At 41.0% G+C, this 144,179-nt stretch overlaps 1 protein-coding gene across 2 annotated transcripts; it reads right to left on the bottom strand.

The window, feature by feature from the left end:
* Window positions 1-43,425: 43,425 nt before the first annotated feature.
* On the bottom strand, window positions 43,426-126,454 carry LOC113026046 (ephrin-A5b-like). Of its 2 annotated transcripts, XM_026174449.2 has the most exons (5): window positions 125,545-126,454; window positions 55,614-55,906; window positions 46,751-46,816; window positions 46,534-46,614; window positions 43,426-44,553 (listed from the first exon to the last, which is right to left on the bottom strand). In XM_026174449.2, exons 1-5 carry the CDS (start codon window positions 125,667-125,669, stop codon window positions 44,429-44,431), a joined length of 690 nt encoding a protein of 229 aa, XP_026030234.1. In that variant the 5' UTR covers window positions 125,670-126,454; the 3' UTR covers window positions 43,426-44,428. The 2 variants fall into 2 exon arrangements, with proteins under 2 accessions (XP_026030234.1, XP_026030235.1); XM_026174450.2 differs by lacking the exon at window positions 46,534-46,614 and having other exon boundaries at window positions 125,545-126,206.
* Between the last annotated feature and the right edge of the window lie 17,725 nt (window positions 126,455-144,179).

The raw sequence follows: 144,179 nt of genomic DNA, 5'->3' as shown, positions 1-144,179 counted from the left end.
TCTTTATTTTGTTACATTAATTTTTCATTTATGTTGTCAGGGTTCTGGTCTGAAATGAGGACATTACTACACTGAATTATTACTGAATCAGATTGGATTTTAATAAATCATATTTTATGAGGAGATAAGAAATGAGGTTGGTTGTAACTCTCCAAGTCTCTTTGTGACCGCAACAAACATGTTTATTGTTCAATTTGTAGCAGTTATTAGAATGAAAAGTGAATCTGTCATCAGAGCTCTTTTCTTTTGAGTGGAGAAATGATATACATCCTGTTTCGGAAACAGCAACAGTCACATCACACATTCAAGAATTGATCTGAGGTTTACAGAACACTCCATCATACTCTCAGTGGAGAGCAGCGTTTTATTTGAACCACTTTGGAAGATTATGTGATGCTTTAGAAATAAAAACAAAATCTCATTCCATCAAATATTGGTCTGTAAAGGTTTTCCATTAAAATTTCAGGCCTTCATGTCATCTTGTTTCAATAAATAAAATCATTTGAATTTTATTTTTTTAAGCTCTTATAATGCAATTCACTTTTTAATAAATGAGTTTTACAGCAACATAGGCTGATTGTCCTCACTTAAAATGATATCTGCCCTAAAACATGTAAGAGAAACTGAAACTAAAACAATATTCTGACCATAATAAACTAAATCTCTCTCTGTGCGTTTGTTTATTTGTCTGTGAACTCTTCCAAGACCATCAAGAGGTAAGCATCCAAACCTGGCACACAGGTATACTTTGGGACCCTGAAGATTCTTAAATATATCAAATATGCCATTATGTTGCCTAGCAACCACCTAGCAAATGGCTTAAATTACTTTTTTTGGCATTTATGCGCCTATAATGGAATAGAAAAGCATTGTATCATTTTTATTTCATTACAACATCATGTGATTTATGTTCACAAATGTTGAGTTATGTATCACAGCGGTCCCCAACCTTTTTTGCGCCACGGACCGGTTTATGCTCGACAATATTTTCATGGACCGGCCTTTAAGGTGTCGCGGATAAATACAACAAAATAAAACTAAAGAAAAAAAGAAAATTTATTCATAACACACGTGAAAAGACCAAGGAAAACCGAGTAAACAATAAAAACGATAACAAAATAACCCTGAAAACTATACATTTCACACCTGAGCCTCAACACTCGCGGCCCGGTACCAAACGACTCACGGACCGGTACCGGTCCGAGGCCCGGGGGTTGGGGACCGCTGATGTATCATATGCTATGAACCCACTGGAATAATTGACCAACACTTAGCAACAGGCTAATTGCTTTTAGCGAAACAATACTGTAGCATTGTATTTGTTACAATTAACATTTACCCCCACCCCATCTCCTCTGTGCTTGACCTGCAGCTGACATTTCTGACCCATATGACAAACATTTCATCAGTTATCCGGTCTTTAAGTCTGATGTAATTAGCCGTGTCTGTGCCCAAACTGCGCTGCAGGTCTATAAGCCAAACGCTCACTGCGGCATCACTGAGAGTTAACTGTCTAAATTTTTTCATCTGTAATAAAATGATCATTGTGGCTGCTCTACCATGTGAAACAGTTAAGTTAAACATCCAGGCATCCATGAAAACGGAATTTATTCAGCTTAATGGAGTTTGAAGTTAGCAAGGAGTTAGCTCGCTAGTTTCCATCTCAATATAATATAGCCTGTCCTGACTGAGAGATTTCTGAAAGAAATTAAGGCGTACAGCTCTGCTATCACTTCTGACATAAATGAAGACAGGAAAGTAAACAGCAGTGGCGTTTGTAGGGTTACTTTAGTTTGGCTAGCTGATATATAACGATGTGCTACGTGATCGACACAGCTATGTTAGCATAATAACAGTGAAGGTGGAGGATGAATGCTAACTTCTTTCAACTCGATAAAAGTTGCCGTGAGGATTCTCGATGGTCAGGGACAAATGCAATCGCTTGGCAGGATGCTGCAAACGGACCAAACTTAAGTCAGGAGAACAACTGAGATAATGATGATCAGCTATGAGGTCACAGAGGTCTTTAAAAAAATACAATAAAAAATAAACACGAATTAAAAAAAGAAAAATGCTATACTTGGCTTTTACTTTGAAAAGATTCTATGGGCCCACCCTATAGTGCCTCTGATTGGATTGTGTTTCGGGGGTTAAGCTAAAGCATGACTCATGACGCACCAGGTGTGAATATGATACATTAATAGGAAAAAAAAAAACTCACTCATTTCTAAATTTTGAGGGATCTGTACCACTGTGTGTGACTGTAAATATATGGCAATGCATTTCAGGCCATGTTACAGAGCAATGTGAAAGTACTGAAAATATTTACTTTCTCCAGGGACTAATTAAGTAACATACTACAGTACTAAAACAAAAGTGAGTCACGGATAATATATTACCTTTTTTGACTAACGACCGTAATACTAGCCTTAGGTAGGGTTAATTGGAGCAACCCCAGCAGCTACCTTTTGCTTGCCCTTTGAATTTACTTAAGAGGCCGCTTATCCACTCAGAGTAAAGAAACTACACAGGCCCTCCTAAAATTATACATGCTGCATTTCAACTATATTTTGTAATAAACCTCATAGTCGTTCTACCAATATTTATTCATGTTGTTTACCAGAATAAATATGAGCAAAGAACATGGGGGAGGGGGAAAATGAAATAAACCAACAGATCACCATTATGCAAGCCAATCTGTGTTCTCCCAGTGTAAATAAGTGAAAACAAACACAATCATATGAGTCTAGCTGCAGTTGGGAATGACTTGCTTTTCATAAATAATACTCTTTCTTAGAGGAATGTTGATATAAGACAGATAAGGAAATAAATATAAGATATGTGTTATTTATCGCAAAATCTGGGAAATTCCTGTGTTACAGTAGCCAGGTTAGAGTACAGAGTCTGAAATAAAACTATTGAGTTTAACAGTTTTGAACTTGCCTTCTGCTGTGACAACTGTCTGCTTGGCCACAAGAGACGAGGTATCCAGTTGGCAGCGGGCAGGGAAGATAAATGCAGTTTGAGTTTGTGTGGAGACCACAGGAGGAAAAATGTAGCTTGACAGATCTATTAAAGCTCTAAGGTTAGAAAACAGACTCATATCCTACTGGAAGTTTTGAAAACTCTGCCTGTTTTCCTCTGTATCGCTGAACTTGGTGACCACCGCAGTGCATGCCGCATCCTGCATGAAAGCAGCTTAACAGTTTGTTGGGTGACCTCATCTCCACCACAGCTTCATTAGTGTTTGGTTTGCAGCCAATCACAGAGCTGACCTTCCTGTATTGGTCTGTATTGGCACAAGGATCAGGACTATTAATAGCAATGAGTGTAAAACTTGTCTTAACCTGCAGCGCTTCCGAATTAAAGGATGCATTTTATTTTTATGCTCACATCCACACATGTGCACTGCTCCGCCCCCTCTTCCTGTGAAGGAATGAAACCGCTAAAAGCAACAAATGGGGATTTTTAAGTAGTTTAATGCATTCATCTTAACACTATTATTAATATTGATATCATCCCTTTAGTCTGAAAATTGCTTTGCATTGGACTAGAATCAGATTTTACCCAGTCCTGCCTTCCAGTAATAATTTCAGTTGATCATACAGGAATAGATGAAACTTTTAAAAACTGTGATTACAATACCAGGATGTTAAATTATAAATTAGCTCACTTGCTTTACTGTGGCTCCATATGAAATTGAGGATATCTGGGCAGAACGCAAGACCGCTTAACCTTTTTATGCGGTAATGACATTGCATGCTTTGTACAGGCATCATACTTAAATGCACAGGAGCAAATGTCAAGCATGTTTAGCATTACTGAAAGCTTATTGGTTGCTTCTACCCATGTCACATTTTATTTTCCACCTAAATGCATTTTACTGTTCATGCTCATTATTTACAGGCATTTAGAAAAAACAGTGTAGTTAATTCATTTTTTTTCCTGTTCTGTTTCCAGTTTTTCTTATTTGTCATCATTGACACCTACGAGCAGTGAGGAGGTCCTACCAAAGGTGATTTACAAGGCCACAAAAAACCTCAAAGACTGCAGCAGGATGCGGGCCAGAAAAAAAAAAGACGGCCATGTTCCACAGTGACGAGGTGAGAGTCAGTCTCGTGAGGCGGCGTAACGAGCCACGGCTGCAGCGGGCAAAACTGCGATTTCCGCCCATTAAAACCAGAAATCACAGGCTCACCCAACCATCGTTAAGAGGCAGCTGTGTCTTCAAGGGTCAGCGCTGACACGGAGGTGGACTCTGATAGCGTGTCTCCAGCTAATTGTGAGAGCACTCATTACATCTGATAAAGAAAAACATAAATCACAAGGCGAGGCTTGACCTACGGCTGGCCCCGGACGTTTGGTGGGGGGGAAACTCTCGGGGGCTGACTCAGAGCAGCTAAGATCTCATTACGTCTTTGTCTTGACAAAGAGCCAGCCGCATCTTTGATACTTCTGGGGAGGCCGCTTTCATACACGCTGGCTCTGTTCTGTGTGTTTGGATGAAAACAACCTGAGAATGACACCAAATCTGCCACTGATTCTCTGATGCTGAGCAACAACCAGAGGTGAAAATACCAACAGTATCCGTTAGGAGTGGCATTAAACCTGCTTGTTTGATGTGGATCTTTTTGTTTCGCTAGGACAAACCAAAAGTCTGACTGACAGTGGATATAAGATTTTGGTATGAAATTAAGACCTGCTTTTTATGGTGATAAAGAAGAAGAAACACTACTATCAGCTGCTCCCTTGTTCACAAGGGGGTCGCCACAGCGGGTAGCTCTGCATATTTGATTTGGCAGACTTTTATGCCCTTCATGATGTAACCCCCAAGGGATTTGTGTCTTCTCTTGGGAGTCAACCAGGGATCTTTTGCTTGTTAGTTGAACCACTACACCATACAGCCACTGAAGCCCATGAAAGAAAACTTTCAGTGTATAAATCTGGCATCGTGTTTAAAGGGCATGTAACAGTGGAAGATGATCAGATTTTACATTAAAGTCAAAGCTGCACTGCTATAGTATAGACAGTCTCCTTTAAATTCATGGATTCACAAGCTGACTTAAGTACATAAAGTACCATCGACATCTGTTAGACAAGTGGCGCTCATGAATATGAAATTTCAGTGGTTCTGACAAAACAGCTTGAAAGTACCTTTTGTATCTTATACTCGAGGTGTCGTTGGCATCATAGCAGACAGTCTTGTTTGAGGGACATTAAGACTATCAGGCACTCTCTGATTTTGAAGATTTATCCTTCTGCGTTAAGTTTAGCATTTATTCACTGATTAGACTGAGGAAAAGATCTTCTTTTGAGCTAAAATATGCCCGTTCATACCATTAACTGTGCAAGAAGAGTACCGAGTGCTTTCTAATATGATGCCAAAGGGTCCTGACCTGGTGCCGATATGTGACAAACTGGCAGTGAGCCCAGTGTATTACTGCAAACACTGTGCCAAGGCAGCAGTACTAAAGGAAACTCTGACCAGACAGAAGCAGGGGAATGGGATTTGGTAGGTGGGGGAGCCTTAAAATACAGTGAAGTGTTGCAGTGTGGGGAAAGGACTGGGAAACTATACAGTTTTGTGAGCTCCAGTAGATCTGCTTTCTTTGGTTGTGGTCATGTGGGCTGTGCTGCTGCTACACTGAAAACAAATCTTAATCGTAATAATCTCTCATTTTCCTTTCTTGCCCTCTCTCTTACATCTTTCTCTATAGTTGCTTCTCCTGTTCTCCATATATCCACCAGACACCATCAGTTTTTCCCACTGGTCCCAACCTAATTCTCCACATAGTGACAGCACACAGCGTGTTTCCACCTTCCTGAGTACACGCCCACTCACCTGTTCCCTGTTCCCCATGTCATGTTATCTTTCTTGCTACAGGCTCCCATGCTCGCCACCCTGCCTGTTGTCTGTTCCTGTCTACTTTCATAATCTTTATCATCAAACCTCTGTTACATGTGCTCGATTATCCGCACTTGAATGCACTGTTGTTCATACAACCAGCAAGGACAGTGGTTGCATATGTCTGAAGCCCATATTTCTGCTTTCTGAATAAAATTGTAATACTTATTATTCAGAAAGGCTAATTTCACATAATAGCCAACACTTTTTTACAAATATATTATTAAATTTTGGATTATCACATTAATAATGCATCTGTTGAAAGTGTATCAGTTTAATCACTGATAATTAACAACACAAAATATTATTATGTTTTATATTAATCTGAGTCCAAAAGCTAACTAAATAGAGAAAAATACAAATAACGGAACAAAAAAAAGAAAAAATATTTGTTCTCATGTAGTTACATAGAGGCAACATCCAATCAATCCAATCTGTTAGACAAAAGGTAACAGGTTGAATAACCAAATATGTGTTGTGAACCGATATTAAAATTATTGAAAGCTCTGAATGAAAGATGAAAACATCACATATGTCAGTCCACCAATTAAACTAAATGACAAGCCCTGGAGCTGATAAATAAAGCTGAGTCTGAAATGCCAGAAATTGCAGTTCTACAAGTGACAAGTTGAGGCTTGCTCCAGAAATGAGTTGATCCTAACTTCCATATTATGCCCAACTTTGCATCGGGATTTCAGTCTGGTACAACAACATGAATTCGGCTTCTGTAGATAATCTCTCCCTCCATAACAACTCTTTTTACATTAAAAAAAGTTTATTTCTCCTTTTGTGTTGAATATATAGAGCAGGGGTGTCAAACTCAAATACACAGTGGGCCAAACTTCAAAACTGGAACAAAGTCGCGGGCTAACGTTAATATTTATTGAAATATATTTATTCCTCCAGATATAAGAATGAATCTTTTCTTATGGACTCAAACACGTTTTGCTGAAAAACTGGATATGGAACAAGCAAAGCTTAATACTAAACAATATATATATTAGCTGTATAATACCAGTAGACCAGCTCTAATAGTAATTTGGTATAGCTTCGCGGGCCAAATGTAATTAGGCTGCGGGCCAAGATTGGCCCGCGGACCAGAGTTTGACACCTATGATATAGAGCCTCCGACGTAGCCTTCTGAAGAGACAAACTCTGTAGATGGAATTTATGCCTGTGTCATCATGATATGCAATTACATTTCTAGAGGGATACATGTCACATTACGGCGCAGAGTTTCAGAAGGCCCTGCAGTCACGATGTACCTACAGCATAGGTTTAACAAAGAAGAGTAAATCTCCTTTAAAGACCATGGCCACTTTGACCAACAGGTGTCCCAGAACAGCCAGCTAAAGCCAGTCTGTGTCTGTTTGGTCTCATCTCTGCTAACAGACATCACACAACGGACCCATCCTCCCCCTCTGTGCTGCTGGTGCCTATGTTCATCTTTTATATTGTTTCCAATCTGAACACATCCTACTGCTTCCTTGATAAAACCAAATTGCAAAGTTAACCGCAATGACTGACCAATAAGAACCCACAGCTTTCTGTGACTCGTGATTGAAAATGTGAATTTTGGCAGCTCCTCTCATTTAAGCACCACATCCGCCAACACAGCTCAAACGTTTCAGAGCATTTCACTTTTCAGTGACTTCACAGATTGTAGAATCGTCTCCTGTGTGCACGCTTATGAAGAGAATTGGGGTAAAAAAGTGAAAATTTAAGACATAACTACTTCATAAATTGCACACCATAACCTTCAACGTGTTTTCCAAGCTGTGACCTTGAAGTGCAGCCGCAGCAGCGCGATATTAGTGTGAATCTCACGGTGCAGCACAGCAGACGGAGGAAATCCAACTGGCTCTCCATCTTTTTTCCAGTAATCTGCTGTTTCCTGCAGCTAAAACAACATGAGCAATCTGACTGATCTTTAACAATGAAAATACTTTGTTTCTATCAAATATAAATCTCTGGAAAACAAAAACAAAACACACTGATATATTGCCACAAAAGGAGAAAGAAAAGCTCAATAGGTTTTGTGGGTTTTGTTTTGACTCATGGTCATTTTAATAAAGTTGCATTCAATGTGCAATCACTTTCTGAAAAACTTTGTCTCCCTCTTTAGTTACAGCCTTTTATTCCTTCTGGGTTTTTTTTTTATATTTCCCTCCATCATTGTTCTCTTTCCTCATTTCCTTCCCAATCCCTTTGTGATTTGTTTTTCCAAGTTTCCATTTCTCTTTCCCTTTTCCCCCTCCTCTTTTCTTCCACTCTTGTTTTTTTCCCCCTTTTTTCCTTCTTTTCTTCTTTCCAGCCTCCCCAGTCGAGGCAGATGGATGCCCTCCCAGAGCTTGCTCTCTGAGGTTTCTTCTTGTAAAAGTTTTTTTTCCTCTCTATGACTGTCTGGTGTATGCGCCTAGAGAATTGTTGGTTTTTTATGAAGGCAAATTTTTAATCTATAATGAATAGAATGTAATTTCTTTCATTTTGTGATCTGGAAGCAGATCAAAGAGACGACGGCTATTGCAAGATTACAAATAAATAGAACGACAATTTAGATGCACTTTGCGTGTAATGTTTTTTAAACATTTTAATCTTTTAGTTTAGTTTGTTACACTGTAAAATGGCAGGGAACGTAAGCACTGAGGTTAGGTTTAGGACACCATTAATGACATAAATTTATACAAAACTGCACAAGCCTTCATCTTCTTCCTTCCTTATTTGTTTTTTGACAATCATTTAAGCTTGGTGGCTTTATACCTTGATTTTTTAAAATATATATATCAATTTCATTGCCTTTCCTTTTACTTTCTATTCACACCGTCCCTCTTTTCTTCCCAATTTTCCTTAATTCCTTCTTCATTTTCCTGTTCCCCACATCTACTCTCTTTGCTTACTTCTAAGCATCTAGAAGATAAGGAATGAGCGATGGTCTGCGGCCACCACCTTAAAAACTATTCCCTTTTTGGTGGTTATCTTTGTGCCTCTCCAGGGCACCCTCCCTGAAGCTTAACTTAACTTTGTGTTGTTCTGCAATGATCGAGTGAGCTGTGTATTGAATTCCAGAGTTATTACAGTGAGTGATAGGGTATTTTTACATCCAGGCACTGATACGCAAAATATTTTTCCAGTATAAACTAGCGGCCTGACTTGAAGAGGGCAGGGCTTGTGTTCAGGAACAGAAACTTTTTGGAAGATGCAGGTGACCCTTGTCCTTAGCTACCAAACTGCGGTGTCTGTTGACAGCACACAGTGCTTTTCCCGCCTCCTTTCCTTCACACCTCGCCTGTTCCAGGAGAGCAGGCCTGCACATTACTGTAGGGCTTTGACAGTTATGCTGTTATTTCTAACACATGGCTAATTTTCTCCCTGGCACTCTAGATGCCAAGACAAATATTCATTTTCACTCTCCTATGAGTTTACACTGTTGACCATAGTTTGGAAACAGCACACGGGAAAGTCGTGGTGCTGGGATGGACTGCCGAGTCCAAAGAATCATTGTTTTGGAAATTAAGTATGCTTTTCATTTGGCATAAAGACACCGTGTCCTCAGACAGTACAGATCAGAGTAAACACCAGACTATAAACACTTCCAGAGCATTCCAGCACTGTGAGAGTCAAAGCGTACAAACATCTGCACAACTCCACACCGATTATGAATCAACTTTTAACCCCCAGACTGAGTCAAATTTATTCCTACTGTCATTTAACAATGTGCACTGGAATTTTAGCAATATTTTCTCATGAAATTCTCGCCCCTTCTGTAAATTATGAGAGCAGACAAGTAAAGAAATTGTAACAGAGGCACTGGACAGTTTGCCTTGCTGAAAGATTGTGTAGCTAGTTAGCTACAATTACTGTTTGTGTATTTTTAGTTATAGTCACTGTGATCTATTTTTATATCAAGTGACAACAGAAAAAGCCTCCCAAACCATTTACTAAGCTGCTGAGCTGATTGCTTGTTTGTTTGTATGAAGTATGGTTATTTTCTTACTTACTGATCTAGTGGAAATTATACCACTTAATGCTGATTTCTACCACTCAGGTGTCACAGATCGCTCTGCTGTGGAAATGCCTATCTATAACTATTTACTCTTTACTCACTGTTTATTTCCCTTTTCCTCTTTGCTTTCTATTCTTTTTCTTGGAAAGAGTTTCCACTTTTAACTCAGTTGTTCAAGGGTCCACTTTGTTAGCTACTTAATGAAATATACCCATTGCTATTGTGCAAAATAAAAATGTTTTTTTTCTTCTTCTCGTTTTGGTTGTGTCACACTGTGGAAGTAATTTATTATTTTGGGAAAAAAAAAATATTTAAAATTGTTTTTTCTCATTTGCATGCTTTCATTTTGAAATGTTCTTTTTAGTTTTGAAAGCATGTCTTCCCAATCGGTAAAAAAAAAAAAAAATTATATATATATATATATATATATATATATATATATATATATATATATATATATATATATATATATATATATATATATATATATATATATATATCACACATGCCCACCTGTCCATCCTTTAAGAGACACAGCAAAGCAACATAGCAGAGAACCGAACGTAATGGGGGGTAATAAACTTTAATCGGCATCCATGAAGTGATGGAGCGAAGGAGGGGTTGGTTTTTAGGAAAGGAGACGAAAGCAGGGTGCAGAGAGCTCAGAAAGCAGTCAGTCATTGTTGGAGACACACAGAAGCTGAGGAAATTACTTGATGTGCAGTCAGATCTGGATGCGGGTCAGAGCTTAGACCTCTGCCCATGGCCAATGACTACTGTCCCTCTGCAGTTTCTACAGAAGAATTGGTGTCGCTCGGGGTGAATTACTGCCAGTTGTTTCCTTTCTACACAAGAGGTCAGCACACTTAGCCTTTAAGATTCAGTCCATTCCTAACAGGTGGAAAGCCTCACAGTCGTGTTTGCTTTTAAACTAAAAATATTCCCACTGATAAAACAGGGAAAAAAAAAAAAAAAAATATATATATATATATATATATATATATATATATATATATATATATATATATATATATATATATGCACATCCTCACTGCCATGTGGGGCTGGTGCAGACCTGAAAAACACTTAAACACAGAAAAGATTTAATGGTTCACACACTGCAAAGCTCCATTTTCCTTATTCATTGCAGCTTATAGTATATGATGTTTCAAGCATACATGCTGTTCAGACAGTGAATCACGGGGCGGCATCATCTTAAATCACGTGTGATAGGTCACATGACCGTGACCAGTGACAGTAATATCCAATCAGAACCACGTCTTGCATTGGATGAACATCTGAAAAATCATCTAATAGTAATACATATTGCCTTGGCATGAGTCAGAAAGGCTAGAAGGAAATAAGAAGGATCTATTACCACTGATTCTTGTTAATTTGCCTTTCTATAGTTTTAGCTTGCCTGGCCCGTGCTGTTTTTATTATAATAATTTTATTTGGGGGGGGGTTGTAAGTAAATTATTTTTAAATTTGTTATTTTTACATCTGTGAGACCTCCTTGAATTCCCACCCCTTACTCAGTTACAGTTGCCACAAAAGATTGTGCTACTGTAAATGGATGCTGCTGTACGGATAAGAAGGAAAGGATGGCACAATCAGCCTGTCCATCTTACAGATTTCATGCCTGAAGTATGATAAAATAAAGAAAATACCCAACCAGATCTTTTACTATGCTACAGTCACTGCACTTTCTTTAAATGGTTATTGTTGGCTAATGTGTAGATAGGACAGTGGTAATGTATATATCTCGCAGGACCAAGTACCAACGCTGGAAAATGTAACATTTTTTTCACAGTCTGATGAATATTTTCCTCTGTGCCACTTAACTTTGGATTTGGGGGAAATTGTGTTATCACAATCATATTTTTTTCAGGCCTCTCTTCCTGTGTCTGCGTGGGTTCTCTCCAGGTACACCTGCTTCCCCCCACTGTCCAAAAAAAAGAAAGAAATGCAGTTAATGGGGTTAATTGGTGAATCTAAATTGCACTTGTGAATGGCTGTCTGTATAAAAAAATCCTATTTTTTATTTTATTTTTGTTTTGGTTTGTTTTTTTTCTCCCTTTGTGCTTTATTGAGCCCCCATAATTTAACCACACAAACTTTTCAGAGCTGTTGAACACATTTGAGTTCTTTAAAAACTGCAACCAAATCAATTTTAGACCCACTCCAGGACTCTGGATTTTAAACAGAAATCTCAGCATGTTTTATCCTTTTTTTCTTCCTGGTAACTCACTGGAGGAAACTTGGAAAAAGTATTTTGGCTAAACTTCCAAAAGTAGCTGAGTGGCTGAAACAGGTTGCAGCATATGAAAAGTCTTTTTTTAATTTTTTACTACTATTTTGGTACCAGGCTCATCTTCCAGATGTGATTCTATCAGTAAAAATTAAGAGAGCTTTTTTTTCAGCCCTTAAGTATATTTTAGTTACAAGGGCTCAAAAATTCTGAGGAAACAAAAAATTATAATAATTAAATAACACATTTTCAAAAGGAAACACTCAAAGGGAATTTTGACACATTTATGGATATGTAAGCACTGGAATTTTCCTGGTGCTGTGACACTGCTGGGAATCGCAAACACAGACTGTATATGAAAGATTGGTGTATTCATTGTGACATCACCAAATGGAAATCCAGTGAAATCCAGTTTTGAAGCCTCGGGCTGAAAATGGTTGGGCTGCTGCCATCTTTGTGTTTTCAAACTACACTTGAGTGACAGAACACTGAGTGACATTGCGTGCTAATATAGTTGTGTCTTCAGTCAAAAGTAAGCTGCTCTAATGGAAGCATAATAAAAAAAAACATCATGCTGTATATAGTAACACTTGAAAGTAGTGATTGTAACAAACTCATCAGGAAACAGGTTCAGTAAGGTCACAGATCAAGTGAGATTTGGGGTCTTTTTCCTAGGAATGCCATTCACTCTGTGAAATAACACTTCTGCATTGGCATTACTTTCAGACCCTAAGCAGATATTCATCTTTAAATGCAGTGTATAAGCACAGTGCACTTAAAGGAACTTAGAGCCTAGCTTTGGTGAGGAGGACCTACAATATCCAAATATCTGATTTGGAGCTGCCAGGCAGGAGAAAAAGAGGAGGACCACAGAGAAGATTCATGGATGTTGTGTAGAAGGGTATAACGAAGGCTTGTGTGACTGAGGAGGATAGTAGAAAGATACCTATAAGGACTGAATGCTAGGGAAGTTTCTGTATGTACTCCTGATCCAGAAAGGCTGCACTGCTCTGATATTATGTGGATGGGTATTGTCATGCTGCAACAACCACAGGGTGGGGTGCTGCCACAAGAATGGCATAAGTACAGGTTGGAGCACCTGATCGCGGTACCTCTGTGCAGTCAGAAGAACAATCGGACACATGAGTCAGGTACAGCATGGTGGCACTGATGGCAGGGTTGAACATGTACTGCTTTTTGAGAATCTCTTTTTAAGCACTTAAATGATGTACTGAAAAATAATAATAATAATAATAATACATTTTATTTGAGGGCGCCTTTCAGAAACCCAAGGTCACCTTACAAAAACACAATTAATAAAAGGAACAGTAGTCATAAAATACATAAAATAAGTTAAAATTACAAAACAGAGCGTGACAACAGATAAAATCAGCATTAAAGCGAATAAGCCAGTTTAAACAGATGTGTTTTGAGCTGTGTCTTAAATACGGAGAGGGAGTCAATATTTCTTAGTGCAGGAGGAAGAGAGCTCCAGAGCCGAGGAGCAGAGCGACTGAAAGCTCTGTTCCCCCATAGTAATAAGGTGTGAGGACGGAACAGTAAGATGAATAGCAGATGATGATCTGAGAGGGCGGGAAACAGTGGTGATATGGAGCAGGTCACACAAATATGAAGGAGCAGATATATGGATACACTTGTATGTAAGAAGTAAGATTTTAAAATTTATCCTGGCTTCTATGGGCAACCAGTGAAGCTGCTGAAGAACTGGGGTAATATGAGCACTTAACGGAGTGCAAGTTATGACCCGAGCTGCAGAATTTTGAAGAAGTTGGAGTTTATGAAGGAACCTTTTAGGGAGACCAAATAGGAGGGAATTACAGTAATCAATACGGGATGTAATAAGACTATGGACAAGGATGGCAGCAGCATGGGGAGTAAGGAAGGGACGGAGTCGGTGAATATTACGTAAATGGAAGTAAGCAGACCGTGTTATGTAATTAATGTGAGACTGGAATGAAAGAGTATTATCAAGTATGACACCCAAACTCTTAACCTGAGGGGAGGGAAGGGTGGTGCATTCAAAACAAAGACTGACAAAATATTATACAACAATTTTTAAAAAATAACCAGGTATAATATTTATCTAGGTAGACTTTTGCACATATCAGAAACTGTCAGACAAGTTTGTACAGTTATCTGTATCAGCTGATCTTTCAGGACGTGGGTTTAGTCGATTCCTTTCTTTCTTTTTTGTCAAGATGTATTTAGAATAAGGCCAGCTGTTGTTTTACATTTCATGTAAATGTTCATGGACACCACTTAAATCATCATTAGCACTACTTCCGAACATCAGCCTGAAAAAAAAAAAAACCTGAGTACTTTCAAATGTACTGTTTCAACCAAACAAATGTGTGTAGGGTCTTGAGGAAAGCTAGCATAAACAAATATTACTAAAATGCTCCTCTTAATACAGGACAGTTAAGATAAACTGTTCCATAATTACAGAAATGATACGAGTGATAGAAATGCCCAAACCAGAGTTCACAAAAAGTTTAAGTGCAGCTTTGTTTCTCATTGGTGATAATCAGCAGTCTGAACTGTTCAGCCCCGGGACTGGTGCCTGTTAATGGCACTGCATTACAAATGGGCCGCAGTTACTCATCCATCAAACTATGTGAGCGGGCGTCTGCAAGCCACCACACAACTGTTAGACTCCCTGTCCCCGGGCTGGTTAGCGACACTGTACTGTGGCATGGGAAACAGAACCAGGTGTCACCTCACTGTAAAGCTATGCTAATTAGCCATGCAATAAAAACATTCAGGGCAATTAACAAAGAAAAGGGGCATGAAAGGAAGGAATGTCAAACAGAAGTGGAGGAGGGAATTCAAACTGTGGCTCACAAAAGCGAGGAATGTCGGAGACTAAACACCGGCTGAGCGTGTGCTCCATGTGCTCCTGTCTGTGGGGCATTGTGAGGTTGCTTGCTAACCCCCCCTCCCCATCTTTCATCTGTTTAAGGTTTTTGTGTATAAGGTCATAATTTCTGAGAATGCTCAGACCTTCCACAGGGTGGCTGCTTTCTAATTAACTTTTTTTAATAAACTCTCCTGTCAGGCAGATTATTCATTTTGCTCCCATTAGCTGGAGTTATCTATTAATCTGCAGGACACACTGAACCCAAGGGATAACGAATGACCACAAGATATCACATATAAATCTGTATACATATGGCATTTATTAAAAATTCTTCTGCATCTTCATAGTGATGACTCAGGGACATTACATTAATAGCCTGTGAGGTTTTGTTAAGACTTTTTTTCCATTTTTCCTTCTCTCCATTTCCATTTGTTTTCATTTTGAAATTAAAAACACATCTCAAACGCACAAGCAGAGTAACCCAGTCATCATATTTCTCCTTCAGTACCCTCCATCTATGGGGACATTGCAGCCAAATTGAAATGATGACCTCATGATGGCGCAAGATGAAAGTAAATACATTTACTAAAGTCTTTAGGATTTATCCAGTTGCTGGCATGGCTAATTCACCTTCTGGCATCTCTGCCCTGGCAAACTGGGTTATGCAGGAGTGCCAGGGGCTGCAACTCCAAACTCATCATTTTTCAACACACAGGGTTACTGTTAAGAAGGGCCATACATATATTTTTTTATTTTATCCCAATCCAAGAACTGTTCCTAGACCCACGGGCAACCTCCAGAGTTGACAAATGATGCCAAAATGGAAGTGGCACAAACTGCAGTTCCACCAGTGGCCATTTGAGGACTAGCTTTAAAGTTGAATCACTGACCCTTTGCAAATTAAAAAGCACATTTGGCTTTTATAGGTAGTTTCTCTGCTCAACTCTACAGGTTCAATACTCTGTGGTATACCTTTGGTATTTTAACCTATAGGTTTCCATATAAAAAGGTACCTTATATCTTACAAGCAACATTAATAAAGGCATCAGTCAAAATGCTGCTGGACACAATTCAGCTGCATCTAGAGTTAAATATGGTTTCAGAAACCATCATGAGGTCTTTGACACTATATACACTTGAAACATCCTATTCTGTTTTTTATGATTGAAATGAAAAGACAACTGAGTAATGATAATGAAATCATGCAGGCATCTAAGCTAATCTGTACTTCAATGCACTCTCTAGTAAGCCCAGTCTACCTTTAAAAAATTGCAGTAGCTGTCAGTGTAGTAATAAGTAATAAGTCCTCTCTTTAATTGCAATAATTGAATTATTGGGAATACCAACATCTTTATTTGCACTGAGGTACATCATCTGTTTTGTTTTTGTTTTTTCTTTTTTTCCATTTAACAGAAGTTCTGACCAGGCTGCAGTGCTCCTAAACAGCTCATCACACTATAAACCAGCAGTGCAGCTATGAATGGTGGTGGTATGTGTCTGCACAGGAATTTCCCTGCAACAAAACCCTGAAAGAACACAGCTGCAACAATGTAACGCAGTAAAATGGATTGTTAAACATAAAAAACAGGAAGAACTTCTGGATTCAAGAACATGTGTGTTTTGTAGAAGAATTTACGAGAGCTGGGTAAGAGATGGAAAAACACCAGCATTTTCTGGCTGAATGTCTTTTTCAGAGCGTTACATGGTGCCGATCTGACCGCTAGCTCGCCAAACTGCTGTGCTTGGTGTTTCTCTTGTGACGTCATGCACGCATTGCTTGAGATTTGGCCTTCATACTGGAAAGGATACTACCACTGTGGTTCCTGGAGGGTGCTGGCTGCCACTCTGTTGGTGCAGAACCTTCACAATCTCCTGGCAATTGTTTTGGTTTCTAGCAAATTGCCAGGGTTGTTTTCACGTTTGTTTGCAAATAGTTGCTAAGCTAGCTGAGTGGTGATAAAAGTGAAAAGTAGAATACAAGTCAAGTCAAGCCAACATGTTTCAAAAAGCACAACTTTTACTTTGAAGGTAAACAATCCCCATTTCCCATTTGTGTCACACTTCTCAGTTTCACTACACCTCTGCAGTGATCACTAGCCCTTCCCCTATGTGTTTTTCTTTGTCCTGTTTTATTTTGATAGCTGGTTGTCTTCTTTGGCTGTGTTTCATTTGACTTCCCCCTTGCTTGTTGTCTTGATTGTTGTCAACTGTTTCTTGCTACCCAGGTGGTCTCCATCACTCCTTAGTGTGTTTTGACTGTAAAAATAGCACTGTCTTTGTTTTGTCCTTGGTCACAGCAGGTTTCCTCAAGCCAAATGTGAGTGATGGACTTTTGAAGGCGAGTTTCAGTTTCACACAGCCCATATGATGGCAGTTGACTGGTCATGCTACAGGTGAACTACACCAGCAAAGACCTTTGTTGAAACTTCTTACACAGCAATTAAATTGAAGAAGACCCAAACAATTTTTTACATGTTGCTTTTACAGCATTGTAAAATTGTAATATTGTTTTATTAAATTCCTCAGTGGGTGTTATATTAAGCCTTGTGTATCATTATTTGGCTGTTTCTTGTAGAGCTGCAATCAAAATACACAATTTTTCTTAAAGGCTAATAAACTTTTGTTTGGTTTTTTTTATGAGTAGTAGTGGGCTTTATGTGGATTAAATTGAAACTGCTGTATGTGACACATTTGACGAAACAACATGGTATTAAACTACATGAGTCTGAGTCTTGGTGTGATTCTCATTTCCCAGAGTGGCCCTTAGGCTGTGCGACACAGCAAAAATAAGTAGGAAAAAGACCAGCTAATACTCATCTTGACATCCTAGCAGCAACATTATACAGCTGACACCTTTCACTACAGTCAAAAATCCTGAAAAAAAAATACAGGTGTCAAAATGAAAAGCAAGAGTGTCTGCTGCCGTCACACCCAGGTAAGGTAAGCAGTGTGTCTTACAGAGCAGCAGGCACCAACTATTGTAAAGGCCATTTACAGGAAGGTGTTAAAGTGGACTGGAATGAACACGAATGGTGCTCCAGCACCTTTGGTTAATGAGTAATTAAATCTAATAGAGAGTTTAGTACAAAATACACTGAAGCGGGTTCATTTTATATGGCTCAAATGTCAATAAAATTGTGTTTGCAGTACTTCAGCATCAAGCTAGCACCACAGAAGAGAGCAGAGCACAAAATGAGTAACTTTTTTTTGAGACAATTTCAAATACCTCTGAGTGCAGGCTCTTAGGCTATGTCCACACGTACACAGATTTTTCTATGCGTTCCATCCACACGTAAACGGCGTTTTCGGTCACTGAAAACGGAGATTTCTAAAAACGCCTGCCAGGGTGGATATTTTTGAAAACTCCGTTTTTGCATTTACGTGTGGACGAGGTAAACGGAGAAAATGCAGCGTCAAAGGTGTGCGCCTTTTTTGACGTTACACTGCGCCACGTTATTGTTTTGGTGAAATGAATTTCTACAATACTGTTACTGTTATTTTACTCTCTGCAGTGTTTAAATGCTTACATATACACACACAGTTACTCTCCCTCCACACATACAGTGTTGCCAACTCCTCAGTAAGGAAAATCGCTATTGGCTGTCCTAAAAGTCGCTAGAAGTTGCTAAATGACGTCATCACCTAATTTGCATAATTGGTCATGCTAATATAATTGTAACCTATGCTGTTGGAGAGAGAAATAAGTGAGCAAAAAACGTCCTAAATGCATTTAGAATTTATTTAGAACTACGAATTAAATTTATTTTAGCAATTATTGTTTTTTAATGTCACAATTCCAACCCTGCTCCTTTATCCGGGCTTCGACCGGCAAAAGTGACCCAAAATAGGCACTCTGGTGGAGTTACTTTGTGTGTGAGAATTTATAAGTAGTTTTAAACCTTGTGATCCACAAAACAGCATAACAGGAAAAGAAGAACTGACTGCGTTACAGTCAGTGTGGGAGCAGCGGCTTCACCCATGCGCGATTCATTTGCAGTTTGGACCCATAGGTATGAACATCTCCTGCAGCTGGGGGAGGACTATCCTCCGCCCGTGAGTGCTTTAGCACGGGTGAGGTGCCCACGGCAGCACCGCTGCTTGTTGAGAGTAAGAGCAACACGCTCTTTCACGTCAAAAAGTCGTCATAAATAAGTCTCCAATAACACCAGAAAAAGTCGCCAGATTTGTCGCTAGTCGCTTTTTAGAAAAAAAAGTCGCTAAGGGGCCTGAAAACTCGCTAAATATAGCGACAAAATCGCTAAGTTGGCAACACTGCACACATACGACTTGGTTATGCTTCTATGCCCCATCTTTGTTTACTATTTCCCACCGAGGTTTCTAGACTTCTGATTGGCCAACATTTCTACACGGTTAGGAATATATCGCCACCTGTTGCTTTGGCATGTTCCTAGCAGCGTTTTCCTTCATTTCTGCGTTTACGTGTGGACGGTGTTGTGTCTTCACTGCTTATGAAGAAATCGCCTCGGAGTATAGATTCTTTTATTCCGTAAAAATATATAACAACGCATCCACACCACTGTAAACCGCTAAGCTAGCACATGAACACCAGCCGGTGTACCTATCTACTTCCGGTGATTTCAAAATAAGAGTTCGAACATTACATCTCCCTTTAACAAACAAAAACGTTTCCCTGGTAGTGAGACTATAATAAGATGTAAACAATATACTTCTCAGCAGCATATGCTATGCTGCTGTATGTGTATTATAAACATTTTTTATTTATTTTTCAAACATTTCAACACTCTCTTTAGTTTCTGCTGCATAAGTGTCTCTTTTTTCTTTTTTTGGGGGGGGGTTACAAATCAAGAACCTGCCTTGGCTTGATGGCACGGCCGAATCTGGTCCGAGGGCAGGGTTCAGTCATTGTAGTTGGAGTGTGGTGGGGAGATCTGGTCTCTGGAACAATGTCTTGAGTGGTTTGCGTGTCATCACAAACGCCAGTTTGTGTGGGAGTGCGTGGCGAGGTGTCCTGGGTGCTGACGAGGTGTCGGCGGTTGCGTCTCAGGAGTTGACCATCACCTGTTTTGATGTGATAGTTGCGTGGGGTCTCTGCTGGTTTGACAATAGTGGCTGGCTGCCATGTCCCATCTTCTTGTTGGTAGCGTATTAGTGCGTCAGCCCGCGGTGTCGGCAGGGGTCGGGCGGATGTGTCATAATGTCTTTTCTGACGAAGTTGACATTCCTCCCGTCTTTCTTGCACAAGGCTTTGTGGGGTGACCTGAGGGCGGACCTGTGTAGTTGTTGAGGGCAAAATGGAGTGCAATCTACGGCTCATGAGGATTTGGGCTGGGGATTTAAGGCCACCAACAGGCGTGTTCCTGTACTCCAGCAAGCTCAAGTAGGGATCCATCTTGTCCTGTTTTGCTTTTGTCAGTATACGTTTTGCAGTTTGGACAGTCTTTTCAGCTAAACCGTTGCTCTGGGGGTAACGTGGGCTTGATGTAATATGCTGGAATCCCCAGTACTCCGCAAAACGTTTGAACTCTTGTGAGCTGTAACATGGTCCGTTGTCGCTTATGACTTTCTTTGGAATGCCATGTCTGGAGAATGTGGCTTTCATCTTGTGAATCACAGCTGCTGTGGTGATGTTTGGCAGGCGCTCGAGTTCAAAGTATCTGCTTAAGTAGTCACAAATGACAATGTAGTTTTCAGAGTTCCATGAGAACAAATTGGTCCCCACAGTTTGCCATGGGTTCTCTGGGATTTCTTGAGACAGCATGGGCTCTTTTTGGTTCGAGCTGCGATGCGTTTGGCAGATGTCACATTTCATAACTGTCTGTTCAATCTGTTTGCTTATGCCTGGCCAGAACATTATGTCTCGTGCCCTGTGTTTGCTCTTTTCGACTCCAAAATGTCCAGTGTGTATTCGTTGCAGCATGTCTTTTCTCAATGAGTGCGGAATTATTATTCTTTCACCTTTCAGGAGAAGTCCATCTGCCTCAGTGATTTCATCACGATGGTTCCAGTTCTCACTGACAAGTTCTGGGCACTTTTTGCGTGTCTCTGGCCAGCCTGACCGGATGATGCGTTTGAGGGTAGAGAGTTGTTCGTTTTGGGCCGTGGCAGTTTTGATGCATTCCAGTTTCTCTGTGCTCACTGGTGCTGTCCGGATGATTGTGTGCACTTGTGTTTCCATTTCCTCACTTTCGCCACTGTCGTCTATTGACTTTCTTGATAGCGTGTCTGCTACTGGGATCTCTTTTCCAGGCCTGTGGACAAGTGTTATGCTGTACTTCTGAAGAGCAAGCAGCATACGTTGTAGTCGAGGCGGTGCCAAGGCTAGCGGTTTGCGTAGTATACTTTCCAGTGGCTTGTGATCCGACTCGACTGTAATATGACGTCCGTAGATGTAGTCATGAAATCTTTTACAGCCATAGAGGACGGCGTAGAGTTCTTTCTCTATTTGGGCGTAGTTTTGCTCTGTTTTGTTAAGCAGTTTTGAAGCGTATGTGACCGGCCTTCCTTCTTGCATGACTGTTGCACCTAGTCCATTTTTAGATGCGTCTACTTGTAGAGTTACTTCCTTTTGAGGGTTGAAATATGCAAGCACTGGCCCTGGTTCGGCAGTAAGGGTGTCTTTGATTTGCTGAAAAGCACGCGCGTGTTCTTCTTCCCATTTGAACGGCATGTCTTGGGGCAGCAGCAGTCTGAGTGGTGCGCTCATTTCTGCCAGGTTTGGGGCGAATCTGGCGAGATAATTCACCATGCCAAGGATTGTTTCCAGCTCTGCAGCGTTTTCTGGAGGTTTCATGTTTTTGATAGCTTTTACCTTGAGTGGGTCTGGTTTCAGCCCGTTGGTTGTGAGCTTATGTCCGAAAAAACTCAACTCTGTAACACAGATGCAGCACTTTTCTGGATTGAGTTTTAAACCTCTCTCTCTTGTGCGGTTGAGCATGGCTTTGAGGTTCTTGTCGTGTTCCTCTTTTGTTTTTCCGAACACAATGATGTCGTCAACGATGCCTGCCACTCCTTCCAGGCCTTCATATGTCTCGTCAATCCTCCTCTGGAACTCATCTTGAGCAGACACAATGCCAAAGGGGAGTCTGAGGAAACGGTATCTGCCGAAGATTGTGTTGAAAGTAGTCAAAAAGGATGACTCCTCACTTAGCTTGATGGCCCAATAGCCAGAACGTGCATCGAGGATGCTGAAAAAGTTTGCACCTGTAAGCTTGTGTGTCACATCCTCAAGAATGGGGAGTGGATAGTGTGGTCTCATTATGGCATTATTTAGAGGTCTTGGGTCCAGGCACAGCCGGAGTTTTGGTCTTTTCGGGTTCTCACAGATTACCAGAGCATTGACCCATTTGGTGGGCTCTGTGACTTTTTGGATAATCTTGTCTCTTTCCATATTGTCCAGCTCTGATTTGACCCGATCTCTGAGGGCAAAAGGCACTCTTGGTGGGCACACGACTGTCGCACCAGTCGTGTGCCCACCAAGTTTTTCGAGTGGGTCCGCTGAGGAGTTACTCACTCTGACACCATGTTGTGTCTTCACTGCTTATGAAGAAATCGCCTCGGAGTCGTCATATAGATTCTTTTATTCCGTAAATATATAACAACGCATCCAAACCACTGTAAACTGCTAAGCTAGCACATGAACACCAGCCGGCGTACCTATCTACTTCCGGTGATTTCAAAATAAGAGTTCGAACATTACAGACGTGATTATTTTTTAAAACGAAAACGGAAAATCTCAGTTTTCAAAAATACCCATGTACATGTGGACGTAGCCTTAAAGTTTATACTAGATTGTAAATGATATCTAAGTCTACGTCCACACGAATGCACGCATCGTTTTCTCGTTTGGCCTCCAGTCCACACTGAGATGGCGTTTTCCCAAGGAAAAATGCAGCGTTTTGAAAACGCTCTCGAAAACGTATACATTTGAAGACGCTGCGTTTGTGTCGCAGTGTGGACAGTGAAAACGGAGACTTTCTAAAACGATGATGCATTTTAGTCATGTGACCAATTAAACAAAGATAGGAGGGAATTATACAGCCGTTGTTTTGTTTGCTCTGAATTTTGACAGCCAAATTAAAGATTAATATCAGTCTGTACATGCTCCAGATAGCTTTTCTTCAAATTATTTAATTCTCACTCGCTTTTGCAACTTTGTACTTTTTTTTTCTTCTAAGCTTTATTTTCATTTTTAAATTGGAAACGAACAAAAAACAAACAGACACACAAAGCAAGAAAGAAAAAAAAAACAAACAAACAGAAAACTCACAACTATGGGACAGAGCAAGTATCATCAAATAACCACAGCATGGCAGGCTATTGTGACCACAGAAGCACTCCCAGGTGCACACTCTTGTATCTATGGCTTTCAAGGATAACCTCAAACATCTGAAAACCAAACACAGAAAATACAGGCATAATAATGATAATAATAATAATAATAATGACAATATTGGTAATTACAGAAATTTAAAACAAACACACAAACAAACAAAGAACAAAGAATTCAAAAAAAAATTGAGCTAAACAGAAAACACATCATGTGAACCCCTCCCACCATCCCCCCACCCCTTTACCCCTGTATGGCTCTCAACCTCATCACATTTGTGTATCCAGACAGCCCATATTTACACCTATCTATAGAAACTCTCATACACAGAAATCAACATCCCACAAGATAAAACTACAGCATTCAGGAAATCAAGTCAGAAGGGCCTAACCGGGGATCAACTTAAGGCAGACCCAGGGGGATTTGCGTCATCTCTATGATCTGTTAGGTCCAAAGACGGTAGTACTGACAGGAAGGGGCCCCAAATTTTTTCGAAGGTTCCATATTTCCCTTTTACACTGTGCAATATCTTCTCAGGTGTGCAGTAGGACGCTAGCTCATTAATCCAGTGTCTCAGTGTTGGAGAGTTTTCAGATTTCCAATGTAGCAGAATACATTTTTTCACTGCAGTACTCGCAAGTGAAATAAAATATTTCTTGTGATAATTCACATTTATAGAACCTGTGTCACCTAAAATCCATAGTTTTGGGTCCAGTTTGATTTGGATCCCCATTACCCTTGAGATTATTTCAATGGCCCGTCTCCAGAACTCTTCTATCACTGGGCAATTCCACAGCATGTGGAGGAGATCACCATCTGTCACCTTACATCTCAAACATTTGGGGGAGTAATTAGTATCAATTTTATGTAACCTATAAGGGGTATAATATATCTTATGAAATATATTAAATTGCATTTGCCTGTGATTTGTAGAAATTAACATGGTCTGTGCCTGTTCCAATAAATGGTGCCATTCTACCTCGTCATAGACATAGCCCAGGTCTGTCTCCCATTTTCTTTTTAAAGACGCTTTATTATAGTCAGGTAACTTTTCATTGATAATAGTGTATATAGAAGATGCTATTCCTTTTATTGACTTCCATGGTTTGGTGCAAAGATGTGTTTCAAGAGGAGTTTCTTTAGGTATCTCGGGGAATAATCCTTTGGATTTCTCTTTGACCCAATCTCTTATTTGTAGGAATTTGAAGAAATTTTGTCCTGGGAGTTTGAATTTTTCCTTTAGTTGTTGAAAGTCAATAAATGTATCATTATTGTATAAGTCAGCAACAGTTCGAATATTTCTGTCCTTCCATCCCAGCAATATTGGGTCAGCAATATGATAAGAGAGATCAGGGTTGCCCAATAAGGGTGTCCTTCTAAGAAAAGAGATATTTATTTTCAGAAGTGAGTGGTATTCCTGCCAGGCACAGAAGGTGTTTAATATTATCAAATTGTTTGTGAGCTTGGATAGACATTTTTTTGTACCTAAAAATGGAACATCTTTTAATGGTATGGGGTTCACCTCATGTTGTTCTATTGGAACCGATCGAACCTCACTCCTCTCTGCATGTAGCCAGATCCAAATTGATTGGTACTGGGAGGCAAGATAATAGTTCCTAAAGTTTGGTAAATTAAGTCCTCCCCTTGAATATGGGGCCTGTAGTGAGGAGAGTTTGACTCTTGGATTTTTCTTTTGTCATATGAAAGAAGTTATGAGTTTGTTAAGCTCTTTGAAGAAACTTTTAGGAACATTTGTAGGGAGACATTGAAATAAGTAGATAAACTTAGGCAAAATGTTCATTTTAATAACATTAATTCTCCCTATAAGAGATAATGGAAAATCCATCCATCTCTGAATATTAAGTTTGGTTTGCTCCAACAGTTTGATATGATTTAATTTGAATATTTGATCCTCAGATTTACCAATTTGTATACCCAAATACATAAATCCATTATTACACCACTGTAATGGGTCAGTAAGAGCTCTAATACGGCTATCTTGTATATTTAATGACATAATCTCAACTTCGCAACTTTGTACTTTTGTGTTACTCGCAGCAACAACTCCACCTCATTGTTCGTCTCATTTAAAAAACTCTGCTTTTCCTCGACAGTTTGCTGTGACGTTTCAACGAGCCATAAAGTAAATAAACGACAGACAGAAATGAGGCTGGCTGAATCTTCTTGCGCTTCACGCATGCGCAGTACTGGAACGTAAGCGTTTTTGACCGTTTCAATGTGGACGCACAACTCTGTGATAACGAGTGAAAACGCTAGTGGGGAGCGGGGCGTTTTCAGACTAATCTTTTTTTGTTTTTTCAAATCTATCCAGGCTAGTGTGGACGTAGTCTAAAATGGGTAGTTTGCAGTGTGATGATATGATTTACGATGGTGCAGGACAAACCATGATATCCTCAGTCACTGCTAGTATACGTCCTGGGTCACATCAATCATGTTTTTCATTAAAGCAGACTCTAACGATCAGCAGTGTAAAAAGGTGTATTGAAAGACGGGCATTTCCAAACAACTGGTGAATGACTGGGGAGGCTGGATATTTCACAGGGTGTGACCCAAAAACTACCAGAGGAGAGAGAGAGTGTATTAGCAACTACGAGGGTGAGTAGAAGAGAATATTGATGCACTAGCTTACTTGCTCAATTCCTAAAAAGGGGTTCTGGAGGGCTACTCAACTGGCAGGTGGAGATCTGGTAACAGGTGAAAGACTGAAGCAGGAGGATATGGCTGGAGGTTCTTGGCAGGTTGTCTTACTAGCAGTTAACAAGGAAGAGCCATAATGTCACCATAATGACAAGGACAAACTGGTAGAGAATAGTTATACCATCCAGCCTTTAAACACTAGACTCTTTATTACTCAGGTTGAAAAAGGTGTGGAAAAGATAGCGCAAGCAGGAAGACTGCTCTCTTGCAGAGCCAGCCCAACAACTCCACCTGCAACTTAAGGGGAACAGGTTGGAGGGAGGATTCAAACCCTACCCTGCAAAGATTATAACAGAAGCAGAAATAGAGGAGAGACACATCACTCAATTCTCAATGGAGAATTTTGTAGCTGCAGTGATAGTGGCAGACGTATAACTTACAGGGGAAAAGCTTTTACAAGCTTATTTGTGCAGAAAATCTGCAATAATTTCACATCATTTTCTGTTCATACATTTTTAATGTCCAGATTACTTTTTAAAAGTTCATTTAAATAACGCTTCAAAGTAAAATACAGAAAATAAAATAAAGAATAATGAAACTTCAGTGTTCAGATGCTTTTAAGCATAGCTGCTGAGTAACAGGATTTGCTTTTATCAGTTTGAATTGAAGCTGACTGTGTTCGTCACTTGCCAAATCCCACCTTTATCATAGCTAGGGGCTGGAAAGGAGCCATGATGGTTTGTGTAATGAGGTTTTTACACTGTAGTTGGCTGGAACACAGCCAATCACCTGTTCACTAAGAGAGCTCACAATAGAAATTATGTGGCTTATTTCTACGTGAGTTATTTCCTCGTGCTGTCCTGCTACACAACTTGAGTTCTCTCACCTGCCAGATTTCACTTTAACCCCTGATTACAGGCATGTGTCCCAAAAGGAAAACCACTTTACTTGCCTTGTCAGAGATCACCAAGTTCGAATTTAAAGACACACACACACACACACACACACACACACACACACACACACTATATATATATATATATATATATATATTTATATTTATTTTTTATTCAGACCCTTTGAAATAAATAGCTGGCCAGTAGCAACATCTTCCTTTAACAGAAAAAAGAAGAAGCTGCAGAGTCAAGATAAGAGCAAGCTATCCCACACTGTTAGCTGTGTCACCATCTAATTTACCAGGCTCTGCTGGAGCATAAAGTAGTCCACAAAAAAACTAATGCAGCAATTAACAGACAATTATGAAACAGAGGTCAATAGTACTTATCTCTCCTGAGTAAACAGTTACGGTTCCAGTAGCAGTTATGCTGGCAAAGCTCTCTTAACAGCTATGCTCAAGCCAGCTGTCCCGATCCTGTTCTTGATGCATTCTTGGTTTTCAGTCCAACTAATCTAGGGGTTTTTCTTGGTTTATCCATGACGTTCTGTGCATATGTTTAAAAAAAGAAAAATATCCAGAATTTCCTTCATTTTTCTTTTTTTGAATGTGGGAGAGCGCCCACAGACTGGCCCCACCACCCCATGCTGAGGGGATAACTGTCACTCCAAGCTGAACCCAGAAGTTGGCAGCCCTAAATTTATCAACAAGCCCCAGAAGGAATAAAGACACGCATATTAATATTTTCCACTTTTTTAAAGAGCGAGACAAACTGTAGAATGAGACATTTTCAGGGACGATACTACACAAGTACTCAAGTACTGTTTTGCTTAAGAAATAATTTTTAAAGTGTATTTCTTGCCTGAACAACACAGATTTAAAACAAGCTGTAGAAACACAATTTGCTTTTGCATGTTCTTAAACCACAACCTTGCTGTAAAAATACTCCCCCTCCCCCGACTCCGTGTGTGTCCACCTCCTTTACGACACAGTGTTTTAAATGATTTGAGTGGACACACCTGCGATCAGCTGCCGTGATTGCGGTCCTGTCGCTGCAGGTGTGGCTTTTATAAAGAGCTGTGTGTTTCCTGCTCTGTAAGCCAGAGACTTCCTTGATTTCCCCGATAAATGCATATCACCTCATGTGACCACACACACACACACACACACACACACACACACACACACACACAGTGCATGTGTGCAGAGATTTTATTTAAACTTTACTTCTATGAAAAGTGACGTTTGAATTTGCTTCATGGTGTATTGTGGGCTACCGGATGTTGAGCACTACTGGGAGGAAACCTGCCATCCAACCATAAAAACACTGTAAATTGGAGGAAAGCCCTTTTAACCCCGAGTAACCCCCCCTCCTCGCTCCCATCATGTTGACTTTTTCCAACTTTTCCTCCTGCCCCTGAGGATCAGTTGAATTGTTTAACATCTGAGAGACGTTTTCTCTTTTTCTTAGAGGGACAATAAATGAACTTAAAAGTCAAACAAACGTTAGTACATTGAGGACGGAGTTGGAGACAGAACAAGCACAAGTGCTGGGGGGGGGAATGGAGCTGAGGTGATGTAATTGCTTGTTTAGCAGCAGCAACAGGATGGGACAGTTGAGCTTTTAAATACATGCTTACACCACTTGAGCTGATCAGCTGATTAGAGTTTGTGCCCTTTTATTAAATTGGCATTAAGCGTGACCCCTTAATTATCGAACCATTGATTCTCACAGATCAGACAGCAGCAGTGAAGCTAATTACACACTGTCAGACTAAAAGAACTTTGTGGTTAATACACAACTAGATTTTTTTTTCCCTTAATGTGGATGTTAACATGTTTAATTTGTTCTTAAAAATCAATGAAAACTGACTGCTAGACAGGACACTGTTTCAGCAGTTCAGTGCTTTGGTCCTTTTCTCCTTATCCCTGACATTTACAGACCCCTCGCCAGCAATCGCTAAATTTTTAAACAGCTTCCAGCAGTTTACATTAAGGCTGCATTTGTTAAAGGTTGATACTTCAAACCATCATCAACCCACTCTGGTCACTGTTCACATTAGCTGTAACATCTGCAGAATTTGAGGCTGGATGCTTTTGGAACAAGTGTGTTTGTGCATTCCCTTATAGGAATGTTCCTAAAGCATGGAAGGCACCTACAAAGAAAAAAAACCCACATGCACAGATTTTTAGTCTTTGACAGAGTAAACACTCCAGACTACACAGTCCACATTTCCACATCTTGGTTTTCTGGAGCCAAAGCTTTGCCCCACATTTATGTTGTTGGGATCTGATAACCTTATCTTTACAAGCCCTAAATGTGCTCTTTAACGTGAAGTTTTAAAGCTACCACAGAAGTGATGTTTCATGGCTGTAAATTTAGTTTTAAACAGCCAGAGATTAGATTGCATAGCCTCTACCTTTAACCACAACCCAGTCCACGTCGCACTGGACTCACAAGATGGCTTGTTTGTGTTAAGCCTGGCTAGGTTCTGTGGATTATTGCTGGGCCACCAGGTGCTCTTAAACAACCACCTTACCCAGCTCTGGCAGAGTGGGAGCTGGTCCTGGAATAGACGGAGGGCACACTGGAGATATGTCTCTCATCTGCTCAGTGGACTAGAGTACTCCTAGTGAGTACACAAAGTGACCATTTTTTTTCTTGGCTGATCAATGGCACATAGCAAGCCACATTATTTGTATTATTTCTGTTAAAAATGCACCAACAACACAAAAATGGGGGGAAATTAGTTTAGGTTGGCTTGGCAGGCCACATGATACCAATCAGCTACAGCAGCCATGCTGAGAAAAATGTTTATCCCTTGCAATATTTATGAAGGAGGAAATATCTCTTTGGATCGGCTTTCTATTGGAGCTGGCCTCAAGTGGCCACTAGAGGAACTGCAGATTTTACTTCTGCATTGACTTGGGATGCTTATGGAAAGCTGTGTAGGGCTTTAATTAGGACTCTCAATGTAATTGTGAGAAATAAGATCTTGGCTCAGAATCAGGATTAAAAGTCACAAGGTGTCATTTCCAGTCCTTTATTTAGCCACAAATGGATGTAGACACTCCATTAATTCAAAATTAGCATAAAACCACTGTTTGTGCCTCAAGTTATTCAGCAAGGCACTTAAGACAACATCAAAGTGGTGCAATTTGCCTCACTTGAGAAGTGGAGAAAAGGACTTTAGATTTGCTTCCCTCAGTTTTGGAATCATAAACTGAAAGAAAAGGAAAAAAGTGTCAATTAAGAAGTCCAAAGATTTTTTTTTTTTTTTTTTTTTTTTTTTTTTTTTTTTTAAATAGCACCACAATTAGCTACCAGTAGTAAATTATATAGAGGCTGATAAAGTTCAAACACGATGAAATAAAATATTATGCAATTAAAAATATAATCAAAAGTCACCTAAAAGGTCTAAATGTTCCTTTTGGGGGGTACTTTTAAGTTGTGTTTACCAGAGTAAACATTCTGTTACCTGTTATAGTGTAGTCATTGCTGTCAGATTATACTCCATGGTATCCTGCTCCAGATGACTGGATTAAATACTTCTGCGTCAGTTTCATATTTGTTCTGTATTTTTGTGACCTTTTTAATTGTTATTTAGTCCTCAAGTTCATAAGTGTCAATAATAACACTTCACAAATCCAGTAAAGTGTATAAAGAAGGCTCCTGATTGATGATTTGATAAACTGCTCATGAGTACCGAACCACGAGCGAGCCAACCAAACCGTGTTTCTGCCAGTTCATCATTCTCATGTTTTAATTCAAATTCAGCACATAACAAGAAATGTAATGCACATGAACTCGCAACCACCTGCTCCAGATTTACTCACACAGCTCCTGTGACTGTTCCAGTTACTCTGTACCACTTTTCACCAATTATACTTGGGCGGGGGGTCGTCTCTGCAGCGACTAGCTGTTTGTGTGCGTGTTGTACGTGTGCCCTGTCTGTGAGATGGCTCCTGGGATCCCATGTAGTGACATTGTTGGGAATTGCGTGTTTCTGCATACAGTAACCGTGTGTGTGTGTGTGTGTGTGTGTGTGTGTGTGTGTGTGTGTGTGTGTGTGTGTGTGTGTGTGTGTGTGTGTGTGTGTCCTGAGAGCCAGGTGGCCTCTCGAGGCCCCGGGCTGGGAGAACACCTGCCTGTGGACTGCCTGCAGCCTCTGTTGTCCCATGTGTTTCAGCTTCATGTTGTTGTTGTGTAACAGTTACTGTAACATGCTGCTGAAGATTGCACAGAGGCTTCAGGTGTTTCAAAACACTTGCTGTATACTACATCAACACTGCTACTGTTAATGCTATTTCTTATCCAAACACCTACAGCTTTCATATAGAGTATAGAGTAGCCTACCATGCTTTATTGTTCTCTTTGACTCTAATATAGCTTATAATTTCAAAATATATATTTTTTAAATTTAATAATTTCAAAAAATCAACTTCATTTTTTTTATTCAGTAAGATTTGAAACTAACAACTGACACTTTAATCTCATCAGGACGCTGTTTACTGATGCTGTAGATCAAGGGAGAAGAAAGCTGTTTTTTTATAGATTTCTAACAACTGGATGTTTTTTTCTAGCCAAATGCCTCCTCCTGTCCATTGCAGTTTTGATGCACTTCAACATTTTCTTCAACCAGGGCCGGATCTACAGGGGTGCAAGGGTGGGGCCTCCTGTCCGTGCTTTGCATGCCCCCCCCCCCATTGCCCTGCGATGAAAAAAAATTCTAGATCCACCATCCTAACCTTTGGCAAAGTGCTGTACTGCAGCGGTCCCCAACCCCCGGTCCTCGGACCGGTACCGGTCCGTGAGTCATTTGGTACCGGGCCGCAAGGGTTGAGACTCAGGTGTGAAATGTATGGTTTTCAGGGTTTTTATCGGTTTTCAGCGTTATTTTGTTATCGTTTTTATCGTTTACTCGGTTTTTTCACGTGTGTTATGAATAAATTTTATTTTTTTCGGTACCGGTACTAGTTTTATTTTGTTGTATTTATCCGCGACACCTTAAAGGCCGGTCCATGAAAATATTGTCGAGCATAAACCGGTCCGTGGCGCAAAAAAGGTTGGGGACCGCTGCTGTACTGTACATTTTTTGGGAGCGACCTGCAAAAACCACCACATCATTTTCTTCTCAAAAAAAATATAAAAGCAGCCAATGCAGCAGAACATCCTGCTGGCCTTTGTGCAGAACCACATGGCTGTGGCGCACTGATTTAATGCAACGGCTATTTTTTCTAACACACAAAACACAACACAGAGATACATGGCAGACCAAATAGGATTTGGGGGCTTTAATGTAGAGAAGAATAACTAATGATCAATCACAATTTTCCATACTGTGCTGCACCGCTACAAGAGGCAATTTTGCAATTATTGATTCCTTTTTTTTTCTTTTTCCTTTAATGCATGGGTTCTGCCCTGCAGTCATGTATGTGTCTGAATAATAGATTTAGCCAGTTTCAGTGGCCTTGAGTCAATCACTGTGTTATGCTCTGTGTTTTCATCACTCCCTCTTTCAGAGATCCCATTCATCTCTGAGCAGTCTACAGCGCAATGAATATGTTCTATTCCACTCAGTCTTTATTTTTAGGTTTGAGTAGACTTACAGATGGCCTACATAAAACTGAATAGGGCTTCAATTTAACAGCGGGGCAGAGAATTGGCCGGCGTGCCATTGTGTGGTCTCTATTATGGGAAGACGGGGGAGTTCAGTAATACAGCCTGTCCCCGGCTGTCCACGCACACGGCCAACATGATTTTCCATGATGATTTCTGAAATGAGTTTGTCCTCGGGGTTTGCGGCTGTACTGCGGTTGAAGGTCACAGATTCTGAAGAGGGGTTGCGATTGTTTGGCTGCTGATATTAACGTCTCACTCCCCTAAAATGATTCATTTACCGTGGCCCGTCGCCCCATTCCATCTGCTCGAGCCTTCAGCTAAATTGGAGAGGACAGGAATAAAAGTTTTAAAAGGAAGAGTTGAGAATTAAAGTGGAGATACTATAGGGGGGAGCCCTCCCGTGAGATCAAATTAACACGAGTCTCACGAGACATTCTCAAGACCAAGACGAAAGGAAAATTAATCAGGGAAATGAAGGGTCGTGAATTAGAAGGTGTCAAACTCATAACCGTCTCGTCTCTTAAGTATGTTAGATTTTTAAATATTTCAGGCCAGCCTTGCATCACATTTTAACCTCAGTGCCAGTCAATGTGTATCCCTTAAGCCCTTATTTATTTTATTCTAGAGGACATAACCATATCCCAAATATACACATCCATCAGCTGTTTTTTTCCCCCCTCCCCTCCAATGTAATACCCGGATCAGACTATGTAAATGTTTTGCCATATGAGATGGATACTGTTAGATTAAATCATAAATTCTTACCATGAGTCTGTTGAGACACAAGGCAGATGTCACTGATCCACTTAACAGCACCAACAATCAATGTTTACATATGTGTAATCACAGTTTCGTGCCTGAAGTCGGACCTGGAACTCTTTAACGTTGCTTGGCAGGGAGGGGTTGTCCTGTCCTTTTACTTCCCAGTCAGCAGGATGATTGTGCGTGTGTGGAGGCTGATGTTGCACTCACAGATGTGTTGAATTTGGGATAAGGCTGCTGTTTAACTTTGAAAACCTGACAGGCATCAGGACATCCACAGGAAAGGTCCAATAGTCTCAAATAGTCTGCCAGTGTAGGTGGGTTTCCATCCAGATGCGGCCCAAATGTAACAGACCTTTAAGGAAAAGCTAATACATGGCTGTGATGCAATATTAGGAACATATTTTAATTTAAAAAAATATGGCTGATGGCACAAATTCTGAGTACAACACAATAGTTAAGGAGGATAGTAAAAGGATGTATTTTGACCCGAACAATCCTTTGCTTCCCAAGTTAAAAATGTTTCCAGCTGTGCGTCCTCTTAAGGAGCTGACACATTGAGCACTAGTGGTCGCTTACCTTTACAACACAACTGTAAGTTGCAATAACAGATTCAGACGACCTGTCCAGATGTTTCCCTGCAAGCATTCAAAAATGTTTTGAATGCTGTTTCTAAGAGTAGCTCCAACAAAGTAAAGCTTGTAAATAAGTTCTGTAAGGAAGCTCTGTAATCACTCATTTGCTTTCCTGGGTGTTTGGTTGCTGGTCTACTCTTGACGTCCACTTTCCCATGCTATCTAACTCAATGCTGACATAACTGCTCTAGTTCAATCATTTTCTTGCCTGACACTCCTCTTCTGCCTTTCCCTGTTCACGTGCTTCGTCATCTTTACCTCCACAAGTGTTTAGACTCCACAGTGTCCTTTCTTAATTCCTGTCACCTGTGGGTTTCAGTTATGCTATTGTCATGGTTGGCTGTGTGGCAGGCAAGCAGAAGTGGTAGACCCAAAATTGCAGGACTCTTGGAGACGGGAATAAACTGAAAACGCAGCTTTATTGCTGGAGGAATGATTCACAAAATAAAACTTACAAAAGCAAAACTCTAAACCGAGGTGCTGGAGGACAGGACATACAAACACAGCAAGTTGAGGGTACGACGCGACACTGACACAGAGAAACACAGGGCTTAAATACACAGATGGCAGTAATCAAGGGATGAGAGACAGGAGGGGAACACACCTGGGAGAAATCACAGCTGACGAGACAGGGGAAACTAAACTGAGCACACTCACATACGACACAGACCTTTACAATAAAACAGGAAACTCAGACACAGGGAACCAGACAAGACGCTGAACTAAACAGACAGATTCACAACCAGAAGGGGTGACACCATAGACAGACAGAGATACAGACGCAGACTCAGAGGCAGACCGAAGATAACACGTACAACTCAAACAATAATAATCATCATCATAATAAACTGGAAAATGATAATAATAAACTTAAATGCTGGGTCACCGACCCAGGACCATGACAGCTATGATGGAACATCAGGGCGTCTTAATGCCAAATAGCTTAATAGAATTCTCTATTTTCAATCAATTACGTTCAGTTATTCTATTCTTTAATGATCTCTCCTTATTGAACTCTCAGTCGCATCAATTCTGAGATGTGGGTCCTGGGTTTTAATCCACTGGCCAGCACGGGCCCTTCCTTGTCTGGGCAAGTTCCCTCCCAAAGTCCAAAGATATGCAATCAGGTGTGAATGGGAGTGTAAATAGTTGTGTCTCTGTGTTCGCCCTGCAACAGGCTGGCGACCATTACAGGGTGCACCCCACCTGTGTTACAGCTGGGACAGGCTCCAGCCCCACCGCGACCCTGAACCAGCCAAGGAGACAAAAATGGATGTGGATGGCTTGATGAATATGAATGTGGAAGGAGGAGGAAGGAGAAAAGAGTCATTTTAATCAGCGTGATCCACTCAATCATTTACCCGACTTTCATTTTCATTATTAGATGAAGCTGGAATCCTACCAAATTTTACCTTTGATTTTTAAATCTAATTATTGAACTGTAACATGATGGGGACAAAATGCAGATGATGGAAAGAGGAGATGAAAATATACAGGAAAACATCCTGAACACAAGTTTGCTGATTAATCTCACAGGTCCACAAGCAAACTTGTGTCCAGGCTGTTTTCATGCATATGTTTAGGTGATTTTTTCAGAGGAAACCATGTTGAGGTTTAGTTTTTACCTGTTCATAGATTACACCTTTCAATTTGGTGTTTGATGTATGTTTTAATGACTAAATGTGTTGACGTTTCAACAAGAAATCCAGTTACTATACAATCAGACTCTCTGCAGCCTTTAAAAACTCATTTTAAACAACATCTTGTCCTGTTTTAGAATCATTTCAGCCTAATTCCCACAGAAATATTCAAATTATCCCTAAGACAGCAGCTGAGATGACACATTCTTCCATCAGTATGACCACATCGTGTGACAGCCTAACAAATGATTGCTCATTGATTGGTGTGTTATGCATCTAAAGCTTATAGATTTATTTTTTATTTTAACAGTGATTGCCACCACTACACTAAACGTTTCACTGCAGGGGAACTCGCTGACAGCCTGACAGCTGCTTTACTGTCCACAGAGTTAGTCAGAAAGTTAACACATGTGTAGATTTCACATTAGTGACAGCCAGGCTCATGTCAAATATAACAACAAACCAGTATTTTTTTTTAAAAAAAAACATGAACTACTGCAAATTATTGCACTTTGGCATTTGCTTTGACAGCAACTACATGAATGAATCAATCAGCTGGTTCAGCATTTACATTGATAGCAAAGGGAGTTTCACTGCCTCAAAATCAAATCTACCAGTGAGCAGTGAGGCATCCTCACATCTGACACTGAGCTTAAGTTAGCTCTCTTTCTGGGAAAGAAAACCCAGAGTTTCTCTTATTCCAGGGCTAACAAATTGAAAGTTTTTACTTAATCTGCTTTCTGGAGGACAGTAAAATGTCCCACATTTCCACATAGGATCTCCTGCAACACCAAATGCACACAGCACAAGAGAGCCTGAGTAACAGAGAACACCCAGAGTTTAATTGTTTTAAAAGGTATCAACAAGTATAAGGAAGGCAAGGCATTGAGCATTGTGGCGCTGGAACAGAAAAGGATAAAACACAAATTATGTAAAGCACTGTCTAAAACATTATGTGAACCACAAATATTAAGGAGCATTGTCCAAATAGTTTTGGACTATCCGGAAAACGAGAGCTCCCACTGCAGCCGCTATTTCAGTCTCCACTTTATCTCCAGTGCTCGAAGACTAAATAAAAACTAGCAGACTCCACTTCCTGAGGCTGATATTGTCTCAAGGTAGCGGGTATCATCACAGCTGAGTTAATGAAAGTGACATTCCTTCCACCTCCTGCTAAGGCATCTGATGTGTGAGGTGCGCTGCAGATAGAGAAGCTGACAGAAAACAGCTTCTAGGCCTTTACTGGTTTAAAGAAATGGGCTTCCCATTCAACCTTCCTCTTCCCATCCTCCCTGACTCTCTCAGGTGGCTTAATCCAGGATTACACACAGATGATCAACTGTGAGCTCATGCTCAGCACTGAAATCTCCCCCCATTGTGACAGTTTAAAAACTGCTAAAATGCTAAAACAAGGCTGTTAATTACAAAAAAAATGGGGGGGGGGGGGGGGGGGGGTGCATTGGAAATACAGTGAGTTGTAAAGAAATCATCCCTCATAATAATTAGCAGCTTAAGTTGATCTATGGAACAGCAGGGCGGATAAAGTGAATCTGTCTGTAGGTAATCCCGTCACTGTGAACATGTTCTTGGATTTATCCTCTGTAATCATACAACAAGAGTTAGAATATAAGCAGAATCCTAGAATGGTTACTCCTGATGGCATGTTTATGTCCTGACACCGTATTCATAACGGCTTACTTATAATCGCAGTTCATAAGCACACAGCAGACAGAACAGGAAGTGTGAGTGTCTCACAGATATATTTCACTCAGACCCAAAACAAAGATAACAAGAGTCTGGATATCAGTGGGAAGTCCAGTTCAAGACATTCCCACAATCTGGCGTTTGTCAGTAAGGAAATGCGAAGGCCACAGGAGACAGCCAAAATACTGCAAAGCGATCATGGCTAAAGCAATGCCAGTCTCAGCCTGTCTGTAAAGGTGTGGATCATCGTTTGAATAACAATGAGCAGCAAAAATCTGCAAATCTGAAGAGGTCTGCCAATCAGTGGTTCGATGAGTTGCCAAAACAACAGGAGGGAAGATCTCAAAAAGGTCAAACACGTAATGTCTGAAGTGCAGGTGCACCAGCCAAAAACATTCAAAAGATGTGAAATGTCAGAGTGAATATCTTTGTTAGTTTTTCTGCCATTTTAGACTCACTGGGAAGTGCTTATGACAATCTGTCTCATTAAATGTGCACATTAAAAATATATACCTGCTTGTGGTCATTTGCCTCTGCCCGGTGATGGTTGTGTGTGGCCTTTTATATTAGATGGTTAATTGCAAACTGTCACGCTGTCAAAGGTGAATGCACTATCTTAACAATTTTATATATATATATATATATATTTATATTTATATTATAGGCAACTTTCAGATAGTTTTTACCTTGACTAACTGCACACCGCTGCCTCTTCTGCATTTTAAATGTCTCTCAGAACTTCTTATCTTTAGAAATTTAGTCTTGCACTTCCTTAAACTGCTGCTTGTCCATTTGAAGCAGTGTTAAACATTAGGCCTGGGTGCCAGAATCAGCCTGGCAAAGACTCCAATCTGACCCACTGAAAGGCTTTGGTGTAGTATGAATTGCAGTGGAGGAGGTCTGTCAATTGGAAAAGCTGTAAAACCTAGGAAAATAGAGTCCTTCACCTTTTCCAAGGTAATGTAATGGATAGTAGTAGAACAATCTGAAGACAGAAAAATTCTTGTTTTTCACTGCATACTGTAGAAATACCTACTAAAACATTTGTCTAGCCACTGAGCTACCAGAATTTTTATCTGTAGTTTTACACATTTGTCATGTAGAAAAACTGAGACGTACTGTTGAAATTGCACTCGTATTAAGACCTCACAGATTAAATGTGTAGTGAAATGCATTTACACTGATAGCAAAGGGAGTTTCACTGGTATGGCCCACTTAAGGGTAAAGAAGGTTGTACAAGTTTCTGCTCTAAGATTCAATTCAATTATATTTATATAGCACCGAATCACAACAGCAGTTGCCTCAAGGTGCTTTATATCGTAAAGGTAAAACCCTAGAATAATGAAACCCCAACAATCAAACCAACCCCCTTTGAGCAAGCACTTGACAACAGTAGGAAGGAAAAAACCCCTTTTAACAGGAAGAAACCTCTGGCAGAACCAGGTTCAGGGAGGGGCGGCCGCAACCAGTTGGGGGTGAGAAGAGGAAGACAGAGACTAATAATAACTAATAATTAAGATCTGAGTCATCATTGGTGACAACCTCAACCCTAGGCCTAACTTTTACCCAAGTCTAGGAAATACTCAGTCTAGGGTGACTTCAACAAATGCTTTCATGATGAGTTTATTGGTTAAATCTCTAGCTTCAGGCCATACTGAATAAAACACAATGTTTTATAAATTCTGGTCATTATTAGAGTTTGAAGGATTGTCCAGGGTGTGCTCTTGGGCTAACAACCCAATCACAGTCCGAGCCTCCCCTCGCTCTTCACATCTGGTTTCAAAACACCAGGTGAAGGTGAAAACACTTCATAACAGGATTTACGAACAAGTGGCTGACATCACAGAAGCTACAGCCATCTTTTATATGCAATCTATGTTGGTAATCAAGATACTCTGTCCTTTAGGTATATTTACGCATTTCCCATGAAATAAATGTTAAGATTTATTTCAGACACCTTGCCTACATTGTCTCTCCAGGTTATTTAAATTTGGCAAAAACCTTGATCTAGATTATATGAAATGAGCCAGTTAAAGGTTGCAAACTCACCACAGGTACAAAAAGAGGGTAAGAAGGACAGAAATTGAGAAATTAAGTCAGACAGCAGGAGAGGCAGAGCGGAGTGAGGAGCAAAAGAGCGTGTGAGACAGAGTTTTCTTGGCAGAGCTCCCCAAAGCGCTGCACATTCCCTGCAAGATTAATTGAAGCTGTTTCTGTTTTGTGCTTTTTCAGACTGAATTACCTCCAGATTATGGAGAAACAGCTGTTCATCCACTTCCCCCGGACTCGGCCTGTGTGATTATGCACCGAGCGACAACCAAGACAAACATCCAGTGCTTGCTCGCGCTACCGCGACGAAGCTTTCACGCCTTTTTGATGTTCTTTCTGTTTCACAAGCTGTCACTCATTTCCATAATGATTAATAAAACAAATCAGACACAATAATTACAACGACAAAGAAATATTTATTAAATCTTTTTTGTTTTAGTTAGTCATAGCTGCTCCAACACGTGTATTTACAAAGAAATTGCCTTTTTTTGTAGTTTTGTAGAAAAATCTAGTGAAGGACTGAGCAGGAAACAGACATTAGAATAGTTTAGATGAGTACAGGAGAGGATGGGACTTGTATAGGCACAAGGTACAGTTACTACAATGTTTTAAAGAAATGTGCAGTTTGGTGGCACATCCACGTCTACTTGGGGGAGGGGAAAACACAGTTGTGGCTAACAAAAAGCTTCCCACTGCTAGATGGACCAACAGAAGAAAAAAAGCACACATCTGTATTTCAGATACAGAGGATGGGAAACAGATGCTGCAAACAGAAACAGTGGTGTTAGCTTGAAGCTACATTATAACAAAATCAGGTTAGAGCATGTTACCCGCCCTCCTTGCAGCACAGTTTGCTCAAAAACACACGAAACATCAGCATTTGAGTGGGACTGTCTTCTTCTGCCACTAACACATTGAGCTTTTACACTGATTATTGTTGTTACATGTCAGAAACAGCTGGAGGTGTAGATAAGCAAACGGAAATAAAGAACATCCTGGACCTTTAAAGACACTTTGGATGCAACAATTTAAAACAAAAAAACAAAAAAAAAAACAAGAGTGGTTTAAGAAAACAAAAGGAAACACAAATTTTTCGAGCTCTTGGACATCCATTTGTACTCTTGTCAGGCCATTTGAGTCATGATTGTAACCGTACTGCATGTTCAATATGTGCCACATTTGCACAAACATATTTTACAGATAGTGGGTGCAATGATGATTCTTGTTTGTTTTTCTTGCTTCATATAAAAGACATATAAAATGAAAGTTTGCATTTTTTTGTATCAAACATTTTTCTTCCCAAAGAACGTTAATATGTCAGGTAAATCGCCCTTTAAAAGAGGTGTGGGACGAGAAAAAGGGAGTATCTAACACTGTGTGTTATAACACGCTAACTGTTGGATACACAGTATCCACAAAACAAACAGATTGTTTCGAGGGGTTTCTCAACATGGTGTGGTAGGAGGCGATAATTTCAATGATAGTGGACTTTTAATGGTGGCCAGGCTTAAAAAACAGGACTGATGTTCATGGAGAGGCGAGTGGCCAAGCTGTGACCAAGGAGGAAAATGTTATTTAAATCTTACTAAGCTCTTGAAGAAAATGACAGAAAAGAAATCTGTTAACTAATTCAGACGCGCAGCGTACTTGTTGTGCCGCTATATTAATAACCTTTCACCTCAAACTATTAATTTCCTGAATCTCCTGAAAATAATGCTTTTATACTCTATTCTTGTCTGTCTCAAGTTCTTAGCTTAGTTTTTAATAAGACCTAATATGCTTTTTCTTCATTTCTGTCATGCATATAAACTATTACAATGTTGGGTGCTCACGTTAAGCATGGCTAAAGATTCAAATAATGACATAAGTATGTACAAGTAATCCACGTGAGGCCAAAGCTCAGGCTTCAGATTGCTCTAAACACTGTTTCAGATGAGTTTTTCCTCTTTTGGTTCTGTATGATATCATAGAGGGTGGATAACCCTAATATGGTTGTCTTAGCACAGAAGCCGTGCACAGAAGTAATTATAAATTAAATAAGTTATAATTTAAAGGGACACTCCACCAGTTTTAAACATCAGCTTCAGTTTACCAGCCATTCTGAAAGAGTGGTCCTTGTATCTGCCAGGAACAGAGGATCAAATTGAAAACTCAAAGCTATTAATTTTTTTTGGTCTTGTCTTCGGTATTTAAGGGAGCAACTTATAAACTATGCAACAAGTTACACACTGTTGTTTTTCTTCTATGCCACAGGTGTCCTGCACTATAATGGAGTGTTAGGGCCAGATTTAACTACTTACACTACTTATGCTTGTAGACTGAAATCATTACCCCAGTCGCCCAACTTTTTCAACATATTAGTGATACACATATTTATAACAGAACTAAAACAAAAGTCCCAAAAGTATATGTTTGAAAACCTCCAGAGGTATCTCTTTCTGGTTATTTAATAAAAACTTTATGCAAGAAGTATTTTCTTTCTACAAACACCACCTAGCAAGCAAGTGACGTCTTATTACGTGCTCGTGACATGGCATACCTGCCTCAGATGAATCTGATGTTAGCTAACTGCATGCATTCTTTAACTGGCTGTTGTAATTTGAAAAAAATAGTTGCTGCTCAAAAGAAGGTTTGCAAAGAATTTCTGCCAAGTTTTTTAGATGTATATTTTTGGCGCCTTTTGAGGATAACATAGTTGAGTTCCATTATATTCAAGATAAATCTGGGCAGTCTATCTCTAAGCCAGGGCAACTCAAGTGGGGGGGACCAGTGAAACTACATTATATGTGTACAATTATTGAAAAGGTTTTTGTTAATTAATAGAAAATGTCTTTTTTTTTTCTTTTACTGTGGACTGGACAAAAAATGAAAATTTTAAAGTAGTTTGTGGAAAACAGGAACTTTTCTGTCATTTATATTTTGTCTATTTTTGTATGTTATAGTGTGAGTGTGTGTGTGTATGTGGGAGAGGGGGGGGGGTCTTTATCAATAGAAAAAGCTGTAAAACATGTAAAAATACACTTAACCTTCCATTTAGTTTCCTTTGCCACGGGCCAGAATGGGCCAGGGGCCCACCCCTGATCTAGATGTATATTTAGCACAGGAGCCAGTCAAATAAAATATTTGCATCTCTTTTATTTGCATCTTTGAACCTAAAAAATATGCTATGTAATTACTATCTTTTCTTACCAAAGCTTCAGTTTCTTTCCCTAACTTGGTTTATTTTAACCCAAAGTGGCCCTAACACTCCCGTGCTTCCAGCAAGCAGGCAGTACAGGTGTTGTTCTTTAGCAGTGACATTAGCAAGGCTGTGTTATTTGGCGCTGAGTGAATGTGACAGTAGGATCTGTTTACCACATGTTCCTGCCACATGAGGAGAAAATAGAAGAGCATTATTGATCTCAGCAGGGGCACTACAGTTCTTCACATCTCGCCCTCTTCGTCTCTTTCCCCCCTTCTCTCAGGTCAGTTTCAGTTTGCCCCAAGAGAACAGGACACCACCTCGTGTTTATTCCATCTCCCCTGGTGGTCGATTTTTTCATTCCAGAAATAACTGGTACGAGGGTGCCCCCGGTGTATTTTCTGTACAGATGCCACTTTACACGACATCAAAGAGGGTAAATGAATCACAGTCCCGACCATCCTACGCACACTTCTTCCACCTGCTTTGTAATTCGCCCACCATCTCACTGAAACTTTTTTCGCCACATAAAATTTCTACTTTATTTTAGGGAAGAGAATTCTCCCTGATTTAGAAACAAAGAAAAAATGGACCTCATGTTAGGCATGGACACATCCCTGAACTTTGTAGGAACTTTGCCTTCTATTTACAATAGTTTGTGTTATGACAGTGATTCACAAAAACAATAGTGTAACAGTAAAACTACATTTGTGACATTCATTTAATGACATTTCAAACACAAATATTCTACGATTTCTACGCCCTGATAGCACATCAGACTTTTTTTTCCCTCTTCTTCCCGGACTTTGTTAAAAACAATTAAAAACCATCATCAGCGAGCAGTCCAAACAGATACGTAAAACTGTGTGGTTGTTTTTTTTTTTGTTTAATGGTATCAAATTAACTGTGGGTAATATAAACTAACTTAACGGGTAAGGGTGTTTGTTTTTTATTGCCTTTCTACTGTACTTACAGACTGAACCAGAACAGAAAAAAGCACAAGGACTTCACAATAAATAGGAAAATACATTTCGCCAGGCAAAAGACCGTATCGTTGTCTACGCGCCATTCAAATATTTTACTGTACACCCGTGTTGGCTGCTACAATTGAGTTATGTGAATTATTAAAAAATAAAACAAACACATACATTAATCAACCATTAAAATTGCCTCCTATCCAAACACTAAAAGATGAGTGCTTCTTTAACTTTTTCCTTTTTTTAAATCTCTCATAAAGGGTCCTCCACAGTCTGAGACAATGCATCCCTTTTAACCTGAGAGAGAGGTTAATCCATCAAAGGCCCGCCCCGTACCTCCACGCCTGTACCAACAGTCTCCAACAAATAGCATCTTTCTTTGTTTTCCTTTTTGCCGATGTGCCGCTCCAGGATCTTCTTCCACGTTGAAGTGAGATTTAATCATGTTACATGTTGGAGGTTATGTAATGTAAAAAACTAAACAAAAAACAGAGTTCATCTGTAAACTTCAGAGGGGTCCTGCTGTGCTTCTTTGCCATTCGCGTTAAAAAGTGTACTGATTGTGTAGACATTGTGTCCTGTGTGTTTATATGTTTAAAAGCATGTTTCTGTGCTTGTTTTAAATGCAAAAAAAAAGGTGTAATATCTGCATACTTTAAATGGTAGAGAGGCGAATAGGTAAAAGACGCTTTCACCTTGGGGCGCCACGACCATCGGCACTCGCCAGAAAGTCAAAAATCAAACTAGTTGGCATTTTACAAAGTCAAAAAACATCAAAGGCTTCAGCACCGAAGTCCCTTCCTCTCTCTTTGTAATGAGAGATTGTCAGTGATTTGTTTTAATTTTTTTTATTTATTTCATTTTTTCTTTTAAAAGTGCTCCTTGAGGGGAGAGGTTGCAGGGTAGAGCGGCCTGTGCTCCAGTTAGGACAGTCCATCCCTGATTTCTACATCTCGCTGCTATAAAGACAAGATGACAGCCAGGAGTATGAGGGTGGAGCTGAGCAGGAGAACTGAAGTCTGGCACCGTCCAGCGGAGTTCACATCCCTTCTTGCTGGCTCTGGTGACTCGTGACTGACACCATCTAAGAGCAAACAGATGAAAATGCACACTTAACAGGGAAAGCTGAAATTGTGTGATGATTTTGAGTAGAAGGCTCCCTCATGCAAAATTTTGATTGTGTATTTTAACCTCCTAAGACCTGCACTCTTCCACGGCATGCATTTTTCATTTCTCTTTGATATTTGGGCATATTGGGAACCAATGAATGTAAAAACAAAGAATTACCAGATTTTTTTTTTACCTGATTTTTGTTTCTAAGAAAAATGAGAGCCACATATGAGGATATTCGTTTAAAATTTCAATAAAATTTCATAAGTGGATATCAGGTAGACCTTCCTTGTAGAGCAAAATTGAGTATTTCGGTCTAAATAACCCAAAATGGGATGTCCACAAATGTGGACGCCAGGTCCTAGGAGGTTAATACAGTTTCATTTATATATGGCCCAGCCACCTCAAAGCACTTTATATTGTAAGGCAGAGACCCTACAATAGCACATAAAACATCAACAATCAAGCACCTTTAAGCAAGTGCTTGGTGACAGTGGGAAGGAAAAACTCCCTTTTAACAGGAAGAGCCCTCCAGTAGAACCAGACTCAGGGAGGGGGGCCTGCAGCGACTGGTTGGAAGGTGTATTTGACCCACTAATGAATCGTTAGCAGACCAGCCGTGTGTGGTTAAATTGCTGTCCTGCAGAAGTTACGTTTCTATTTATGAAGAATTTTCTGAATTTCTGTTTCATATCTATGAGGTTCTGGTTGGACTGAATATAGTTTTCTGGTTAATACAAATTGCGATTATTGCTAATTTTAATCTCCAACAGATTGCCTGTAACTTGACCCAATTCAACCACAAATTGGTAGCAGATTGAGTCTGTCTTTTACAGTCAATGAGATTGCGAGTTCATTGCTAATGGTGGCAATAATTTTGGCCATGGTCTCCAACCACTGTTTTCCCTTTTGTGACAGAAATATCTTAAAAGGCAACAAATGATTCAGAAAGAGCTTTACAAATGTTTTATATAGAGATGGAGCCCAAGAAAGTCCCACCAGCAACAGAGAAGGAAAGAGTCATGGTTTTCGACTGCCTTTTTTTTTAGCTTAGAGGCCTCCTTGTCATGTCTAACTGCTATCAAAAGTCAACTGATAAATGCCTAAAAGCTGCAGTTTGGTGGGATGCACTAGAAACACGTTGAAGAACAAAGAACTGAGCTTTTCTAAACTAATGAACAAAACAACAAGCCTTGCATGTGACAAAAGTGGATCCCAGGCATAAGACAAGCGGCACTAAAAGATTAAATTAAGCTTAAAGCAAATTTTGACAATATTTAACCTGTATGCAGTGAGTAATGTTGCTATATTTACAAATGCCTTAACTAACTAGCCTGCTAACACACAGCTAACTAAGCTTTTTATTGCCTTATTCGAAATGCTGGGTGCTAAAACAATGTCCTGTCATAGAAGATGGCTAAAAACATCAGATTTTGCTAGTTCCTTGTTATGGGTGCAATTTTTTAGAGTTACGCCTTGCACCTAATACCTTAACTCTATTCAAAGCTCCATCTAAAAAAATCTATCCATTTGCCCTATGTCCAAGTTTTTTTCTTTCATGTCTATGTCACCTGATACTGCAGCCCCCAAAGACTCCAGGAAGTCACGACACCTAGTCAAGACACGACACCTACATTTAACTGAATTAAAAGGAGCCGCCATTTTTTTCTGCTAATCATAGCTAACCTACTTCATCCTCCAGCTTTGTATTTAAGTGACACACTGGGAAATAGCGATGCAAATCCAAGTCTCGGTATATCACGATTACCTGAATGCCAGTCAATCAACTAAATTTTTGTCGATCATTTTATTGACTAACGTCATCCAAACCTCTGACTCGATGGTTAATCTGTCCATCACCACGTGTTCAGAATAATCTTTATCTATCCCACATGATTCCGTCACCATCACACACTGACAAACATCATGAACTGTACAGTATATTCCCACCAACCTCCAGGTTCTAGGGAGTTGTGACTATTATCATCAAAATTGACTCCTTCTTCCACGGTCCCAGAGTTTTTCACACAATTGTCTAAGAGAAACAAAGAGGAGAGAGGAGATGTGTAGATTAGACGAGTTGAACGTCACACGCGCGCAGTCCGATCACACGCTGGCACACATAAAGAATGGAAAACCAGGCAGAGCAGACACAACAATCTGGGACTCACTCTGAGGCCTGACGAAGACTTTGAGTCGAAGGCAGCTCCTTCTTCCTCTGTCGTCAGAGATGGAGGCTGTGGACACATCACACGGAGTTAAGAAACAAAGGCACTTCAAACATGCCAGCTTCAGTTTCAGATATCGAAATACCTTCTTTGATCTAATCTACTGCTGCGTGATCAGGGGAAATGTCATTCTGAATTAAAATGTCAGTTAAAATGTCACTATTATTACCACACTTGAACTTCTTAATTTGACAAAAGATACCTTTATACTTTGCAATAAAACAGCTTTGAGAGCACGAGTATCAGCGCTGCACCCTATCAGGCTTCATTCTAACACGCAACCCAAACACCAGCCACTCAGATGTGCCGGTGCTAAAGAGAGCTTTGCAGTTTACAGACATGTGTCTGGAAGTTGGGGGCAGAGTCAAAACTATTTGAAACAACTGGCAATGTGGGCTATACTTGTTCACGTTTGCGCTGTTGTTGAGTCTTTAACTCGCCACCTGCAGCATAGAAGATAAAAGTCAAAACACAAAGAGCTTTGTAGTGCTGTGAAACCAAGCATGAAAAATAAAAAATCTCCAGCCATTGTTTGTGCTTCTCATCCATGTCTTTGATGGTTTATCTTTGTGCATTCCCCTTTCTGTTTAGCAACCAATCTGCACATGACCTATGTGCAGTTTTGTCGCTGTCGTCTCCCTAGCCTCTATAATGGTTACAATCCCCATAATTATTGTTTCTGTATAACCAATGTGCTACACAGACAGACACCTATATCAGGCCACACATCCAAATTAAGTAATTGCATTTAACAGTAGACAACTCCAGCTTGATTGACAAAGCAACTGCACTGCAGGAAAAGAGTTCTTTGTTACCTGAATCTGTGGAACCAAATCTAACCATCCTATTGCAAAATTATAGGGACTGGAGTTCTTTAAACCACTGAGATGGGTAACGATGGATGTGTGATGTGATGGAAACTGTTTACTTTGCTCTTAGTATCGAACTGTATTTAGCTGACATCGAATGTCTGGTCATAACTGTGATCACCCTTTAAAAAAAACTGGATACTTCTTGTATTGCTGTTTTTGTTTGATATTCAAGGAGTTTGGCTTTAAAAAAAGGACGTTTTACCAGTTTTGAAGCTTTGATATTTTCAGCCTAGTCATATCAGCGAAATACTTTATTTGTAGTCGGACCTTCTGCATTTGCATTCTTCAATAACTCCGAATCACCCAAGTCCCAGATGAAGTTGCTCAAACTGCCTAATTATCTGATAATGAACCCTATTGTAGGGAAAATTATTAACAGGTAACCGTGGTGTTTGCAGTATTCCTGATGTATTACCTAAAAAAGCCAGACCATTTCTATGACATGCTCCACAGCCATGACCAGTGGAGGCACAGAGAGCTCTCTAGACAGCAGAAAGGTAAAAAAAAAAATTGCATAGCTACATTACAAGATTGCTTTTCTGTTCCAAATCCACTCGACGTTATCTATTCGCATTCACTTTGCGGCCTCTTAGCTCTCTAAATCTACCTTCATTCATAAACATCAGCGGAGCAGTAGAAACGAACAATCTGACAAGGTCGATTGTTTCTCCATCAGAGGTATTCCACTCTTATCTCCCTTTAAATTCGGTCTGAAGAGCTTTATCTCGGTGTCTGAACTTCCCTCTCATCCTGATGTAAAAGCATTTCTGCTCTATATTTTATGTCAATGTCACCCTCGTATTTCCAAGTCTAATTTGGCCAGGGGCAGTCATTTCTGCAGATGTGTGGCACGCTGTTATGCTCACCTTCGAAATCTCATTTCCTTTGGTTCCTGATTGTGAAAGGCAAAGATTAGAATTTGTGTGTGTGCCTGCGTGTGTTTCTGGGGTTGGGCATGTTTGCTGTGATTGTTTTCCCGAGCTAACAAAACTAATTAGTTTTCAAGTAGTACCGGGGTCCGAGCAGCTAATAGAGCGCTGAGGGTGTCACCAGCTGTGACGAATGGTTTGCACTTTTCTCAATAATATATTTTGCTTTTCTTTTTCTTGCCTTCTTATCTTAGTCCCACAATATTTTTTCCTCTCTTTCTCTAGCTTCGCCTCACATGTCTTGATACAGCGACCTCTGCCATTTCCTGCTGCCTGTCAAGTGTCTGAAACTGCTCTTGATCTGACCGTTCAAACACACACACGCCCTAGATGACTTGATAAGCATGCATGTGCGCATGTATGTATGTTGTGGTTCCTGTATGTACATCTGTGCAAAGAGGTCTCCACAATTTGTCCACGGACACTTGGCTACCCCGTCACGCAGACCCTCCATGTGATAGATTCTAGCCCAGCGGTAAATTCCTGATAAAAGTAAACCATGTCGGTATTTCCAGTTGCAGATGACCTGGGGCGTCATATTTCAAAAAGGCATTTTATCAGATGCTGCGCGGCTGTGAGAGGAGATAAAAATCATCTTTAAACTTTACCATGAGAGAAATATTGGAAGTGAAGCAGCAGAGGGAGGAAATGAATGACAGAAACCTTGTCAATCACGCTGCTTCTGTCTGTGTCCGCGGGTATTGAGTAACTTACCTCACAGCCCAACGGTGGCTGGAACAGAACTTGAGTGAACTGAACTCGACTGGCCAGACTGACTCTTTATGTCGCTCATGCTCCTTATGTCTAGCTTTCCTTGGCTTTTGTTATCTCACTCTAACTTTGCTCAATGGCTATAAAAAGTTTATTTCTGCATACTTGCACGGAACGTCTGGAAGGACACAGACAAAAACAATTGTCCCAACTTTCCATCCGAGACATTCTTTTAATCTTATCGGATTCGAGCTGCAACTAAGATAAGAATCATTTTAGCCTTTAAAATAACTTCTTGATTATTTTTCCATTAAATTATTACTTCTTTTTTTTTACAAAACATTTGAAAAAAGTTGAAATGAAAACCTAAAAGTTATACGTATACTGTACTGCCAATGACTTATTAAAGTACTGAAACACAATTTAAACCCACTTGATCTGCAGACACTGCAGTCATCCTGTGACAAACAAGCAGTTTTTATAACTTTCATCAAAAACCTGTAAATTTCAGCCCATCCTCCCACCCATGCCCCTTTTTTAAAAAGATTCTGTTATGTCAAAGGTAAGTATAAGGTGTTCTCTGGTGATTGTGATGCAACAGGCTTAGGCAATAGTTGGGCCTTAGTGACACAGACCTAGAGACTGCTCAGTGACCCACTCTCAACCTCCAGTCACTAGTGGAAAATATTGGCAAGTGATTACAGGAAGCTCCCACTTGTCGCTATGTAATCAGTTGCAAACAGTGTGTGGCAAAGTAAAAACTGTGCCTTCTTAAACAAACACATTTTAAGAGGCGTGCCTTTTACTGTGAAGCCAAACAGTCTCCGCTTCTGGTTTGTATCACATTTTTTACAGTTTGACTACCACTTACTGAATAGTTGGTTTGTTGGTTTGCGAGTTTTTGCAGCCGAGTTGGCGTCTTCAATGCAAACCACAGGCAACCGTCGCAATCTGCTATTAACCGAAGCAAATCCCAAGAAGATTTTCGGCACCTCTTTGAGACCAATTTGAGAAAGCAGCGGGAAGCAAGCTACAGCAATATCTAACCAACCAAGTGTGGAATACACAATGTTCATGAAACTCAAGCTAAACAACAGAACTGGTCCGTTAGTGAAGCCTTAGCCCAGATTATACTTCATGGACATGGACAGCTGAAGACCCGAGTAATCATTCCTGTTATATCTCCTTGACCTCCGATTGTGTGGTTGTGTGGATGAAAAAACAGTCAGGCATGGGTACTGTCAGATGACAAAATTTACATCACTGGAACCCGAGCAGAACCTAACGGACTCGCAGACGCGGAAAGTATAATTCCTGCTTCAGACAAGCCTACACAGACGCTCACTGAACCTAAAAAATGGGATTTAGTACCTAAACCTACCCGTGAACAAAAGCAAAAAAGGTGAAAAATGCAAAACACAAAGTTTACAAGTGGTTTCCTTACTGACACACTTGTGATTTACTCCACTGTCATCCTTCAACCTTGTGGACTTTGTAGCTTTTAGAGGAGGACTGTTATCTCTCAGCATCCAGTATTGCTGCAGGCTGTGCCTTAATGCACAGCCAAAGAAAACCCTCTGTGACAGCAGAGGTATGTGATAGAACTACAGTAACTGACACCCTGGGTTGAGACAGGCTTGGAAATAATTTCTCATCAATTTAAAATTTGTAAACCTCATTGCTACTCTTTGCTATTAAAACTATTCAGTTGAAAGTGAAAGTTTCCTACTTTCCATGTGAGCACCAGCCAGATCAGTCAGACAATCAGCAGTGGGCATACACAAAAAGGAAGTGGAAGGGGAAAAAAAAGAATAGCCTCCAGAGGGATAAACAAAGCTGCTCTTATTTACCTTTGGCAGGTGACCATGGTGTACGCCTCAAAATGCACTCTGTGGTGTCATATATCAGTAGATCCTGTTATGCATTGGGTTTTTTTTGTGTCCTTTAGATAACTTGTTATTCCTTTGATCTCTTTTTTTTCTAATGTACAGTTGCAAAACTGTTTAAGAATCTTTTCTTTTCTTGTATTTCTTACTCCCTGGCATTAGGTCACAATGTTACTCTCTCATCGCATTCTCTCACCCTCCTCCTCTCCTGCCTTGCCACCATCGCTTCACAGATTCCACCACACACATGCAATTACCCGACCGTCTCTGCTCCTTTCTCTTGTGTCTACCACTGAGGTCACAGTCTGGGTTTTCTTTCCTCAAGCAACACAGCCGTGCTTCCCCATGACTGTAACTCCAGCTCTGCCTGCAACTCTAGACCCCAGCTATAGTCAGGTCATCTGACGACGAGACAACGGTAAACCTCCCGGTCACGCGCTTAGACACGCTTTGCACATTCAGTCATGTACTGTGTGGACTGAATCAATGCAATCGCATAGTCCAAACCTGCAGCACATATTCCATATCTCTAAACAGACTGGGATGGCGTGTAAGGCTGGGCTTCAGTGTGACTCTGAGGTAAATTAAACAAATCCTGAAATAAATACTCTGGGAAGAGATGTTTTTCTTGTGGTTTATCTTGGGGAACACAGCCCTTTGTTTTTGCGTTAGCAGCGAGGAGCTAAAGGAGAACTGTTGGGGTCCTGTGCTGCCGAGGTTCACGTCATTATCAATGTAGATCTGCGCTGGCTGTACGGAGCGGGACTCGGGCGTTTGAAGCAGGAGGGCTTTACAGGGAGACAGTCATCTCTCTCACGCGGGGAGAGCCAGACTCTCAACTGTCTCCTCTGAAAATTGGATTTCTATCCCCTGAGATTAGGATCAGGCTTCCCTTGCTCCACTGTGGCTCTATTAGAAAAACATGCCGCCCTCTGAGGCCAGGAGAAGCTTGCAGCAAAAACCTCGTCATCATACTGGTGACCTTTGACCTTCTAGGACTAGCCATAGTACTGATCTCACACCAGGATGGCTTTCCCCTAAGAGTCTGTCTGTCTGTCTGCCTGAAGGGTTGGTCCACATGCAGCTGCAGGTGTCATCCATTTGACATGCACCCCCCCCCCCCTTTGCCAAGCCTAAGGCGAGTGACAATCACTGCAGAGGAGGACAAAGGAGTATCTGTCTTCACTGAGACGAGCAAGCATGAACACTCCTCTCAATATGTCATTTACATGCCCACACAACAGCTTCTCAAACCACATGTATAACACCGGTATTAACTATCAACTATTGTTAGGCTTTGCCGGTGCAGGATAATGTCAACATGCAATATGACACCGGTATCAGCAGCTGATAAAACAGTGTTTAATGTAACGCAGCCAGGATTTCGGAATCTGGAGAAGAAAACCCGGATCCATCTGGAAAAATATGGGTTTCTTGTATAAACAGAAATATTTTTTTTTGTCATTGGTATAAATTTCAGGATTTCACGGCTCATTTGAAACTTAACAAACACAAACGATCGCTTAAAAACGTCAAATGTACATGTCTGTAGACATACCAAAAAAAAAGATATTTGTTTACCGTGCTTAAAGTTTTGTTGGTGTGCTGGTTAAAGTCAAGCTAATGTTAACCATTACACTGTATAGAAACTTAAATCTCCTTTCTGCTAATATTTTTCTTTTTTTTGTGGTAAATACAAACACAAAAATACTTTTGTCCATCAATAGTTGCACAAACATTTAGTTACAGAGAAAAGCACTTTATTAAACAGACTGCACCCTACTTCCCCAGCACTCAACAGGAAATATTACTGGTCTCTAAGCATTTAGATGCTAAAGGGAGAGGTAAGTAACCATGCTTGGTGGAGACCAAAATAAGAGCAACAATTCACATTTACCCACTTGCACACATTCATCCAGTGCTTCCTTTATGCTAAGGTGCCCTGTCTAACATTCACACGCACACTCTGGTTGATGCACTCAAGGCTCAGTATCTCGCCCAAGGATCCTGCAAAACATAGACTGGAAGTGTCAGGGATTAATCCACCGACCTTTCAACCTGTAGGTGACCCGCTCTACCACCTGAGCCACAACTGCTCCAAAAAAAGAGAATGATTATTAGAAAAACATAAAGAGTTAATGGAAAGAGTTAATTCAATTCAATTTTCAATTCAATTTTATTTATATAGCGCCAAATCACAACAAAAGTCGCCTCAAGGTGCTTCATAGATACAGAGAAAAACCCAACAATCATATGACCCCTTATGAGCAAGCACTTTGGCGACAGTGGGAAGGAAAAACTCCCTTTTAACAGGAAGAAACCTCCGGCAGAACCAGGCTCAGGGAGGGGCGGAAGGGAGGAAGACAGGATAAAAGACATGCTGTGGAAATAAAAGACATGCTGTGGAAGTTAAAAGCTCACTTTGGAGGCAATGGTATTTTGAAGCTTCCAGCACAGCCAAGGGTCTTCCAGGACAAGGCTTCCCTTTCAGTCACACTGGTTAATATATATGAATACATATAAGTTAAAATGATGAAAAGCTAAATCATTGTCAAGTGATGGCCTGTATTTTTTTCCTTAGCTCTATGCATCGCCAAGCTAAAGCCTGCTCAAATCTGATGGGAATCAAGGTGGACTATTAAACACAACCAGAGAACTTCCAGTACCAAAAATCTTGTCGCTTGCCTAATGCTTCTGTGTACTCACACGCAAATATCTCCTGACATTGATTCTTTCCACATCATCTGAGACTTGCCATTCATCATCACTAAACTTGACAGTCCATCCATCCACCCACCAGATTTCAAATAATGAAATATTTAAAGAGATGGACACAAAATAAACATACAGCTGCAATTCATTATACACGGTCTGAGATTTACATGTTTCCATGTTGCAGAAGTACCTCTGCAACCAGCATTTTCCCTGACTACAGACACATGAGATGTTCTGCCTGTAGGGCATTGGTATTCTCCTGGAGGTGTCTGTCATTTGTCATTTAATCCTGTGGTCAGACCCTGTGTTCTCAGAGGAAAAAGAAAAGAAACAAGTATCTGATTGATGAGTCATGAATCTGAGTCAGCAAGATAAAGTCCATATGGCTTTGTGCAGTTTCGGGCATATGGACTGTCTCTCTGCCTTTCTTCTCTCTCTTTCGATGATCAATCATCATCAATCTGCAGAAAACCTTGGCTTCTGTCAGTTCAGTGCCAACTCAACAAATGCAGCAGAATTAAGCAATCTATAACTTTTCTTATCCACATCTGAGGAACTGCAACAACATCAACAATTCTTTGGCAGCACTATAAATACAACGCAATCTCCCTAAACAATAAAGAGAATGGAGTCAAACAGACTAGCCAATTGACACAGAGATCCAACAGAAACATCCAGTGACGGGTAATATATCACAATACAAAATACTGCAATGAAAATACAGAATGAGATCCGGTAGAACTCGCAGGACGGCAGTCTTGATGATATTAAGATCCCAGATGCTAGCACGGGGAAACATCCATGGAAGGAAAGGAATGTTCAAAGTTAGTGCCTTCGAAAATCTCTGGTGTCACCTTTGATCTGGCTGTGTCGTTAAAGTTTCCGAAATATTTTCTTACAATAAAAGTGGAAATTATTGTTTGACGGGTTAAATCAGTGACCTCAGTCTGGAGGCAAGGCTGCCAAGCTGCACTAGCACTGTGGGGGAAGTATGGGAAATAAGCTTTCTACATATTCTCTATTATCTTATTATCTTTGTTGTGATGCCAAAGCAGTCTTTCCGCTTACTCTTCCACTCCTTATTAATGTCAGTACCAGTGAGGGTCTTTCCCGACCACAAGTGTCAGCTAAATACCTCAAATCTACCATCGAGCGCTCTGTGTCTCATTTAGTCCATGTCTTCTGGCCCTGCAGGGCACTGACTTCACTTATGAAAACATGACTTCCCAGCTGCTTGTTTTCCCCGAGTCTTCTCACGAGGAGGAGAAAACTGAGCTCAGCCAGTCAGCAACAAACGGCACCTCGAGCGAGACCTCAACAGTAGAGATACTTTGTTCCCTCTGGCTTGTGTTTTGGTTTGGCCCTGGTTCCAAGGACTTGCAAAACAATATTTGAACACTGATGTCTTTTTTGCGAAATTCCAAGATAACTTTCATACTGGTCTACAGATGTGTTTCATACTTGGAGCTTCTTATTGTGGTGACGTGTGCACATAGTATACCTGTACCACTGAGTTAGCAGCAATACCAAAATAATAACTTCTTGGTTTGTAGAAAATTACTGAAATTAAGAGCTTTGAATTTCTATAATGTGGACTAATTTGATGCATAAAAAATGAGAAAAAAAAAAGAAATCGGATCAAGCATTTAATTCTAACTGCAATGCTAGCAATATCCAAAAGGCAGATACTCACAGATATAATAATACTCTCTGCCAGGGCGAAACTCAAAGCCTAAGGAGAAGGGCGTAAAGAGCTGGAATTTCTCTGAGAACTTGAGCGGTCCGTTTGGCGACAGAGGCCTGTTGCACTCCCAACGCTTGAAGCCCTTGGAGTTGTGGTCGCATGAGCTGTAGCCGTCGTAGTTCACCATGTAGAGGACGTAGCGCTCTGCTCGATCATCAGCAACTGGGCCGATGTAGTGCGGACAGTAGATGTCAAGGTAGTCATTGATGCAGACGTCGATGTGGTAGTCACCCCGGTAGAATCTGGAAGGAACAGAAGAAACATAACCGCCATGAGTGTTAAAAGACAGACATAGCTGCAGGGTCTGAAAAGCGAAGCCAGTACGGAAGGGCTTTGAAACCTGCATTCTTGTTAATGGGCACCTTGGGGCAATACAGCTGGTGGGTGGTGGTGGGGGGAAATAAGGCTTCCTGTCCTATAGAAATCCATGGGAAAAAGACCCTCAGCCTCAACCTCTCAACACTTTCCTGATGAGTTAATGGGCTCAGTCACTCATTTTGGGTCATGAATAAAGTCCATTCTGTACATTTTGGTCATTCTAAGAGCGAGAAAGAAGGACTGTCCACGATATGCACACTGGCTATCGACTTGTGGTTGAAAAGTCATTACTCAGTAAGTATGCGGTTTCACAATCAGATCCAACACTCCCTTGACATGTTTCAAAACACCAAGATGACTATAGTGAAAACATCTCGTTTCTTCATAATAGGATGTTACTAATCAGTTGGTGACATTACTGTAACTGCTGTCTGTGGTTTAATGTGGGAGCCTTTATTCAGGCAGGTAAAGCGTCAGTTTTATTTTTTCACCTGCAACAATATTTATAAACCCCACTGGGATTTTTACCAGGCCCAAACCTTCAAGGTTAAGTCCCTGATTCCATAATAAAGAAAAAAAGCCAACTGTGCAAATGTTATCTGAGGAATATTTTAGTGTCAAATCCTGAACCACATTTGGCATACATGACTGAAAAAAAAGCAAGACTTTTTGGAATATTTGTCTTTATAATCAAGAGTGAGGGCAGGTTTTATGTTGCAGCAATAATGCCACCATACTTGGTTTATTATTGGCTGTAATGATTGTTCTGCACATTTACATGAAGAGATGATTCCCCTGGCAACATCATACAAAGTGTGACTACTGGTCTTGACCTTTCAAATCATGTATTTGCCTAATGAAGATACACTGAGCATGCATGCTCTCTGCAGCTGCCTGGTTTGTGCTGTTCTTCACATTTAACATTCAGATCCCCTGAAGCAGTGCTTTGCTAAAGGGTACACCAGGAGCAGCTGTTTAAGTGTGCAGGAAGTTATTTATTGATTTGTTTGGGGAGTCTCTACCCATCATGTTCACCGATGATGCGTTTCCCTAAAGAGTTGTGAATACAGCAATACCTGATGACAAGTGGTGAAAAGTTGGGCAACTCAACAAGGCCACAGCTGAAGAAAAAGTGCTCAGGCTGGACCGTCAAAAAGATGCACGCAGGCTCTGGTTTTGTTTACATGATCTCATCATGTCAGCCTTAATCATCCCCAGCATCTTGTGAGATTCAACTGAGTTCGTCCGCAAGGCACCCGCCTGAGCAGAAAGCTCTCCTGACACATGCTAGTCACTCCTAAGCCATATATCAATGTTAGTACTCAGCAGCAATGACTTATGCTGGAGCTGAAATTAAAGTCCCCTAGCATTACAGGACTAATCCCCCTGGTTAGCATGTGCCTTTTGCAGCGCTAAGAGGATCCCTGCGTAGAATACGATTTTCATTAGCTCCAATATGACAGCATGATGTAGGAGCCCCTTGTGGAATCTGTGAGTCTGAGAAAACGAGGCCTGTTCTCAAGCCTCGCCTTGAAACAGCCCCTTGTGTTTACTGTACACCGAGTGGACACAAGAAGTGGGGAAAAAGTATAATAGCGACATATGCCAGGTATTCATTCCTGAGGAGAGCTATTGGAAACATATATTCCCATAGGCGCCGTATAAGGTTGCATTTCTGAGGCTTTTAGCGGAGACAGATTAGGCTTGGACAGCCGGCTGGATGTGTCTCTATAGCTGCTAATGGCCCGCGGTTCAGTATCACTGACATACTGCGGATGTCTTCAATACTCCACCTCTGTTCATTGACACAGCGAGGACCGTCAGGGGAGATGGGGCCAGAGACCGTGCTGGAGCATGCGGCAGGCTGATGATCCGATATGGGTGAACTCGCCAGAGCACCGTAGGGGGTTTTCTATCCTGACTTTTCACAGGCCCTCACTGGCCACAGATCACATATTATGCCTGTCTCTGCTCCTCACCGAGGGAATGGGAAAACCAATCAGCTGATCTGCGGCCAGGTGAGACAGACAAGGAGGGTTTTAGATGCAGCTGTTGCTACTGACACGTACATGAGCAGCATAAAGGGACGTGTGTGCTCGCCGTGGCCTGCCGGGGGTATCAGGTTGTCGTTACAGATTGTAAATGTGCTGCAGGATTAGTGGCCAGCCCACTGGGCTTGCAAGGGCCACAAATGAGTGGATGTGTGTGTATGCATGATAGCGGGGTGTGTGGGTGTCTTGTGGCACCGTCGGCCATATTCTAATCTTTTTCTCTCTCTAATTATAGTCTGGTCAAATGTGAAACCAAAGCCTTGTTTTCTCTCCCAGTTTTTTCCCCCCTCGAGCACCAGCTGAGCGCTTTGGCAGTCTCAGCATGGCCTCCCCGCGCCTTAGTTTCAGACTCGCTTGCTGATATTATGACTACCAGGGGTCAGCCGGCTCCACAGTATCATGTCCTCAGCCAGAAGCACAGTGGGATAGACTGCTTTGTCCTGTGTCTTTACAAAGCTGTAAACTATAGCTGTGCCCCTGTAAGTGTCAGAGGCTGTCAATCAAACACGACCCCAGAGTAACAGCTAAGATTAGTCAGGATTAAAAAGAGTTTCTAACTAATTCCTTTGTGAAAGAAAAGAGGAGAAAGTTTGTGAAAGTGACAGTGACCCTACTCGGGCTTGAGTATTTGTTTCCAGATACATCCGGATCATGTCTGGAGAGGGGCCAGAGTTTACTTCAAGCATCAGCAAGCGTGGTAAAATTAGTCTCCAGTGACTGATTTGCTTTCACTTCACTTCTTCAGTGCTTAAGTGCAGGGGAATCAAAACAACAAGTTCACTCGGGATGTTAGATTCCACACTTTTTTAAAGCTTTTTAAACAGCATTTAGAATAAACTGGAGCTACTTTATCCAAGTGAAACTGTTCTTGGATATAAACTGTAAGACTTTATGCAAGAATAAGTTTCTCTTGAAATTTGAAAGTTTAAACACTGCATACATCATCTCCTCTTTATTGGAGTGGAAGCACAACTATTACTTCTGATGGCTGCATCCAGCAGGATAAGGTGCCACGTAACAAAGCTCATATCATCTCAAACCAGTTTGCTGAACACAATAATGAGTTCACTGTCCTCAAATGGCCTCCACAGTCACCAAATCCCCAATAGAGCACCTGTGGGATGTGGTGGAACAGGAGATTCTCATTATGGATGTGCAGCTGACAAATCTGCAGCCACCGTGTGACGCTGTCATGTGAGTTAGGAGCAGAACCTCTGAGGAATCTTTCCAGCACCTTGTTGAAGCTTTGCCATGAAAACTTAAGGCAAAAAGGGGTCCAAGACAGTACTAGCAAGGTGTAACTAATGAAGTGTCCCATGGGTGTATGTAGTCCAGAAAATGTCTTGATTTCTCTTCAATAATCAATCAAGAAATGTTCTTTTTCACTTCAATAATCCAGTTGAACATAAATCTGGCACACGGTGATAAATTTTTACATTTAGATGTTGTAAGAAGCTGCTCACACGGCTCTCTTGCTAAACTTTTTCCTGCAAGAAATTCAGTTGAAATTTCTGCAACAAACCACAGTGTTACAGTGACACAACACTTGGGCTGTAAATCACAGTCCGACAGCACTGTGTGACATTATGTGAGCCAAACAATGTGACAATAAGAAAATGTGCTTCAGTCATCAGGGCAGCTACAACGACAGAGAAGAGCCACCCTCGAGACAATGCTGCACTTTAAATGCTGGGTGTAAAACTATGCTGGAGTTCACATGCCGCTCGCTGGAACGGCTGTCTGAATTCTGCCCAAAGCTTCCAGCCATAAAAGATCAATACAGGCTATTTATTATAGGGTGCTTCTCAAATGATCTGGAAAGTTTGCAATAAATAAACTAGAAAGATATTGCATGGAATAGGGATTAGGGAGGGTGGGGTGTCAAAACATTCCTCAGACACCTGGGTCGGGGAGAGGATTTGTTGCGGCACCTTTATCTCTCTCAGTTTTGGCTTTTATTCACAGCCCATGATCGATCAACAGCTGTTGGTGAAACCATTCATGATTTAATCTTGACATATTTCTTTTTGGCAAAAAATGTACTCTAAGCAGAGAGAGGGTGCCCTCTGAAACAGCGTGCACCCCTGCCTGCCTGTAAATGTAGTTTGAATGACCGGTTTCTTACTCGTGTCTTGGATGCGCTTCTCTCTGCTGCTCGTTTACGGTCAGACTGTGAAACACAGGATTGGATTCTAGCTCCGAGCAGAGCCAAACATGTGCTGCGAAAAGCGGGCTGCATATGGACTGTAGGTGTTTACTGCGAAAGACGATAAAATGCGGGGTGAGAGAAGCGAGAGCGCCAGCAGATGAGCCAGATGTTTGCCAGATGGAGGCTGTACGGACGTTTTTGAGTGGCACAAGTGAAATATTGATAAGACGCAGAGCCATAAATGCACCGGCAGACCCGCGATGTAGTGGAATAAATGAAATTACAGCCCTTGCTGCCTTCGGGTTTCTTCTTTTAACCAAAGTCTGTCTCCTGCTGATCTCTGCTCTGATCTCTACTTCATCTAACTTAAGACTAGAAGGACCCCCATTCTGGGCTGGACTGAAGCGTGTGAAAGAAACTTTTCTTTTTCTTTTACCCAGCTAAAAAGCCTAAACTGCTTTCTCAGTCACCAGCAATAGGGTTTCTTCATTTTCATCAAAAAAGATTTATTCATCTGTTTTTCTAAATGGCTTTGTTGTTATAGGCTATTTAGTGAGTCATTAAGCCTTCACAGGGCTGATCGAGGCAATTTCAACAGTTATGTTTTTCCTTTTGCTGTTGCTCTGAGCAGCGGGAGGTGTCGAAGGCTGAACAAGGCTTCGGGGTTTGATAGCAGGAGGCAGAAAGAATGATTAGACCTTAGCAGAAAAAAAAAAATTCTGGTTCAACAGTTCAGTATTAGTTATAAATGTGTCATAATGAGCCATTAACAAAACAAAAGCACCTTAGTCCATTTGTCTTAGGGATTAATGATCCCCGATTGGCTGAATTACTCATGCCCAGTTAGAGGGGTTTAATCAATGAATCAGTAACCGGAGCTCTTAACAAAGCACACATCTATGGATAATCCCTCTTTTCAGTCAGCTCTCCCACTTTGTTTGCTTTCTCTATCCCCATCTGGTGTGTTTGTGTCACTCCGTGGCCTGGCACAGGTAGGGAATGGTCGAGCCAGATTAGAGAGAAACCACAACACAGAGAGAGAGCGAGAGGTGGAGGAAGGGTGTGAAAACAGGAAAGAAAACAAGAAAAGGTGCCTTTGCACTATTCAGATTTTTTCATATCTATTGCATTAAAGGTTTGATTTCTTTCTCTGTGACAAACAACGGTGCTCACGAATCTCTAGAAGAACGTTGTTTGCTTTTGCTTTTCTCCCATATTACAAAGCTTTTTTTTTTTTTGTTCCAGGAAGCATTGAAGGAAAGTCTTGAGAAACAGCAGGACCGTAAATAAAGCATTACTGTTTTATTTCCCAACATGAGGGTTTTAAATGACGTTTCAGGCCCTCTCTTTGCTGCCAGGAATTATGTTCTGGCAGAGAGTGAGACCTATATGTATTTACTTTTTATTTTATTGCCACGAATAAAAGGAAAGAAAAAAAAACCCCCGTCTGCACTCAGGAAGCACCGATTGTGAAAATCTGGGTTGGTATTTGTGTTTAAAATAATTTAACCTATGACTGATGCACTTACTGATGTTTTATTTTTGTTTTTATTCTTTTTTATTCTTCTGTTTGTGCAGTGAAATAAAGAAATCTTCAGTTAAAAGTTTTTCAGTTTTTCATCACTCTGACTTCATCCTGGCTAAATGTCCACAATTATCAGCCACTTACATCAGAAAACATCATCCTATGTCTCAAAAGGCCAATATAAGTCAACTAATGGGCTGATATATCAGTGCATCCCTAGTCTGTACACGTCTCCTTTACCTTCCTCAGAACATATCTCTTTGACATAGTTTAATTCTTTTGGGTCTGAAAAGATGTTTTCTTTAAAACTGAAAAAATGACAGTAAAAACTTTGTAAAAGTAAACCTACAAGAACTAAAACCACCCATCAAAAAGTTCACAACCTCGTGAAGATTTCTTAATGTAGCCACAACCTTGACTGCACAGAAGTTACAGCACTGCCCTGTAGGAAATTCAGAGATAACAAAACAAACTGGAAAGTTCTTGGAGAAACAAAACGGGAAACAGGAGTGAGGACGAGGGAGTAGAGGGGGCAAAGACAGGGAGTGGAGGAAGTGAGGTTAAACAAAAGAAAGGAAGCGGGAGCAAAATGAAAGACGGGAAAATAAACCGAAGTAGTTATCAAAGAAAACAGGGTAAAACAGAAGAGTGGAGGAGGAGAAAATCAAATGGAAGACTGATAAACGGTAAGACCTGATCGGGAAAAAGAAAACAGTAGAAGACGAGTGGAAGGAGGAGAACAGGATAAAGCCGCCCTGTTGTTTTCCTAATGAACACGGTGGGTCACACGAGGGGCAGCTTCCCAGGGTTATTCCACAAAAAGAGAAAAGAAGCAATGCTTTGAGCCCACAGAAACACATGAAGCTCCTGTCACACAAACACTTGAAAGATGCAAATGCAACAACCGCAGAGTGCAGCCCTCACGCTGCTTCTTACTTTTCCACAGAGTCTGTAGTTCCCAGTCGCACCCTCAAGGGGGAGCCCTTAATGGGCCCGATAAGGTCCTGATCATGTAATGTGATGTCACCAGATGGGGTCTGTCCACCCCGTTGCCCTCAGGGTTGGGAGGTCTTGATCGCCCTCCCTCCACCTGTCCAATCATTCACAGCTTTCCGCCTCTGGAAAGTTAAAGCCACCATTACTTAGGTGGCTAATTATATACACACACATCTGTCCATAGACTCACAAACACACTCACATAGGCACAGACTGCATTTAAACACATAATGTGTCTGCCAGAGGGCTCAGGCCGGCTGGGTGCTGACAGCAGAGAGATGGGAAAAATGGAGCCTGTAAAGTATAGACAGTTCCCCGTTTTCTGCTTCTCTTTTTTCTGCTGGGAACAAAACCAGTGGAGGTGAATAATTGGCCTCTGATTGAAAACACATTGCTGCTTGTGGGAAGGCACCTCAGATAGTTCAGAAAGGGAGAACAGAGGCTGGATGAGATGGGAGCAGCGAGAGCGGACAGTTCGTCGTTGGTTCCTGGCGGTCTTGACTGTGTCAACTGCTAACTCGTCCTTCAACGCAGCTGCAGGAGCTCCGACAGACAGACAAGGATCTACGTAAAGCTTCACGTACTCTAACCAAACTTACCACAAAGCTCCTGTCTCTGAGCACTTCATGTACCAGCGCAAACTTTGAGAACAAACTAATTACTAAAGGTGATGCTGAACTCTCAAAATAGTGTTTCCAAGATGTTTTGCAATGTTAAGTTTGCTAAACACGCACACTTTAAATAAAGCCTTATTTTTCACATCTTTAATTTCTTGGAAAGAACTTTATGTTCAATCTAACATTCCTTGGAAAATGGAAAAGCTGGAACCAAGCATGAGACAGGCTACATTTCACATAATGCGACTAATGCAGCATTTTTCCATTAGAGGCCTTGTTTTCCTGGTAAATGCCCACTTATTACAAACTCAACACTCAACAGCCTGAAATTTGCGTTACCCCGATGACCTCAGTGTGATATAATCAGGGTTATTTTCTCTGACTTTACAAAATTCCTCCAGAAGAACAGAACAGCAACATGAAGCGGGGCCTGAAACGCGCCTTTAATTTAAAGTTGTCTCTTCGCAACAATTTAAAAAGGCTCAAACGCGTCAAAGAGAACTCACTGTAGTCACTTTAGCCAACAATGCAATGTCCTCTTTATTAGATTTAGGGAGAAAAAAAATTAAACTTCTGATGTTAAACATAAGACCTAATATTGTGTTTGCTTACTTGACCTAATGAAGCGGGAACCCCAGTGGCCCCTCAGCCCTCCTGCTTCCAGCATCCCTGCCTACATCTCAAGTGCAAATTACCAGAATGTCTCTTAATATCCAAGTAATAATTTATACTAAGATAATTACTCACTATATATATGCTGAATGCAATTCTAGCTTGTGGGCAGATTTCTAATGTGTGCAGCTAATTTGCTGCTCAATATAGAAGTTTAAAAACATAACTTTTTGAGTACTTTTACAGTCTGAGTCCTATATGGGTCTCCTGAAATGAAATATAAAACTCTGATTGATGTTCGTGTGGAGCGATCAGCTGATCGCGAATTATTCCACTTTTAAAACAAGTTGTTGCTGGTCAGACTGCTGCCGAGCGACTCTGAGTGACCCGACCCTTTCAGATGAGTATTTCTGACTGTGCACAAACTGAGTGAGACAAGCGATTCTCCTCCTGTCTTACATGAATGAGGCAGGTTAATTACTGACAGCGCTATTCTGGTGTCAAGGAGGTCAAAGCAGCAATGGAAGCATGGGGTGAGTGTGAGTCAGCACACAGACGCACACACAGCAGGGCTCCATCATTCAGTCAGTGTAAAACCCCAAGGGGCCGACAGAGCGACTCATAAACCCCCTCTGTGCTAAAGATGCTTGTTCAGGTTTCCATGACCGCAGTTTACAGCAACACAGCGCTCCAGCCATGGAATCGCCGCTTTTAACAAACATACCTGAGAGTGTGTGCAAGCAGGCAAACAAGCACTAAACATGAGCGCAGACACACAAGTACTTCTAATGTCACATGACTCCAGGAGGCCCACAGCAGGTTTGGTTAAAATAACCCGGCTAGCATATGTCCCATCAGCACCTGCCCAAGTGGATGGAGGAACAATCTGCGAGGCGCTGCAGATATGGGCACGCGTGTGCACGTGATTCTGGTGGCGAGCACACGGAGTGAGTGTGTGCGCTCGTGCAGGGTTCAGTGGCTGAACATCCCGGGACGCCTCCCGTCAGACGAGACGCTCAGCGTGCTCGGCTGATATCGATCTGACACCTTAGACTCTGAGCTGAGGTCAGGGGTTAGTGACAGCCCATTATTCAGCTTGAGAACCAGTGTTTGGTCAGTGTCTGAGCCCAGGTGACGGCCTGACCTCGCTGTCGTCCATCTTAGAAGCTGCTGAGGGATGGAAGGTGAAGTTTAAAAAGTCTCTTAAAAACGTCAATTCCCCATGAAATGCTTCATGCTTCATTTATTCTGTTTTTTGCTGCTATAGACAGAACACATCTTTGTGTTCTGCAGGCATTTCATTCTCTTCCACTTAATGGGCTGACTTTACTGAATCAATAAAGTTCATTTCTTTCTTTTTTGTCCTGCTTTAAATGATCAACAAATATCCACATTAAACCAGCCCTATTATTTATTTAAACTTTTGATTATATTGGTAATTTGTAATATGTGTTATGAAGTTAACAAAATGAAATTACATAGGAATTAGATTCAATTAAACAAAAAGCTTTTTAAAGTTAGAACTGAATAAAATAAAGCCAAAGTAGTTATTTTAAAGAGGCCACATTATGTTAGAATAGCATGTAGAGATGTTTGATGCCACTGCTGTGTCATTAAGTATTTTTATAATCCTTAAGAAAAAAAAATCCCTCTTTGTGGTGCAGTAATGTTTTTTCATGTTTTTTATTTTCTTGCCTCACCAACAGCTACCCTCAGGCCAACAACCAGCAACTGCTGACATACACTCTGAGCTCTGTATGCATAGCTGCGTAACAGGTTTGGCGCTATTACACAACTATGCTTTAATTTAATACTTTGCAAGTTTAATATGTTCAACAAGGAGCCAGACTGCTAAATGAACATTAGGAGGAGACACATCAGCCAAAACGTTTACTCAATTCAGCCTTAGCTGGCTCTTTAGCATTCCTACATATCGTTCTACTCTGAGGTCCACATCATAACCACAAAACAAAAAAAATACAACAAAATTTCAGAAAATGCAACATTATACTTTACAAAAAGACTCATTTTCTTTTTAAAATGAAATAATTCACATCTATGGCCACCAGTTAAAGTCATTTCCCGTCTCTATAACACTCTTGGAAGAAAAGGCTGAAATCATGATTGTTGTATTTTCTGAAAAACCTTCGTGTTTTATTTTTCTTATTCCATTCTGGACCTTAAGGTTAGTGCAGAAAAAGTGCCAAACACAAATGGAAAACAAACTGCGTGGTCCATTCGTGCACTCGTTCACGAACGTCATGCCTCGTGCGGCTAGATTTTCAAAAACTTAAAGTAGAATTGGAGCATCAGTCAGCACATGAAGCCAGGAGAAAAAACCTTCCTTGCTCCATCTTTCCAGCAGAATGAGGCAAATATTTCTGTCTTTAACATATTTGTCTTAATAATTTCATGTAGCACAAATGTATGGTGAGTCCAAGCACCAGACGTAGTATGCAAAAATACTTAGTATGTATTTATTTAGGCTTGTTAGTTGGATATCAATGCTAATATCCCTGTTTCTACTCTCTTTAATATAAGTAGGACATTAAAAAAGAAAGTTTAGCCATAAAAAGTAACACAAAGGAGTAAAGCAGCGATACAAACAAGCAAAACTAGTGCACGTGCACACACAAACCAGACAGAAAGCCAGATGCGAGCTAGCCTAAGCAGCAGTGATTTCTACAGGAAGGCCCCACCTGAAGCATGTTTAACTAACATGGCCCTGATCCCCACTGCGAGGCCAAGACTCTGACCTCCGACCTCGCTCCCCAGGGGCGATCCTAACCCCCTGTGCAGCCCTATCACTTTACTGCACCCCAGGGAGCCATGGCCCTGCCCCTCCAGGCCGCCCTGGGCCCAAAACACTCTGAACCCACAACCAGGACTGGTTGGTGGTGGTGTCGGAGGGGAGGGACAACGGTGACGAGAGGAGCCCACAACGTCTGGACTCAATCACCCGCCCATGACAAGCCTGCAATGCATTCACACACATGCACACACACCCCACTACGACTGCATGCAAACACACACACCAACACCAGCACTTATCCACCAGTGAGGTCTCACACACATCAAAGTGCGGTGGAGCTGACTTGGCTGAGTAATAGGCGTTCTGTGGGGAGATGGTGAAATGCTAAAAACTCAGGCTTGGAAAAATTGTTGTGTTCAAGGTTCTGGAGGTGGAGGGGTGGAGATGGAGGGTTGTATGTGAGGCCTAAAGACAAGAGAGCGAGAGAGGATAAAATGGAAGCGGCAGAGTGAAGGATTAACTAGTGAAAGAAGAAGCCAAAATAATGTGAGAAAAACCAAAAGGACGCAAAGGAGGGGACTGGGAACGAGCACATCCCTGATTTAAAACTCCCACAGGTCTTTTATACAAACTAGGAGGTCTGTGTGTGAATGTGTGTCTTTCTGAGTTTGTTTGGCCCAATTTAACATTCACAGTCTCAATGGATTTTACAGGCTCGAAACACCACTGGTTCCCATTCCTCAAAATCCTTGTTGTCCATTCATGCTGAGAAGCTTTTCTTTGGAAAGGCACTGCTCACAGTTTTCTCTGTTCATTTGCCTCTATAATTTTTTGTGATTATCATGATTACTGTGACTCTCATGTCATGGTGGTCCCTCAAGATTTTTCTGGTGAAATCAGCTAAAAAACCTGGGAACAGTTTATTTCATGGCTCCTGTATTCCCCTTATGATTTCCAGGAATCTTTCCCAATTAATTTCACAAAAATTAGCCAGCAGTTTTTCCCCCCGCATAGAGGTTGTTTTTTTCTTTTGGCAGAAGTCTGGAAACATCCTGCTGCTGCTGATGAAAATTACTAGGAGACTTCAAAAGTCCCATGCAATTTGATACTAATTACAAGGCAAATTGAGAATGTGTTACTACAGTTATTAAGTTGCCACTCATTGTGTTGAAGATTTTAAGAAAAAAGTAGGGAGTAATTGTTGTTCAGAGTTTCCTGGAAATACAGAAGAAAATAACTGAGTCACATCATTTCACCAGTCATCCATCTATCCATCCATCCATGATGTAGTCTTGTGATTGCTATTGCAAAACTGAAAACTGAAGAAACGTGGGAAAAGATTATCCCACTAAAACTGTTAAACATATTTGAAATCTAAAAACACAGGTACGAATGAAATTTACAAAGCATCACCCTAATATTAATCCAGAAAATGGTGAATATATATATTTTATTGAAACTAACTGAAATGATGCATACTGGGATGTCTGTAAATAATGTAATTAGTTGATCTGAAGTCCTCCAAAATGATCCGCAAACTTCATTTACATTGATTTTAGCTTTGAAAAATAAAAGCAGAAATTCTAAACTAGTTAAATCAGATTTAAATTAAATCTAATTAATGAAGTTTTTCTATATCTTCTTTTATAATGTAAGGTTCCAATTGGTGCAGGGCGATTACTAAAGTTCTAAAGACTCATAAAGTTTGATGTGTTCATTGTAAGGACGTCGGTGGGCTCACTCCACTTTACACCCAACAGCAGGTCGAGAAAAAACAGCACATGTAATATCATGTAAAGGCTAAACATAGAAGGATCCCCTGAGTGCTCTGCATGCCAACGCCAAACTGTACCACCTGGTCCGCTCAATCTGCCCCTGAAAGGCCCCCTCCGCCTCATCCCCATGACACAGAATGTCTGTCAGAGTCTCGTCCATCAGCTCTCAAACCGGAGACTATCTCAGATCTGCGCATACCGCCTTAAGAGAGCCTCGGCTCGGATTCACACGCGCCGCCTTTAGAAGTCCTGGGTTCAGTTTCGCACGCTCCTCCTTAAGAGTCTGTATTTCATATTCACACCCACCGCAGCATTCCAGTGTCAGCGCCGGTGGAGGCCATGTTCCTCTTTCACATATTCGGCGCAGTGAGAGTCGTACACTCGGTGAGGTAATGGCCCATCTTTTAGGACCTCCAGTGGGCAAATTTCAATGCATATAAAGCGGTTTCCTGCTGCTAAGGAGCATAAATGAAGGTGAGAGGTGCTCCAGAATTTCACGTGAATACATACCTGCTGATGCTGATGCACACAGAGGCAGCAGGAGACAAAAGTTTAGGAAGACGGATTTGTGACTAACAAGAATAACGTCAAGAAGAATTAAGGCCTTGATTTTTTTCCAAGTGTTTGTGGCCACAAAAGTGATGAACATTTAAGTTTTAAATAAATCAAAAAGCAGCGGCATGGGGAGTTTTGTGACAGAAAGTACAATCTAGTAATATATACTCAAGCAGCTCTGGATTATTGGGAAATGGTTCCTGGGAAGCCCAGTACTATTGAGAATAGTTGTACTACAAATATGGCATCAGTATCTCAAATTCTGGAAAAATGCAAGCAAAATGTTAACTAAAAACCACTGAAGGTAAGAGAAATGAAGTCTTTTTGTTAACTCAGTGTTGTTAATGTGGAAACGGTCCAAAGTAAAGCCAACAGTTATATATTGTACTGTTGAAAGTGGTAAATTCTCCCTGGATACAAAATTTAAGAGAAAAACGTGAAATCCGCCCACACATACGTGACTTTTGCAGACCCGGCTCATATTATTCTGAGCAGCAGAAATCTGGCTCAGGACGAAGCCGACCTGTCCAATACGGTGGACTGGCCAAAAAAAATATCACCAGCTGCTATCCAACAGCTGACCAGCATTAAACAAAGCCAAGCCCCCTCACATACACAGACACGCCCTTTCAAAGGTTTCAATAAACTCACATCCTCATCACATCCCAAGAAACATGTGGTCCACAAACACGTTCTCATCAAATGTTTCGCAACACCTGACATCCAGTCTTTCTCCGGCCTGCTCTCTGAACTTTACAACTGACCCCGGATCAGCGATCGGTGATGGCGGTGACAATGAGCGCCACCTCGGCTGAATCCGGGCCAGTGGTGAAATGGCTAGATAGGAACCACATGTCAGCAGCTGCACGTCAGATTGAGGAAGGATTTACTGCGGCTATGTGATGATGGAGAGAGGGCCGTAAAGGAGAGATAGAGCCGCCGTTGATAGATCACCTCACCGCGGGCCGGCTTCCATCTGAGAACACAAGCAGATGACTTTTTAACCTCCACACCTCGCCAAAGGGAAGGAGACGTAAGACAGATGTGTGTCTCCGTTTTTTTTGTCAGAAATGTCCTTTTTCTTTTCATTCATGGTGCCTTTCTCTCCACGTACAGTATGCGCCTGGGTTAAATTAGGCATTTGGCGGCAACTAAATCCTCCCATCCACCCGTCATTATCGCTGTATTTTAGGGAGCAGACTGCAGTGATTAGCCCTAGCCCCTGAACCGTGGGCCACCTCATTTAACACACCACTTGATGTAATTGTTATTGGAGAGAAGATACTAGCCTGCTGTTCAGACTCTCTTCTCTGTCTCACTCTGACAGTTGCTTGCGACACCGTCACTGCCTACGCTCGTTTGTGAGTCGGAAAATAAGAAGAAGAAAAAGAAGAGAAATATCAAGATTTGGCTCAGGCTGAACTGAAATGTGTGATTGGAGACCAAAAATGGAGAGGAAGAGATAATTTGTTGAGTCAAGAAAACTAAACAAAAACAAGGATAAGGAAACAATGGTTCAAGTGAGCTTTTTGAGTTGCAGGATGATTCCTTTATCATCGTGATGGTTCTTTTATGTCTGGGCTAAATGTAAATGTTGGCTGAACAGCATCTCAATAAAGCTTCTATAGCCTTGTTTAATAATTGATAGAGACTTGGTGCTGTGCTTGTAGACATACTGTAGTCTGAGAAACACTTGTCCGAGTAGGTTTGATTCTTGTCAGCTTAGCTAGGTTCCCCAGCCAAGTGCTACTAATAGCAAAGCATCAGTGACCAGTTAGGGCAACACAGAACAAACACCTCTCAGGCAGGGGACACATTTGGACCTGTTCTCGTCTAACTTATAGCTAAGTTATGATACTGGTAAATGGTCTGTGAGCTAAATGTGAACTAAAAATCACAATCTTAGCTTGAAATGGGTAATTTGCGGACCAGATGTGGCTTAAAATGCCACAGCACACCTGATGTTTAGCTTCTATGAGGCAAAGTTGTGACTGAGCTGAGGCAGTCAGGCTCACTCTCAGTCAGGGCCAAATGTGACCTATAAAAAACTGCTGATCTGGGCCAAATATCCATTGCTAAACGGGTGCACTCGAATATACGTATTCACATGAAGACTGAGTCATTATCAGGTCAGCACTCATGCAAGGAATTCAAAGACAATGATCCGAGGGTGTAAATACTGATACGGAAGACAGATGCTCCCAGGAATGAAAGAGACCGAGGATAGCTGCTGCTAACTGTCTTCTTTAATCTTCTGTGTTCAAACATTTTGCCATTACAAATGATGCTTGGTTGCACTTCAAAAAATCTCCCGCTAACTCCTGCATTTCCAGCACAGCTCAGTTTGCTGCCCCTAGTGGTCAATAAAGTTTTCTTTTAATGAAAATTGCTGTTTCACAGTTTCAGATAACTCTAAACATTTTTTGACATTTTGAATGTAAATTTTCTATACTTTTGCCCGCTTTCTCCAACTGCTTGCTCAAAGAATTGTTGGCTTTACCTGAAATTTAACAAGCCTTGCGATGACTGGTACTGTGAACTGGCACGTAATAAATAAAACGAAACGGTACTGAATATAGCTTACTGTACATTAATATATTTTGATATTGCACTATTGATTTAATTATAGCTGAACAATCATCAATTCTGTGCTTCGTGGCATAGGAGAGCAGCAGTTTCACAGACAAGGAGACAATGGGAGATGTATAAGCGGAAAAAATGAGGAGAGGAAAAATGAAGAAAGAAAATTGAAAATGAAAGATTTAAAAGAGGAAAAGAGCTCAAACACATTCAATGGGAGTCTTGGGGTGGAGGGTTGGATAAATATACTCCTCTTCACTGAATGATAGGCATTCTCATCTCTCATATACCCCCTGGGGAGACGGAGAGAGCAGAGCAGGGCTAGACTTGCCATCTTAACCCTTCCTCTGTGCTCATTTTACGCTAGCATCCCTTTCTTCATCTTTCCGCCTGCTCTTCTTTCACTCCCTCTCAGGGCTGCCATCTCTGATCATTTTAATACAGCCCCGAACCTTCTGCCTCTTCCTCCCTCTCCCTGCCCTTTCACTGCCATTAGCAACCCGCTCTCTCCTGTCCTAAATGGCATGTGACCGCCATTATCGCCTTGTGGAAAGAGCGCCGTCATCATGTGTGCCATCATTTTCATCCATAACCATTAGGAACATTGTAAAAAGATACGACCACTCACACGTTGTCTTCAAATAATGGACTGTAGGCACACGATTGGACTGCAGCTGCTCGCCAGTACCAGCAGACACTGTCATTACTTTTTACGACTTTGAGTACTTCAGCCCTTAATGTACATCCTTCCTGTCCTTCAGGGTTTGAAGCCAGAGGAGTAGGGACGATTAGCGGTGGGAGAAACCATCCGGTTGTCAAAACAGCCACAGGTTTGATCTCTCCACCAATTACCAGAGCTCGGAGAAGAGTTTTACAGCTTAATCAATGCTGCTGTTATTTGACCAGGGAGGGGCAGAAACTCAATAAACTGGTATCCTGTTTCATTAAAATCACATCATGATCTAGTACTGCTGCTGACCTGTGGTAATGCATGATTCACTTATAGAGCGTATATAATTTCAAAAGAAACACTTTAAAGTGGAGCCTGATCAATACAGGATTTTTAAGACTGATACCAATACTGATATTTGATGATTTAAAAATCTGATATATTGATCAATATTTATGTTAGATTCCCCTAACATTTGTTTTGTATAGTTATTTGTTAGTTTTTAAATGAGATAATAACACGATGCATTTTAAAAATGTTATGCTTGTTATGCTCTGCCAACGATGCTCGGATAAGCTGGTTGTTGTGTTTGTAGCCCTCCAAACACATGTATGTGCTATACAACACCAACATAGCTAATATGTCAGATAAATTCAACAACTGCTCCATGTCAGCATGTTTGTCTTTATGAAACTCTGAAGAAGTTCTAGTTATAAAAAGCAGGGTGTCTAATTTCAGATACTTTCATCAAGCAGTAGACTGTATTTTGTACATAATTCCTTACACAGTGTGTAACCTAATCCTAAGCATGAAACTGTACAGCTACTGGAAAATTCTAGCGCATACAATATTTTAACAAGTAGAAATACCAATATATCATGCCACAATGGCTAATTAACATCAACATCTGATGGTAAAATCTGCTTCTGTTAGCTACTTAACTAGTAGGGGTGCAACGATACACAAAATTCGGCATCAACACGTTAACAAGCTAACTGTGCTCAGCTTTGACCAACTGAAAACAATCGCTAAATTGTAGCCAATTTCATCTCTGTCAGCTTTAGAAAAAATTAGGGCTTCTCAATTAATCGAATTTTAATCACGATTACGATCTGGGCTTTCAACGATCATTAAAAATGACTGAGCCGATTATTAGCCCCTCCCTCGTTTATCCGCGACACCTTAAAGGCCGGTCCGTAAAAATATTGTCGGGCATAAACCAGTCGTGGCGCAAAAAAGGTTGGAGACCGCTGATTAAGAGGACCCGAGGGAAGCTCGGAAAGCTAAGCAGAAGTTATTTGGAGAGGAGAGTGACTGCTGTTGGTTGAAAAGACAGGTAAAAAAAACTTCAGTGGTGTTGCACACTATGTTATATTATTTTTTAAAGTCATTGTTAACCCTTTAGATCCGGTCAGAGCAGCACGCTCCGTTTTGTGTAACTATTTTTAAATCCCTGTAGAACTGGAACCGCATAAGCTAGCACAATAATTTGTTTTGCATATGGGCGATCGTGGCTCAAGAGTTGGGAGTTCGTCTTGTAATCGGAAGGTTGCCGGTTCGAGCCCCGGCTTGGACAGTCTCGGTCGTTGTGTCCTTGGGCAAGACACTTCACCCGTTGCCTACTGGTGGTGGTCAGAGGGCCCGGTGGCGCCAGTGTCCGGCAGCCTCGCCTCTGTCAGTGCGCCCCAGGGTGGCTGTGGCTACAATGTAGCTTGCCATCACCAGTGTGTGAATGTGTGTGTGAATGGGTGGATGACTGGATATGTAAAGCGCTTTGGGGTCCTTAGGGACTAGTAAAGCGCTATATAAATACAGGCCATTTACCATTTACCATATGAAACCGGAGGAGTTGTACTTACATCTTATGCCATCAGCTTGTCCTCGGTCACGGTTTCCTTCCACAAAAAGCTTTGCAAAAATTGCATAAAAAGCGCTTGCAGGAACAAAAGCATAATATTCCAGAAACACGCTTCACCGATCAGCTGTTCTTAACACTTCCCACCGTGAAACAGACATCAGCGCGAACTATCACATCTCCGACATTTCCTGGCCGAAACCGGAAGTGACGTCATTTTCGCGGAAATGTAGTTTTTTACTTGTAGGCCTTAAAAGCCTATACTGGTCATGTTTGACTTTTCTGAATAGTTTCTGGGATGGTTAGAACTCGAATTGCACTGCTGGAAATAGTTTATTTTGATGCACCTGCTGTTTTCTTTGCAAATTTGCATCATAGGATTGTTTTTTCGTTTTTCCTGCAGTGTATATAAAAATTGGTGTATCTCCAAAATAAAACTATGAAGACACTCAAAATAAATTTCCTGTTGTAAACTATTTTTTGCAACTTTTTTGTATTTAAAGTTTTGAGGGACAAACCTCTTAAATTTCTCCAAGTAGAAATATATGTAAAAAAAACCAAAAACGATTTTCAATTTGTTTTTTGTAGTTTATTGCACTTTTTTGCAATTAATGTAGTTACTATGGACTTAATGCATACATATTATTAAAATATGGGCTATAACAGTTGTATAGCAACTTGAAATGCTCCCATAAATGGCACTACAACATGTAAAAAATTAATATAAGCTCTGGCGGACTTGGTTCTATAGTAGGTCTTAAAGGGTTAAATAAATATCGTCAAATAATCGAGATCTCAATTTCAGTGAAAATAATCGTGATTATCATTTTTGCCATAATCGAGCAGCCCTAGAAAAAATCCACACTTTTATCACCTCTCAGCTGTACATTACATATGGTTGCAAACACAACTGCTCAATTTGTAGCTGGTACAAAGAAAAAACAGCACATCACTCCTGTTTTAGCTCAGTTGTACTCTGTGTAATTTAACATGCAAACAGTGTTGCCAACTCCTCAGTAAGGAAAATCGCTATTGGCTGTCCTAAAAGTCGCTAGAAGTCGCCAAATGACGTCATCGTCTAATTTGCACAATTGGTCATGCTAATGTAATTGTAACCTACGCTGTTGGAGAGAGAAATAACATCGTGGAAGAGACATAAAGTGAGTAAAAAAGTCCTAAATGCAGTTAGAATGTATTTAGAACTGCAAATTAAATTTCTTTTAGCAATTATTGTTTTTTAATGTCACAGATCCAACCCTGCTCCTTTATCCGGGCCTGGACCAGCAAAAGTGACCCGAAATTGGCGTTCTGGTGGAGTTACTTTGTGTGTGAGAGTTTATAAGTAGTTTTAAACCTTGTGATCCACAAAACAGCATAACAGTAAAAGAACTGACTGCGTTACAGTCAGTGCGGGAGCAGCGTCTCCTGCCCTGATAGCGGCTGGGGGAGGACTATCCTCCGCCTGGGAGCGCTTTGGCACGGGTGAGGTGCCCAAGGCAGCACCGCTGCCTGTTGAGAGTAAGAGTGATACGCGTTTTCACGTCATAGATAAGTCTCCAGTAATACCAGAAAAAGTCGCCAGATTTGTCGCTAGTCGCTTTTTAGAAAAAAAAGTCGTTAAAGGGGGTCTGAAAACTCGCTAAATATAGCGACAAAGTCGCTAAGTTGGCAACACTGCATGCAAACACAGATAGGATGCTAATTTCTGTTAACAGCTTATGGCTATGCATTGCAGACTACCTACAATACCATGGCTGTGGATATGTATAAAAACATTAAAGATTTTAACTTAGATCTATCAGTTTAAAAATGGCATACATATTGTTGCAACTTTCATCCGTAAATAAAGCCGCGGCCGGCTGAGTTGGTTGTGTCCCTGTGACGCGCCTCCAATAATCCATAATGAGTCGTACTTGTACTTTGCGCATTTATTTTAAGAACAAAACAATTGATTGCGCTTTCAATCAATTTACAAATAGCGCATGGATTAACTGGTGTGCCAAAAAATGACGGTCAACAGAAAAGTTTGCCCACAAACCACTCACCCAACACACCTGCTGCGAACACCGACATCAGGTAAATAGACTGTAACCACACCCACATACCATCACCTGAGACGCAGGTAAAGCTATACACCTGTACCACCAAAACAAAAAGGAAAAACATAAACATTGACTTTGGCTCTTACACATATATTGCTATACATATACATGTGTTACTGTTTTTAAGAAGGGAACAACACAATGGTTGTATAATGAAACCAACATGGAACATCCATTTAAAGGCAGCATCAAACCTATATATAGAATATTGCCTAGATTACAACCTGGCGATTTCTGAGACAGAGGTGAAACATTCAAATGACACGTAAAAAATGTTAATTTAATTTTAACTATGCTAATCTTTAAATTTAAAACTAAAATACTCTAAAGACAGCAGAGCCTGACTGAAAGTCAGTGATAATCCTTAGAAATCTAGAATATCTTTTTGCTTTTCGAGGTTATTAAATAAATGTGGGCTTATCTCAGAGTCAGTGATGCTGGTGTGACACAAGATAAGTGTCACCAAAAATCAGCAAATCTCTGTGCGTGAATCAGACAGAGGGCCAGAGTTTAAAATGACTTGGAACCAGCATCAGCCAGCACACACAGAGTACTGTGCACACACTGCTCTCAGCACTCACCACGTTAACGCAGACACACACAAACGCACACCGAGAACACTTCACGGGCTCAACACTCCTCAGATAGTGTTTACCCTCCGAACAACAGCCAATTACATGGACAGGGAGCCTTTCAGCAGCTAACCCAGCGCCACTGTAATCACAGAGACACAAACATTTGGACATTTTTTATGTTATTCAACACAGTGCTGTTTGGATTCAATTAAATATTATCAAAGCGAAGAACATAACTCAGTGCAGAGATAAATATGCTGCTGAAGCCATTTTTCAACAAAGACTTAACTTTTAAACATCCTGAACGCCATCAGTGAAACAATTTCTCAAATCAATTATTTTCCTTTATTTTTACACTATTTATAGGGCATGCTGATGAAAACTACATGACAGGAAGTCAGGTTGTTTCAACTGTGTGAGGGCCCCAGGGTAAAATAGCTGTGAGTAGCTATTAACCCTGTTTATCCCACTCTCTGAAATATTTCTCTTATATGTCATGTATGTGACACATATTCCTAAACACACCGTCACTTCAATTATCCGTCCCTGCACTCCTGCATTCTCCTGTTACACTCATAATCAGGCATTTGGTGGACTTGTAGTTTTTGAGGTTACACTTTACAGTTACACTTTAAAAGACACCGTTGGCAGCAGATTCTTAGGCGCATAACATTATAAAGTCAAACACTGTTAGCTGACAAACTGAGCAAAAGCGGAGGTAAAGTTCAGAGACTTACTGGAACTTGCTAAATTGCATGTAGGGTAATTTTTCCAGGTTCTGCTGACCTGCTGTAGGATGACTCGTAGCAATGAACTAGTATTTATTATTTTCACATGCAGCACCTGAAAATTACCTCAGTTTTTCTGTAATTAGCACTAAATTAATATTTTTTAGAAGAATTCATTACAATTTTTCTTAACAGGAAATTAGAAAAAAAAACTTAAAACGATTTCATTGTTCCTTAATCCAAAGATTAATCTCTCCCATATTTTTTCCAGTAACGACAGACTAATAGGTCTTTCCTCTTTTAAAAAAAAGACCTTTAAGATGACTAATTGTCTAAAGATTTTTTGGTTGACCAAAGAGCCTAAAGATTAATTAGCTGAGCAATCAACTGAGCAGGAGTGGCCCATTTATTTAGTTCAAATGAACTCCTTTTTTTTCTCTTGCACGGATATCAACTACTGTTTTTGTAAGACAAAGGAACAATTCAGTCTAGCCACCGCTGCATTCAGATTAACTTGAGTGTTGCTAATGCTGGCAAAGTTCGCTGGCTTTGTGGCTGCAGTGGAGATGTCATCTCGCACATTCAACCTGTCCCATCGCAGGGCCAGGTCATCGCAGCCGAGAAGAGGTCTCGGTTTAACACCTACAGGTCACAGAGTGCACCTTCCTTCTGTCATTAGGCGCTTGCTGAGCCTAACCCAGGGAGAAACTCGAGCCCTGCCCTACAGGCAGCTAATCCACCTCAACAAAGCCTTTATGCTGCTCTGACAGCCTGAGCGATAATCATTCAGGTAATGCAAACTACTCCAACCTGAGCACTGTTCATGCAGGTGGCTTCACTGAGTGCTCTGTGTGTTTAGGTGGGTGTGTTTTTGTGTGTGAGCCGAGGTCGAAGGAAGCACATTTGAGGAACCGCGTGTTTATCAAATGCCTGTGTTTGTGGTTGTATGTATGCACATGTGACCTTTCCAGGTGTCAAACACTCGGAGGGAAGTGTAGTATAGCTGTGCAGCCGAGGCTGCAGCCGTCACACGCAGGTCAACTGCTCTCACATGCATCTAAAGACTCAAATACCCATAATCCCTCAAAACGACTGAGCTCAAGTCAGGAGTGATGGCAGGCACATGCAAAAAAATCCATCTTATTGATGAAACACGACAGTCTAGCTGTGTGATAAGCAACAGATTCATTAGTCTTGCATGTTTCTCATTGTTTAGCAGATCCCTATTAAAATTATAGGTCTGCTGATCAACCACATTACCGCCTCCTTTGGAAATAACAATAGAAAGACTTTACTGCTTGATCCTGGCAGACTTTAGGATCTGGTTAAGTAAGTTAATCCAAAACCAGACATGGGTTATGTTTTGGATATGTTAAAAAATGTTAATTTTTATTTAAAAGATTTAAAAAAAATAAAAATAAAAAATAAGACTGACCATGTTTCCTATTTCATTTCATTCGCGTGCAAGGTACAATTTCAATAATGAATCTTTTGCATTAATTTACACATAAAATCACCCAATATAATTTATTTCGTTTCAATATTTGTTCTTCAAATTTATTATTTTTCTTAGTTCTGAGAAAAACTCTTCAGAATTTTGTCTTTTTCTTTAAAAATCAGACTTTTCTTTTTCTCTGACCTTTGAGGCAAAAAGCCAGAATTATGAGTTTTCTCTCATAATTTTGAAAAAAAAAAAAAAAAAGCACAAACCCACAAATCTTTTTATTTATTTATTTTTTTAGTGGCCCCAATCCTCTTTCATCTCTCTCTGTTTTTCCTTTATGAGCTTTTTACGTTAAACCTTCTCAAAGCAGCTAGTTTCAGTTGAATTATTTCAGGGTTTGTGCATGACATGGGGCAAGGGTGGCTCTTGAATTTAAAAGAACTATCACATAAATGAATTCCATTCTTGAGAAATAATAATTAAGATATTTAAGGACAAACAGGCAGCAAGGCAGCTGGTGTGACATGAAAACAAAGTGAAAGGCAAGCTGGTTGAGATTCTGGAAGTGACGCAGGTTAGCCAGAGGCAAACAAACTAAGGAAACAATAAGAATTGCCTTCAACGAGCAAGAGAGAGGGAGAGGGAGAGAGAAACACGCACACACCCACGGTGCCTGCTGCATTCCTGTGTGCCTCCTGGCTCTCGTCCCACCACACTTGTCACCGGACAGCGCAGGGCCCTGCAGTGTGTGCCCGGCCGGCCTGAAGAGGCTCTCACGGGCCTGTTAGCATGCAGATGGTGTCAAGTGACAAGAGCCGGAGCTGCAGGGACGCAGATGGAGGCTGGCGGCCGCTCCAGCCTCGAGATTCAGGAGCTTTGTTTCCAAGAAACAGCACAACTTCTCGGAGGGAAAACGACTTCTGTTCAGCTCAGAGCCGAGTGAAAAATCATGCCTTAGGATTGTTTGTTGTCAGCTAATCTGCTGCACTTATATCATCATTGAGAATGTTAAAAACTGTACATTTAAATCACTGCAACTTGCTGGATCTTTGAGCAAGTAACAGATACAACTGACATTTAAAAATGTCTAATAATAAAGCTGTGTGTCTTAAAAGTGTATTGGCCTACACTGGTGACACTGGTATTACTACTGATAATTACTAAGTACACTTTTAAACCCCCAAATTTAAAAAGACTATGCTTTATCATTTTAAAATGTCTTCACAATAACAATAGAGTTGTGATAGTTGTCATAAATCCCACATTCAGGGTTTGACTGGAGTGTAGTATGTCTTGTTCTTCACAGCAGTAATAAAAATGTACTCACGCTGTATTACAACACTACAGACAGACACACGGTGACATCTGGGTGGACAAAGCTCGAGTCAGACAGACGGACACAGCGGTGGTGGTGGTGATGTGTGTGTTAGGGGGTCTTAATTGGGAGGAACAGCGTTGCTCTTTTCATCTCAGCAGCAGATGTGAAGCAGGTTTCAGACAGACTGCACATGAGGAGAATGTAAACGGCCTTTCTGACCTTTTTCACCTATCAGACCTGGATCTCGGGCTCTTCTCTTTTTTTTCTTGATAAATTATTTTATTTAAAAAGGAGGGGCGATGTTTGGATATTTTTTTTGTCCTTCATTTTGTTTTGGCCCATCCAATCCTCATTTTTTCACTGTTTGAACAAAACAAACTGATTCAGCACGAGTTGTTATCACTTGGAGTGAGGCCATCACTAATGAGAGCTTCGTAGCTAAACAGCGTGTAAGAGAAAACAGCAACGGACTTCAGATAAGCCCTTAATTGGAAGTAGAACAAAAGAGATTTATTCTTTTTCACACATTTACAGCAGTTCACTTATATGAAAAGGAAATATCTTATCTACCCTGAACTGCTGGCAGTAGCAGGCATATTCAATCTTCTTCAGTCTCAAATAGGTTTGATGCCATGCTACTTGGCAGCTGCTTCCACTAGCAGATGAAACGGTACACCAGTCAGAGCGCTGAAGGCGAGAAAGGGGGTATCATCTTTCTGCTATCGGGCTACCTAACAAAATCTTAGTACAAGTACAGTTCAGATCAATACAGCTGGACAGGCATGTTACAAGTCAGTTTACACTGAATAACCTGGGAACCATTAGGCTAATCTTCTTATGTAAGAAAATCAACAGTTCACACAGTGTGGGATCCACCTTTCTATTTATTGCTTGGTGACATTTTAAATCATGTGTTTCTGGTCACATTTATGTTGTTTTCAACTGGGTGGACTCAACCTTACATTAACCGTCCAATTTATATAGAAATATAGCCACAGTAACAGCTCACATACAGTGAACCCTAGTTTGTGGACTTTGGCCTTAGGGTCAACAGACGATTTATCAGGGTTCCAGTGTAGCCAGTAGATTAAAGTTAAGTTTTCCTTACCTGTGTGACAGCTACTGTTTATAAAGACGAATCACATGATTTTTGAGATTGGTAAACACAGTCCCTGTTTTCCCGTTCTGCTGATGTAACAGGAAAACAGGGACTGCATCCACTGTATTGCACTTCAGGCAACCAAAGCGAGCTCAAATGTGCTTTGCAAACAGAACTTGGACTGCTAATGAAACTAAAAATAAACAAAAAATATATATATGCATGGCATACTTAAAAGAAAGTAAAAAGGGAAAATTAAAAGATTTTTTTTTACATCTAAAACCAAATACAGAGCACAGACCCATGGAAGTTATGACCTCTAATATGATTTGATTATTCGCGACACATTCTGGATGCAAGTTTTCACATTTTTTCACATTCCTGAGTACTAATTTCCAGCTCTTGTTGCCTCGTACCTGAGCAGAGTTTTGTTTCTTTTAGTCCCATCTCATCAAAATTCTGATTTTACACTTGTGTAACTAAAGCGTAACTCATGTAACTCATATCAGAGACCCCAGTTTGAGGTGTTACACATTTTTACACTTCATTAGAATAAGAATAATTCATTATTATTAAAAACAACTTGGTTTGAGTTAAAAATGACACAACTATACTTATTTGAATGACACTATTTTTAAAGTTGTCCTGGCTGACAGGAAAAAAAGTGACATGATTGCCAAATTAGCTCATTGGATCGAACAGGTGACCCAAGGATATTTTCTGAGTGCCTTTTCCCAGCTTTCAAGTTAACCGGCCTTTCTCAATAAAGGCTAACAAGCTTATAAAATCGTAAATAGTTTGCTTTTTGACCATTGACATTTCAGCACTGGATTTAAATGGAAAGTATGGAAAGCAGCTAAAGTTTCTTGGGTATTGGTATAACACTTAAAAGAAACCACTGGTATCATTGTGGTATCAAAGTCACATCACACACCTCAATATCAAACTTCCTCCTGAGACCAAAGTCAGAATTCTGGCACCTGTACTGGAGTGTTTCGCCTTCGTGCTAAAGTGCTATCCTCGCGCTCGTATGGTTTCCCCGGCTACAAGCAGACAAGAATCAGAGTAGAGTTTGGGGGATTCAAAGAGGAGCCAGAGACCCCACTGAAGGGTCACAAACCAGCTGTACTCACTTGGCTTCATATCAGTCAGAAGAAGGAACAGGAAGGGGAGGGCAGGAGGAAAAATTACACGAGATAATAAGCAAGGGAGTAGACATAATTGAGTTTTTGTGGTTAATGTGCACAACACCTGTCAATTCTTGTCTTTTAATAAGTAAAAAAAACACACAGTTAGAGAGAAGTGAATATTTATATGTAAATGTATACTCTGCACATTGAGTTTTTCTGTTCCCACATGAGATCCTATTTATGTTTTGCCATATGTTTTGGAATAAACTGTTGTCATAAGGTCCCCGTGGCGGCGTCATTAAAACAAATTCTTCTGCGTTTAATGTTTCTCTGTAATGAATTGATTCTTGGTGATCATAAAAATGCTCCCTTGTCAAGCCGTTTGCATGCATTTAATTGTCCTGAAATTTAATGCAAATAAGATAGAAAATCACAGCACAGATGATTAAAACAGAGGAAACTAGTACATCTTAATAACTGCTAATGAATTTTCGACAGCTCTTTAATTCTGAAATTCCTTTCCGGCGTTGTTTCATCCTCTGTTTGTCTTCATAAAGAGGAATTTCCCCCATTTGGAATAAATATTCACCTCTGCGTTTCCTCTCTTTGCACCACTGATCTGACACCGGAGATGAGAACTCATACTCATATGCACACAACACACACACGCGCGCACACAAACACAAATACCCACACCCCTCCAGGCGTATCTGCTTCTTATTAACACCGCAATGAAGTTCATAGATGTATGCCTACAAAGGTGCGCACACACATCCCCACACATTTGCATTTGCACGCACACAATGAAAGCTTGCAAGCTGCAAATGAAGCATCTATCAGCGGAATCATTCAACACACGCATGCCCAAATGTTTGACACAATTTCTTTTTTTTTCTTGTGCCTCTGACACACACATCACAGGGAGCTGCGTTCAATCACTCACTAACCAACACTCACAAACACTCATGGGCTCTGCCAGCTCTGCCTCTGGGCCCCCTTGTCATGACTGAAGCACTCAGAGCCTCGCCGTAAATGGATGAGAGCATCGGGGTGGCCTGGCGGTCAGCGGCACCGGTCCACAAATGACATGTCACAGATTCGGTGCCAGCGACGGACGATATGCGCATCTGTGGCTGCTTTAAGTGGATGGTGTTGACAGTAAACGCTGCACAATAGGATGATATTACAGTCGATGAGTTTTTAAATGGTCCCAAGTGGATCCCGAGCAAAGAGCGCCAGTGTTTGCTTCCACAGTCCTCTCTCTTCAGCACATGTACTGACCGCAGCGACCTTCAGACTAAGTAGGCACAAGTGGCACAACTTCATGCGCTTCCAAGGTGCGTTTGTAAACCTAAAGAGTTTACAAATCTTGCAACATGTGTATATTATAGAATATTTTTCCTTGCTTTAACACAGCCCAACACGACTCAGCTGGGTCAGTCAGTGCTGCCGTCTTTTGAACTCGTGAGAGAAACCTTGGCGCAGATAAATCTTGTGTTGCTGAAATTGCACAGCAACACTTATAAATTCTGCAAATGGTGTCAGCCACTAGTATATGTTGTAGGATCTATGAAAATTGAACTCAGAAGTATAAATTAAACATATGGCAGCTTGCAAGGAACCTCTTGGCCTCTAATTTAAAACAATCTTGTTGTCGCCTTAGAAAATGGTGTAGTCGGGGGGAGAACCATCTGAACCATCTTTAGTTTAATCCGAGAAGTGCCAGCTTCACTTTCCATTCGGGTGAAATTTGCCAGAATGCCAGGAACAAGTTAAGTCCCACTCCACCTCTGAGAATAAGGACTAGTGGCTGGTTTAAGGCAGAAGAAGAGGGGGACTGGTAATGGGTTGAAGGGTGCCTGGGAAAATGAGAGTCATGGAGGAGGAGATCTACTGGCCTCCAATGAGGCTCTAATCCGCCTCGGCTCAGGAGAAGGTGTCGGTGTAGAGAAGAGACCTGTCAACACCCAAAAACACCATGTTTTCCCCCCTTTATCTTTCCCCTCTCTTTATCCCTCTTTCCCTTTCCCTCTATCCCCAGCCTTACAACACTCCCACATTCTTCAGATAAAATGGCAGGTAGAGGAAGAGAAGGAATGGAGAAAGTTAAAGGGGCAGCTGTGGCTTGGGGCAGTGGTGGTGCATTGGGTAAAGCCCACCACTAAAGCACTGATAAGCGTATCTCCCTCCCTCATGTGTGCAAGACAAAACCCATTTGTTTCTCATCTGTTCCCCTGATTTAGGGCTGACAGGTCTGGGTGAGCTGTAGAGGACCAACGACAGACTGATAGAGCAGAGGACGAAGAAAAAACGAGAGTGGAGGAGGAAAGCATGCTATTGACTTCACACTTGTTATTTAGTGTCTAATTTCTTGCATAATTTCTTGATTTCTGGAAATAGTTATTAGACATATACTGTTGGTTGGTTGAAGCAAGTAGCAAGCATGCCACCAATCTTTTAAACTTGATGATATCAATAGAAGTGCGCATCAACCTGTTAGCAAATAGTTTAGAGCGTAGACCACGGCAATTCATTTTACCAAGATGAGAAACTGGGACCGTTGTGGAGGGCCACACTGATATCGTGCAGACTAGAGTTCAGCTTATTGGCACAGCCCTCCACAACAGGCCCCTTGGGAAAGTTAATTGCCCACCTCTGGTATAGACAGAGCAAGATTACACTTAATTTGGAGTGTGTTTCTATTCTCTTAGCCTACTATGTACAGTCCAATTTTCACTCTCCTGTTAGCCTCATTTTTGGTCATCCCAAAACTTCCAGTAAAGTCTAAGTTGTTAACTAGTAGCTAGCTAATTAGTTTTTTGTAGTTTTTCTGGTGAGCACCAGACTAGATTTATAGAATAGATGTTGTAGCTCTGGATCGTCACGCTGCCTAACAGTCGCCAATATAAAACTGTTGTGTTTCTGTCATACAGTAAATTATCTTGGTAAGTTACTATTGTTAGTGAACTGATGAAGACTCCTGCTTGGAACATTTATATTTGCACTTTTTTTGTTGAAAACATAGCAGCAAAATATCCACCTTAGAGTCAAATTTAACACACACCAAACCACTTTGAACCAGTGAGCTGTGCTTTTAGACGTCTTATCAACACCAAATTGCTCTGTGGGTTACTTTCAGGAAAACCAAAACAATGAGCTGAAAGATGGTATTATTCTGTATAGACCTGGCCTGACTGATGATTCATTTTAGGTTCAGAACTATAAGCAACATCTGCCAGATTACATACTCATTTGTGTATCAATTATAACCATGTTCTATAACAATAACAATGCTATCCAAGCACATTTATGAAACATTGCAAACAATGAGCTTTGACCGCTTCCAGTAAAACTCTTGCAAAAACTGTATCTGCATGCGTTTTTCATCCAACAGCGTGCCCACCACAGTAGATGTGTTTCAGCTGTGACTGAAGCAGCTGTCGCAAATAGCAGGACATTATTCTAATAATTTACAGAAGCAAGGACTAACGAGGAGGAAAGACGTGCATGTGTGTGGTCCCGCATAGCTCAACTGGCAGAGCATGGCACCGCCGCCGCCAGGGTAGCGGAGGTGAGGAGGGGCTGGTGCTGCATTCCCAGCGGAGCCACCAGTGCTAAAAATGCAAGCACGCATGGTACGGTGAGGCACTTCGGATGAAAGCGCTCGCTAAATGGCGCAGGAGAACAAAAGAGAAGAAGAGACAGGCGGAGAACTTGTCTGCTGTTAGTAAATGGACTCCTTCGCTCTCGCCGTGTTGTTCCCTTCATCCTGTTTTGTGTGAATGTAGGTCTCTCATCCCCCGTAATCCCTTCCCCAAACACCGATGAGTAAGTCCTGACACACAGCTACACTGCCAGGCTCGGTCCTGCCTGCCGGGGATTTACTACCTAAATAAATACGCCACATACACACAGAAGCGTGCACACACGCGTAAAAAAAATAAATTGAAGCAATAAATTTACACTGTCATCTGTTACTAGGACTGGAATATGGAAGAATCTGGCCCAAACGGTTTTGCAATTCCTCATAAACAACTCCAACTCCCAAGTCCTTTTCCCCAACTTATCTAAGAGTACTGAAATGGCAGATGTGGCCTTGGTTCTTGGATTGTATCAGCTCTGAAGCTAATAAGTATCTCAATAAAACCTTTTATATAAGTCTTTAACATGAACTCATCAAGGTTAGCAGGGTAGCAAGCCTAACAGAGTGCTGACTTTTCACTTGAGGAACAACGTAGACCATTATGTCACATTAATTGCAGGATAATCTCTTGTTAAACTTTCATGCGTATCATATAAATATTTTAAGCCAGTAATTAGTTCTGCCTCTGGACTCCAAATACTTTGGAGCAAGCTTTGTGAAAAATAACACTAGTTAGCCTGGACCTGATTCAGTTTACAGATTACGGCCATTTATTAGGCTACCACAGAAAAATTGTAGTGTTTCTGCCTCCTTAACCAACAAAAGCTGATAACACACCAAGAAGTTCAAGTTATTTATAGCTTTAGTTTCTTCCAAAGGATAAAAACTAAACCTAATTAGATTTGATAAGAGGATTGGGATTCGACTAGCGGAAACTGATGCTGACATATAAACTGCAATAATACAAAGAATATATTAAAAAGGCCACAAATCTGACCAGTCATTTGAATCCAGCTCATTTTTCCTGACAGATTTGGATGATCTGTCCCACAGAATAAAATTTCCAATACCAAAAACACATTACTCTCACAGATGAAATGGCTGCTGGCAGAAAAGGGAGAAGAAAAAAAAGTGTATTTGCTCCAGCTTCCCTCAGCGTTTTGCAGGCTGCACCTGAGATGTCACACAATGTAATTAGCATTGGTCTCAGTGGGGATTTTTAGTAGTGCATCAGCTCAGTGCTGGTCCAGAGGCCGACATTAATTCTGGGGCGAGACCCAGTCTAAAACAAAGTTAAAATCTCATCTAAGACAATATAAAGTTTTATGTTCCTCCTAATGTGATACACAGAGGCAGAGAGAGGAATAGCTCCCAGGAGGTTCAGGCTTCCCTCGCAATCTCACTGGCTTCTTTCTGCACACCCTTTCCCCTCTAATGACCATGCCGCTTGCTGGCACATGGCCCATGCCGATCTATAACCACTCATCTGGCCAGTATGTGCTTTTTTTGTGCGGGTTTGTGATAAGACTATGATAAATGTCACTGTGCATGAATACGTGTTTAAAGTTTTTCCAACACACCTGCTCCGCATACAGCCGCAGAACAGCCTGTTAGCTCCACTCAACACTTTGTATTGTGCTGTTAGCCAGCGTGGCATTGCTAATCCGTAGTAGCTGGGGTTAGCTGGAGGCTACGGCGCGTTTCTGAGAATGGGAGAGGAATGTGGCACAGATGTGTCTCGTGCTAACCTGTGTCACTGTATAAAACAAAGAGGAATTTGTTGTTTCATAGTCCATTTGCTCTGTGTGTGTTTGCCTTTGCTTGACTGCAATGTTATTTAACTACTCCTCTGATTTCCTGGTTAGCTGTTTGTTTTGCTGTAAAACGCCATAACGTTGTTTATGCTGCTTCAAATGCACCATATGTAGAGTCAGCCTGCATGTTTTTCCAGTTTAAAATACCTTCATTTTAGATGTGTTGTCACTTGCATTTGCGTGAATTCAAAACACATTTTCCTGGTCAGTTACAGTACAGTACTGTTTATGGCACTGTGCTGTGCAGGATATAATGTAATAATTATAACACTCAGCTGTTGGCTGCCATTATTTTAATGTTCCTCGAGTTGAGCTTATTAATGTAAAAGTAGAAAGTAGACTGCAGTAGAAAGTTCCTGCCTAACAGAGGCTCAAACTGTATGATCTCAACAAAATATCAGCTTTTGTTGCAATTCATCAACTCTGCACCACAACGTCATATTTAATATTTTAACAACCACCCACAACAAGAAATCTGGCACCTATCACAGCTGTCATAGGACGAGAGTCAGGGCACGCCCTGGACTGTTCCAGTCTGCCACAAGGCTAACAAAGACAGACGACCGTTCTCGCTCATGCTCACACCTACGGTCAATTTACACCAAACAAACCTGCTTGTATCATAGTTGGGTATCATAGTTGCCTCACGAGAAGGCCCCAGGTTTGAATCCACTGTCTTTTAATTTATCTTAAGTTTGCTGTTCGCTGCTCAGTGAGACGGCACAACTCGAACGCATCATGAGTCACTCGGATGAGTTATGGGCGAGCTTGAACATCACAGTGAGATTAAATTCATCTGACTCCTCTGAAAAATAAATAATAGCGTATTGTTTGTCACCTTTGCCTGATGTGCAGATCACAACTGAAAGGAAACAGAAGCCCACCCTCAGAGGCTAGAAAGCTCTGTTTCCCCAGTTCCGGTCGCAAGCCTGGATAAATGTTAGCGTTGCAACAGGAAGGGCCCCCGGAATATGTGGATCCGACCACTGTGGTAACCACCTTGGGCACAAACGGAGCACCTGAAAGTGTCTGCCTACTTTATTACAACATGAATACGTAGAGTAGTTTGCTATTAATAAATTTTCCTCAAACAGCTATAATACTGAGCCCATACTGTCACTAAGAACGGTAAGTTACCATATTTTCACAGCCATTTATTAGAGTGTATTATTAATGTTCTAATTTGCAATGAAATTCGCGATTGAAACTTTACTTTCAGCTACTGTCCAATAATACATTTCAACAGATAAAACCGTAGCAACGGTTATTAGCTATGTACTGCAACTATGTTTAAATTGAGGTTAAAAATGATGATGAGCTGACACAGCGACCCACTCAGGCTCTCGAGAAGAACAACAAAACTCTGAATAATTTTGTTTCTGCATTTTGTTTCTCGTCACCTGCAAACGTAATCAGATGCGTTACGGGTATTTAGGATTTATTCCATGACTTAAGGGTAACACGCTGTGTTCAATGTGAGGACATGACTCACAACACCAGAGCGTCATGGTGTTCTCTGTAAGCCCACTCACCATTGGGCGTGACCGTGGGCTGACATGTGACAATGTCACCCTAACATAAGGCAATGATGTAGAAAAACAGCAGTTTTATCACGTTTGGCATATGCTTGACTATTTCTTCGGTCTGCACGGCACATTTGGTGTGCGCGCCAACGGCATTAAATGACACGATGCTGCGTGACACGGCTGGTGTGTGTCGCCCTTTAGGTATTGGCATTCTGTGTAAATCTTGCAGGAGCTGCAGTTGTTGAACGCTGACAAAATCATTGCGTTTCTTCTTTTGAATACTAACACAACTGTTGTTTCATTTTTATTTTTTCATGTTAAAAATGACAGGATGCTAAAGTGGGTTCAACCCACCCTCTTACAGTACCATGAGGTATGAATATGCTTCAGTTTTTCTTTCTTTTTTTGGACACATTGCTTTAAGAAATCACATTCACGATGCTACTGAACACGTGAAAACTTCGGGTGATAGTGGGACTATAATATGGGCCCAATGTTTTTAGCGTTCAGGACACTAATGTAGCTTTTGCAGCTCCAGCAACCCTCCTTACATAAGTGGCCAACCTTCGGCTCTCACAGCTTTCCAAGAAGAAAACGCACAAACAACTTTAGCAGGAAGACAATGAGGCCATAACTCTTCCCCCCTGAAAGGATGGTTATTATGACAGCAGGCCCATTAGCTAAATGGAGAAAGAGCCTGTACAGCATGTAGCTCAGGCTATATAAATCTAGATCTCTCACCCTGACCTCTAGCAGTCACTCCCTAAAGGAGTCAACCTGGGATAATTCCAGCCACCCCGTGCTGGCGTTTCCTGGGTCAGGTCACCGTAAATCTCACTCTGATCAGGACCAAGTGACACCCGGGAACGTCCCTTTTCTCCACTGTAACACGGTGTCAGTGGTTATGAAGTATGCGAAGGTCTTTGTCGTAACCGAAAAGTGCTTAGATGGGCAGCTGGTGGTCAGGAAGCGATCAGAGTCACGTGTCCTCACTTTTAAAATTTTCCACTCAGGATATTTATGTGTCTCTCGGAAGGCCTTCAGCAATGAAGGAGAAAGGAATTAACTGTGGCTAATAGCCATGTTAGCTAACGAGTCACACGTGCATGGAGGTTACAGAATGACTTCCCCTCCGTGCTTTAAAACAGATGAGGCCTGCGACCGCATAGTCGCACTGCAAAAAACAGGACATAAATTAAGGCCTTCTCCTCCGGTGGAGAAATGATGGGCGAAAATAACAGCCTTAAATCAAACAGTCGAGCAGACTTCACCGAGCCCTGGGAAACTAGACCTCAAAAATCGTCAAATAAATGGCATAGAGATTCATACCAAAGACGCAAGCCCGAAGGTCACGAACAACACATCCCAGCACAGTGATGACAAGAGAAGCCGATGTGATCGATTAAAAAAACGTGGAGTTCAGAGGAGAAAGCAGCACGAACAACATGTGCTCTGATGTATTTAATATAATCAGGCAGCAGTCTGCTTTTAAACTTTATTAACATAGAAGATGTTTGCTGTGCACTTGAGATTTTTTATTTGCTCAAAAAGCAGACTTTTAACTAAACAGTGATTGATTTTAAAATTTCTCAAATATTATCCACACACTTAAATCACTATTTTAAATGTATAATGTAGACAGCAAGGCTACAGTCTTGGCTGTTCATGTCGCAATAACCCTTGTTGCCATTATGCTTTACACTTGGTCTCATTTCTTTACTAATAGAAGCAATAATGTGATCATTTAAAACTAACAGACAAAAGAGAAGGATTATGTAGCTGCAGGGACACTGGTGGTTTGTTAACGTAGCTTTGAGAGAAATATATTTCGACTGAGCTTCGGTTTGACCAATTTAATAGCAGGTTTTGTGTTGCTGTAGACTGTGTGAAAATATAGACTGAGAATTAGAAATTGAGAAAAACATTTGGTAACAGATATATGTTAAGATAATTAGCTATGCGCTCAAGTTGCTCATGCTAATTAGCCATGCAGTGCTGAAGTTGTTAAAAGTTCAAGTGTGCTAATAGTGGTGAAAAGCTACTTTTTTTTCTTTTTTCATTTTCATTATCTAATGATGATTAAGTCATAAATATGGTAAAACAAATGATCTAAAGTATCATTATATTAGTCATGGGGGTGGAACAACTGAGGAAAAAAACACCTAAAAGGTGATGTGCCAGTAAATGTTACAATATTTCTCTCTCTCTATGTATGTGTGTGTGTATTTATTTATATCATAGATAGATAGATAGATAGATAGATAGATAGATAGATAGATAGATAGATAGATAGATAGATAGATAGATAGATAATTTTTAGGGGTCCAAAATTTCAATAATAAATGTAAGAGTTTTAAATATTTAAAGATGCAATATGAGAGAAAAAAAGACAATAAAGTTGGTGTTCCAAGTCAAACGAATGTAAATTATCTAGACGACGAAGATTTTAAGAAACAAACATGTTAGAGTTGATTATTTTAAAATTGTCATTTGAGCAAAGTCACATGCTTTTATTGTTTCTATGTGTCCTAATATGGTTGTCATTGTGCAGACGATTAGAAGATTTATTTTCAGCTTTAGAAAATTTCCATTGCCTGTATGTGTGCTGATTAAAATGTTTCCATAATAGAATGCAGCTTTGAACAATGCATAAGATGTATTAAGCTGTTTAGTTGCTATAATTTTCCGTTGCACACAGGAAACCACAAGTTCCTGTTTTCTATAAGTTTAACATTATTGAGATTATTGACTCTAACATTGTGCAAGCAAGGTGAATGCAGGGTTTCCTAGAGATAAGACAGGAAATAAAGACATCCTTCACGTCACCTGTACAGGAGCAGCATGAGGCAGTTGTTAGCAGGGCAGCAGCTTCAGTGTTGCATGTTTCTGCACAGGGTGCGTTCAGGCGCAGTATTGAGCTGTAAATCACTTGCTTTCTGGCAGCGTTCAATCGCTGCATTTACACACACGCTCAGTAAACAGCAAAGCAAGCTAACTCTCACACCATTTGTAGCACAGCACAGGTAAGCATGGCTTAAAAATCCATTATCGCCACAGGCTCTCCTCTCTAAGTGACCACAGGTCAACGATGGGGCCTTCCCACTCGGTCCACAACATCGACATCCAGAGATTCATCGATATCAGCTGCCGGGATGCGTCACTACACACTGGCGGCCATCCTCTCCCATCAAAGAGTGTCACTGATGGATGTATTGAACTGTTTTAGAGCATTTCCTCTGATCTGCTTTGTTTGGGTGTGTGCGCGTGTCTGTATTGACGATCTCAAGAGCAGAAAGGGAGGATGGGATGTAGGAGGTTGAAGAGACGCAGCGATAAGGTCAGGCCCCCTCACATCTCTGTGTGCTGATAAAGCAGGACGTACTCACACACACTCAAAGTGCTATACTAGAACATCAAAGAATGATAACACACCTCAGTGTTATCTTCATGTTGCTTTGTCTTCCAGTACACCACCACACATACTCCTGTATTTTATTATTTCTTTTTTTCTAGTGGAGACAGGCGGCATAAAGCTTCAACACGGTGAATCCATCTTAAAGTGTTTACAGGAGATCAAATGCACGCTTTATCCTCCTGAAAAGTTTTGCTCGACAACGAGATTTTTATCAAGTCACAACTGCAGAATTATACTGATTACTGATATCAGCACAAAAACAAGATAGGGGTGTTAACTCCTCCTCCCATCTATCTAGCTCCTGCGGTGCCGTCTCATGCATCACCAGAATGGGCTGTTTGAAGGCTTTTTTTCTCCCTTTTCCTTTTGAGGATGCCATCTTTCAAAAATACCAAACTTGGAGACACATGGTTTATCACTAAAACAACACTTCATGTGGCAAAGTGACACGGTTGTAATTTGGAGCCCTTTTTATCAGGGGAATATCAAATGATCTTCATCCCAACAGGATATCTTATTTGCAAATAAACTTTGAGAAATGAAAAGAAATGCATGAAAGAAACTCCACTAAGTCAGACAGTTTGTCTCCATGGTGTAAAACCTGGCAGCTCAAACACCGACAAGGTAAACTGAAAATCCTTGGGCATTGTGACAATAGCTAAGTCCAGACAATAGTCTTATCCCTCATCCAGTACAAAGCCCATTCAGTCAGCTCTTTCATCTGCGCAAACAGGGCAGGGGGGAACAGAAAACATTAGATTAAGTCAAAGTTAATCTTCCAACAGTTTGAACTCGCCGAGCTTTGTTTTCGAGGGAAACTATCGAACAAAAATGTCTCTTCTGTTTTGTAACCTGGCATCCCTGGGTGATGGGAATGCGTTTTTATACAATTTCATATCAAAGGCTTGAATTCTCCTCTTTTCAGGTGTTGTTGTTTTTTTATTTTGCATTTCATACACTTGGGGAGTGTATTTAACACTGCAGTCAAAAAAGAAGGTGAAAATAAAAATGAATATTATTAGTATTGAACCCCTGACTTGAACAACGCAAAGATTTTGCACTTATTCTTGCTGAAGATAAAAGTTCAGCATCTGTTTGAGGCTGTACTACAATTTCATAATTTCATATCAAAGGCTTGAATTCTCCTCTTTTCAGGTGTTGTTGTTTTTTTCTCAGCAAAGAAAGTCCTCCTGAGAATTTCCAGCTAAAGTGATTTTTAATTCTCAGTGTCAAGTTTAAAACTTTAAAACTCATCAAACCTGTTTACTTATCGCCACTGACTTAGAGGATACTATCTTTTAACTAGCTTTGATGAAAAAACCTAAATGCAAGCGTTATCTGAGCAACTCATGCATGTTCTCAAATAAAAGTCAGGCGAGACCTTCGGGTACATTGGGGAAACCAGACCCTGGAGCTGCACGATAAAAAGAGACAGTGGCCTCAGACCCGTTGATAAGGGCATAAAGTTAGTTATTAAAGTGCATAAAGTAAACAGGCAGGCTGAACTTGACTCCTCGAGGCCCCGGCTGGCACACAGGGCAGCAGCGCCACCCGATCCTGGAGCCGCGGGGCCTCGCAGCTGTAAATCAAGCTGCATCCAAGACGCTGAGCTCGCCGGGTGAGGCAAAGACGAGACCGCAACCAGACAGACGGGAACGCTGATGTGTGTCTCTGATAACACACATACTACTATAGGGGACACACAGAGATCTACATTTCCCTCGGTGTTCCCACTCGGCTCACAATAGAGCCCCACACAACAGCCGAACAAGAGGAGATCACAGAACGACTGACATAGTTGTGTACACACTAATTAGGCACACTGGCGCAACCACAATGGGCTTTTTCATGGCCTCCATGCACAAATCATACACACCCTCTCTTTCACGCACACACACACAGGATGGATTTCAGGATTGGGATCTCTGCCATGTTTGCTGTGATACCCCCTTTGATCTGGGGTGAGAAGTTCTCTGCCCCCGATAATTAAAAAAAAAAAAGAGAGAAAGAGACGAGACAGGCGTGTTTTTCAGGAGGTGGCAGCGTTTGCTGGGAGTGTTTGACAGTCGCAGTGTGAACGGAGGATGCTGTGTTTTGTTCCGGCTCTGTATGAACAGGCGTTTTGTTTGCCAGATGACATTTAGACAATGGCTGAGGGACGGGTGGAGGCGGAGGGGGGGGAGGCCATCGTTTGAGTGACATCCGAAGTTTTTGTGGACTCATGAAGAACAGAGGTTCAGCGGGTCAAGACCGACTGACCTCTGCTGACATCGAGGCACAAAATAACACGAGCAAAGTGGAACCAATAATGCACTGATGTTGGTTTTCCTCTTAATGCCTTGTCATTTGATCTCAACATCATGCTATCATCAATCATTTCCTGCTGTCACTGCAGTTCTTACTAATGTAGCTCTTCAGATTTAAAGGTTATATATACATGAGATTGTGAACATTAGCAGCAAACAACTATTTGTTTAGTGAACACTTAATGGATTAATGGCCTCCTTAGCTGCGAATGAAGTCACACTCTCTGTGCACGTTGTAATCGGAGCTTCTCTTTTCTGTACTGGTAGTCAGTGGAGCTTCATGTGCATGCTAGTTCATGTAAATCCCTCCTTTTGAAATTTCTGGACCTATTTTTATTCATAATGAAACTAAGCAGTGGCCTCAGATGATCAGATGGTGACCCCTAAAATGATGATTTCTTCTTCTGTTTCGCCCCAACATGCTCATCCTGGTTTATAGAAGGTATCGCCACATAGGCTGGGATGAGTCCAATAATTTCTCCCTAGTCAAGCAAATTATCCCAGCTGGTGTGAAAAGGTAAAAGAGTTCCAAAACAAACAAAAAAACCGTGTGCCTCGTTTACCTCATCCACATCCCGTTCTGACGCCTTGCTGCGAAGAACTTCTTTGGATTCAGGGGTAAGAGGAAACGTACATGCCAGCAAGCTTTTAACACAGCTGCACTACTGCAGGGACATGCCACAAAATTTACACTACACAACCACATGAAAAATCAGCACAAAATACAGTGTGAACAAAAGTGCCCGTAGATGTCTTCAATCCCCAATAGGAGCCAGATATCGTGAAGACAGTGCAGAAGAAAAGAATAAATTCTCTACAAACTGGGCGACACAAATCTCGACTAAAAGTAACAAAATTGTGCTCGTCGTTCTATCTGAACGTGTTTCACATTAACAGCAGCATCTGTGCAGATTGACTAATGGTCATACAAAGAAATATGACATCAACAGGGAGTTTTTCCTTCCCACTGTTGCCAAAGTGCTTGCTCATAGGGGGTCATATGATTGTTGGGTTTTTCTCTGTATCTATGAAGCGCCTTGAGGCGACTTATGTTGTGATTTGGCGCTATATAAATAAAATTGAATTGAATTGAATTGAAACAAAACCGCCCATGGTCCAAACACGATGCATTCACGCCGAGAATCTGACACTTGCGCTTGAACAGGAGTCTGTCTCCGGCTGGGTGTGCGGAGTGACTTCCTGTGGGCTGTTTGCCTTCTTATCTCTGAGCCAGAGGCTGATCACACACAAGATCATTAAACACACGTGTGCAAACATGCATGTACCTCTGATCAGATCGGGCTTGTTATGTCGCCATTACTCGCCGCAGGTGTTGACTCGGGCAGAAACGATATCAACATATCAACAAACGCACTTCAGAGTCGAGAGCCATCAAACACATGCACATCGAGAGGCCGAGCAGCATGGGTGAAGAGGCGGCAGACGTGAGATTAGGTCGTGATTCGGTGCACATGGCGGGACCCTGGACTCTGCTGAGAGAGTCTCAGAAAAGCTAAAGATCTGAGTGGATTCAATCTGCTCTGCTCTCCTCAGGTGGTGCTTTACCTGTGTCCACCCCTCTGCCTTTGTCTCCCCTACCACCATCTTCTATTTTTCTTCCTCTATGCTTGTTTTCACAGTCACTGCTTCTGCACAAAAAACTTGTCAAGAGAAACAAATTAAAGGTCCAGTGAAATGGCATTATTAAGATGAAGCACATTTCATAAAGATGGATTTCAATGCATATCTATTTCTTGCACTTTTATATTAACAACAGAGAGCACTGCTATGAATGGCTACATACAGCCTGGCTGGAATTATACAACAACTTATGACTATTACTAATATTCACACGTGATGTGAATAATTTTCCAACAGGATGTTATATTGAGCATTAAAACACCTTAATTGGGACCTATTGTTTCTATACTTGAGTAGCTCCTAATATAATGGAGTAGCAGTAGAGTAGTATTTGATTTAAAGTTCAAAAATGTCCTTATATCTTACACTGGGCCTTCATGCAGCCCTTCAGTTCCCCTGTCTAAACAAGATGTTTTAGCTTTTCTCCCTTTAAGTCAACTTTCTTTGCACTGGCTGTCCACAGAGGCTGAGCTGTGTGCTTGAGATGACCATATTAGAGATATCCAGTCTCTTTGACATCACATAGATCCAAGAGTAGAAAAAACTTTCTTACATCAAGTGGTTAGAGCAGCCTGAAGAGCTTTTGGTTCCCACGGTCCTCATTATTTTAAACGTTTTTTAACAGGAGAATCCACCATTTTAACAGTTTATATATAGCCTGAGTCCTGGGCAGAGTACAACACTCCATATTGCTACCAATAGTTGCTTTGTTGCTATTGGTGTAAATGGGAAACACATTGCTATGGTCCTACAGGGACCTTTTGCCATTTAAACCAATGGATTATTAGACAGGTAATGTGATTTGGTCATCCTGATCGCCAATTTTGGAATAGTTAGGGATGACGACAATCTGCATTAGATGTAGACAACAGCCCAGATTTTTGCAAATGATGGGTTTCCATATTTAATCAGAGTTATAGCCATCAGTCAGATTTTTGAATGCTTTGTTCACATTACGAGGAAAAGAGCAATGGAGGGAGGTTCAATCTCAAAAAGTCTGCCAATGATTCAATTCCTGTCGTGATTTGTATATGATGGAAAGAACAGGAAGTCCTGGCCTAGATATCTGCTGGCTACACCAGAGGCTTGAGAATATTAATCACTCTTCCTGGAGGATAAATCACCAGATGATAGCCGATAAGTTCCCAGACATATGGTTTCCTATCCTAAAGTCAAATGTCTGTAGGATTAGGCCAGACCGAGCAGAAAATTTTGCTTATATGTGGAGTTTGTTGGGTTTTGGCCAGCCACATTAAGGGTGTCAACCTTGGATTGTGTTTCAGTATCAAAATAATTAATTGCATCAGATTCGTAGCAGTTGGTCCTTTGGTGTAGCCAGTTTTTGACTATTCCAAACTATTTACTTGACATAAAAAACATTAATGCAGTCCATCAGGGGTACAGGGAGGCTGTCATAGCGCCCTGGTATGGGTGTTATCCTGCCGTTTTAAACACCTCATCAAGTCAGCCTTACACCTCCACTAGAAATAGCCGCTTTCCATAGACAAGTAAATATAATAAATAGTCGCGCCTCTCTCTATCTCCACTGTCTGTCTTGAGAGAAAATGTCTGGACTATCAGCTGCTTAAGGGCAGAGCTTAAAGGGAATCACATGTTTGGCCTGACATGAGAACATTCTGTCAAATGATGAGAAAGAAAAAGACTGAGAAATAATTGTGAGAGGAGAGGAGTGACTGGTTTCACTGGGTGCCTTCCAGCCTGAGTCTGACTTCCAGCTCCTTAAGCTCTGACCAGCTATATGGGGTAAAGAGAAACAGATTTTTATGGGAGGTTTTACTGCATGTAAAATATTAGGTGTTGATAAGGCGCTCTGCGGTTGCAAACCTGAGAAAAGAGAAAGAGCCCCGATTCATTTTTTTGAAGTAGTTTTCCCATCAATTTCACTTGAGTCTGTAAAAGGTCCATTAAGGCGAGTCGAGTAAAACAGCGACAGAGGGCAACCTGACATCCATCACTTCTGCTGCAGCTTCAGAGCCCAGCAAACCCACACCCCTAAAAAACCCAGTGAAAGCAGGCTGGTGCAGTTGTGTGTGTTGGTGCATGCACAAGTGCAGCGCCTTCTTTTGTGTACAATCCTATCAATGTCACAAAGGTTACGCTCCCTCAAGATAACCCATGGAGATCGCTGTGGGCTCCGGCTGATTTTTTTTCACTCCTCTCTTTTTGTGATTAGGTGTCAGCAGAATTTCCTTGGTGTGCAGACGACGGCTTTCATGTCGGGTGTTTCTCATGGTCTCATGGCCTATCAAGCCGCCCATTCAAATGCCTTGCAAAGAGGTTCCAAAGCAAGGTACACAATGTCTGTTTGTAGTCTGCTCGCACAAGCACAAATCCATATTTATATGAGCAGGACAAAAATTCACACTCTGCACTTTTTGATGTTGGCTGACAGCAGTCTAGTGCCAAAAATGCTAAAGGTGTGTTTACATAAATAATCACATAACTAAAATAAAAAGTTTAATTTAAAAGCCTGAGAAAAATTCTGTATTAAAAAATGTGGAAAAAAATGATCAAATAACAATCACATTGTCTTAAAGCCCAAAGCCCTCCGGGATCCTCTGATTGAAAACATATCTACATATTTCTAGGACGAGGAATGTAGCGAGAAAACTTTTGAGTAGGCACAGATGTGGCAGCACTGGCAGAAGGCTGCTTGGCACGAATAGTCTCTGGAAATTGGGATTTGTTCCCGAGCCACTACTTGGGTGGACTGCGGTTTAGCTGGTGCTTCTTTTTTTTCTTTTCTTTTTTTTTGCATAAACTTGTCATTTAGTCTAGTAAACATCCGGAAAAGTCCAAAAGCGCTGCCGGGGCTCCTGAAACCAGGTTCAGGATCCTTCATGCCTTCAGCTTCACTTGTTTAAAGAGCATTTCATTTAAACACTATAGCACCGGCTGTTTTTTAATGCTAACAAAAAAATCAATGTTGTTCCAAAATTGCAGATCATTAAAATTATTAAATAAAAAAAGTCTTAATTTGTGAATTTTTTTTGAAATAAACAATCTGAGTTTAGAAAACCACAAGGGCTAATACTATAAGTCAGCTTCATGGTGCATTCACAGTGTATTAAATGTGCTTTACAGTGGAACATAACTGGAATGAAATGACACCATGCCTATTTGGTCAGTGGTTTTCAAAGTGGGGTCCTGGGATACTCAGGGGTGTGTGGGTCAGGGCTCTATAGGCGTGAGGTCCTCAACATAACATGCTATAACTTTAAACAACTGATATCATATTAAAATGGTTACTTTTCACCAATAAGAATACTGTGCCCTTCACTCTGTCTGTCAACCAACAGAAATGCTTCAATTATTATTTTAAATAAATGATGCAGTTTAACTTCGTTTCAATACAGAAGATGAAACTGATGTGCTGAACAGATTTACAGCTATTGCCAATTTCCAACCCTTGTGCCTAGTTTGGCTTTGGACCGCCACAATATAGGAATAAATGTCATCTAAGAGAGCAAATGGAAGCATATGCCTTAATAGCGTTTGAAAGACATGTAGCCTGCTGTTTTTAAACCTCTTATCACTTGTGTTATTTACATGCTATATGTATATGTTTACCTTTAACCAGCTGATCCAGTCATAGCCAACTCTTTAGCATCCTAGCAACAAGGCATCAAAAATCTTTCCTGGCTTCATCCAATACGATCCCTGTGTGCTGCCAAAAAATACAGCAGCATCATCTGTAAAAAAAAAACATGACCCTGACATCTACAGCACTGATTCCTGAAATCAAATTTAGAGGTCCTGGCTTTGTTTTTGCATATTTATTTTTTTGTTGTTATTTGAATGTGTTTTTCTGGATCTGGTGCAGGAGAATGCAGGACTCCTTTTGTTTCCGTAAGAAGTTGATTTACACCTAAGTTTTATGTCGGAGACCATCATATTGCACTCCTACATCTTGACCTTTAATTCACATACACTCTCGAACAAATAGAAGCCTGAGGAAATTTCTTCGCGTTGCAGGGTTGTAACATCATGCCTCGCCGCAATATAAACCGCTGTAAATTATACTCATGTGATACAAGCCTTTAAATTTACTTTCTTTTTAGTTTTAAATCTCACCAGCACCTGTGGCAAAGGAGTTTAGCCCATTATGGGTTTTTAATGCAGTGCCCATGTGAGTCTAAAACAGCCAGTCTCATGATGTCTGTTGTAATGCTGCCTGAGGCCTAAAATGTAAATGTGATTTACCATGGGAACTTCAAGCCATTCTTTTGTTTTGGAGGAGTGTGAAAAGAACCGGACTTGAGCCAGCTGAAAACAACAGTGAGGTCTAACAGCCAAGAATCGGCTGTAGAGAAGCTAAATTGAGGACGACATATAAATCTTGACTTTCTGGAGACATGCAATCACTCACATGTGAATACACACATGCACAGCAGCTCTGCGGTGGCTGTTTGCAACTGATATGCTAATGGGTCATCCCAGGCGAGTTTGGTACCAGGGCACCCAAAGCGGCCTTAAAAAAGCGCCGAGTCTAATGAAGAGGAGTTCACAAAAACTCATTTACACATCGAGAACAAGAGAGAAACACTGAAAGGTGTCCTGTAACTGCCAGGCAGTCAGTGTGTGCGTGAGCATGTGTGAAATACGTGCGTGCAGCATGTGCGAAACAGGGAGGAGAGGGAGATGGCGGCAGACAGTGAGAGACAATGAATTAGTGAGAGAGAGAGAGCCAGAGAAGGGAGTATGAGTGTCAAATCCACACAGCCATCCCAGCGCTAACACGCACCTTGGGTAGAAATGTCAGAGGAAAATGGGGGAGGAAGGAGTACAGGGTGAAGAATGTGGGAGAGTGTTAAGAGCGGCGCACGAGTGAAAATGGACTGAGTGAGGTGAATAGACTTAACTAGCAGTGGCGGAGACAGCAGAGAGAGAGAGCAGCTCATCTCACGGCTGGAGGAGTGTGGAGCAGTGGGTGTCGAGGAAGTGAGAGAGAGCTGGCCCTTGATTTGAAGACGGAGGTAAACGAGGGGTGGGGCATGTTTCATGGTCAGTGATGTCAGCTGGTGGAGGGCTGGACTTAAAAACTGACCCATGACTGCCCAGAAATACTAATCCTAATTATGATTGCGGTGCTACTGAAGCAGAGACAAGTTCATAGTCCTATTATCAAGCAACTCCAGCTGGTTATCAAATAAGACTTTTTATCAAAGAAAGTGGCATCTCAGATCATCTCCAATAATAGGGGCTCTACAAGCAAATCCAAACATCTTGGTAACATCACTGGGCAGCTAACAAGCCACTATCTAAATAAAGGAGGAGATATCCATAGCTTTGATCGTCAGTGGACACCATTACTGCCTCTAATGTGACCACCAGGACAAAAAACTATTTTAAAAAAGGGTACCGTATATAAAATAAAAACGAGAAAAAACAAGGATGAGGACTTTTTTGGGCATTTGTGCCGGGCATTGTTGGACTCCCAAAAGAAAATAACCTGTTCGAAGCTATAAAGACTGCATAAACGTGATGGCTTTGCCTTGTTTTTGCTCACTGTTTGCTTAGGCACCAGAGCTACCTGGTTTAATTTAGGCACCAATGTCAAAGACTTTCCTGTGTGTATATGTAAGATGCCAGGGACAATAAAAAAAAAAATCACAGTATTTGTCACCCTGGGAATTACGACAGGTTTATAATTCTCTAAAAATAATAAATATGAGCAATTAAGTCAGGGGGGAAACACATGAGCAATCTTGTAATTAAGTCTGATTTGAAATCTGGCTGCCAAATAAAAATAATAATAATAAAACGGTTCAAGACAACCCACACATGTAGAGTCATTTGAGGGACAAAAGTTGATGGCCAAGGCATTCATAAAATGCATATATATAGACAGAAGCAGTAGTCACGATATAAAATGTGATCTTAATGAGCCATGGATATTCATTGCCACAATGCTCTTGATTGTGTTTCAACCAAGAGCATCGTGACACTACACAGCTGCATAGACTAAGGGTACTATTTCTCCAGACCTTTATGCAACTGCTAATTAAAAGGAGCCTCTGCAGCTGTTTTTTTCTGAGTTTTTAACTCCTCGGCAAGCCGCAGCAAATATCTTACCAAATCTTGCATCCAAATGGTGTAACGACAGGCAACACGGAGTGAGGTTAACTATCTGAGAATTCTTGCATCTGAGGCTCGGCTCATTTAGTAATCGAGTTATTTGATTAGTTACACATTCCCATGCTCCCATGTCACAATAATCTTTCAAGAACTTATTTTCAAAATTTTAATACACATTCTGGCAACACTGTGAATTCAGTGCTGGTGGATAGCGAGGACCTAAAATCTCAAAACTTGGCATTGGTGCTAATGTGCCAATTTCAGCTGACTTTCTAATACCTAACAAGCAGCAGTATGTGAGCACATACTATCCTAATATTGTATACAAGACTTCCGCATTGCACCAGTGCAAACTGGGTTTTGGCATCTGTAATTGCAAAGAGAATGCAGAGACAGGATTGTGCATAAGAGATGGGAACTCTTTGTGTGTGTGTGTGTGTGTGTGTGTGTGTGTGTGTGTGTGTGTGTGTGTGTGTGTGTGTGTGTGTGTGTGTGTGTGAATGTCATGTAAGTGCTATTTGGAGAATAGCGCGCTATTTTGGATGTTTTAGTAGAGCTGTCCCTTTGTACATGTCCGATGTCCAATTTTTATATACTATTTTATTGACATAAAAAAAAAAAATTAATTAGTTTATTAAGAGCAGCTGGTGCCCAAGGAGGCAGACACGACAATATGATTGCAAGGACAAAAACACAAAAATTATTCTACCTTCTTTTGTAGTTATTTGTAAAAGGAAAATCACCTTATGGCTAATAGTACTGCTCAAACGGCTACTACTCAGATTCTGAATTTGAGCTTAGGCTGCTAAAATACAGGGCATCTCAAAAATAATCATACGATTTCAAAGTGTTTTAATTCCGCAGCTGTTCACCGGTAATGATCGAAACACGTAGTGTTAGAAAGAGGGGATTCATGAGTTTCACATGGTTACCAGTAGGTACCACAAAAACAGCAGTGGCTGCAGTGAATCCAGACATGTTCACAAAGGACGGGATGAGTTTGGACACATGCCGTGCATCTGGAGGGTCACACACTCTTTATATTCAGCCATGTATTTTAAAATTTACTGCACGCTTCTATGTCCACCACTTTAAAAAAAAATAGCCTTTTGAAATCGGATTGTTCTTCTTGATACACCCTGTAAAACACAAAGTGAGGGTTGCATGACTTTCAGTATCTGAGAAAATGAACTTGGAAACAAGCTTATCCACTTTTGGGGCTCATTAAAGTGTTTAACGGTTTTAAACACCCACCATTAACATATTTGTGTGTTTAGCTCATCGGATCAACAGAGGCTTGCGTTGGTTAATTCAAGGCTATGATAATGACCAAACATGAGCACGTCAGACTCTGCTGCCACTTATTTCCTTCTCTGGCTTTTTCCTCCATGCTCTGTCGCAGTCGGCACATGCTAAGTGTAGGCCAAGGCCAAACACCCACAGGGAGCGACCCTGTCCTCCACACCGTGCCTAACCCATGATGAGGGTTCTTTCTAACTCCCACTTAACCCTCACCGCATACTCAAATATGCTTCCCGCTGCCCAAAGACACGAAATAGACCAAATAAACATGCGAGACTGGTGAGGAAATGCGAATGAATGCTGAGATGAAGAGCAAAATTTGTAAGGACGCAGAAGCCAAGCTGGCTGAAGCAATGTTGGCAATGTACCAACACACACACACACACACACTTAGGTCTGCAGCAGAGCGAGGTGTCAGAGCCCGTTAGAGGCCTTTGGCTGGACGTAGCTCCAGAACACGCTGGACAAAAGCGTTGCCTGTCTCCCCTCATTAAGTGATTTAAGATCCCGTGTTCTCCCGACTCCTTTCATCGCCGCCCAAAGTGCACACATTTAAAAAAAGCCCAACAAGAATGCCAGGGCCTGCTGACATGAATGGGGTGAAGAGGGGCAGGAAAGCCAAGTTCATGGCGGAGGACCAGGGTCTAAAGCTGCACTACGCTAGCCATGCCTATTAGCCTGCGTGCACATGCAGGGGGGACATGTAGCTTCAATAAACCGCGGTACGATCGCGGCTTGGCCCCCCGGGTGGGAAACAGCAGCGCCTTAATCCATTAACAGTTCTTCCTCCACTGAAGAAGCAACGTTTTTCCCATGAAGGTTTAGCTCTGTAGAAATGCGCCGTTTCCACATTCCTGGCTAAGAAGGCAGTGCTATATGGGGGAGGTGGGAGACGACGGAAAGATGGAGGTGCTGCATGGAACGTCGGAACTGCTTCCAAAATCAACCTTATGTGAGCGCTGGTTTGGTTGAGTCGTGTCATAATTATGAGTGATTAAAGCTGGCGATCGTATATCACACAGTTAGTGGGATTTTCTATGAAAACTCCATTACAGCCTCAGATCCGGGCAGGATCTGCCAAAGCTTTTAGCAGCTGCTGCAGAAACATTACCGTCTTTGGTGCATTATTACGCCTTAAAACTTTAAAACGTTTCGTAAAAACTAAACATTGAATGCGTTAAGAAGCTGCAGATTGCAGTGAAGGATTTTGCATTTAAGTATTTGGCATCAGCAGGAATTTTAAAGGGAAAAAAATCATGGAGTAACGAAAAAGATTTTAGCAGCTGTGGCAAAATCGTAAATCATTTAAGATAATTTTTTAATCTGTTATTGTTTTGCAAAAGTTGTCTAGGAAAATTGTATTGTAGCTTCAGGAAATTTCCATAAAATAAGTGTTGTCAAAATCTTGAATAAGCCAACATTAGCGTCCAAAAAGCTCCCTCATATTTGTTTACAGTTTAATAATTTGGTTTATCAAACCGTAAAAACTGATTACATTGTTTTTTCAAGATATTCTAAAAATGAGACCATTTCTGGTCTAGAGTCGAAAGAATTTGGAGACATTTCTTTCTGTTATTGATGTCTAATGGTCATTTTGAAATGTAATAATCTTTGGTTGCTCGTTGAGAATTTTACCGGTTTTGGGCTCATTAAAACTAAATTATTCCAATTTTACCCGTTAACTTTATCAAATTTATTCTGAAGTGTGTTTTTGGATAAAACTCATGGAAATTGTTGTTTTTCAAGAAATGATGGCAGATTGCCTAACCAGAAAAAAGAAATACAGTGGGATTCTCTTCAGGAAATACACTGTCTAGCCACTTTGTCCGACACACCTGTTAGGTATACTGCTTGTTAACCCAAATGTATTGGAAAATCACAATAACTCAGTGCATTCTGGCATCCAGACAGGGTCGATATGACCTGCTAAAGTTCAACCTGAGCATCAGAATCAGGAAGAAAAATTAATTCAGTGACTTTGACCAGGGCGTTGTTGTTGGTGCCAGACAGGCTGGTCTGGTTATTTCAGAAACTCTGGATCTCCTGGTAATTTCCCACACAATGAACTCTGGAATTTTCAGGGGATGGGGAACAGTAACTCAAATAAAAATTTGTAACAACCAAGGTATGCAGTAGAGCATCTCTGATTGCACAATATGTCAAACCTCAAAGCGGATGAGCTATAGCAGCAGAAGACCACACCGAGTCCAAATTCTGTCTGCTAGAAACAGGAAACCATAAACCAACCATGGAACAAGCGAGCATCGTTTAAATACCACGGCCTGAGTATTGTTGCTGACCACGTCCATCCCTTTGCAACTACAGTGTGATGACTTCAGCAGAGTAACATACTGTCCCAAAGCTCAAATCATCTCAAACTTTACTCTATCAAAATGGCCTCCACAGTCATCCACCTTTAGGATACAGTGAAATGAGAGTCACAGCTTGGTGTGATGCTGTTGTTATGAATATGGACCAAAATCTCTGAGGAATGTTTCCATCATTGCACTGAAACTGCGCCACAGAGAGCGAAGGCAGCTCTGAAGGAAAAAACAGGGTCCAACCCACCACTAACAAAGTGTACTTAAAAAAGTGTAGTTTTTTTTTTTTTCACTTTAACCAAACAAGCATTTCAAGGTGTTCCCCCAAAAAAGAAGTTTTTGCATTTGTGTATGCTTATGGCATTCAGATATACACACACACACACAGATATAAACATACCACACACAGCTTTAAGTAACACCTGAAAGGCAGCAGGCTCCTGTGGGTCATTATGTCATCTGGTAGCATTCAGATTGTAGCTTTGAGAACGCCTCTTCAGATCCACCACCGTACAGGATCTGCACTTAAGAAACTTTCTGCAGCCACTTTGATGAAGAGGGGACTGTGTTTGAAGCTGGTCGACTTTCTGAGAGATGTGACGAGGAGAGGAGAGCCCCTAACTGAGGAGACATCAAGAAACCTATAATTCCAACTTATCTGGTACTGCACAGCACTGCAGCACAGAGAAAGTGAAAAGGAAAAAAGATGTCTGTTAAAAGAGAGAGCCTAATTGGAGAGTGGCTGTGGTCTGAAGTGGTCAGTGTACGGAGAAGGCAGAAAATGAACACCCCCCCCCCCCCCCCATCTCCCCCCCCCAAAAAAGATGCTGTGAGCAGCCAAAGTCCAATTAGTGTGGTATATGATGTGGGATCCAAACATTTGTTTACAAAAGGCAGGGTTTTTTTCCGTAGCTCTCACTCTCACAGACGAGGGACCCCGGTCGGATTCCATGGCGGCTCCACAACAGAGTGGGTGTGGCTACACCACACAAACCTCTGGGCCTTTTCACATTACACTGCGCAACCATGAGGTCAGAGGAAGGCTCTTTCTTCCTTGGCACAAAGGAGTGATTTTTCACTCGCCCCGTGAGAACAGCAGGGAATAATGAACTCTCGGGCCCCTGGTATCACGTTCGGTTTCACACGCGTCAACTCCATTCTGGAGCGGAACAAAAGGGCAGTAGGAGAAACATTTGTGGGGAGGGAACAGTGTGCCCGGGGCATGCCATGCAGGGTGAGTTTGATGCATTTTAATGGCAATATAACCCATGCGATTAGGGGGAAATTGTTTCTTAATACATATGTGCCAAGTGTTCCTTATGGCAGGATCTGATATTTTTGCAGCTGATCCTGCAGCGTGTGGCAGAAATGACAGGAAAATCAGAGCTGCACTAGCCTGAGCCGCTGTCCACCCTTTGTCCACATTATGCTTTGAGCAAATGTCTGGGTCTAACCGAGCTGTGACTTGACTCTACCAGATGGGAGGGGAGTCTGCAAATCTTTGGATTAAAGACTTCACAGTCTGGAATCAAAGCCTAGCTTCAAACTGAATCATCTTGGAAATTAGGATCAGTTTCACCCAAAAAAGAACTTTAAGAAATTAAATTTCTGCAGAAGTCCAGATGCTTTTAACTGTTATTTTAGTGTATACTTACCGCAAAATAGAATAACAGTTTTTTAGCACAACCCGCTGTGCTGCATAGCAGGCAAGCTTTACAGTATAATACTGCCAGCTGTTTGGTTACCATTATATTGCCATTTGAGTGTTTCTATAGTAATCCTATAGTAATGTCTGTGTGAGAGATAAGTGAATGTCCTTACCTCATACCACGAATTCAGTCTGATCTTTCATGGGCATGGAAAGATGAGCATTGTCACCGTTCCCCTACAGTTACAGGAATGCTGCTGTATTAACCATCGTAGCAAATACTGTGGCATTACATGATTGAGCAGTACAAGGGTCTTGGTAATACTCGCACATTTATTAGCTAAATCATAAGACTTTAGTCGGCCATATTACACATCCACAAAAATCATTACAACACCTCTAAACGAGCCTCTTTTAACGAACTTTCATCGAAACAAATGCCGTATTGTATCGTAAATGGTCATTTAAATTTCCTAAAAGAATCAGCATTTATATCGTATTCGACTATAATAGCGTAGAACCAGACATTAGTGTACAAACAGTCCATGCGTAACAAATATTTTATTACTTTAGTCCATTCATTACACGATTAAAAAATAAAGGAGCTAAATTATCTTCCAAATCAGCGAACTAAGCTGGAAAAAAATCGAGAGAGACAAATTATTAGGGCTATCAGCCACATGCTAGTCTATTTACTCCATGTTATTCCTGCGGAATGAAACGGAAGATGTGAAGTTTTTAAAGGTATAAATGTTTTAGAAACAATGAAGTGATGCTACTTGAACATGTAGTGTTTTCTGACCAGTTTCCCTGAAAGACTGGTACAAGAAATCTTGTTTTTGTGGAGTAATTCTACTTTGACATCTTCTAACACATCCATCTCGTTGCACTTAGTTTTTTTTTATTCGGAGTAATTTTCCTTCAGTTTCTGCTTTCCAGAAAGAGAGGCTCCTCAGGTTCCTCACCTGCTTGACTGTATATAAATGAAAGTGTCTAAATGTGAAAGCAGACTCTCCCGAAATGGAAAGTATCCCCCAAAACACACATTTAATCAGTGAGGCAGAAGTCAATCCCTGCCACTCTAGCTATAAGAGACTCCGTACGTACGAGCACGAGCACCCTGCTCTGTGTCATCTGCTCGCTAAACTAGAAAGCATTTGGGCAAGGCCAGACGGATTAGGCTGCAGTTACTCTGACATGAAAAGCTGCTCTTAATTCGAAAGCTCTCATGGCTGATTAATCACAAATTATGATCAAACAGCTGACTTACAGGATAAACATATGACACCCTACACACAAGTCTGCATCCGTGTGTGTGTGTGTGTTTTCCTCTGTGTGCAGAGATGCATGGCCTTTGAGCATGTGTAAAAGTCTCCCCAAAGTCTGCACACTCATTTTCCACAGCAGATTAAATGTGTGTCTGCAGCCACAGAGCACACCGCCAAATTAAAGTCCCCAATGTGCTGACTTTCATCTGTGCAGCACCTGAACTTCTTCTTACAGGATCACAACCAAAGCAATTTGCTCCGAGGATCTGGTCACAAAACTGCTCCAGATTTGGACTAAGGCTTAAAACATTTGTGTTTTCAGCAAGTTGATACTGTACTGAAATAATGCAAAAAGCAAAGAGAAAAAAAGCTGAGGAAAATATTTTTAAATAACCTCAAGCTTTAACAAATGTCCACTGGGTGTGTGCTGCACACATGGAGGAAGGGACTTCAGCTCAATCCTGGCCGAGAGCTGAGGAGTTAGCAGAGCAGCCAGGGGTAAAAGTGGATTCTTTCTTTTTTTACACGGTAGAACAAAGCTGTCAAGTCTGAGAAGGTTTAATTGCCCTTCTCATTTCTGATAGCAGAGCAGCAACAGCTGGTCGACTAACATCTGGACAGCAGGGTTAGCCAATACGAAAGTCCTAAATGTACTAAAAATCTGAACTGTTGTCTTGTTTTTGTTTTTTTTAGCGCGGCTTTGCTGTTAATCCTCATATATTTTTATGATGTACGCTTGCTTGGTTTACGACATGCTAGCTTAGAAGAGTTCCTACAAAAAATGAAAAAAAAATTGGGAATGAGGCCCAAATTTTATTGATATTGCTTTACAACAGCTTTCTGCTGCTTTACTGTGAGCTTGTATAAATGGCAAATTAAATTAAACATATTTTGGAGTGTAAATAAAAACTAAAGCTCTACAAAGCCTAGGATTTTTACAAATTCTAAAATGATGCTAAACACATTTTTTGGTCAAAATCACCAAAATTTGAATATGAAGAGAAAATAACATCAATCTACATGGTCAGTTTCTAAGTTTAGCAACATATTTACATAATTATATGAAAATGTGTTAGTTTCACGCATGCACAGATTCACGTGCATTTCAGTATTTTACTAAACAAGGTTTTCATATTATACATGCAAATTCTTCTTCAAATTATCATACATGCAAATACTACAGGGATACAGCACCTGTTTTGTAGGGACTTAACAACTTTTTCAATTATAATAAATACTTTTGGAAAACCAAAAAGACATTTTGCGATTATGACAAACACAATACAAGACTTAGAAAGCTGTTCCAGCTACTTTTGAGCAAAAGCTAGCTAACAGAGAGAAACATTTTCTATTACATATATATATATATATATATATATATATATATATATATATATATATATATTTACTTTTTTTCTTAAGTGAATTTTCCATCGAAGTTCTGTGACTTCTGACATATTTTAACATTTGGACAGCAAAGCTGGGAGACAGCATACATTTTCAATATTAGAGTTTGTGTTTCTAAAACAGGGTCCGCACTGATTTAACCCTGACCTATACAAAGGCAGTTTCTCTAATAAAGTCATATTGCAGCTGCACGTTAGTATTTTGCAAATTCGGTTTTGTCGTCATTCGTTTTGGATTCTCATTAAAAAGCAAAGTGAGAAATAAAAATCAGAGTAAGTAAGGAGGTGTGGAAGCAAAAAAAGCAAACTCAGCTCCATGTAACCATCTAACATTTCTATCACGTCATGGGCACTGCAACAGTGTGTATGTGTGCCACAGTACATAGTAACCATACAGTTTACATCTCCCAGAAAGCAGCAGGCTTCTGCAGCATGGATTCAACATGCTGCATTAAGAGCTTTGCTCCCTTCAGGCTACAGTAATTCTGGGTTATTTCTACCCTGGTGTATCTGGCACAGTTCTGGTTATCAGTGCTCTGCGGGCCAATGAAAGCACAGCTGGTCCATGGCTCATTGGCTGCTGAGGGGTTATGATTTAATCCTGATTGGTGACTTTCTACAAGAACACACCCAGTTTTTTTTTCCCTTATGGGTGCAGTGGTGGGGGTATCAGGGAAGGTGGTGGGGGGGTGCTTGGATCAAATTTGCATTTTACCCATTTTCACTGTAGTGTGCAGGGTTTTAACCAAATTTTGAACATTTTGAAGGTTTTTAACGACATGGACGAAATATCGGCAGATTGTTAAAAAAGACTTCTCAGCTGGCGCTTTGGCCTCGCAAGTTGATTTGATTTCACCCGAAATAACAATTAACATCATTATAACAAAGTTGACGCAAACTTTCGGCCCACACAGAATCAAAATTTTATTTGCAGTGATTTCAAATAATCGCTAAATAATAGCTACTAATTGGAAAAGTCAAGAAGTGTGTCAAAGAGTCGTGCTGCATCACAGCACCACATCTCCCACTACACTGCTGGGTTGCTGGGCAAAATTTAGAATGGGCCTGCCTCCATACAGGAGTGGATTGGTGGATGGTAAATGTGTGTGACGTCTTAGCCGGCGTGTTTCTCTAACCCCCCTGTGTATCGCGTGTCTAGACCTCACCAGCACTACTTCTGGAAAGACCATGTGACCCAAAGAAGCAGTCACAGGACTTCGACACCCAAGTCCAAGTCCATTTTCCCCCCATCCTCTTCTTCTTCAATCAATTCTTTCCTTTTATTCCAGCCAATAATCAGAGAGGTTCAAAATAAGTGAAATTGAGGTAAAGCGACAGAAGGGGAAACCAACGAGACATGGCGGCATTAAGGCGAGGTTCATTCCAAATCCAGTTCGCCTTTGAAAAATGATCAAAGAAATTTTCCCCCCCCCCATAATTTAGGCTAAGCAGTCATAAGATTTAAACATCTGAATGCTTTATTGAAAGATTAAAAAAAATCCACATTTGAATGAAAATTTAAAACATAAATGGAGGCTTACATTGACTACATTTTTGTTTTAACATTTTTTCATGATATAAAAAATGTTCCTAAATTATTAAAATCTTTGACTTTAACATTACATTTAATTTCTTTCGAATTTTATTATTTAAATCAAGTTTACAGCACCATACTGTCATATGTCACAGTAAAAGTCTAAGACAACTAGTAAACTACAAACTTACATATCAATGCTCAAGACTGTTTTGAAATGCTATTTATGTGTGCTAAAAATAATATCTTTAAAACTTATTTTGACTCACCTTGTATAATAAATATATATGTATACATATGAACTATGAATTGAGTTGCAGAGAAAAATATGAACTTCAATTATTTTTAATAAAAATACATGTATGTTGATATAAATTGTACTTTTTTACATATTTTAGTTACAAATGTATAACTGTTTTTTGTTTGACTATGTAAAAGACATATGAAGACATATGATCATATTTATTGTAGATGCAAGTACAGTTATTAATATAGTTTTGTACATTTACTTAAAGTTGCTGATTCAGCTCCTAAACTATACATTTAACGAAAAATATTTTTTTAACTTCTCTTCCCTGTAACAAATATATAACCCCTGACATAAAAAAAGAAAAAAAAATGACACCTTTCTGTGATTTTTATTCCACAACATCGAGTTGTATTTTTTGGGGTTTTTTTAGTACGATGATGCAAAGAAAAAATAATTAGTGAACTTTTGGTGACCAGGCTTTTGAAACTTACAGAAGTGCACTAAAACTTAATAGTCACCTCCGTCCAGAGACAGAAATATGAGTACTGAGCCATAAAGACTTCTGATGGAAACCTAAGCAAACGGCACATTCAGGAAACAAATAAAACATCTTTATGAGCGAGATTTTATGATCTTAATAGGCACACTCCCGGTCCAGTGGCCTCTAAGTGCTCCGCTGGACAGGTCTGTGTTTCAGAGCCGACTTCAGCCACCGGCTACTGTCTGCAGAGCCACACGCAAAAACTCTGCACAACTTACTGTTTTTATTACGCTGCCTGCTGGATAATTAAAAAAAACACTTTCTATGCCTGTGAAGCTGCAATAAATTCCCATTAGCTGTGAGCGATTTTGCACTTTAAAACACTGCATAAGAGACTAATTCAAACACAACAAACTCAGTATATGTAGGAATCATATGGTCTGAGTAAGAGAAACTAGTTCCATGAAAGGTTTTATAGAAAATCGGTGGTTTGGCTGTGCTTATTAAACTGCAATAATCAACATATTTTCCACTTAGTTCACTCTAATCCTATATTTTCTTTTTAAAGCAGTAATTTTTCAGCAAAAGCAGTGATTAATGTTTAAGTATTTTTAACGTTGGGGAATTTTCTTGACTTAATCTGTTCATTCCATCATTCCAATTCCCTGAAACTTTAAAAAACCCTCATCAAAAACAGCTACATTTTCATGTATGCAAGGGTAAATTAGAGTGATTTATGAGCTGGATTAAATCAAGTATTAACTCATGACTACCTTTGTAAATTGAATATTTGTAGCTTTTATTTAAGTCTGAACGTAACTTCTTTCTCCAAGAAATTAAAGAAAACTTTTTGTGAGTGTTTTTAATATTCAGTTTATTTATCCCTTTACTTTCCTGTTGGTCTAATAACTATTTGACGTTAAACCGCAGTGAAACTTTAGCCGTCTCCTCGCCTGTTCTTTAAGCCTTTCCTCAGAGTCTTTGATGTCGGATGTGGCAGGTTATCTGTGACCTTGTCCCTTTTGTTAAACAGACAATGCGGGCTTGTTGGGCCATTAGTTTTTCTTTGTAGGTGCTCGTCTAGGTGTGATATCCACCCTGCCCCTGCTGATCCCGCAGTCGACCTAAAGAAATGCACTACGGGGACAAAGAAAGCTTTCTGGGGCCAAAAATACCCCAAAGTTATTTACTGCATTCCAAACCAATCAGAGTAGAACTACCACTAAATTTATCTTAGCTAAACATCGTCAAGTTGAAGATTAAAACCAGTGCATAAGAGGGGTAATAACAGCTGATAACAGCTTCTTGTGTGATTCATGAGAACGTAGTACTCCGCTCTGGCGGAGAAGTCTCATTGGCAGGGAAGAGGAGAGCAGCGATTGGCTGAGACGGTGACATAGGCTGTGTCGACTCAGCGCTGGGACCTGTTACGCCAGATGCCCTCCTCTCGTCCCCTGCAATGTTTGCAGCCCCACGCACGCGATCCTTCGCTCCGCTTGGCTGCACCCTCTCATCGCATTACTTCTGCTATTCTAACTCCTCCATCAATTATGCACTAGAATAACTCAGAGCCTTGATGGAGCCAAGACATAAAAGGGGATCATCAGCGCGAGCGCTCGCAGCGTCTGCCCGCGTGTTCCCACCGTGCTGCTGCCATTGCTGCGACCAGTGATATGAGCCAAGGTACCAGCTCATGTAAGGGCAGCTGTGGCGGCGCACACCGAAGGGTTCGTGCAAAAATCAAACGCACCGTGTATGCTCAGCATTGTGTTAGTGGGTCAATCAGAAGCAGCATGAACAACAAGGTGAAAAAGCAGAATTTTAAGATGCTAAACTTTTCCTGCCCTCATTGTTGAACTAGCTTCTTTCTAACTGGACTTGAATTTTGATTCATTTGAGGCTGGAGTGCTCGAAAAAGCCTCAAGAAATCAAAACTACACTAGAAGTCACGTCATTTTCCAATATTTGTTTAATCTGGTTTCATTTCAGTGCACATGTCGAGTCTTTTTGACTCTTTTTAAGGGCGGGAAAAGTTGCAGTTGTCTCGTTTAGTGTTTCATGCTAATTTTGATAGTTACTGTGCTGCTTTTAGCCTTTATCTATTTTCTGTTAAAGTTTAAGCTCCAGACGTACAATAAACATTTTTATCTCCAGTAATACAAAAATTCTATTTGTCAAATAATTTCCCTCCATAACAGAGTCCAAAAAACCTGAATTATCTTCAGAGAAGTGAAAATTAATTTTGGCAACGCAGAAAAAAATCTCATTTTCACCAGACGTCAAAACGAAACTTTTAAAATATTCTTGAAAAAAAGGAATCGTTTAAAAGATTCTCGGGGAAAAAAAACAAGGAATATTTTAAAAGATTCTTTGCGCTCGATTGAAGAAAACCTGACTTTAAGGACTCGGTAGGAGGCGTAAAATACGCCAGGATCAGTAGCATGGAATGTGATAGCCCGGGATTCGTAACCTACTTTTTTTTCCCCTGAAACAAAATGGAGTCGAATTTGGAAAATGGCTGCCTGTGCTGCACCGCTCCGCCACACACCGCAGAGAAAAAGGCGAAGAGGAGGGGAAGTCAGTCAGCCACGTCTATGGAAAGTGTACAGATCTTGGCAGTCTGAGATTTCAATTAATGGCCCTGAAGTTCGAGCTGTACAGTGATAAAATACCAAAAACAATTTAATCACAGTCATTCATCACCAAAGCAACAGAGGCCAGGAAAGGATTTGTGAGAAATAATAATTTTTTTTAAAAAGGCCAACATCGTGTCGACCCTTGTGCTAAAGTCATGGCGGTCCTGACCTGGATTTCTCCTGGTTTGCGTGTGAAGGTTTGTCCAGGCTCTATCGTGAGATCACAAACAGCTTTTTTAATATTTCATGGGTCCCAAAGCACCAAGTCTGCTGAAATCCAACAGGAGGAAACACTTTTGAGTTTCAACAGGCCGGCGAGCCCCACGAAAGGTCCCGCAAAGCCACACCAAGTTCACTAAACAACACATGCAGATAAATAACAGTCAATATTTTTCACCGCAGGAGTCTGAAAATGGCCAAACAGCTAAAAAGCCTTCTCTGTTGTGGTATGAAAAAATCACAGCTCTTAACCAACATCAGATAAACCCCCATACCAAAACGATTACACGAGACATTTGAACCCGAGAAACAAAAGCAATTAGGCAGCAGCAGAGTCTCCCACAAAAGCTTTTGGTTCATCAGGGATATTTTGGTTTGTCTTTGTGGCTAAAACCAACAAAAAAAAAATATGCCTATGGTACGTGAAGCTCTGAGAGCTTCATCGCTCTGTGAATCACACATGATTCAACAAACTGACTGGAACAGTAACACGCTCACACATCAGCTTTGTCTAATTTCTTCCAAGATACACAGAAAACCCAAAGTCAGCAGCCGTTTAAAATCAGGAAATATCGTCCCATTGAGGAGGTACGCATACTTTTCGTTTCAGGCCTCCCTCCAAAAGCCGCACTGACCCAAATTTAGTTCCAGAAACACTGACTTGGAGGTTTGGCCCCTGCTGTCAAAATGATCACATTTGCTTTTCATCAAGCATATATCTGAAGCCAGTTTAGGTTTCAGATGTAATTGTGTATGATTTGAATCCACCGAAGTGCCAATTTTCTCATTACATCCATTTGTCTTAAACCAGAGGAGACAGCAAAACCTTTTTCTTTGCTGCGTCAGAAAAAAATCAAACCTTTATCCTCATCAGTCTAAAACAAAAAAAGAAGCTCAAGGAGACTAATTCACTTTTAAATAATCCAAACATGTCAAAGAAAACTTTTCCACCTGATTCATTTACTTAGTAAAATACACCTGTAACTTCATTAAAGCAAAAATTTATCACTGTTGTCAAGTCATTTTATCGGTCGTAACTCCTGAAAAGTCCCAGTTAAGCAACTTCATTTGAACTTTTGTTTCCAGCACTTTTCTTCTTCTTACTTTCTGGTAAGAAACAACATAGAGTGAGGCCAAAAAACGCATTACAATCAAGAAAAATGGATTAAAGTTGACTGGCACTGGGTTTGCATGAGGTAATCTGGCTCAATAATTCACACAGTACCCACACATTTTCCTCCAAAACTGATGATTTTAGTGTGAACGGTGGCACACAATTTAAGAAACAATCGGCACGCACGTCTCGACAGTTTTTGGAGTCCGGAAAGGGACGCCAGGATGGCTGGGCAACCACCCTGCCATCTTTGATATTAAGTGATGCCCTGCAAACAGCGGCAGCCGTGCCCAGTCTGTTAGCAGCTTAGTGGCTCTTAGGACTTTTTTGGAGGCACTTTTTTGAAGCTTTACTGCAGTCATTAGGAGTTAAGACTGATTAATGTGAATGGTCAGGCAGGGCCTGGCTTTCTGAGGGAAGAACAGAGAGGGGTGAAGGGTCTCACAGGAAGTGTTTTGTGTCTCCACACAAAGGGGAGGCTGACCTCTTAAGCCCCTTAGAGCCTCTTTGCTAATACCCTCACCGGTGCCTACAAAGACACAGGGGATGCCATTTCACCACTCACATTTAAAGAGCACACACACACACATACACACAAAAAAGGCCCGCTAAGATTAAAACGGCAGAAAAGTGAAGCTCTGTGCAGTGGAGTGAGACGGTGTGAGATCAGGCCTGAAGAGTCTCCCACTAACACAGTGACTGTCACGCATATCAAACGCAAGAAGCCAAACTCTCACAGTATCTGATCTGAACTCTTATGGATCTTATCGAGGATCTGCTAAGTCACAGTTAAAGTTTTATTTCTTCAACACAAAGGGAAAAAATCTGAAGAAAAAAAAATATACATATATTACAACCGGTTCCCTGAAACAAATTGGTATTTTTCACATTTTACATTATTTCTGGTTCATCTTTAATCACAACTCTTAAAAATCAGCTACAAAAATCTAATTGTACCGATCTAGACATGATTTATTGATGCTTTCTAGAGTCTGGTCCTGTAATCTGCCTTTTCTTGGTCTAGATTCTGAGCAGATTTGCATGATTGACAGGACAATGTGTGAAAGGCTCTGGCTCATTCTTTACTTTCACTAGATCAAAAAACTTTTAATGGCATTTTGCCTCATTCGGGTTTCTTTTTCTAAAACTTGACACAAGTTTTGTTGCATAAGCATTTTTCTACTTTCCACTTTTCCTAAACCGAAAGATGATGTTTACCGTTTTCTGTCTTTTTTCAACTTGCACTCACTTTTACTGAATTCCTCACAAAACTGACGCATGTTGATGCAAAGTATACATTTTCAAATGTACAGTAAGCACATTTTTCTATATGTCAAGAGCCACTCTAGACTCTAGCACCCTTTTTTAGTCTATTTCAAGAAACCTAAAAGTGCAACAAACTGACTTTTTTCTTCATTCGTGCAAATTACCAAGCATAATATCGACATTCACATACATTTTACATGTGTGTGAATTTTTAGTTATGCTGCAAGGGCAGATTTTTTCGCTTTATAAAATTCAAGAACTGGGTAGTTTTTCTTTCCTCTATGATTTTAATTGAACTACTTTGATCTTTTTCAAGAAAGAATGATTTGAGAGAATTTGTAGTAAAAGTAACTCACACTGTACTATAAAACTATAAGGCCGTTTTTCTTTTAAACTTTTGTGAAAATACACTTTTAATGCTCTTGAGTTGCTTTTTTCTTCTTTCTTTCGAAACACTTGAAACGTTGATTTGTACTGAAAACAAGTTGAATTTATTGTATTCGGCAGATGTTTTTCATTTTGGTATTTTTTGCAAATACTAAGCGTTAGAAAATTCTTACCACACGTTCACAAGTATCTCGAATTAAATTAATACCTCATTGGCTGACTTTTTTTCACTTCTTTAAATCCAAGAAGTGGCATTATTCTTTAAAAAGTCTTTTGATGATGTAAAGGAGATTTTTTATTATTATTTTACATGCAAAGACATTTTCAGATTTCCTGAGGTGCTCTATTGGAGATTTAATGATTGATTTTAATCATTGCTGAATTATGCATAGCTTATTATTCTTTCAGTATATCAATGTTTATCCCATAAATCCATCTAATCGTGTACCATGAAATTACACTTCTTAGGATTTTTTTTTTTTTTGCACTACTTTAGATTTTTCTGACTCTTGGAGTAATTTTACTTAAAATTTTCGGAGAACTGCAGTAATTTAACACACAGTCATCTAGACTACTATCAGCCTTTTCCCCTGCTTTGCCGAAATGAGGTTGTATTCAAATTTTGGTCAACAGATAATTTTTTCCACTAAGTGTGATTTTTCTCCAGCATTGATTCCTGAAAATTCTTAAAGTGAGCTGATATCTCTTGCAATCTGTTTGGTGTCGTGGTGCTGCACTGTCAGCTGTTTTTTCTCTCTCACGAATATGAAACTAAAACTATTTAGAATAAAAAAAGATGGAAAATCTGGCAATGAAAAACAAAAATGGCGAAGGAAAATGAGATGCATCGATATGTTGCTGTATCTACAGTGCATTCACTGTGCTGGACCTCAAAAGAGATACTGCTGTAAACCAGTAAACCCGCTACACAAGCTTTAGTCACTGCTTCCTGTCAGTCACTCCCTGGCAGCCTGGGGCCGTGCCCTTATTAAGGCTGATTTATGGTCCCACGCTGATGACAGTGTGTAAGAATTGTGGGAGTTGAACCAACAACAGAAGCGATGGAGACACATTTGTGGTCGTTCCTACAAAAGGCCAACAGCTAGTCACCCATTAGCAGTGACCACGCTCAGGCTGAAAGATTGGCTTAAACCATAAACCTTTTTGCAGTTGTCTATATTTCTAGGCATTCCACATATTTATGAAACAGCCCCCAAGTGGCAGCAGACTACTATAACAGGTAGATGTATATATGCAAAACTCCGCATAGCACCAACGCAGTACCATGAGGGAGTCTTTAGTCAGAGCATAAAGGGAGGATTGAGGCAGCTTCACTCTCCAGGCAGTCACAGATGGCATGTAGATTGACGGGTCTCCGCAGGAAAGCTTTCCCCCTCTTTGCAGAAAACTGAGACTATAAAGCTCCCGGTTTAATTGACCCGAAGGTTCAGCCTTCCTGAAGTACATTCTGTAAGGTACTACTGATTAAAGTACACAGAGTGGTAGGAAACAGACATATGAGAAGTTGAATATGGGAGATTTCTTATCTGAGATTTGACGCTCTTTCATTTCATGCACTGAGAGACTGAAGTGCTGTGAGCGGGCTTAATGCTTCTGCACTCTGTAATAAAATGGAAGGTAAACCTCAGATAAGATGCCTCTCGTGCTCAGTTTATTGACAGTTTCTGAAGCCCCCGGTGCAGGAAATCACATTTGCTCTGCTCTCTTTGATGCCTTTTGAGACTGATACTTCCTCAGGGTGGAAACACTGATTCTGACCCCACCCTGGGATGCCGCGGCCTGGACACTGTTCCCCTGCTGTAGCCTCTGGCCTCTTATGTGTAAGTTTCTCCGTAGAAACCCCCTGCCCCACCTTAGATAGCACACACACACTCTTCACTTCCACCTCTCCCGTCTCCTCCTCTCTGTCTCTGCATAGCTAAAAAGCCGGCTATGGGCTGCTGAGTACGATTGGAACAATAGCGGCCTTTCAGGTGTTCTGTGCCAGCGCTGGGAGAGGACTACGGTCCTGAGACCCAGTCAATATTTGGACATGGTTGCCTTTTTGTGTCCGTTTTTAATCCAAGCGGAACCAAGCAGCAGGGAGCCGGGAAAAGGCTGAGAGGGGAAAGCGAGGGTAAACACTGGGAACAATGCAAATGGGGCAACTCACAATGCCACTGGGAAACTATCACAACATCAACTCGCCACCAAGTGAAAAATGGAGTATTGTTTCTTTAAGTGGAGATTAAAAAGAGAGCGGTGTAGGAAAAACAAATATCGGAGGTCATTCTGCCATGAGGAGAACTGTGCACGCGGAGGGTTTCACTGCAAACGGCCAATCATCAGAGAGGTCTTTTAAGTGAACACTTATACATGAAAATAGGCCACTGAAAAGATTCTTTGACTATCTTATGGAGAAATATGTTGCATCTGCTGTGGAAAGCTTTGGATGAGCATTATCAAGGATTAAAGGAAACCCCTGGGGTGACAGTGCTCCCCCTGAATGCTGGAATCCCTCTCTGCCCAGCTGTCAGGTCGTTAGTCCCACCCAATGAGGTTCTTTGATGACGAGGGGTATCAGTTTCCATGGCATCGGAGACACAAACAGCTTGGGAGATTAGGGTCGGAACTCAGCCCTGATTCTCAGTTGATCCCACCTATCAGCAACAAATAAACACCTTGGGCGAAGGCAACGCCTGCATGCAGGCCATATGGACCCGGGTGGGCTTTAATGAAGCAGCTAAATAGCTGGTGAGCGGGGAATTCGCTAATAGCTCCTTGTCAGAGCAGCACTAAATACCCAACTCGTTCACTTTATTCCATCATTTGGTTACTGACACAGCCGACTAAGCTGACAAGGAACATCTGTGGCTCATTTTTCTTACATGAGTGTTTCCACAAGGAAAAGCTGCAGTTTTTGTTTTCCAGGTTTCTTGCCTTGACTGGGCTGTTTTTACCCTGCTGTTACTTTTTTAATAAACGCTTCATATGTTACATTTATGAGGATGGATCACACTAGGTGAACATTTAATAATATAATCTCATAAAATTTATTGAGGGCCTGTAAACCACAACTGGATTTATTGCTAGTTTTCACATCATACTTCATATAGTTATTACTAAAGGTGGTCTCCATACTGTTGTGAGCATTAAAACCTTCACAGGAAAACACTTTATAAGGTAGGATAGACGTTAAATTAATAGTAATAGATAAGTTATTAATGCTTTATTACTTTGACATTAACAAATATTTGTTGGCACTCCAAGATCTGCTCAACTAAACATTTAAAGTTATTTCTTAAACATTTGGTACAACTTTTTAAAGCAGATTGCAGCAGCAGTTAACTGTAATACCTGAAAATACACCAACAACATTTCAAAAACTTTTTGTATTTTTGATCATATGTTTCTCTCCTTCTAAATGAGAAGTTCTCGGTGTTTTTTGGGGCCAGAGACTTCTTACAGAGGAGAAAATCGTCCAAGGAACCCCAGAATAATCCCAACGCAGATTTAAGTGGCTGGGGCTCAGCATCACTTGACGATGTGGACTCACTCAAATGGATCTTCATGCTCGCAGCTGGCTAGCTGGCTAAAACGCCGCTCTACGGAGCAGCAGGAATGGTCCGTTACACCCTGAGAGAAGCGGATAGTCTCATGATATCATGTGTCAGGAGCATAGGAGAGTTTCAACTGGCCCAAAAGATAACGTAATGGACACAATATGCCTGTTTTACTGGCTTTAATGCACTAATATACTAATAGTAATGGATCACTTTGCAGAAACAAGGTCCTAAAACGCCCTGAGGTGTGTTATTATGAATATTAGTGCATCTGTAAATCTCACTAAATCTTCCATCAGGGTTGGGCTGTAAATGTGAATAGCAGAAAAATGTTTTGCAACCTGAGAACACAAAAGTTTGTCTGCAAAATTGCTTTCTGCACATCTGTTGATACACATAATTCGTTTAATAAACTCATATTTTATGAACAATTTATTAAGTACACAGTTCTTATTAACCTTCTCAAACGGCACGGCCACCACACAGACAATATCTGACCTAAGAGGAGACACACACTCTTTGCAGATTTATGTAAAACACCAGCATTTTTAAAGTTTATATCCAAATTAGCTGCTTTCCAAAGCAGCATAGCAGCCAAGTGCGTCACGGCTAACACCCCCTTAAACTAATGGGACAGATTGTTTCTGTCTCCTCCAGCCTTTACACCAGACAGATTTAGCTGACAATAATCTGAAGTCCTTTTAATTCTTTTTGAGGGATTTAACATTTAAAAAAATAACTATAAGTCATTATATCAATTATGTGTGAGCTGTTTCTTTTTAACAAGTCTCCCTGATACTGGAGTTCTCTTTAATTTCATTAAGTAGCTTATACAAGCACAGCGACTCGCTGTCACTGACTGTGAAAGCTTTTCAAACTCCAGGCAAGGCTGAGCCATCCTGAGGGCTGTAAATCCCTCCACCGCCGCTCCAAGTCCCGCTCATCTGATCCTAATCAGCACCGAGCATCAGCGCAGGAAGATTGTTCCCCAAGATGAAAGCAAGGCAAACACGAACGCAACGTTTATCGAAATTACAAAAAATGGCTCCTTCCAGCTCCTCTGAAACAATGGAAAAAACATGAAAATGTCAAAGCATTTCCATTTTTCACGACTCACTTCCCATTTCAATTCCAGAGCTCCTGTAGGGCATTTCATGAATGGCTGAGTATGGACTGCTGCTCCGGATGCCATTTTTCCTCACTTTGGTCAAATATGCAGCAGAAACAGGAGAAGAGGGGGGTAAGAAAGCTCATCTGGAAGTTGGGACTGTACCGCAGCAGGTTCCCAGGACTCCAACACTGAGTATGGTTACATTAAACAGCGGGGATTCAGCACCCGCCAGCTTGTATGGAATACTCTTAAGTTCTGCTGCGGGTCAGGGGCCCCTGGGCTTTTTAGCATGGCCCTCTTTTACATTATACAGCAAGGGTCAGGTTTAGATTAAAGTCATGAATGGGAAAAGGAGACAGTCATTTAGAGTTACTCATTTATTTAGTCCCTATTCTGTCGAGACAAAGTCCAGGCAGGGTGCCGTGCTGGGCCCGTCATCGGGCCCCATGGCCAGCGGTACTGCCCTGGTTTTGACCCTGACAACGGTCCCCTCTGTGCTGCTTAACCCGCAACTTGCCTGGTTACTACCAAGTGTGTGACCTCAGCATGTGTGGATCTCTCACAAGACTGAGCGCCACGCTGTGCCTTGGCCGCTGCTGAAATACCCCTGTGTACCCGCTTATTGTCTGCCCCAGCATGGGCCAGGAGGAGGGCGGACAAGGCGGAGGGGACACTTGGATAAGGGGGTGGGGGGGAAGCATGGCAACCAAGAAACTAGACTTGGGAACTGGGAACTGCTTCAATGCCAAAAATGGAGGGAGGAGAGGACCTGCAGCCAGCAAGTGTGACAGAAGGCTGTTATCAGACTCAGATATCTTTCTGTTAGCAGCAGAGCAAGAACTGCATCACCTCCTTTGATGTCACCGCTGCAGCATTTGCATTTCTATCATTAACATCCTGTCAGTTTAACTCCTCCGTAACACACACTTGCCCTCAGGGTGACCATTACAAAGACATACAAAGGCTCTTGATGTGTGTTTTGACTGTTGAAGCCCAGAAACCAGTTCCTGGCCTCTGAGCAAATGTTGATATAATATTTATTTATTGACTCATTCTGAAACTGCAGCCTGCTAATAAAGAAAGTATTCAAGCTGAAACAAAGTGACAAACACTCATCATATCACTATGTGCTCCGGTGCTGAAGGTGGAAAAGTGAAGCACTGAGTCACTGAGGGAGGGAGGCGCCCAGGCACAAGCAAGAGGAAGTTTCGGAGGAGAAATGTCACCTCAGGATCCAAGCAAAAGTTTCTGGGAGAAACCTCTCAAACAGGAAGCAAGAAACACATCAGATTACAATTTATCAGCGATAGTGCGATAGATCAATAACATTAACCCTAAACTGACAGGGAATATCAGCAATCCCTCACAGGATGAGTCTCCATTTGGCACCAAAACGATCCTGTCATTTCTAATCGATGACAGCAGACTGCAAGCGGCTCAGCATTATTTTTAAAGCAGCACAGTAATGCATTCCCAGCAGCACTTGTAACACTTCTGCATTCAAATTTCCAGCCTGATAATGTGGAGCAAACAGTGAGCATTAATGGATAACAGCACGTAAATGACAGCCTGTGTAAAAACACCTTGTTGTTGAGGAGCTGTCACGGGGAGATTTATGCTGCTAAATGTGCACGGTTCATTACAAAGAAGACTCAGACATGAGGGGCAATTAATCTTCAATCAATGCAACAATCCATCAACAAGGACAACAATTATTAAGGTGAGTGAGGCAGCGAGCAATCTGCCAGGCTTGCGTTTGAAGATTTAAAAATGGTGGCACTTAAAAGGCAAACGTTACATCATGGACACAAACAGGTGTGATAACAGCTGAGCCATTAAATTATCAGTATTTAACGTTTTTGCTTTGCTTCCTAAAGTGCATTGCCTTCAGTTGCGCGCACCTGTAATGCCACAAATGGAGCTGAGAGTGTAACCACCTCAACCGATCAATCAGCCTTTTGCACTGCTGCACACGGGGCAGCACACGGGGCAGCGCACAGGGCGCTCCGGCGGGGCACAAAGAGCCCCCTCTCCCCGCTCCGTGTCGCTGCGTCCCTGTGGGATAGCGGGATTACTTACTTGGGGTTGGTTCTGTTCCAGAAGACGGCATAGCGGTCGGACACCACCTTGGAAGCAGGGTCCTGGCCGTACACGCACATCCCAATGATGAGGATGAGGAAGAGGATCATGTCCACCTGCGGCATAATTGCTGTGGAACTCCGATGAACTGAAAATTGGCCGAAAGTCCTTCTTGAATCAGGTTTAAAAGCTCTGATGTGTGCTGGTTGTGCCTGTGTGAATGACAGTCCACTTTTATTTCCTTAAAGATGGAGCTCTATTCTTCTGTATCTGGAGCTTAAACGCCGTCTTCTTCATTTAAAGCAGCAACTTGGGGTTTTAGCAGTCAGATCATTTCCTCGATCGGATCTACTTTAAATCAAGAGACACCACAAAATCACCGTTTCATCCACGGCTCAACTCCGCACCGCGCAGCGAACAGTTTCTCCAACTCGCAGTGAAACAGTTCAAAACAGGAGGCAGCCCTGCGCAATCTACGCAGTACAGAAGAATTATATATATATGTGTGTGTGCGTGTCTTTTAGAATAAAAGAAGCAGCAGGAAAGTGTTCCTGGTAGCGCAGAGGTTTTAAAAAGAAAAAGCGCAGACACCCAGTCCCCGTGTCGCCGCTCTCGTCAGCTCGGGACCTCTCCTCTGGCTCCCCGTGGATCCAGCGACAACCACTCAAAGCAGCAGCTTGAGCTCCGGCTGAATCCGCAGCTGTCCGATCTCTCCTATCCAAGCGACCGAGAGCAACAGCACGAGATAACAAAGCTCTCGTGTAAACGCGCGCGGTCTTCAGGTTAAATGTCCCCCGACGAGCCGCTCTGCCACGTAACCGAGAGCGCGCCAGAAGCGGTGCGAAGCAAGTAAAAGCAGCGCCGTGTGGCTCCCGCTGCCATGCTCTCCCGGACCAACCCCCCCTTCTCCTCCTCTACCCCCCCCCCCCCCTCTCTCTCTCTCTCCCTCCCTCCCTCTCTCTCTTCTACCGGGCCAGCCGGGGAACACTGGAAAAAAATCTTGACAGTTGAGAGGCTAGAGCTCGGACTGTTCAGTCTTCTTGATTCTCTTTTCCCAGGAAAATAAGTCAAATAAAACCTGGATTCATCGGCTATTTTTGCTTTTTCCCACTTTTAAATAAACCATTTCTCCCCGAGGAGATCGTTTTTTTGAATGAAAAAATGATCCAACCTCACAAATTCACCATATTATTTGTCGTGCTCGTGCACGGGGGAGGTGGGGGTCATAATCAAGTTCTTCACGGTGGGGTTTTGGAGCCGAGCCGCTGCAGCGGTGTTTGTTGTTGCAGATATTTCTTGCAGTGTACAGTTTCACGGGTGCGCGCTCTCCCATCGGCTTTGGATTTTTTGAACGACGTGCGTTTCGCTTTCAAAAACAACACATCTTCTCCTACTCGAGGGGGTGAGAGGGTTTGAGGGAGGGTGGCTGGTGTGTGCGGGCTTCCCACGGGCCCGCAGACAGACCTCAGATCGCTGCGCAACCAGCCACTTTCACTGGTTCAGCTTCATTTTCACTAAGCAGCCATTCTCCTAGTGTCCAAGTTTCATTTTCTACTTGAAAAGTTTTATTCAAATGTGACACCAGCGTGCAGATTGCGTTTCAAACAGTCGTTTAATGGATTTACTGACATAATTATGTCAATAAAGAGCTCTTCTGGTGGCCTGAAAACAAGCTTTTTAATTTCATTTTCTGTTTTTTTCCCCCGAAAGCACTGTTTTCACTTGGGAAGCTGCCATTCTCAAACCTGTAAAACGATCTCAAGCGCTCTGCTGGCAGAGTTTTCTCTTGTTTTCTTGGAGAGAAAAAACAACATTTCCATTTTCTCTAAATAGCCAAATATTTTATTGTCTGAACAAATGGAAACCGGGTTTATTTTTTATTCTCTTTCTTTTTTTTTCCATGGCCACACACAGGCATTATAAGACCTTTGTTTCATAGCTTCCAGTGCTGTGCATGTGCACCCTGCCATGTGTGCTGGTTTGAGTTTATGACTCAGTGCGCCACGTAGTGGTGGTCACAGGAAAAGCTCCACAGATCACGAGGATCCACGGAGGGTCAGTTTTTTTTTAAGGAAGATTGCAACACTGTGCTCATGAGAGACGAGATTATATTAACTAATTAAAGTAAATTGTGTGTTTCGGGGTGTTTAGGCTACATAAATGTCATCAGGTGAGATTTTCTTTCCGCACCGAGGCAGACGCAGATAGAGCTCAGCCTGGTGGTTGAACTAATCCTCCTTATAACAACAGTACCACCGAGGAAGCTCGTCTGAGTGCCACTGGGCTCAGCAAGAGGATTGTAAACTGCACTAAGACACTAAACAGTCGCTCTTCACACTGTGGCTTCTGTTCACTAACAGCTTGATTTATTCCAGCTGAAAAAGGCCGGCTGAACTCCATCTCGCCTCCTTCAAAGTTTAGCTCAGTTTTTAAAAACTACTCAGAGCACAATGTGAAATTGCTTCAATAAAAGCAACAGTTAAATGAATGAGAAGAAAATACTTTTTTTCCCTCCACATGATGAGATACCCACCACCCCCACTCTTTTCTTATTTTACCAGGAGGCAAGCTTTGGGGTGAGAGCAGCTTGAAATGATGTGAAAGTGAAAGGGCATAGGGTAGATATCACATCAAATTATCACATCAAATGCCTTATACAGTAAATCAAATCAAATGTTTTTCTGAGTGGGACTCCGCAGCTGAGTGGTTAAGTGGTTCACACAGCTGCCTCAGAGAAAGATGGTTTCAATATGTTTTTATCCACTGAGTCTTTTATGTGCAGTGTTCTCCAAGAGTGCCTGTTGCATGTTCAGATGTTAGCTGGTATCTGTCTCTGTCATTTGATGCTGGGTAGGTGGGCGTTCATCAGTTTTCTGAGAAATGGCAAATAAACCATTTCATCCTCATCGCTAGCTTTGGGAACATCTTCACTTATAGAGCTCCTGTCATCAGTATCTTCCAGCATGAAAGAAAATGCTGCTCTGCACTGAACCTGACACCTGGGTGCTCCACAGTATGTTCTTACAAACAGTAAGTATAAACCACAGACTATAGAAAAGATTGATGTCAGTACCATTAGATCTTCTATTGTTTTGTGGGCTACTACAGTCATGTAAAAGAGAAAGTTTGACTCTAAGTAAGTACAGCCCATGACTCAAGAGCTTGTAGAAACACCGCTTAGGTTTTCTGAAGTTTCTCTGAACATTGCTGGGTGAATTTGGAAAAACCATATATGCATTGTGTTACCACATCCCCACAACACCCCAAAACTCCTGCTTTTAAAGAAGTTTTGTCAGGTTCCGGATGATCACTTAATCAGGTTCATTTGATTATCAGAACCTGGCTGCTATTTACCTTCTTAATTCCTATGGAAGCGGTAAGGCTGGACTTAGTTCTTCACAGGACTGCAGAGAGTCCGGTGAAAACTCTTTTTCAGTTGACTGTTTATCATTTTTGTGTTTCAGAGCTCTAAGATATGGTCTAGTTATAGCTAAGTTGGTAAGCAAGTTGAACCCATATGGCTGCATTACCTACAACTAACTTGAATTTCACTCACCAAAACAATGGAATCCAAACTTCTTGGATGATCCTAACCTGTATTATCTGTCAGATAAATATGTCTTGATGCGTACTCAATCATCCAGGTAAGTAAATCCCAAAAGGTTGATTCTGTTGATCTGGACGTAGCGTTTTCTGTGGGAGAAACGTTTCGTCACTCATCCAAGTGACTTCTTCAGTCTCAGCTGACTGCAGGTTTCCCCAACCTTATAAACAGTGTGTCAGATAAATAATTAAAAAGGCTTCAAATACCAGTGGAAGTGTCAAGCTAGTGACCTGAATTAGCCTATTAAGTAGTGTGCAGCAACCCAAGATCAAAACTGTTTGGGTAAAAGTCTGTAATGATGTTTATTTCTGCTGTAAAGTAATTTTAAATGGTAAATGGCCTGTATATGTATAGTGCTTTTTACTAGTCCCCCCTAGGGACCCCATAGCGCTTTGCACACCCAGTCATCCACCCATTCACACACACATTCACACACTGGTGGAGGCAAGCTACAGTTGTAGCCACAGCTGCCCACATGGTAGTCTGTGGGAATTAACTCAGTTTTGAAGAGAGCCTCAAGTGGACATGGGAGGAAGTGCACTTCAGCAACAGGTTTATTTTCAACCACAAAGTTTTTGGTATAAAGAAGGTTCATGTTCACAGCACAGCAGTAAAGAAGAGCTTTCCAAGGAGTAATTCCAGTGTTGTGTCCTTGGGCAAGACACTTCACCTGTTGCCTACTGGTGGTGATCAGAGGCCCCGGTGGCTAGGGTTGCCAACCGTCCCTTAAAATACGGAATCGTCCCGTATTTCGAAACAAAAGTACACGTCCCGTATTGAGCTAATAAGGGACGCACTTTGTCCCGTAATACAGTGAGAATCAAAAGTAGTCTATAAATGTTTATGGAATTAACACTTTGTTTGAAAACATAATTCCCAGCCCCTCTCCTGCTTTGTGACCAATGAGCTGACAGCACACTTATGACAATTCGAGTATGACAATTCAGATTACCGCTCATCTCATTGGTCGAGGAAAGGTCGCTTGCGGAGTAAAATACCGGAAGACAACAGATGACCACAACAAGAAGCATGGCCAACAGGGGAACAAACGCCGACTCTGCGGTGCAAGTCTCGGATGACAGTACACCTAAAGCTGGGCAAACACTGTGCGATTTTTTTCAGTCACGTTATTCAGCTCCTGCTCAAACTGCACGATTGACTCGCAGGGGTTAGAAGTTCGTATGTCACGATGTACTCTCACACTATACCGCCCGATGCTCTGATGCGACCTGAGTGCTCACACTGTGCCTCCATAACATGAAGGTTATAACAGAAAATCTGTCGCTCGCTCTCTCTGTCTTTCACTCACACAGACACACCACTACCATCAACTTTGCTAAATTGCTAATGAAAAACATTGATCAGGCAGCAGCGATGTAAATCCAACTATTTTCACGGTTGTTGTGGTCGTGATAATTTTGTGATGCCACATCGAAAAGGCTCCAAAGTTCTACAAGTTGTGCCTCCATCGCTTGTGTCCAGATCGCACGCTGCACAGCCGTGCTGCGCCGTCTTTTTCACCAACGTTTACGTTTGCGCGTGAGCAGTGTGAGCGCCTGTGGTGACACCCTCACGAGCGATTGATGATCGGGAGCTGGTCGTGAGGTGTTAATCACTTCTCGTTACCCCACGTATACTACACGACGCACGATGAAGGCCAAAATCGGTCCAATCACTCAAAAATCGGCTCAAAATGGGCCAAAAATCGCACAGTGTGAGCCCAGCATTAGAGCAGCAATGTTTGTTCCCCTCAGAGAAAGGGAAGAATGGGAAAAGGAAAACACCTGGCTGGAAAAAGTTAATATGGGCATGTGCAGTGAATATCAGCGCTATGTGGCCAGAAGTGTGATAATATAATTTATTTTGTGTAATAAACAACTGCAAGGATAGATGATTACAACAAATTGATGACTAATACATAAAAGTAATACATAGGTGAATAATGATGATGAGTTATGATGCGTAATCATGGGAACAAGCGGGTTTACAAACAGGAGCAGCTGATTAGCTTTAGAAAAGCTGAAATAATACCTCAACTGAAGCCAATTGTACTAAATGCACTAAATGTTCACTGTTACAAGAATATTTTTCTTTCTATTGTTTTCTATTATTTTAAGTTAAGCAGGACAGAGTGCTTTTAAAGAAAGATTTACTTATATTCTCAAAAGTTAAGCATGACAGGCTTCTGTTTAAGAAAGAGACCTGTTTTATTGTGTTAATGTTGTCATTTTGAGCTAAAAATAAATGGCTAAATGATCATTTGTTTCACATGTGTTCATATCACAAAGAATAGAATATGCATCTACTTAAATCAACTTCAAGTCAAATGGTTAAAAAAATAATTTCACACACAAAAAAAGAGCTAGAAAATTCACCACACTGGGAAGGGTGAAGACAACTGGGTCGCCCGAGGTGTCCCTTATTTATTTTTCAGGGAGTTGGCAACCCTACCGGTGGCGTCAGTGTCCGGCAGCCTTGCCTCTGTCAGTGCGCCCCAGGGTGGCTGTGGCTACAATGTAGCTTATCATCACAAGTGGGTGGATGACTGGTTGCGAAAGTGCTTTGGCGTCCTTAGGGACTAGAAAAGCGCTATACAAATACAGGCCATTTACCATGACTTGTTTTTCTAAGGAATATTCTTTAATTATATCTAAGGTCAAACTTTTTAAACCACCTCAATCAAACAAAACTTCCTGGATTACTGAATTAAGTCTGACTACACTTGTACTGCCATTATGAAACAGCTCTCTGTTCCTGTAACTGGCAAAGAACCACATGCAAATACATAAAGTCATGGGAAAAAAATCTTGTGAAACGACCGTGACACACGCCTGCTGTGCACCACACATCCTAAGAAGGCTAGGGAGCAAGCTGAACCCGAACTCGGCAACGCTGTGCTCATGTTCCCGTTGGCTTTGTTTACAGTAAATCCACCGTACGCTGTGTTTGGTTTGGCTTTCTTGTGAGGTCATTGTGTGTGCACAAGTGTGCATGCATGTGTGCGTCTTGCAAACTCATCAGTGTGCATACGCAAACCGGCTGGTCAAGTGATTTGTGTGTGCGTGTTTGAGCGTATTCTACTTTTGTGCATGTGCATGCATGTGTGTATGTGTGTGCGCACACCCCGGGGCTGATGATCCACCTCACCCAGGCAGACTAATCCATGAGCTATAATCACCTCATCTCCCCAGCTAAAGTGCCTGTCCTACTTCATTTATGCCTGATATACGTCTGTGTTCCCCAAGACAATGGAGTCATTATAAATTAGGGTCAGTGGGGCTGCCAGCACAACACACAGCATCCTAATGTTTCTCATGGCCTTATGATTCGACTGTCACACACAGAGAGGAATGAGATTTCATTTTGATGTATGTATCACACACAGTTTTTCCACAGGAGTTCTGAATCACACACACACATAAGCAGAGCGAGGGTGCAGATTGTTCAGCTTTTTTTTCCCCCTGTTGTTTATGAATGCAATCTGCAATAAAGGAGCACCATCAAAGTGCCACTGAGTGTTTATGTAGTGACACAGGCATTACAGCCTCCCAGTCCTCTTCCATTAGCAGCTGGTAAACAGACTGTAATCACGTTGTGCTCTGTAAAGAAAAATCCATTTCAATATTTCTATCTTGCAAGCAAAGAACTGAACAAATTGCTTCTTTTTATTACTAAAAGTTAAATATCTGCTGTAACAGCTTGAGTCATTTATGTTTTGTTGATTAATTCGGGCTTTGTGTATGCACGGCTAAAAAAGATCTTAAGTGAAATCTTGACTTTATATTTCCAATTTATATTTATATGATGTGGAGAAAAAACATGAAACAAAAGAAAAAGCTATACATTAACAACAGTCTTTAGAAGCTCAATCCTATCTTCTGTCCTATAATTTTGTATTTGGCAGCCTGATTCGATTCTGTGACCCAGGAGAGCAGCAGCGACACCTCCGCACAGGACAGGGCCACAGACGGTATAAAAAAGGGGCATACTGTAGCTTCCGAAGCCAATGCAGAAGTGCCTTAAAGCTGGATTTAAGGGCGATACCTGAGGTTGCAAAAATACTTCCCTTTCTATAGGAGTCTATGGGGACAGCACAGCTGTAACCTTGATCTTTTGAAACTGTGGTCTCATAGTCAGCTCACCTTCTCTTTCATCATATCCAGTTGCAGAGGGCGATGGCTTGAATGCTCATCTCTACTTCAGAACAGATGAAGTAGAGATAAACCAATTGGTGACATCACAGCTTCACAGCTACTTCAGTCTTTTATACTATGTGTCAGACACAGCATGAAGAAGAGTTGGGTAGAGGTGGGTTGCAAAGTGGCTTGCAGATGTGAGATACCTATAGGCAGGCAAAAGCAGTCGTAACTGTTCCAGAAACATTTTACACAGTTCAGTTATTAAAAAATGATCAAAACTGTATAAAAGAAGAGGGAAAATGTGGCCTTTATGTAACGTTTGGTTCATGTAGATTGTAACTGGTCATATGACCGAAGTTTAGTCGAGAGCACGACATTGTGGTGAGAGCTAGAACAGATGCAGAGGAAACACATACAGTCCCAAAACAACCTTAATTTGCATGTGGTCCAGGTGCACAGGTGCAGCCTTTATTTGTTTACATTCTGTGTAAAAGCTGCTTTCAGCTGCTTCCTTATTTGGCAGATTTTTATGCTAGATGTCCTTCCTGACACAACCCCAAAGGGATTTGTGTCTCCTTAACTTGTTTATACTGCATGCGATGCTGCCTATATACCTTTATTTGGACAGTAACACCTATTTTGAGTGACGGCTTTAAGAGGTAGAGCAGGTTGTCTACCAAATGGAAAAGTAGTGGATCGATCTCCGGTCACTCCAGTCTGCATGTTGAAGTATCTTCAAGCTACTGAACCTTAAGTGACTAAATGCATCTGTACAAGTGTGTTTGGAAATACTAGACAAGATGGTTAAGTATAGAAAAAAGCGCTAGTAGGGAATGAGGTCTGTAAAAAGTGCTTTGAAAAACAAAACGCTTGCTCAGTTGAAATAGAAAAGCATTATAGAGGCACTGGCCCCTTTCAGCATATTTGGGATTTTTTTGTTGTCGCATGCAAACATGAGAGATTTTGAAAAAGACAGAGGGAAGTGTGCTGTAAAGTTTTTGTTTTATTTTCTTATAGTTTTTACGGTGTGTACCAAAGAGAGTGATGAAAATGAATATTCAAAGTCATCAGTGATGCATGGTCAACTGAAGTGGCTACAATAGCTTATAAGAAAAACTAAAACCAAATAAAAGGGCACTGAGATCAAGTGATCTAATACATATGCAGCTGAGCTTGACTCTATTCATAAAGCAGATGCATCCCAATCGCATACAACAAAATTACATGAAAGTATCTGTGTTCATATCAACTTTTCTAAGACTTTTGTTAAAGTGATTAAATGTTTTATTAAATTGTTTTCCATATGAGTGGGAAAAGAAACACTTGGGGAGGAAATATATGCAAGTAATACTCAAAGCAAACCGCTTTAGACTCGTTTGTTTCATCCAACCAGGTCTAAAGGCAGACATGGTTATGATGAAAGACTTCAAACCTTGCCTGGTTTCCCACCTCTGCATAGATTTTCAGTTTTTGCAAGTAAAATATGAATCAAATGTATGAGCTTACTTTGTGGTTAAAAAATGCAGAGGACATTTCTTTTCATGCAGTCCAAATCTATCCACACAGAAATACTGCAAGCCTTAGTCTCTGATGTTAGCTCCTTACAAGAGCATTCTCCAAGGACCATAGAGGCACATTCTGAGGTTTGTTCACTGGCATTTCTTTCTTATCTAATGAATGTTATCCATCACCTTTTATTGCCTGACATCACCACTTACTGTCCTTTTTTATATAGTTATTGCAATAACTGAGCTGCATGCAACCTCTTTCCTGTGAAGGTACATGTCCACAGGGGCCATCATTTCCACACTTAGAATTCACAGCCTGTGTGAGCAGTCATGCAATGCATTCTTGTGGTGTCGCGTTGCATTTTGAGCGAGGGGGGTGTCGAATAGCACGCTCCTCATTTACATAAAGTTGGCTACATTGTGCAACGTGGCGCATCTGGAAAGTCAAAGAAAAGTTTTGAATTAACCTTTGTCGACCTAAAATGAGGAAAGATTCATTCAGTTGGTTACAACCTTGTGTTTGCGCTGTTATGGGAGGACGTAGGCGTGGGACAGCGCCTGTATGCTGTTTTCCCCTCTCCATGTGCAATATCCCCATGAAAGCAGATGAGACTAAGGACTTTATTAGTGTGTATTTCTTAAATGTCAAATTGAATGCTGAAGTGCGGAGCTTAAAGAACAAAGACGAGTGTAACAGTCCAAATAATTACAGCCTGGCCTGCAAATCAGCCACTAATTATTGATCTATAAATACATTTAAATGTGGTGTTACCAACAGCTCGTTGGGACTGCAGACTATGTGGCTCTTTGCTCCATACAAAGTGACGTTAGGTGGATTTAAAAAAATAAAAATAAAAAAGTTAGCCCAATAAAAAAATAACAGACGCAGCAAAGCATACTGCTTAGATTTTTGGGGGTAAGTCAGGGTTAAATGTTAAAACTACTCATTAAACACAGAATGCATTCTGGTCACTGCAGTTTAATACCTGATGGTGGTTACAGTCATATTTACATGATCTGCTCTGCTTGTTGTTAAAAGGATTTTAGAAAAGAAGTGTCCAGGTCAGCTGCTGTTGTTTGTATAAACTGCTTTAAGGGCCACTGATGAGTCACACACTTCCATTTCTATCTATCTTGCTTCCTTTTACTTTCACCTTTTTTCTTTCTCTGTGCCTCTTTTCCAACTGCTTGCAATGCTACGGCCATCCCCTTATGGAAAGGTAAATGTTTATATCTCCCTTGAGGGACTAGTTTATTCCTCGGCCTCTTCTCCTTCATCGCTCTGTCGAAAACTCCTGCCTGAGCCTTACCAGCTGGCCTCGCTACACTGCTCCACGTAGGTTTTAGATGTTACGGTTAGAAGAAGAATAGCCTCTAATAAAAGATTTGGCCGCGGTGAAGAATACACAAATTAAGGTGAAATAGGAGTTGAGAGAGGGGGTGGTGGGGTGTGAGGAAGATGCATGATGACAGGTTGACTCAGACGCAGAAAGACGTGGGAGGTCTGAGTTATTCCCGTTGAATCTGCACTTGTAGGTCTGTGTGTGGCACCTGATTGAACTCTTCTGTATACATGACCTCTGCAAACACAAACACACAAACTCACACTTGTGCACAAAAGCCAGAGGGTGCAAATTCACAAAAATATACATATGCACACACATACATCTCTCACATGTTTTTATGGAGGAAAAAAAAACTTCTCTCCATCCATGTTTTCACAGAGATGTTTTCCTGCATGTAGGTAAGTGATGCCTGTGACCCATGGAGCCCGCCTTGCTTAGTCATTCAGACTGAGGGCTGCTGACACTGGAATGCTTGCTATGCTGATGGGGGAGGTTCTCACCAGATTTGTACATTTATACCAGTGGCAGAAGGTGATGAAAGCACCCTTTCTTTATAGCCTTCATGAACTGGCACTATTGTTGCCTTAATGTCACATCAAAGGAGTATTTGTGTGTGCCAAAAATGCCTTTAAGACCAGTTCGCTGTTTTGCACAAGTACCCTTGTCATTGGACAAAGTACAGCAGTGATAAACAAAAGTGCTCTGAAACTCAGTCGAGAATGACCGAAGTGCTTCATTTCTGGCGTAGACTGTATAGAAGAGAAGGTATCCGTGACATCTCCCTCTGGTTAGCAGAGTCTGGTTTTTGAAGAATTGAGCTGCGTCTTTATTGTCACCATCATTTTAGCTCTCTGAAATGCAGGGTGGCTCTGAAACTACATGATCATACAGTACAGTCTTAGTCATACTCTGTTAAGGGTATCTTTCTGGATGCTAAGGAGAACCATAATTTACAAAATGAACATCATGTTCAATTCATAGGCTTGAAACTAGCGTTTGAGGTCGTAAACTCATCAGGCAAGTGTTTACTGAGATCACAGATCTTGTAGTTTTTACAACTGGAGCAGTCACACCCTATTGACCACTAGAAAGAATGTACTTATGGGTCGGCTTTACGTTTCAGACCAGGGAGCTTTAGTCTGATGAAGAACCCTTCCAGCGAATCAAAATAAAATAACTGAAAGAAGTCCTTCACCCTTTCACAGGAGAAGAGTTTCTCCTTCTTTTTTTTTTCTGAGGCCCTCGGCCCTCAGAGATTCTCAGCACGGCACTGATCATTCAGTTCCTGTGTGGGAAAGCAGGGCTGAACTGGATGAACTGGGAAGAGTCGCAGCTGTGGGTTACTGTTCCAAAGACTACAACGAGTGTCTAAATGTCATGAAAATCGAAGGTAAATCTGCCTCGGGGAATTCTATACTGTGGGGCTAAAAGTCCAGCGTGGATCTGCACATTGATCGTCCCTTATTGCCCTTTCAGTCAATCCAGTCACTCCCATTCTCATAACATAATTTTGTCAGCCTGAAATTAGCTTATTTCTAAAGCTGCAGGAGTCCGGATTAGATTTGGGTAGAGGAATAATAACAGAATGGAAAATAGCTAAAGATATTTACATACATTGGACTGTATTTTTTGTCCAAGTGGCCAGGTCTAAGACCCCTCTTAAAAAAACAGCAAAACATTTTGTACAATGAAATATGTGGAACATGTAAATAAGAAAAAGCTCTCTGAGCTAATTTATGCAATTTATGTGATTAATTATACGCGGTGCACTTACATCTTTCAGTTCATCCAATGAAAAATGATTCAAAATTAGTCCAGTTAGCTTTAATTCATTAGACTTTGGTTCAAGGTATCTGTGGCTGAAGTGGGCACTTGCTCATGAACAGGACATTGGGGAGCGGTGAATCAGACAAAATTGCTTCATGCACGCTAAAATTGATCTGAAGATAATGATCGAGGGAACTCATGAGCTCATATGTCTGCGGGATGAAAAAGGAGGGGGTGGGAGGGACATACGGTGGCGGGTCATTGTCCTAGAGGGGAGTGGGGGGGGGTAGGAGGGACTACATTGTCTGGCTCTGCTTCCGACAGCTATCTGATCCCCCTCTGGGAAGGTCTGTGTGAAAATGAAACAGACATTTTTCAATAAAGCTGGTGGCCTTTAATACAGATTTTGGAAATAAATGGTTTGTGCTGCAGTCAGGCTGACAAAGCGCCCCTCAAAATTTTAAATGGAAACATCAAATAATTGCAGGAGAGAGTTCCAGAATAGTTCAGCAAAAAAACACTTAATAGTAAAAAAATCAGCTGCTGAGTGGCAGCGTTGATGTGGGCTATGTTATAGTTCAAGTATAACCAGGCCAGCCACGGGGAAACTTACAGCTGAGCTACAGCTAATTATCGTTCACAGATTTATCAAAGTGATTATCTTCAAAGTTTATCATTTGGTTTTTAAACACATTGTATAGAGATCTCTTATTTTAATACTTTAAAACAATAATGAGCTTCTGATTGCAAAAGACAAGTAAGAAAGTCAGCAAGCCTTCCTGTTTTAGGAGCTGGACATTTTTTATTTAAAAATAACCCAAAGACTTTTTAATACATATCAAATGTACGGCCAATATATTTTCTGTTTTGACAGTAATGGTGTTTCAGATAATTGTTTGGGTGTTATCGTAAAACTGGCTACTGATAATACATGGTTCATTTTTAAGTTTTTGCTTTTTGGTCTTTATTTTCTTCCTTTTTTGTGTGTGCATATTTCATTTAAATGCATATCTAGAAAATGTTTTACACATTAGTCCTGACCATCTGTTTAATGTCTTGAAAAAATCTCAACCACCAAATAAAATGAAACCGTGACCACATGCTTTTGTATACATTTAATGTGAGGCTGCTTTTATGATGTAAATTAGCTCAGTCTCACAAGAAAGCATGAAAAAGTCATGGAAAGTGCAATCTATTTTTTCACACTATATGGTCTTTTGTGCCCGTGAGAACAGACGTAGACAGGTATTTTGGCTAACTGAGCCCTGTTCTATGTATTTTATCCTATGCGATCAGCATAAAGTCAACGCATAAAACACTGCCACCAGATGTAAACTGTCCTTTGGTCTCCATGAGTGATGCACCAACCATGGCAACAGTGAACAGCGAGAGATAACAGTTCATTTCTTTTAAAGACTGATTAATTTCACATTTGGCACTTTAAAATGCAGCAGAGCAATATGTCAGAAATGTGGCAGCAAAGAGACCCGTGGATCATATTATTTTGTGTGCTTCACTTTGTGTTTTCAGTTCAGTGCAATTTAATGTTATTTATATAGAGCCAAATCACAACAGCAGTCACCTCAAGGTGGTTTATATTGTAAGGTAGACTAGAGAAAACAATCATCTGACCCCCTTTGAGCAAGCACTTGGCAACAGTGGGAAGGAAAAACTCCCTTTTAACAGGAAGAAACCTCCGGCAGAACCAGGCTCTGGGAGCGGAAGCCATCTGCTGCAACAGTATTGCTTTCACTTTTAACATATGCCACTCCACAGGATTAATTGTAAACATGCTTTTAAATATGACACCGAGAGCTGCTTTACATGAATTACAGTGAAAGGCTCCCATCATTATTCACTAACTTTGGTGTATCAGCGCAAATGCCAAAGCACATCCAGGTAAGTTTAAGGTAAGTTTAAGATACTTGACACTTAGACAGTATGGCAGTATTGGAAATAGGAGGATGTAATGCTCATTTGTCTGCATACTTCTGGCCATATTTTATGCAATACAGCCCTCAACCAGGAGTGAGAACAGGCTGATACTGAGGATGATATGACTCAGTATCAGCTGATACAGCATTTTTAGCTGATACTGAAGCTAAAAATGCTGAAAATTTACATTAAAAAACAGCCAGCTCATCTCAAACACATTGCATTCTTTTAAAGCATACTAGTGGAGATGGTTCACAAGAAACATAGCCATATACCCCCTGAGTGCTAAATACCATTAAATAAAGAACAAGTACTTACAGCTTGTATCTCCCTCCCAGGATTCTATTAGATTACGACATTTAGACCTGACAAAGACCCTTATGTGGATTGCAACATGATTTAATTTAATCCACGGAGCACCAGATATGGCACATCAGCCCTACCCTTCCTCATTTGTGTATCTCTGGCTTTCAAAGTTTGGCGCAGCACCAAGAATCTGTGCATGGCATCCTGCGAGCAACCAAATCATCGTGAAGCTGTGAAACAGCCAACAGAAAGCAGCTGCCAGGTGCAGCACCGGTAGCATTTCAGCAATTGGTAGGACATGCGGTTTTACACCGCTATGTGGGCGATACACCCAATGTCACTTCAAAGATCAGCTGAAAGCAGTCATCAACATTTACTGGCATTTGTTTGCTGTGAACAATTAAATTGGTTTCTGACAAGTGGTGACACATAACTGTAATAAATACAGCCTGGGGAAAAAAATAGAAATACACAATGATAAATCATTCATCAGCATGATTTTTCTCATTTTAACTCATGCTGCATGGACTTTTTAAAAGCATGTGTCACTGAGCTCTTAACTTCCAGCTCGAGCTATTTACTGGAATACACTTTTCCATTTAATTTCAATTTTGTGCTGCTTCCAGTGGAAGTTATCTAATTTTGGAGGAAAACTTGATATAACGGCATATTTAAACATACCCTCAGCGAGCTAAAATATCACTGCTCCACGTTGGGAGCGTGCGCATAACTCGAACTGTAGATGTTATTTTATTACACCGCAGCTACTTCACAACTCTGTGCTTCCCCTAATTAGCAGACAGCCTGCAGAGATAGTGTGGGGATGAGGTGACTTCGCATTGGCTGTGCCTGGTAATGATGGATCACAGGCATCTGTGCCAGCCCAGCAGAGCGGCACAGTCGGACTCTGAGGAGAGAGAGCTGCAAAATATCTGCATGTTTGGAACTACTTCTATCATGTAGCGAGTCTACAAGGTAGTGTAGTGTAATACAATATAATTATTTTTGTGGTTTTTTTGTTGAATATGATTAAAAACATATTGAACATATGGGCTAATGAAGCAGGCGTGGCGTGATACGTCTTTTGTACATTTTGATGCCTTTGTCATTAATTTGTGTCTCCATCGAAGTGAAGCCATCATGGATCTCTGTTTTTTAAGCTTCATCTTTAGAAGTTTTCGGGTAGCCTTGTCTAGCTTGGTTAACAAGTTTTATTTACTGCATTGCATTCACTGCACAGATATGAATAACAGCTAATACAGTCTCACTGCAGTGTGTGGAATACTTACAACCTTGAATCCACTGATTTCTGGACACTGATTTTCCACTTTTTTAAGCTACAGTATTTTTTTTATTATGATGAATTCAAATTTTATGAAATACTTTAATAAGAAAAAGATTTACACAATATATGTCAATGACAAATCTGCTGACAGATACTGATTTAGTATCAGCTCAGTATTATTTCCTGGAGAGCCTCGCAATGATCTGATAAAAGCAAACCACAAAGCATGAAAGTGCTATGCTCGGATGGGCTACAACAAAACAGGACAGCAACATCAGTGATGATCGCACTGATTTTTTTTTTTTTTGTGCAGTTGAAGACCAACCGCAAATAGTTGTAGCAACTAGCTGGTCACTAAGAAGTGGAGCATACAACAGCATTAAACTCTAGGCAACCACTTTCGATCACAAGGCAGTTGCACAGGTCGCCTGATGTGAGTCAACCCGTCTCCAAACAATCACGGTCTGCCTTATACTACAATCCCCGTCAGCTTGGCTGGTGAAGGTTTGTCTAATTTATTTACATTATTTACTGCCAACGTGATGCAATCAGTCTGAGTCAGTCAGCGCTGATGAGTGCAGCTCCTCTGGAACTCATCTGTTAGCAATAGGGGCTTTGACTCAGCCGCTTTCCAGCTGGTTTCATTTCTATATAAAAGCAAGCATCAACTATGTCACTATTTAGTGAATAAATTCAGAATTTCTTGGATAATAATTGCATGGTGAAAAGTTTGAGGATATATCCTGAGTATTAGCCGTAGATCCCCCCCCCTTCTCATGCTCTGTCACCATGCTGTCAGCGTAAATGACTGTTAGAGTGTTATTAAGTGTTCATTGATAATCTGATGCTTGTTTTGCTCTTGATCATTAAAGATATGCTGTAAATGTGCTTTTCATAACAGCCAGTACTGTTAGCTGGAAAGTGCTATGATAAAGACTTTTGATGCTATGAGTGTCCAGCTACAGATTTATTATTGACATTTAACGTGTAAATCTGTTTTTCCCTCGATTGCCCAGTTACTGGATGTGTGTCTAACCTTTGTTAGTGTGTAAATTATAGCTGAGCCTATTTGTAAAGGTTTGCTTTGTGGTTTTTTTTTTCATTGTGTCTACTGAGACCAGTATTATCTATTTATTTATTTGTTAAAAAACCCTTAAACCCCAACGCCCACGATACTGGGGCAGGGTGGGGTGGGGGGGACATCCAGTTCCATGGACCTCTACACCAGGTCTCTTATGAAAGCTAAAGCCTCACACAAAACAAACACAGCTAAAACAGCAAGCAAATAAAAGGGCATATAAAAGAAATCGACAAAATGACGTAAACACAAAGCACCTCCATTAACCCGACAGCACCAAAATTCACTGAACTGGCAGCAACAGAAGACCAACATTACGCTCCACGTTTGAAATACAGTTACATGAATTTTGAACACGAAAACGAGACACGTCTTGTTTGTCGTTGTTAAACTACATTAACTGAATAACTCCATCTCCCACAATGCCTCAGAGCAGTTTCCTCATAAAAATAAATAAATCACAATTTAGTACCCGGTTACAGAAATTTCATTGGGCAATGGTGAGTGTCATTCATGTTGGGAGTTAATGGGAGTTCGCATTAGTATTTGCCTCCAAACGCCTGGAGGAGAGGACCATTAATTGGATGCTTCTTTTATATATGCCTTGCTTCACAGATCACAGGTACAAACTAAAATAAATCTCCGCTTGGCACAAGCTGTTGGAGTACAGTTAAAGAAGCATAGCTGCACAATGCCAACTGCCAGTTTTGACTAGCTTATGTAAAATTTGCAATTTTGTAGATCTGCTCTGTTTTTGGGCGTCCCCTAAAGGGGCGATACCCGGTTTAAGGCTGGAAGAGCTGCACCTTATCTGAAATATACTGACTAGAAAGGCCAACTTCAAGGATTGTGGGCTCAATAAGTTAATTAATTAATGAACAAAACTATCGTCTTTTTGAGAATTCTTACAGATAACAGATGGTAAACATTTTTGCACCAAGAACTACATCTGCAGCTAAAATTGCCTTTACTACTATAGACTGGCACTGCTGGTACACTAGTAATCATCAGGAGGTCCCCACATTAAGTCAAAATTATACCCCAAACTATTTCATACACTAAATTGTTCTGTTTAGACAAAATTACACAGTTTGGCTCTCTGTACACCTGTGAAGAAAGAATCCAAGTAGACCATTGAGGCAGCTGATGGCAGAGCTTCTTATAACAGTTTCCACAACAAAAATGAAACACATTTATCTGAGTGAGACAGAGAGGAGATATAAGGAGGCAATCACAAAGCAAATAGATAAACTCTCAAAGGAAACGCTTGTCTTTTCAAAACCTAAGAAAAAAAAAACAACCAACTGTAAAGAGATGTGATACAAGTAAGTGTAATTCTGAAAACAAATAAGGATAAGAGGAGCGAACAATATCAGGTAAGAAAGCACAGGTGTGTGTTGTTTCCCTTGGCTCTCACTAGCAGCAGTGAGAGCCGAGGGCCAAAAACATGCTTATATCTTTCAGATTTATTTTAGCCCCTCTCAAAATGTGACAATTTTACATATTACTCTCAGGCTAGAATAAGAGCTGTTGTGTAGTCTCTCAGGACAAATTCTTCAGGTTTGCTGTCTGGCCATGTTAAAATCAAATTGTGTTTGTAGCTATTTTTTATGCTTTCTTAGAAGGTGAAGAGTGGCCATCGTATCAGGTAAGGTAAGGGAAACAAG

This window comes from Astatotilapia calliptera, chromosome 7 (assembly GCF_964374335.1).
Source record: "Astatotilapia calliptera chromosome 7, fAstCal68.1, whole genome shotgun sequence".
In the NCBI taxonomy this organism is placed as follows: domain Eukaryota; kingdom Metazoa; phylum Chordata; class Actinopteri; order Cichliformes; family Cichlidae; genus Astatotilapia; species Astatotilapia calliptera.
Note: the sequence above shows the minus strand (reverse complement) of the source record. Positions and strands in the feature narration are given on the sequence as shown.

What these genes read in the sequence shown, in the direction of transcription:
- LOC113026046 (XM_026174449.2), bottom strand. Translation starts at nt 125,669, where the DNA reads ATGCCGCAGGTGGACATGATCCTCTTCCTCATCCTCATCATTGGGATG. An exon ending in CAGAGAGTATTATTATATCT is followed by an intron (nt 46,817 to 55,613) that starts GTGAGTATCTGC and finishes ATGTGTCCACAG; the next exon opens with CCTCCATCTCTGACGACAGA. An exon ending in AGTCTTCGTCAGGCCTCAGA is followed by an intron (nt 46,615 to 46,750) that starts GTGAGTCCCAGA and finishes TGTTTCTCTTAG; the next exon opens with ACAATTGTGTGAAAAACTCT.